General features: G+C 42.9%; 2 protein-coding genes across 8 annotated transcripts; one reads left to right on the forward strand and one right to left on the reverse strand.

Moving 5' to 3' along the window:
- Positions 1-47,583: 47,583 nt before the first annotated feature.
- Positions 47,584-67,588, reverse strand: LOC116353900 (uncharacterized). Of its 6 annotated transcripts, XR_004203264.1 has the most exons (5): positions 67,253-67,516; positions 64,048-64,135; positions 53,910-54,229; positions 52,874-52,981; positions 47,584-52,705 (listed from the first exon to the last, which is right to left on the reverse strand). XR_004203264.1 is itself a non-coding variant. In XM_031791569.1 (2 exons), the coding sequence occupies exon 2, from the start codon at positions 53,905-53,907 to the stop codon at positions 53,041-53,043; it is 867 nt and encodes a 288-aa protein (XP_031647429.1). In that variant the 5' UTR covers positions 53,908-54,229; positions 67,253-67,527; the 3' UTR covers positions 52,988-53,040. The 6 variants fall into 6 exon arrangements, 2 of the variants coding, with proteins under 2 accessions (XP_031647429.1, XP_031647430.1); XR_004203266.1 differs by lacking the exon at positions 53,910-54,229 and having other exon boundaries at positions 67,253-67,588; XR_004203265.1 differs by lacking the exon at positions 64,048-64,135 and having other exon boundaries at positions 67,253-67,511.
- On the forward strand, positions 67,558-115,045 carry LOC109885699 (low affinity immunoglobulin gamma Fc region receptor II). Of its 2 annotated transcripts, none has more exons than XM_031791556.1 (10): positions 67,558-67,744; positions 71,732-71,776; positions 85,942-86,217; positions 86,606-86,848; positions 88,638-88,853; positions 88,940-88,996; positions 92,969-93,049; positions 93,160-93,331; positions 98,323-98,365; positions 114,485-115,045. In XM_031791556.1, the coding sequence occupies exons 1-9, from the start codon at positions 67,720-67,722 to the stop codon at positions 98,324-98,326; spliced, it is 1,119 nt and encodes a 372-aa protein (XP_031647416.1). In that variant the 5' UTR covers positions 67,558-67,719; the 3' UTR covers positions 98,327-98,365; positions 114,485-115,045. The 2 variants fall into 2 exon arrangements, with proteins under 2 accessions (XP_031647416.1, XP_031647417.1); XM_031791557.1 differs by having other exon boundaries at positions 67,574-67,744; positions 93,160-93,213.
- The last annotated feature ends 29,134 nt before the right edge of the window (positions 115,046-144,179 follow it).

A 144,179-nucleotide genomic window follows, 5' to 3' on the forward strand; every position in this document is an offset into this window, starting at 1 on the left:
TGACTGGTGTTTTAAGTGTTTAGAACTCTGAATGTACATCATACAGTATGTTCCAATGGAGACAAAAATAGGCCGTGCTGCAGCAGTCAACAAAGGGGAGGGGGTGTGGGTGATGTTGTTCACAAAGAGCTCTAACCTCAAACAGCCACAGATCTCCTGCTCTGAACAGCCTCTATTTTCACTAATGCTGTCAGTTGTAAGGATGTCACATTTGGTGACTTTGGATCTTTTGTGTATCATGCTATACTGTTTAAATGTCAGCCACCCTACCAGCACATCATTGTTATACTGTTTAAATGTCACCAGACCAGAGCATCATGTTATAATGTTTAAATGTCAGCCACCAGAACATCATGTTATACTGTTTAAATAACAGCCACCAGACCAGAGCATCGTGTTATACTGTTTAAATGTCAGCCACCAGACCAGAGCATCATGTTATACTGTTTAAATAACAGCCACCAGACCAGAGCATCGTGTTATACTGTTTAAATGTCAGACACCAGACTAGAGCATCATGTTATACTGTTTAAATGTCAGCCATCAGACCAGAGCATCTTGTTATACTGTTTAAATGTTAGCCATCAGACCAGAGCATCTTGTTATACTGTTTAAATGTCAGCCATCAGACCAGAGCATCTTGTTATACTGTTTAAATGTCAGCCATCAGACCAGAGCATCATGTTATACTGTTTAAATGTCAGTCACCAGAGCTGACCATAACCCTGTATAGGCCACCAAAGCACTGCCCCACTTTCTTGACTGATATCTATGAACTATTGTCTATTGTCCTTGAAAAGTATGATAAAATCATTGTGATGGGCAATTTTAATGTTCATGTTGACAAAGAGACTGACTCCAAGGCCCTTGAATTTCTGAATCATTTAGCTCTATGGACTTTATCCAACATGTTACTGGGCCCACCCATAACCACAGCCATACTATAGACCTAGTTATTACCAAGGGGCTTTCTACTGGGCCACCCATAACCACAGCCATACTCTGGACCTGGTTATTACCAAGGGGTTTTCTACTGGGCCCAACCATAACCACAACTATACTCTGGACCTGGTTATTACCAAGGGGCTTTCTACTGGGCCCACCCATAACCACAGCTATACTCTGGACCTGGTTATTACCAAGGGGCTTTCTACTGGGCCCACCCATAACCACAGCTATACTCTGGACCTGGTTATTACCAAGGGGCTTTCTACTGGGCCCACCCATAACCACAGCCATACTCTGGACCTGGTTATTACCAAGGGGTTTTCTACTGGGCCCACCCATAACCACAGCCATACTCTGGACCTGGTTACTACCAAGGGGCTTTCTGCTGGGCCCACCCATAACCACAGCCATACTCTGGACCTGGTTATTACCAAGGGGTTTCTATTGACATATCCTCTATTGTTGATGTTGCTTTATCTGATCACCACTGGGGATTTATACTACCTTGTTGCCCATAACAGGGTAACACTGAACCCATTATTAAGAAACACTGTCTGACCTCTGAAGTTGCTACAGATTTAATTGAGTGTCTGAACAATACTCCACCACCTATTCTGCCTTCCTCTTGTGGTGATTTAGTTGATAACTTTAATAGTAAATGAAGGGCAACGATTGATGCCATAGATCCAGTAAAGTTGAAAATGGACACATCCAAACAGAGACTCCCTTGGATGACTGAGGAAATGAATAAATGAAAGAGAAACTGTAGAAAGTCAGAGCTGAAGTGGATGAAGTCAAAGTTGCAGGTCCATTATGATATTCTGAGCGAGCATCATATAACAAGGCCATTAGAAATGAGAGAGCATCATATAACAAGGCCATTAGAAATGAGAGAGCATCATATAACAAGGCCATTAGAAATGAGAGAGCATCATATAACAAGGCCATTAGAAATGAGAGAGCATCATATAACAAGGCCATTAGAAATGAGAGAGCATCATATGTAACAAGGCCATTAGAAATGAGAGAGCATCATATAACAAGGCCATTAGACATGAGAGAGCATCATATATAGCAAGGCCATCATTAGAAATGAAGGAGCATCATATAACAAGGCCATTAGAAATGAGAGAGCATCATATAACAAGGCTATTAGAAATGAGAGAGTATCATATAACAAGGCTATTAGAAATGAGAGAGCATCATATAACAAAGCCATTAGACATGAGAGAGCATCATATATAACAAGGCCATTAGACATGAGAGAGCATCATATATAACAAGGCCATTAGAAATGATAGAGCATCACAGCCGAAGCTAAGTAGTAACATTAACATGATGCCTTCTAATTGCAGTCGCTGTACTCGCCTTACGGCGAGGATAGATGTGCTGCAAGCCCAGCTTCAGACGCAATCGTTAGGCAAGGGTAATTTCAGTGTAGGAAAGGATGAAACAGCGTCTGTGCCACCAGTAAGTACAGATAGTAGTATAAATCCCCTGGCACAGTCCCCGCAGCCGGACAACTTTCTCACGGTTTCTGGAAGGAAATGCTGTAGGAACGCTCAACCGGTGTCGCTCATTCAGCCGACAGAAACTTTCAACCGGTTTTCCCCATTAAGCAGCGGGTCGGAGTCAGAGGCCGAGTCTTCTCTGGTCTCTACTCCTCTCGTTACGGGGTCTGAGACGCCGAAGCTTCCCACCATTAGCTCTGACAAATTGAAAACTCTAGTCATTGGCGACTCCATTACCCGCAGTATTAGACTTAAAACGAATCATCCAGCGATCATACACTGTTTACCGGGGGGCAGGGCTACCGACGTTAAGGCTAATCTGAAGATGGTGCTGGCTAAAGCTAAAACTGGCGATTGTAGAGAGTATAGAGATATTGTTATCCACGTCGGCACCAACGATGTTAGGATGTAACAGTCAGAGATCACCAAGCGCAACATAGCTTCTGCGTGTGAATCAGCTAGAAAGATGTGTCGGCATCGAGTAATTGTCTCTGGCCCCCTCCCAGTTAGGGGGAGTGATGAGCTCTACAGCAGAGTCTCACAACTCAATCGCTGGTTGAAAACTGTTTTCTGCCCCTCCCAAAAGATAGAATTTGTAGATAATTGGCCCTCTTTCTGGGACTCACCCACAAACAGGACCAAGCCTGACCTGCTGAGGAGTGACGGACTCCATCCTAGCTGGAGGGGTGCTCTCATCTTATCTACCAACATAGACAGGGCTCTAACTCCTCTAGCTCCACAATGAAATAGGGTGCAGGCCAGGCAGCAGGCTGTTAGCCAGCCTGCCAGCATAGCGGAGTCTGCCACTAGCATAGTCAGTGTAGTCAGCTCAGCTATCACCATTGAGACCGTGTCTGTGCCTCAACCTGGGTTGGGCAAAACTAAACATGGCGGTGTTCGCCTTAGCAATCTCACTAGGATAAAGACCACCTCCATTCCTGTCAGTATTGAAAGAGATCATGATACCTCACATCTCAAAATAGGGCTACTTAATGTTAGATCCCTTACTTCAAAGGCAATTATAGTCAATGAACTAATCACTGACCATAATCTTGATGTGGTTGGCCTGACTGAAACATGGCTTAAGCCTGATGAATTTACTGTGTTAAATGAGGCATCACCTCCTGGCTACACTAGTGAACATATCCCCCGTGCATCCCGCAAAGGCGGAGGTGTTGCTAACATTTACGATAGCAAATTTCAATTTACAAAAAAAAATGAAGTTTTCGTCTTTTTAGCTTCTAGTCATGAAATCTATGCAGCCTACTCAATCACTTTTTATAGCTACTGTTTACAGGCCTCCTGGGCCATATACAGCGTTCCTCACTGAATTCCCTGAATTCCTATCGGACCTTGTAGTCATAGCAGATAATATTCTAATCTTTGGTGACTTTAATATTCACATGGAAAAGTCCACAGACCCACTCCAAAAGGCTTTCGGAGCCATCATCGACTCAGTGGGTTTTGTCCAACATGTCTCTGGACCCACTCACTGTCACAGTCATACGCTGGACCTAGTTTTGTCCCGTTTTGTTTTTCCTCATAATCCTGGACTATCGGACCACCATTTTATTACGTTTGCAATTGCAACAAATAATCTGCTCAGACCCCAACCAAGGAACATCAAAAGTCGTGCTATAAATTCACAGACTACACAAAGATTCCTTGATGTCCTTCCAGATTCCCTCTGTCTACCCAAGGACGCCAGAGGACAAAAATCTGTTAACCACCTAACTGAGGAACTCAATTTAACCTTGCGCAATACCCTAGATGCAGTTGCACCCCTAAAAACTAAAAACATTTCTCATAAGAAACTTGCTCCCTGGTACACAGAAAATACCCGAGCTCTGAAGCAAGCTTCCAGAAAATTGGAACGGAAATGGCGCCACACCAAACTGGAAGTCTTCCGACTAGCTTGGAAAGACAGTACCGTGCAGTACCGAAGAGCCCTTACTGCTGCTCGATCATCCTATTTCTCAAACTTAATTGAGGATAATAAGAACAATCCGAAATTCCTTTTTGATACTGTCGCAAAGCTAACTAAAAAGCAGCATTCCCCAAGAGAAGATGACTTTCACTTTAGCAGTGATAAATTCATGAACTTCTTTGAGGAAAAGATTATGATTATTAGAAAGCAAATTACGGACTCCTCTTTAAATCTGTGTATTCCTCCAAACCTCAGTTGTCCTGAGTCTGCACAACTCTCCCAGGACCTAGGATCAAGAGAGACGCTCAAGTGTTTTAGTAATATATCTCTTGACACAATGATGAAAATAATCATGGCCTCTAAACCTTCAAGCTGCATACTGGACACTATTCCAACTAAACTACTGAAAGAGCTGCTTCCTGTGCTTGGCCCTCCTATGTTGAACATAATAAACGGCTCTCTATCCAAACTCTGTACCAAACTCACTAAAAGTGGCAGTAATAAAGCCTCTCTTGAAAAAGCCAAACCTTGATCCAGAAAATATAAAAAACTATCGGCCTATATCGAATCTTCCATTCGTCTCAAAAATTTTAGAAAAGGCTGTTGCGCAGCAACTTACTGCCTTCCTGAAGACAAACAATGTATACGAAATGCTTCAGTCTGGTTTTAGACCCTATCATAGCACTGAGACGGCACTTGTGAAGATGGTAAATTACATTTTAATGGCATCGGACCGAGGCTCTGCATCTGTCCTCGTGCTCCTAGACCTTAGTGCTGCTTTTGATACCATCGATCACCACATTCTTTTGGCCAATTGGAAACCCAAATTGGTCTACACGGACAAGTTCTGGCCTGGTTTAGATCTTATCTGTCGGAAGGATATCAGTTTGTCTCTGTGAATGGTTTGTCCTCTGACAAATCAACTGTAAATTTCGGTGTTCCTCAAGGTTCCGTTTTAGGACCAGTATTGTTTTCACTATATATTTTACCTCTTGGGGATGTTATTCGAAAACATAATGTTAACTTTCACTGCTCTGCGGATGACACACAGCTGTACATTTCAATGAAACATGGTGAAGCCCCAAAATTGCCCTTGCTAGAAGCATGTGTTTCAGACATAAGGAAGTGGATGGCTGCAAACTTTCTACTTTTAAACTCGGACAAAACAGAGATGCTTGTTCTAGGTCCCAAGAAACAAAGAGATCTTCTGTTGAATCTGACAATTAATCTTAATGGTTGTACAGTCGTCTCAAATAAAACTGTGAAGGACCTCGGCATTACTCTGGACCCTGATCTCTCTTTTGAAGAACATATCAAGACCATTTCAAGGACAGCTTTTTTTCATCTACGTAACATTGCAAAAATCAGAAACTTTCTGTCCAAAAATGATGCAGAAAAATTAATCCATGCTTTTGTCACTTCTAGGTTAGACTACTGCAATGCTCTACTTTCCGGCTACCCGGATAAAGCACTAAATAAACTTCAGTTGGTGCTAAATACGGCTGCTAGAATCCTGACTAGATATTACTCCAGTGCTAGCCTCTCTACACTGGCTTCCTGTCAAAGCAAGGGCTGATTTCAAGGTTTTACTGCTAACCTACAAAGCATTACATGGGCTTGCTCCTACCTATCTCTCTGATTTGGTCCTGCCGTACATACCTACACGTACGCTGCGGTCACAAGACGCAGGTCTCCTAATTGTCCCTAGAATTTCTAAGCAAACAGCTGGAGGCAGGGCTTTCTCCTATACAGCTCCATTTTTATGGAATGGTCTGCCTACCCATGTCAGAGACGCAAACTAAGTCCCTGGAAGGGGTGCATCACCTGAGTGGGTTGATTCACTGATGTGGTCATCCTGTCTGGGTTGGCGCCCCCCCTTGGGTTGTGCCATGGCGGAGATCTTTGTGGGCTATACTCGGCCCTGTCTCAGGATGGTAAGTTGGTGGTTGAAGATATCCCTCTAGTGGTGTGGGGGCTGTGCTTTGGCAAAGTGGGTGGGGTTATATCCTTCCTGTTTGGCCTTGTCCGGGGGTGTCCTCGGATGGGTCCACAGTGTCTCCTGACCCCTCCTGTCTCAGCCTCCAGTATTTATGCTGCAGTAGTTTATGTGTCAGGGGGCTAGGGTCAGTTTGTTATATCTGGAGTACTTCTCCTGTCCTATTCGGTGTCCTATGTGAATCTAAGTGTGCGTTCTCTAATTCTCTCCTTCTCTCTCTCGGAGGACCTGAGCCCTAGGACCATGCCCCAGGCCTACCTGACATGATGACTCCTTGTTGTCCCCAGTCCATCTGACTGTGCTGCTGCTCCACTTTCAACTGTTCTGCCTTATTATTATACGACCATGCTGGTCATTTATGAACATTTGAACATCTTGGCCATGTTCTGTTATAATCTCCACCTGGCACAGCCAGAAGAGGACTGGTCACCCCACATAGCCTGGTTCCTCTCTAGGTTTCTTCCTAGGTTTTGGCCTTTCTAGGGAGTTTTTCCTAGCCACCGTGCTTCTACACCTGCATTGCTTGCTGTTTGGGGTTTTAGGCTGGGTTTCTGTACAGCACTTATATCAGATATCAGCTGATGTACGAAGGGCTATATTAATCAATTTGATTTTATTTTATTTTATTTTATTTGATCATATATAACAAGGCCATTAGAAATGAGAGAGCATCATATAAAACTAGGCCATTAGAAATGAGAGACCATTTGGTTCTTAAGTACTCTAAAAGCAGATTTGCCCCAACAAAAGGCCAAATGGGCCACTTGCCATGTATTTGATGCTTAAGTACTCTAAAAGCAGATTCAACAAAAAGATGCATCAACTAAAATATTAATGTATTCCTAACCCTGCATTATAACTGGATATGAATTTAGAATCCCCTAAATGTAATTCGATCTAGCTGTCCATCATTACTGCAAATAAAAACACAGAATATCTAAGGGGCTTTTATATAATTATAATGCAGGGTTAATAATAATAGTTATTTTATATATGGTTCAATAGCTATATAGTTTAATATCTATATAGTTTAATATCTATATAGTTTAATATCTATATAGTTTAATATCTATATAGTTTAATATCTATATAGTTTAATATCTATATAGTTTAATATCTATATAGTTTAATATCTATATAGTTTAATATATGTGTGGTTTAATAATTGTATTGTTTAATATCAACATAATTTGAAATATATATACATGTATATAGTTTAATATCTATATAGTTTAATATCTATATAGTAAAATATCTATATAGTTTAATATCTATATAGTTCAATATCTATATAGTTTAAAATGTATATAGTTTAATATCTATATAGTTCAATATCTATATAGTTTAAAATGTATATAGTTTCATATCTATACAGTTTAATATCTATACAGTTTAATATCTATATAGTCAATCAATATAGTTTAATATCTATACAGTTTAATATCTATATAGTTTAATATCTATATAGTTTAATGTCTATATGGTTTAATATCTATATAGTTTAATATCTATATAGTCAATCAATATAGTTTAATATCTATATAGTTTAATATCTATATAGTTTAATCTCTATATAGTTTAATATCTATATGGTTCAATATATGTATAGTCTATTATCAATATAGTTTAATATATATATGGTTTTGGAGAGTCTCTCCTATATCTACGAGTTATAAGAGAGCTAAGGAAATATATTAGCATATTCCATTTATTTGTATGGATTACCTTCTGACGAGTCCCTTGACACTTGTGGTGGTCGTAGAGTCTCCTCTTTCCATAGTGGGGTCATATTAGTTTGTAGCTGAGAGTCTCCCCTTTCCATAGTGGGTCATATTAGTTTGTAGCTGTCTCCCCTTTCCATAGTGGGTCATATTAGTTTGTAGCTGTCTCCCCTTTCCATAGTGGGGTCATATTAGTTTGTAGCTGTCTCTCCTTTCCATAGTGGGGTCATATTAGTTTGTAGCTGAGTCTCCTCTTTCCATAGTGAGGTCATATTAGTTTGTAGCCCAAACAGTTCTGACTGAACAGACAGCTGACTGACTTCAGACGAATCCCTTGACACTTTGGGGGTCGTCGAGCAAAATGCACTTTCCACTGCAGATGGAAATCCAACAGAGGAAGATTCTTACTAACTCTGACTACTAAGGAAATTAATATATGTGTTCCAGCACTCTGTGTTTACATCATGTACCATAGTGATAGTTCTCTCTGTGTGTTTCAGTGTTTACATCATGTACCATAGTGATAGTTCTCTCTGTGTGTTTCAGTGTTTACATCATGTACCATAGTGATAGTTATCTCTGTGTGTGTCAGTGTTTCCATCATGTACCATAGTGATAGTTCTCTCTGTGTGTTTCAGTGTTTACATCATGTACCATAGTGATAGTTCTCTCGGTGTTTCAGTGTTTACATCATGTACCATAGTGATAGTTCTCTCTGTGTGTTTCAGTGTTTACATCATGTACCATAGTGATAGTTCTCTCTGTGTGTTTCAGTGTTTACATCATGTACCATCGTGATAGTTCTCTCTGTGTGTTTCAGTGCTGTTGAGTACACTGGTATACTGTAGTCTCGGACAAGGTGGAGGTGAGTAAATTTCTCTATATTCATCACCTGTTCTATAATAGTAACATTTCTCTATATTCATCACCTGATCTATAATAGTAACAGTTCTCTATATTCATCACCTGATCTATAATAGTAACATTTCTCTATATTCATCACCTGTTCTATAATAGTAACATTTCTCTATATTCATCACCTGTTCTATAATAGTAACATTTCTCTATATTCATCACCTGTTCTATAACAGTATAATGTCTTCATTCTCTCTTCATTGGTTGTGACTTCATGTCAGTCTCCAGTCCTGATTCTCTTAGTAAACAAGGTTCCATAATGGATCTCCACCTGTTCTAGCTGCTCTCACCTGCAACACATCACAGGATAGAACGTGTTACTCTTTGATTGAGATACAGACTCAAATAGATTCATATTAACAAGCAGTATAACTATATAACTAACTATATAACTATAACCCTATGGGAGTAAAACAATAGGGTACTGATAGTCTCTAGATATAATCTAGAGTTAGATATATTGTCTCTATTATGAAAGACTAGGATATACTCTGGAGCTAGATCTACTGTCTCTATTATAAAATTACACTGAGTATGTACATTGTGTGACAATACAGAGGCGGATGCAAGATGCAAGCAACGATGGTTTAATGAATACAGTTACAGCAGCAACAGGACAGACAGACTGTACTCAGACGGAATCCGACCCAGGGACTAGGGCGCGTCTTCTGATGATAGCGTGCTGAGAAATCCAGGGGAGTGTGTCCGGATGGGTAGGAGGGAGCACAGCAGATAATCCACACAAGGGCGGTGAGAGATGAGCACGGACACACGACACAAACTCAGAGAAGTAACAACGATCTGACAACAAGAAACACTGGTTACAGAACATATAAAGGGAAGATAAGTGATTCCAGCTGGCACAGACAATCAGGCCGAGATTGGGAACCACGCCCACACAAACACGGGAGAGAGAGAGAGAGAGAGAGAGAGAGAGAGAGAGAAAGAGAGAGGCAGTGGATTCATGAACCGTGACACATTGGTGATGTGAGAAACAGACTCATATAGCTACATGTTGACTATTACTCCAAACCTGTGTCACTAATCAGGTCTGTAGTACAACAATGACTCTCTCTCTCTCTCTCTCTCCCCATCTCCCTGTCTCTCTGTCTATTGTCTCTATTATATTATGACAGACCAGCTAGATCTAACCTCTCTAGTATATTATGACAGACCAGCTGGATCTACTGTCTCTATTACATTATCACAGACCAGCTAGATCTACTGTCTCTATTATATTATGACAGACCTGCTGGATCTACTGTCTCTATTATATTATGACAGACCAGCTAGATCTACTGTCTCTGTTATATTATGACAGACCAGCTAGATCTACTGTCTCTCTGTCTTTATTATAATATGACAGACCAACTAGATCTAATGTCTCTATTATATTATGACAGACCAGCTAGATCTACTGTCTCTCTGTCTCTATTATAATATGACAGACCAGCTAGATCTAATGTCTCTATTATAATATGGCAGACCAGCTAGATCTATTGTCTCTATTATGTTATGACAGACCAGCTAGATCTACTGTCTCTATTATATTATGACAGACCAGCTAGATCGACTGTCTCTATTATATTATGACAGACCAGCTAGATCTACTGTCTCTATTATATTATGACAGACCAGCTAGATCTACTGTCTCTATTATATTATGACAGACCAGCTAGATCGACTGTCTCTATTATATTATGACAGACCAGCTAGATTTACAGTCTCTATGTTTTCATCAAACAAAATGCAGATTTTCTCCTGAACAGGTTGTTTAAGATTTTTTTCAAATTATCTTTTTAAAATGTGTATTACATTTCAGGAGATAAATACCTCTGAGTCATATTTGGAGAAGGAAGTCCTGCTCAGTCTCTAGTCACCTGAACCAAAGCGTTTCTCTGACCCTCCATGTTGTTCTATGATGTCCTGCACACTTATATAAAAAGGTTCCAAACAGAACTGTCTGTCCTTTGTTTAGAAGCTTTTTGGTTTCAGGTAGAACCCTTTATGGTTCCAGGTAGATCCCTTTTTGGTTCCAGGTAGAACCCTTTTTTGGTTCCAGGTAGAACCCTTTATGTTTCCAGGTAGATCCCTTTTTGGTTCCAGGTAGAACCCTCCGTTGAAATTGAATTTGTCCCAATAATTACAGAGAACACTGCATATACCATAATATCTACCCTAAACTACCTCCAACCTACCCCACACTAACCCTACCTACCCTTCACTGTCCCAGTAATTACAGAGGGGCGGCAGATAGCCTAGTGGTTAGGAGAGTATCCTACCCTCATCATTAGGTTAAACAGCTAGAGAATAGCCTCTCAGCTGTGTTTCAGTATCAGTATCTCTGTTAGAATATAAAGCCTTGTCTCAGGATAGTATCCTACCCTCATCACCAGGTTAAACTGCTAGAGAATAGCCTCTCAGCTGGGTTTCAGTATCTCTGTTAGAATATAAAGCCTTGTCTCCAGATCTCAGGATAGTATCCTACCCTCATCACCAGGTTAAACAGCTAGAGAATAGCCTCTCTCTGCTGTGTTTCAGCATCTCTGTTAGAATATAAAGCCTTGTCTCCAGATCTCAGGATAGTATCCTACCCTCATCACCAGGTTAAACAGCTAGAGAATAGCCTCTCTCTGCTGTGTTTCAGCATCTCTGTTAGAATATAAAGCCTTGTCTCCAGATCTCAGGATAGTATCCTCCCCTCATCACCAGGTTAAACAGCTAGAGAATAGCCTCTCTGCTGTGTTTCAGTATCTCTGTTAGAATATAAAGCCTTGTCTCAGGATAGTATCCTCCCCTCATCACTCTATTAGAATATTTTACAATTTACTTTAGACAATGCAACTTTCTCCCTCTTTTTTTCTCTCTCAGATCTCTCTAATCCAGTATCTCTGAGTGTCAGTCCAGACAGATCTCAGTTCTTTGAATTTGAGTATGTCTCTCTGAGCTGTGAGGTTCAGGGGAATTCTGCTGGATGGAGACTGAAGAGATACACAGTCTCTGGGGAGCGTTCAGATTGTGGAAGAAAATGGGGGAAACCAGAAGGATCTTCATGCAATGTGTCACTAATAAAATCATACAGTGGAGTGTACTGGTGTGAGTCTGGGTCTGGAGAACACAGCAATGCTGTCAACATCACAGTACATGGTATGTCCACAAACACCATCTACTAACATTATAGTGTTTAGTGGTTCATCTGGTTTCAGATAGCTGATGTTATGTTTATATATGATGTTTATATATTATATACAGCTGGAGCTGTGATCCTGGAGAGACCTGTTTATATATTATATACAGCTGGAGCTGTGATCCTGGAGAGACCTGTTTATATATGATGTTTATATATTATATACAGCTGGAGCTGTGATCCTGGAGAGCCCTGCCCTTCCTGTGACTGAGGGAGATTCTGTGACTCTGCGCTGCAGATATCAGGGAACTCCCTCTGACCTCACAGCTGTTTTCTACAAAGATGGATCCCTCATCAGGACTGAGACTACAGGAGAGATGACCATCCCTGCAGTATCCAAGTTAGATGAAGGACTCTACAAGTGTAACAACTCTGAAGGAGAATCACCAGAGAGCTGGATGACTGCGACAGGTGAGAATATGAGAAACCTTGACATTCAGATGATCTGGTTCTTTACACTGTTAGTTATTATTAAGTTATTAAGTCATAATATTAATAATGACTTGTGTTTTTGACTCGCTTGGTCATTAGAAGTAAAACATACAGTAAAAGTCAAAAGTGGGTTTTTATTTATTTTTACTATTTTCTACATTGTAGAATAATAAAAACTATGAAATAACAACAAAGTTTTATTTTACCTTTTTTTTCAAGTTAAAACAAATTCTTATTTTCAATGGCGGAACAGTGTGTTAACCCTGTGTTATAGTCTCCCACCATAATGATTTTATCAGTTATTGCCTGTAAGTTCTGTCACGTCCTGACCTTAGTTCCTTTTGTATGTTTCTATTTTAGGTTGGTTGGGGTGGGCATTCTATGTTTTGTTCTTGTGTTTATATTTCTATGTATTTGGCCCAGAGGCAGCTGTCAATCTCTGATTGAGAACCATACTTAGGAGAGATGTTGAGAGAGGAGAGAGGTTGACCGGGCAGGCACCATGTTATACTGTGAGGCGCACGGTGTCCCCAGTGCGCAGACATAGCCCGGTGCGCTACAACGCAGCTCCTCGTATCGGCCCGGGCTAGAGTGGGCATCGAGCCAGGAGAAATGAGGCCGGCTCAGCGCATCTGGCCTCCAGTGCGTCTCCTCGGCCTGGGTTATATGGCACGGTGTCCCCGGTTCGCCAGCACAGCCCAGTGCGGTCTGTTCCACCCCGCCGCACTTGCCGGGCTACGTTTGGTATCTAGGCAGGACAGGTTGTGCAGGCTCGGTGCTCGAGACCTCCAGTGCGCCTCCATGGTCCGGTCCATCAGGTGCCTCCTCCACGCAGCAGGTCTCCTGTGGCAGCCCCACGCAGGCTGTCTCTCCGTTTATCCAGCGCTTCCAGAGTCTTCCTCCTGTCCAGCGCTTTCAGAGTCTTCCTCCTGTCCGGCGGTTCCAGAGCCGCCCGTCAGTCAGCTGTTCTTCACGGGACTGTTTTGGTTTTTCTTTTTTGCTTGTTTGCTTGTTTGTTTGTTTCCGTTGTTCAGTGTAATAAATATGACCAACACGCTGCATATTGGTCCGATATTTCCTACTCCTCCTCAGAAGAGGAAGACGAAAACCTTTATAAGTTCAATAAATTGGTATAAATGTTTCGAATAAGTATGGATTATTGTGATTTGGACCATATAGATTAATGAGCCAACTACGTTTTTCATCCACTTTCATATTCAAAAGGATTCACCTTCCTTTTGAATCATTCCTGACATTCAGATCAACATTTTTGTTAATTAATATCATCACACCCTTTGAGTTCCTTTGTCCTGACAGAACATTTTTTCACCATCTCTTTTCTACGCAACTTCATCTCAGGATGTAGAGGGTTTCCTATAAACAACTTAATCTAAGGATTAATCTAAGGATGTAGAGTGAGTTTCCTGGAAACAGTATATGTTATATTCGTTTTATTTTAGCCAGATAAAAACTGATAATCTTTTCTTATAATCAGATAAACCGTTCCAATTATAACTGGCTATACTTATTTCATCCCCATAACGAGATACTCAGTCTAAACTTTAACTAGATACTAAATTGACCATAATTAGTGCTTGTAAAGTTACTGCCATCAGAGGTATTATGAAGGTCAAAAATAGAGATTTTAATTGTCTGATGTTTAGAATTCAAGAAACAGGTTCTAGCAGTATGTTTGATTCCCTTGGTTGTTTGGCTGTGAGCACATGACACAGATTATAGAACATTCAGTATGTGTTGTAGATCTGAGTAGGTTGATGGGATTAATATTAATTAATATTGGATGTGATTTAGTGACAGTGTCTATGTGTTGTAGATCTGAGTAGGTTGATGTGATTAATATTGGATGTGATTTAGTGACAGTGTCTATGTGTGTAGCAGATCTCAGTAGGTTGATGTGATTTAGTGACCGTGTCTATGTGTTGTTAATCTCAGTAGGTTGATGTGATATAGGGATAGTGTCTATGTGTTGTAGATCTCAGTAGGTTGATGTGATTTAGTGACCGTGTCTATGTGTTGATTTGATTAACATTTCTTAGACGGCTGAAATCCCGTTAAAGGGATCGACTTGACAAGAGCCAGTGGAGCAGGGCGCCAAATTCAAACAACAGAAATCTCATAATTAAAATTCCTTAATAAACATACAAGTATTTTACAACATTTTAAAGATACACTTGTTGTTAATCCCACCACAGTGTCTGATTTCAAAAAGGCTTTACGACAAAAGCACACCATCTGATTATGTTAGGTTAGTACCTAGTCACAGAAAAACAGATTTAGAAAAAGGATTTACTGCGAAAGAATACGAAAGAATACGATGCGATTATCTGAGCATAGAGCCCCCAGAAAAATCAACTAATTCAACTAGCACAAACTGCATTAAAATAAATATTTTACCTTTAACTTTGACGATCTTCGTCTGTTTGCAATTCCAATGCTAATTGTTACACAATGAATTATCTTTTTGTTTGATAAAATCGGTTTTTATAGCCTAACACGAAACATTTTGTGGACCGCTTGTGTCGTGAATTCCGTCTCATTCCAGGTAAATAACCCAAACAGAACGTCATGTTGGGTTTCACTGCAATTAACTGGTTTGTTTGTAACACAATCAAACCTGATGGGCCATTTCACGGGACGTATTGACTGAAAGAAACCAATTTGAAGACAACAAGTCATGACATCATTGTGCACCAATGATTTGCCCGCTGTTTTGTTGATTGACTGTCTTTTAACCTCTCTAGGGTAGGGGGCATCATTCAGAATTTTGGATGAAAAGCATGCCCAAATTAAATGGCCTGCTACTCAGGCCAAGAAGATATGATAAAAGTTTCCAAAACTGTTCAAATAGTGTCTGTGAGTATAACAGAATTGATTTGGCAGGCGAAAACCTGACAAAAATCCATTCAGGAAGTTTTTTTCATTAAAATGTTGTAGTTTTCTATTCAATGCCATTACAGTATCCATTGACTTTGGACTCAATTTGCAGTTCCTATGCCTTCCACTAGATGTCAACAGTCTTTGGAAATTGTTTCAGGCTTGTCTTCTTATAAATGATGGAGTAAGACCAGTCTGAAGGAGTGGACCCTACCGTGTCGCAGAGCTTTTTCATGCGCAATCCCGAGAGAGTGCATTTCTTGTTTACCTTTTATATTGATGACGTTATTGTCCGGTTTAAATATTATAGATAATTTAGGCTAAAGACAACCTGAGGAATGAATCATTTGACAATGAACGGACACAATTTGGATTGTTTTGTCTGTCTGTTTTGACTGCGTTTGAACCTGTGGATTACTGATGAAAATGCCTGAACAAAACGGAGGTTTTTGGATATAAAAATATTTTTTATCGAACAAAAGGAACATGTATTGAGTAAATTAATGTCTTCTGATTGCCACCATATGAAGATCATCAAAGGTAAGGGATTCATTTGATCTCTATTTCTGAGTTTTGTAACGCTTCTGCTTGGCTGGTTACTGTTTGTAATAATTTGTCAACTGGGCTATGTTCTGGGCTAGGTATGTTCTGGGCTAGATATGTTCTGGACTAGGTATGTTCTGGGCTAGGTATGTTCTGGGCTAGGTATGTTCTGGGCTAGGTATGTTCTGGGCTAGGTATGTTCTGGGCTAGGTATGTTCTGGGCTAGGTATGTTCGGGACTAGGTATGTTCTGGGCTAGGTATGTTCTGGACTAGGTATGTTCTGGGCTAGGTATGTTCTGGACTAGGTATGTTCTGGGCTAGGTATGTTCTGGGCTAGGTATGTTCTGGGCTAGGTATGTTCTGGGCTAGGTATGTTCTGGGCTAGGTATGTTCTGGACTAGGTATGTTCTGCGCTAGGTATGTTCTGGACTAGGTATGTTCTGGGCTAGGTATGTTCTGGGCTAGGTATGTTCTGGGCTAGGTATGTTCTGGGCTAGGTATGTTCTGGGCTAGGTATGTTCTGGGCTAGGTATGTTCTGGGCTAGGTATGTTCTGGGCTAGGTATGTTCTGGGCTAGGTATGTTCTGGGCTAGGTATGCTTTTTTCTAAATGGATTCTTCAATTACAATGAGCTGATTTCTGACGTGCTGTTCCTTTTTTTCTGTATTGTATGTCTGTATTGTATGTCTGTATTGTATGTCTGTATTGTATGTCTGTATTGTATGTCTGTATTGTTTTAGTGATTCACTATAGTCAAAGCGTAGGCTCAAGTTTTCTGGGTCTCTATGTTTTTGGTTGGATAGGTTTTTCAATTTCTTTCTAAGGCTTTTTCTTCATCAAACCATTTGTCATTGTTGTTAATTTTCTTAGGTTGCCTGCTTCATATGATTTGATTTGATAAGGAAGATGAGAGGTCAAATATACTGTTTAGGTTTTCTTCTGCCAAGATTACACCTTCACTATCACAGTGATTTCCACACTACTTTCCTTCCTTCTATTTCTTTCATTTTATTCAGTTCCTTTGGATTTGATGCATCATGATTGAGTGTTACTCTGTTCAAGTAGATTTTGCTGTGATCTGATAGATGGATCCATCACCAGGACTGAGACTACAGGAGAGATGACCATCCCTGCAGTATCCTGGATGATTGTGAAGCCTCTTGGACCTAGACTTAGTGCTCCGGTACCGCTTGCCATGTGGTAGCAGAGAGAACAGAATATGACTAGGGTGGCTGGAGTCTTTGACAAATTTAGGGCCTTCCTCTAACACCGCCTGGGATAGAGGTCCTGGATGGCAGGAAGCTTGGCCCCAGTGATGTACTGGGCTGTTCACACTACCCTCTGTGGTGCCTTGCGGTCGGGGGCAGAGCAATTGTCATACACGGCAGTGATGCTCTCAATGATCTCGATGGTGCAGCTGTAGAAACTTTTGAGGATCTGAGGACCCATGCCAAATCTTTTCAGTCTCCAGTATAAATATACTGCACATTTTACATTTATGAACACAATAATCAATCTCTCTGTGTGTGTGTGTGTGTGTGTATATATATATATATATATATATATATATATATATATATATATTGTGGCAAACCTCTTCAAGGTTAGGAGCGTTTGTCACAAATTAATTATCTGTGGGTCGGCTCCACCTTCTGAGGGTTCCCCTTGCTTCTGGGACTTGTAGTTTTGGCGGTCGGCCATTTTGTGATCTGTAGTTCTGACTGGGGTGGCCATTTTAGTGATCGGGCAGAGCCCGTTTATTAGTTCTGCTCTCACATATCTGCCACTTATCACTCGACCCCCTTCTTTGCCACATATCTCTCCCCCTAGATCCGACCCCCTAGGTCGGGCTACCGCAGCAAAATATGCATGCATGCGGGATAACCCATCCACGTTTCCCATTTCCTTCCCTGCTCTGTGTTTCAAGTCAAAATGAAACGGTTGGAGACTCAAAAACCACCGCATCACCCGAGCGTTCTTCTCTTTAGCCCTATGCATCCAGGTGAGTGGGGCATGGTCACTGATGAGGGTGAAGTGGCGCCCCAGCAGGTAGCTTTCTAGAGCCCACTTTACTGCCAGCGCCTCTTTCTCAATGACTGAGTAGTTGGTTTCCCGTGGTTCCAGCTTCCTGCTTAAAAACAGGATGGGGTGTTCCACCCCTTCTACCTCTTGGGATAGCACTGCTCCCAAGCCGACCTCTGAGGCATCCGTCTGAACCACAAACTCTTTCTCAAAGTCTGGTGCCACCAGCACTGGGTTACAGCAGAGAGCCTCCTGTAATGTCCTAAATGCTTTGGTGGCCCTTTCATCCCATTTGACCATGTTTGGCCCTCTGGCTCTAGTCATGTCGGTAAGTGGGGTGGCCACTGTGGCATAACTTGGGATGAACTTCCGGTAGTAACCGGTCAGCCCTAGGAAGGCTCGAACCTGCTTCTTATTTACTGGTTTCGGCCACTCTCTAATTGCCTTCACCTTCTTATGTTGGGGTTTGATTAACCCTCTTCCCACAGTGTATCCCAGATACTCTGTTTCCTCTAACCCCACATAACACTTGGCAGGGTTTGCCGTGAGCCCTGCCTTTCTAAGGGCATCTAACACTGCCTGTACCACCTCCTTCCCAATCTGGGCTGTAGATCCCCACGTCATATAAATAAGCTGCGGCGTATGCTTTGTGCGGTTTTAGGACTTTGTCCATGAGCCGTTGAAAGGTGGCTGGGGCCCCGTGTAAGCCGCATGGCATGACGGTGTATTGAAACAAACCGTCAGGTGTTGCAAAGGCTGTCTTTTCTTTGGGGTCAGAGGAATTTGCCAGTACCCTTTTGGGGAATGGGGTAGGCATCAAACTTCGAGATTTCATTTACCTTCCGAAAGTCGTTACAGAACCGCAAAGACCCATCGGGCTTGGAGACCATCACAATTGGGCTAGACCACTCACTATGTGTCAAGGTCGTCCTCCTCTTCATCTGAAGAGGAGAGGCGAGAAGGATCGGAGGACCAATATGCAGCGTGATATGTGTTCATGTTGAATGTTTAATAAAGAAAGAACTGAACACTGAAACACTATACCAAAGTAGTAAACAAAATAACAACCGTGACGCTAATGTGAGCTGCGCTGAAACAAGCCATCAACATAGACAATCACCCACAAACAAACAGTGCAACCCAGGCTACCTAAGTATGATTCTCAATCAGAGACAACTAATGACACCTGCCTCTGATTGAGAACCATACTAGGCCGAAACATAGAAAACCCCAAATCATAGAAAATCAAACATAGACTGCCCACCCAACTCACGCCCTGACCATACTAACTAAATATAAAACACAGGAAATAAAGGTCAGAACGTGACACTATGTGACTCTTCGACCACTCCAGCTGTCAACATTTTCTCAGTCTCTGCTCTAATCGTGGCCCGTCGAGCCTCGGGTACCCGATATGGCCTCATACTCACTTTTCTCCCTGGTAGGGAAACGATATCATGAGCCGTAACCTCAGTTCGGCCAGGTACCTCTGAAAACACATCTCTGTTTTTCTGGATCAGGGTCTTTACTTCCTGTACTTGTGCTGGGGACAGAGTGGGTGAAATATTTACTTTGGCTTTGACTTTGGTTTATGTGATAAATCTGTTCCTGGGGCCGTCGACCCGGCTGTCGGATCCGATAATTGACTTCTCCTATTCTCTCCAGTACTTCATATGGTCCTTTCCATGTGGCTAGTAGTTTACACTCTACCGTGGGGATCAGCACTATAACACCTTATCTCCCGGTTGAAATTCCCTCAGGGTAGCCTGCCGGTTATAAGTGTGCCGCTGGTGTTCTTGTGTTTGTCTCATGTGCTCTCTGACGATGGGCATGACTGTGGCTATCCTGTCTTGCATTGCCGTGACGTGCTCTATGACACTAGTATACGGGGTGGATTGGTGCTCCCAGGTTTCCCGGGCGATGTCTAAGATTCCCCGGGGATGCCTCCCATATACCAGCTCAAAGGGAGAAAACCCCAGCGAGGCTTGAGGAACCTCTCTAATGGCAAACATCAGATACGGCAACATGCAATCCCAGTTTTTCCCATCCTTTTCGATTACCTTCCTGAGCATTGACTTCAGGGTTCGGTTGAATCTCTCAACCAGCCCGTCCGTCTAAGGATGGTAAACCGATGTCCTCAACTGTTTCACCTGCCACAGTTTACAAATGTCCGCCATAAGGCGGGACATAAAGGGGGTCCCCTGGTCGGTAAGGATCTCCTTTGGAACCCCTACCCTGGTGAACAAGAGCACTAATTCCTTTGCAATATTTTTGGAAGTCATCGTCCGAAGGGGAATGGCTTCTGGGTAGCGAGTGGCATAATCTAGAATGACCAGAATGTATTGGTGCCCTCGGATTTGGGTAGTGGGCCCACTAAATCCTTCACTATCCTCTCAAATGGCGTTTCGATTAGGGGAGTGGCACTAACAGGCTTCTAAAAGCTGGTCGGGGAGCTGTTAACTGGCACTCCGGGCACTCTCCACAATGCCGAGCCACTTCAGCTTGAATTCCTGGCCAGTAAAACCTCCTTACAATCCGGTCTCGGGTTTTATCGATACCAAGGTGTCCACCCAGAATGTGCCCATGAGCTAGATCCAGTACTGTCCTCCGGTACCGAGTGGGAACCAACAACTGTTCCACCACATCAACCCCTATTTTCGAGACTCTGTACACCAAACCCTTTTTTCATGATGAAGTGGGGAAAACTATTAGGCATCATCCCAACATTTATGGGAGTACCATCTACGACCTGCACATCTGCTCTGGCTTGCTGCAGGGTTGGATCCTGGTTTTGGGCCGTCCCAAAATTAGTCAAGGACCCTGCCAGGTCTGCTGGTTCTAGATCGTCGTCCTCTGGATTCAGATCGACCCCAGCCCCACTAGTACCGGGCTGTTCGTTATCAGCGAGGTTTGCCACTTCATCCTCCTCCTCCCCTACTAGCACCTGTGATGTTGTCCCCTGGGAGACCTCTTTTCTTGGCTTTGGTTGAAGGCCCCATGCTTCTTCCTGTTTGGTCGGGGTTGTTGGCTTCTCAAATATTCCATTCTTGTGGCCTAACTTCGCAAAGTTAGGAAAGTCTCTATCCAATATTACATCATATGGCATCTTTGGGACCACGCCGACCTCATAATCCAGCAGACCATCCTCTGTTTGTATGCTGACTAAGGCCGTGGGGTACAGACGGGTATCCCCATGAATGCATGTAACACTGATATCCTGTCTTGTATCGGCACTAGGCACTAGGCCTGCAACGACCAGGGTTAGCATACTGCCTGAATCCAGCAGTGCTTCAACCTCTTTTCCCTTCAACCTTCACCCTGCACATATGTTTGTTTCTTGATCTTTCAAGTACAGTGGTTACAACAGGACATGCATACCGTATATCATCTTCATTTTCACCAAGGTTACATTGCATTGGCTCTTCTTTAATAGGGCAGTAGGCTGCAATATGTCCTGGTTGATTTCAATTGTAACAGATAATAGGGGTTCGGGGGGGAGACCCCCTCGACACCCAGTCCCGGTTTCCGTTTTTTCCCTTAGTGTCTCGGCCTGATTCTGATTCTTTCCTCATGGCCCCACGCTGCTCTCTTCCCTCTCTATATGTTGGGACAGCCTTACCCTGTCCGCTGGTTCACCCATGCCTGGGGAACGGGAATCTTTCTTCCTGTGCCTGCTCAGCTGTTCCTGCCGTACAATACCGTTCAACCAGGCCCACGAGATGGTCGGCGGAAAGCACCTCGTTCTGGCCAACCCATCGTCTCACTTCTTGGGGTAGACCTCGCTGAAACTGGTTGAGTACGATGGTCTCGACGATCTCGGCGGATGACCGGGTCTCTGGTCGCAACCATTTCCATGCCAGGTGAATCAAGTCGAACATCTGTGTTTGTGGGGGTTGTCCCGGTCGGTAGGACCACTGGTGGAAGCGGTGTGCCCTCACGGTATCGGTCACTCCCAGTCTAGTCAGGATCTCTCCCTTTAGTTTATCGTAATCCTGTGCAGCTTTCAACTCCAGGTCGAAATACGCTTTTTGAGCGTCCCCTGCCAGGTATGGCCCTGCCCATTCTTCTTTCAGCCACTTCTCCCTCTCTGCCGTCCTTTTGAAGGTGGTAAGATATGCTTCCACATCATCCTGCGCTGTAATTTTTTGAAGAAAATGATTGGCCCTCCTCTGGGTATTTGCAGCTGGTAATTGGCCCCAATTTGGTCCGCTAGCCCCTTTAGGCCTTCTCTTAACTCCCGGGTGTTTCTCTCTTGCTATTCTCTGAGCAGCTGGTTGGTGCTGGACCTGTAACGTGTCCTGATACATTCGCATTGAATCCTGATGAGCTATTTGTTGAGCTCTAGTTGCCTCTTGTTGGGCGGCCGCCGCTTGTAACAGGGCCTGTATGGCTCCCTCCATACTAATTTTCCTGAGAAACTGTCCAATCCAAACAAAGCCACAAAAAAAACCTGACTCCCCTTTGGAGTGCTAACTGAATTTTTTTTATTTTTCTTCTACCTAACCAGTGGTATGGTTAGTCCATGCCCGCATTCTCCACCACGTGTGGCAAACCTCTTCAAGGTTAGGAGCGTTTGTCACAAATTAAGTGGTAAACTGTCACCAAATCACCCAAGAATGAGAGTTCTTTTGAACAGGAGAGTACCTGTGTGTTTGTTTCTCCGTCCTGGTCCACCCAGGCCGTAGGCGAGGTCAAGGATAGCAGGGTTCGGTAAACGAATCGGGTTCTGGGTAGGTCCAGGTTCAAACGCCAACAGTTAAGTCCAAAACAATCCAGCTCATACACGGTAAATCCAGCCAATCTCTACTGTCTCTTTCTCTATTGTTCATAGATCCTTCCAGCACTCTCTCTCTTCCTCTTCCTGGTTTTATATATATATAGAAACAGTGGGGCAAAAAAGTATTTAGTCAGCCACAAATTGTGCAAGTTCTCCCACTTCAAAAGATGAGAGAGGCCTGTAATTTTCATCATAGGTACACTTCAACTATGACAGACAAAATGAGAAAAAAAATCCAGAAAATCACATTGTAGGATGTTTTATGAATTTATTTGCAAATTATAGTGGAAAATAAGTATTTGGTCAATAACAAAAGTTTATCTCAATACTTTGTTACATACCCTTTATTGGAAACGTTTATATACCCTTTGTTGGCAACGTTTTCTGTAAGTCTTCACAAGGTTTTCACGCACTGTTGCTGGTATTTTGGCCCATTCCTCCATGCAGATCTCCTCTAGAGCAGTGATGTTTTGGGGCTGTTGCTGGGCAACACGGACTTTCAACTCTCTCCAAAGATTTTCTTTGGGGTTGAGATCTGGAAACTGGCTAGGCCACTCCAGGACCTTGAAATGCTTCTTACGATGCCACACCTTCGTTGCCCGGGCGGTGTGTTTGGGATCATTGTCATGCTGAAAGACCCAGCCATGTTTCATCTTCAATGCCCTTGCTGATGGAAGGAGGTTTTCACTCAAAATCTCATGATACATGGCCCCATTCATTAAAAATCCTACAATGTGATTTTCCAGATTTAAAAAAATAATTTTCTCTTTCATAGTTAAACTGTACCTATGATGAAAATTACAGGCCTCTCTCATCTTTTTAAGTGGGAGAACATGCACAATTGGTGGCTGACTAAATACTTTTTTGCCCCACTGTATATATTTGTGTCTGTTTATATGGGTGTGTATTTTCATGTCTCTAACCATCACCATCTCCAGTGTTGTCCATGACTCTACCCAGGCTGCTGTGTAGTCTACTGGTGGGGTCTCCCTACCTACTGGTGGGGTCTCCCTACCTACTGGTGGGGTCTCTCTACCTACTGGTGGGGTCTCCCTACCTACTGGTGGGGTCTCTCTACCTACTGGTGGGGTCTCTCTACCTACTGGTGGGGTCTCCTTACCTACTGGTGGGGTCTCCTTACCTACTGGTGGGGTCTCCTTACCTACTGGTGGGGTCTCCCTACCTACTGGTGGGGTCTCTCTACCTACTGGTGGGGTCTCCTTACCTACTGGTGGGGTCTCTCTACCTACTGGTGGGGTCTCTCTACCTACTGGTGGGGTCTCCCTACCTACTGGTGGGGTCTCTCTACCTACTGGTGGGGTCTCTCTACCTACTGGTGGGGTCTCCCTACCTACTGGTGGGGTCTCTCTACCTACTGGTGGGGTCTCCTGGTGGGGTCTCTCTACCTACTGGTGGGGTCTCTCTACCTACTGGTGGGGTCTCTCTACCTACTGGTGGGGTCTCTCTACCTACTGGTGGGGTCTCCCTACCTACTGGTGGGGTCTCTCTACCTACTGGTGGGGTCTCTCTATGAAATGCTTTCTCTCGATGAAAAATTACTGTTGTAAAGTTTTGATAACTAGTTCTGACTGAGTCATGTTGTAAAGTAATTAGCTCAAATTGAACCATGTTTTAAACCATAATAAAAAATAAATCACATAGTTACGTTCAAGCTGTGGGTCCAGTTTTCAGATTTTGGTTAGGCCTAGCTGAGGCGACCCCGAATCCCGAGTTTCGGCTCGATACGTCATTCGGTGCCCGAGCAACGACCATAATTGGTGCTGAAAATCCACTTTTTACGGGCATTGCTACGGGGTCCTTGAATGAGCTATTGGACAGAAACGTTGGGGTCCATCTCTATGGGCCAAGCCGGTTTCAATGCACCTAGTCTTGCGATGTTGTCATTTTCGTAATGGTCAAAATGAATTGAAGTTATTGCAAATGTACGAGACTGTTTCTCGGTCTGAGAATCTTCTAGAGCCACATAACTCACCGCACACTCTCGACATGAGCTCTAGAACAGGTGTCTAAAGTTTCAGAGCTCTAGGTCTGATGGTTCTTTGACAGTTCAAACAAGGTAACTATTGCAGGCTCGGAGTGTTTCTAAACCACATACTCTCTCACTCCATCCTTGGTGTGTGTGTGTGAATTTTTCTTGGAAATCTGATGGGATGAATGACTGATTTACAGTTCATGAGGGATGCCTAATCACAATTTTGAAGTTTTGGAAAAATGTGACTTTTTTAACCCTTCAAAACAGCCCCTTTGACCCCAATTTAAGGCACTTCCGGTTGACACAGGAAGCTGAAAGTAAAGACATATCCTCATTCGGGTAGGCTTTTACAGAATCCTGAGTTTAAAGTCTTTACGTTAAGAACTAACTTATTTACAGAAGGTTGAATGAGTGTGTGTTATTTGAGAAAATCACAGAAAATCACAGAAATCTCGCAGAGCTCCAAGACCTGCCTTAAAGGATTCGTCGGAACACGTTGCAACTAGATCTGTAACATTTTTGTAAAAAAAAAATGTGAACATCACCAATTGTACATTGTACGATTTCTCTTCAAATTAAAATACAGAGATAAATGGCTGGTTATTGTTTTCCTGACACCGTAGGTTCATGTAGTTTTACTCTATTTTCGTTTTTAACCTTTAATCCCAGAAAAATGGCCTCAACTCAAAAAGCTCAGCGCCATTTTGTTTGCCCAGCCTATGCTCACCAAGTTTCATTTTCTTAGTCTTTTCTATTTAGTTATTGTCATGTCGTGATTGGTGATGTTTTGCACATTTGCAATAAGAGTCAATTCGCCATCTGGTGGAATTTACTGGGGCAGCGGAAAATTACCTAATTTTTTTATTTTTATAAAACGGAAACCGAATGTCTGAGAGACTTCGTTCAATGACTTCCCGAAGATCGGGCCCCGGTGCCCGACACCGTCAGCGAATTTTACAAACATTCGCGGACCGTACATTTGCAATATGGAGTTTCTCATCAATCGTAGAGCAAATGCCAAAATGTGCCCTTCTGTATGTTAGGCCTAGCCACAAGAAACCATACAGACATTTTCCAGACAAAAGTCTGAAATATTAAAAAGATTAAATTAATCACTTACCTTTGATCTTCATCTGGTGGTCCCAGGACTCCATGTTACACAATAAATGTTTGTTTTGTTTGATAATGTCCCTCTTTATGTCCAAAAAACCTCAGTTTTGTTTGTGTGTTTAGTTCAGTAATCCAAAGGCACAAAGCGTGCTCTCAACATCCAGACGAAAAATAAAAAGGTACAATAAAAGAAACATGTCAAACATGTTTAAAATCCTCAGGTTGTTTTTGTCATGAATAATCAATCATATTTCAACCGGACAAAAGCTTCGTCAATAGAAAAGGAGAAACAAGAAAGGTGCGCTCCCGATCACGCGCTGGACTCATGTCTGGAAATTTCCACTGGCCACTCATTGAAAGTGCTGTATCCCTCATTTTTCAGAGTAAAAGCCTGAAACAATGCCTAAAGACTGGTCACATGTAGCAGAAGCCATAGAGATCATGAACTGGCTAACGCCACTGCCACGATGCTAGCACCAGTTAGCTGTAAGCCAGGCACGTCTCCATGCTAGCAAACTAAATTCTACAATACCTCTTTCGCCATTTGGCTTGGATTCTCTGTCGACACGGCCCCCCGCCGCACCACCACGACTGGTCTGCCGACGAATACTCCATCCGCTGTGCCTTCAACCGGCCTCCGTCTGAGCAGACCCCCCCTACCACCCCTGGGCTATTAACTTTAAACGCTGTGTCGTCCGCGTGCTAGCGTAGTGGCGGCTTCCCTGTTCCATCTACTGCTGCCCCCTGGACACTAGGATCACTTGGCTACATAGCTGATGCCTGCTGGACTGTCCATTAAACACGGTACTCCATTCTTTTTATTTATGTTTTATCTGTCGGGCCCCTGCCGCGAACTCAGGCTCTGTGTGTAGTTAATCCGACCCTCTCTGCCTAGTCATCACCTGCTGTTGTTGTGTTAGCTGACTAGCTGTTGTTGTCTTACCTGTTGTTTCAGCTAGCTCTCCCAATCAACACCTGCGACTACTTTATGCCTTGCTGCCTTGCCTTGCTCTCTCAAATATCAATATACCTTGTATACTGTTGTTCAGGTTAGTTATCATTGTTTTAGTTTACAATGGAGCTCCTAGTTCCACTCCTCATACCTCTTATACCTCCTTTGTCCCACCTCCCACACATGCAGTGACCTCACCCATTATAACCAGCATGTCCAGAGATACCACCTCTCTTATCATCACCCAGTGCCTGGGCTTACCTCCGCTGTACCCGCACCCCACCATACCCCTGTCTGCACATTATGCCCTGAATAGGCTAGGCGAACAGTTTTGATAGCCTTTAGCCGCACCCTCATACTACTCCTCCTCGGGTGATGTGGAGGTAAACCCAGGCCATGCATGTCCCCAGGCACCCTCATTTGGTTGACTTCTGTGATCGAAAAAGCCCTTGTTTCATGCATATCAACATCAGAAGCCTCCTCCCTAAGTTTGTTTTACTCACTGCTTTAGCACACTCTGCCAACCCTGGTTTCCTTGCCGTGTCTGAATCCTAGCTTAGGAAGGCCACCAAAAATTCAGAGATGTCCATACCCAACTATAACATTTTCCGTCAAGATAGAACTGCCAAAGGGGGAGGAGTTGCAATCTACTGCAGAGATAGCCTGCAAAGTAATGTCATACTTTTCAGGTCCATACCCAAACAGTTCGAACTTCTAATTTTAAAAATGAATCTCTCCAGAAATAAGCTCCCAGCTGTGCCCTGGACACCATCTGTGAATTGATCGCCCCCCATCTAGCTTCAGAGTTTGTTCTGTTAGGTGACTAAACTGGGGTGTCAAGCATCCTCCGTTCAAAAAATGCAGAACTAAGAACAGATATAGATAGCCCTTGGTTCACTCCAGACCTGACTGCCCTCAACCAGCACAAAAAAACATCCTGTGGCAGACTGCAATAGCATCGAATAGTCCCTGCGATATGCAAATGTTCAGGGAAGTCAGGAACCAATACACGCAGTCAGTCAGGAAAGCAAAGGCCAGCTTTTTCAAACACAAATTTGCATCCTGTCCTGTAGCTCTAACTCCAAAACGTTCTGGGACACTGTAAAGTCGATGGAGAACAAGAGCACCTCCCCCCAGCTGCCCACTGCACTGAGGCTAGGTAACACTGTCACCACCGATAAATCCGTGATAATCGAAAACTTCAACAAACATTTCTCAAAGGCTGGCCAAGCTTTCCTCATGGCTACTCCAACCTCGGCCAACAGCTCCCCCCCCCCCACCGCAGCTACTCACCCATGCCTCCCCAGCTTCTCCTTTACCAAAATCCAGATAGCAGATGTTCTGAAAGAGCTGCAAAACCTGGACCCATACAAATCAGCTGGGCTTGACAATCTGGACCCTCTATTTCTGAAACTGTCTGCTGCCATTGTCGCAATCCCTATTACCAGCCTGTTCAACCTCTCCTTCGTATCATCTGAGATCCCCAAGGATTTGAAAGCTGCTGCGGTCATCCCCCTCTTCAAAGGGGGAGACACCCTGGACCCAAACTGTTACAGACCTATATACATCCTGCCCTGCCTATCTAAGGTCTTCAAAAACAAAGTCAACAAATAGATCACTGACCATCTCGAATCCCACCGTACCTTCTCTGCTGTGCAATCCGGTTTCCGAGCCGGTCACGGGTGCACCTCAGCCACGCTCAAGGTACTAAACGATATCATAACCGCCATCGATAAAAGACAGTACTGTGCAGCCGTCTTCATCGACCTGGCCAAGGCTTTCGACTCTGTCAATCACCATATTCTTATCGGCAGACTCAGCAGCCTCGGTTTTTCTAATGACTGCCTTGCCTGGTTCACCAACTACTTTGCAGACAGATTTCAGTGTGTCAAATCGGAGGGCATGTTGTCCGGTCCTCTGGCAGTCTCTATGGGGGTATCACAGGGTTTAATTCTCAGGCCGACTCTTTTCTCTGTATATATCAATGATGTTGCTCTTGCTGCGGGTGATTCCCTGATCCACCTCTACGCAGACGACACCATTCTGTATACTTCTGGCCCTTCCTTGGACACTGTGCTATCTAACCTCCAAACGAGCTTCAATGCCATACAACACTTCCGTGGCCTCCAACTGCTCTTAAACGCTAGTAAAACCAAATACATGCTTTTCAACCGTTCGCTGCCTGCACCCGCACGCCCGACTAGCATCTCCACCCTGGATGGTTCCAACCTAGAATATGTGGACATCTATAAGTACCTAGATGTCTGGCTAGACTGTAAACTCTCCTTCCAGACTCATTTCAAACATCTCCAATCTAAAATCAAATCTAGAGTCGGCTTTCTATTTCGCAACAAAGCCTCCTTCACTCACGCCGCCAAACTTACCCTAGTAAAACTTACTATCCTACCGATCCTCGACTTCGGCGATGTCATCTACAAAATAGCTTCCGAATACTCTACTCAGCAAACTGGATGCAGTTTATCACAGTGCCATCCATTTTGTTACTAAAGCACCTTATACCACCCACCACTGCGACCTGTATGTCTAGTCGGCTGGCCCTCGCTACATGTTCGCCGCCAGACCCACTGGCTCCAGGTCATCTACAAGTCTATGCTAGGTAAAGCTCTGCCTTATCCCAGTTCACTGGTCGCGATGGCAACACCCACCCGTAGCATCAAATCAAATCAAATCAAAGTTATTTATATAGCCCTTCGTACATCAGCTGATATCTCAAAGTGCTGTACAGAAACCCAGCCTAAAACCCCAAACAGCAAGCAATGCAGGTGTAGAAGCACGGTGGCTAGGAAAAACTCCCTAGAAAGGCCAAAACCTAGGAAGAAACCTAGAGAGGAACCAGGCTATGTGGGGTGGCCAGTCCTCTTCTGGCTGTGCCGGGTGGAGATTATAACAGAACATGGCCAATATGTTCAAATGTTCATAATTGACCAGCATGGTCGAATAATAATAAGGCAGAACAGTTGAAACTGGAGCAGCAGCACGGTCAGGTGGACTGGGGACAGCAAGGAGTCATCATGTCAGGTAGTCCTGGGGCATGGTCCTAGGGCTCAGGTCCTCCGAGAGAGAGAAAGAAAGAGAGAATTAGAGAGAGCATATGTGGGGTGGCCAGTCCTCTTCTGGCTGTGCCGGGTGGAGATTATAACAGAACATGGCCAAGATGTTCAAATGTTCATAAATAACCAGCATGGTCAAATAATATTAAGGCAGAACAGTTGAAACTGGAGCAGCAGCACGGCCAGGTGGACTGGGGACAGCAAGGAGTCATCATGTCAGGTAGTCCTGGGGCATGGTCCTAGGGCTCAGGTCCTCCGAGAGAGAGAGAGAAAGAGAGAATTAGAGAATGCACACTTAGATTCACACAGGACACCGAATAGGACAGGAGAGGTACTCCAGATATAACAAACTGACCCTATCCCCCCGACACATAAACTACTGCAGCATAAATACTGGAGGCTGAGACAGGAGGGGTCAGGAGACACTGTGGCCCCATCCGAGGACACCCCCGGACAGGGCCAAACAGGAAGGATATAACCCCACCCAATTTGCCAAAGCACAGCCCCCAAACCACTAGAGGGATATCTTCAACCACCAACTTACCATCCTGAGACAAGGCTGAGTATAGCCCACAAAGATCTCCGCCACGGCACAACCCAAGGGGGGCGCCAACCCAGACAGGATGACCACATCAGTGAATCAACCCACTCAGGTGACGCACCCCTTCCAGGGACGGCATGAGAGAGCCCCAGTAAGCCAGTGACTCAGCCCCTGTAATAGGGTTAGAGGCAGAGAATCCCAGTGGAAAGAGGGGAACCGGCCAGGCAGAGACAGCAAGGGCGGTTCGTTGCTCCAGAGGCTTTCCGTTCACCTTCCCACTCCTGGACCAGACTACACTCAATCATATGACCCACTGAAGAGATGAGTCTTCAGTAAAGACTTAAAGGTTGAGACCGAGTTTGCGTCTCTGACATGGGTAGGCAGACCGTTCCATAAAAATGGAGCTCTATAGGAGAAAGCCCTGCCTCCAGCTGTTTGCTTAGAAATTCTAGGGACAATTAGGAGGCCTGCGTCTTGTGACCGTAGTGTACGTGTAGGTATGTACGGCAGGACCAAATCAGAGAGATAGGTAGGAGCAAGCCCATGTAATGCTTTGTAGGTTAGCAGTAAAACCTTGAAATCAGCCCTTGCTTTGACAGGAAGCCAGTGTAGAGAGGCTACCACTGGAGTAATATGATCAAATTTGTTGGTTCTAGTCAGGATTCTAGCAGCCGTATTTAGCACCAACTGAAGTTTATTTAGTGCTTTATCCGGGTAGCCGGAAAGTAGAGCATTGCAGTAGTCTAACCTAGAAGTGACAAAAGCATGGATTAATTTTTCTGCATCATTTTTGGACAGAAAGTTTCTGATTTTTGCAATGTTACGTAGATGGAAAAAAGCTGTCCTTGAAATGGTCTTGATATGTTCTTCAAAAGAGAGATCAGGGTCCAGAGTAATGCCGAGGTCCTTCACAGTTTTATTTGAGACGACTGTACAACCATTAAGATTAATTGTCAGATTCAACAGAAGATCTCTTTGTTTCTTGGGACCTAGAACAAGCATCTCTGTTTTGTCCGAGTTTAAAAGTAGAAAGTTTGCAGCCATCCACTTCCTTATGTCTGAAACACATGCTTCATTAAACACATGCTTCATTAATGCTTCATTAACTTCCGGCGCCGACAGAGATGGCCGCCTTGCTTCGCGTTCATAGGAAACTATGCAGTTTTTTGTTTTACATTAGTACCCCAGGTCATCTTAGGTTTCATTACATACAGTCGAGAAGAACTACTGAATATAAGATCAGCGTCAACTCACCATCAGTACGACCAAGAATATGTTTTTCGCAACGCGGATCCTGTGTTCTGCCTTACAAACAGGACAACGGAGTGGATCCCATGCAGCGACACAAAAAAACGACTCCGAAAAAGAGGGAAACGAGGCGGTCTTCTGGTCAGACTCCGAAGACGGGCACACCGTGCACCACTCCCTAGCATTCTTCTTGCCAATGTCCAGTCTCTTGACAACAAGGTTGATGAAATCCGAGCAAGGGTAGCATTCCAGAGGGACATCAGAGACTGTAACGTTCTTTGCTTCACGGAAACATGGCTCACTGGAGAGACGCTATCCGAGGCGGTGCAGCCAACGGGTTTCTCCACGCATCGCGCAGACAGAAACAAACATCTTTCTGGTAAGAAGAGGGGCGGGGGCGTATGCCTTATGGCTAACGTGACATGGTGTGATGAATGAAACATACAGGAACTCAAATCCTTCTGTTCACCTGATTTAGAATTCCTCACAATCAAATGTAGACCGCATTATCTACCAAGAGAATTCTCTTCGATTATAATCACAGCCATATATATATCCCCCCCCAAGCAGACACATCGATGGCTCTGAACAAACTTTATTTAACTCTCTGCAAACTGAAAACGATTTATCCGGAGGCTGCATTCATTGTAGCTGGGGATTTTAACAAGGCTAATCTGAAAACAAGACTCCCTAAATTTTATCAGCATATCGATTGCGCAACCAGGGGTGGAAAGACCTTGGATCATTGTTACTCTAACTTCCGTGACGCATATAAGGCCCTGCCCCGCCCCCCTTTCGGAAAAGCTGACCCCGACTCCATTTTGTTGATCCCTGCCTAGAGACAGAAACTAAAACAAGAGGCTCCCACGCTGAGGTCTGTCCAACGCTGGTCTGACCAAGCTGACTCCACACTCCAAGACTGCTTCCATCACGTGGACTGGGACATGTTTCGTATTGCGTCAGATAACAATATTGACGAATACGCTGATTCGGTGTGCGAGTTCATTAGAACGTGCGTTGAAGATGTCGTTCCCATAGCAACGATTAAAACATTCCCTAACCAGAAACCGTGGATTGATGGCAGCATTCGTGTGAAACTGAAAGCGCAAACCACTGCTTTTAATCAGGGCAAGGTGTCTGGTAACATGACCGAATACAAACAGTGCAGCTATTTCCTCCGCAAGGCTATCAAACAAGCTAAGCGTCAGTACAGAGACAAAGTAGAATCTCAATTCAACGGCTCAGACACAAGAGGCATGTGGCAGGGTCTACAGTCAATCACGGACTACAGGAAGAAATCCAGCCCAGTCACAGACCAGGATGTCTTGCTCCCAGGCAGACTAAATAACTTTTTTGCCCGCTTTGAGGACAATACAGTGCCACTGACACGGCCTGCAACGAAAACATGCGGTCTCTCCTTCACTGCAGCCGAGGTGAGTAAGACATTTAAACGTGTTAACCCTCGCAAGGCTGCAGGCCCAGACGGCATCCCCAGCCGCGCCCTCAGAGCATGCGCAGACCAGCTGGCCAGTGTGTTTACGGACATATTCAATCAATCCCTATACCAGTCTGCTGTTCCCACATGCTTCAAGAGGGCCACCATTGTTCCTGTTCCCAAGAAAGCTAAGGTAACTGAGCTAAACGAAAAGAGAACGAGTGCTACGGGGCGTAGCACTCACATCCGTCATCATGAAGTGCTTTGAGAGACTAGTCAAGGACCATATCACCTCCACCCTACCTGACACCCTAGACCCACTCCAATTTGCTTACCGCCCAAATAGGTCCACAGACGATGCAATCTCAACCACACTGCACACTGCCCTAACCCATCTGGACAAGAGGAATACCTATGTGAGAATGCTGTTCATCGACTACAGCTCGGCATTCAACACCATAGTACCCTCCAAGCTCGTCATCAAGCTCGAGACCCTGGGTCTCGACCCCGCCCTGTGCAACTGAGTACTGGACTTCCTGACGGGCCGCCCCCAGGTGGTGAGGGTAGGCAACCACATCTCCTCCCCGCTGATCCTCAACACTGGGGCCCCACAAGGGTGCGTTCTGAGCCCTCTCCTGTACTCCCTGTTCACCCACGACTGCGTGGCCACGCCCGCCTCCAACTCAATCATCAAGTTTGCGGACGACACAACAGTGGTAGGCTTGATTACCAACAACGACGAGACGGCCTACAGGGAGGAGGTGAGGGCCCTCGGAGTGTGGTGTCAGGAAAATAACCTCACACTCAACGTCAACAAACCATTCACAGAGACAAACTTATATCTTTCCGACAGATAAGATCTAAACCAGGCCAGAACTTGTCCGTGTAGACCAATTTGGGTTTCCAATCTCTCCAAAAGAATGTGGTGATCGATGGTATCAAAAGCAGCACTAAGGTCTAGGAGCACGAGGACAGATGCAGAGCTTCGGTCCGATGCCATTCAAATGTAATTTACCACCTTCACAAGTGCCGTCTCAGTGCTATGATAGGGTCTAAAACCAGACTGAAGCATTTTGTATACATTGTTTGTCTTCAGGAAGGCAGTAAGTTGCTGCGCAACAGCCTTTTCTAAAAATGTTCAGAGGAATGGAAGATTCGATATAGGCCGATAGTTTTTTATATTTTCTGGGTCAAGGTTTGGCTTTTTCAAGAGAGGCTTTATTACTGCCACTTTTAGTGAGTTTGGTACACATCCGGTGGATAGAGAGCCGTTTATTATGTTCAACATAGGAGGGCCAAGCACAGGAAGCAGCTCTTTCAGTAGTTTAGTTGGAATAGGGTCCAGTATGCAGCTTGAAGGTTTAGAGGCCATGAATATTTTCATCATTGTGTCAAGAGATATAGTACTAAAACACTTGAGCGTCTCTCTTGATCCTAGGTCCTAGGAGAGTTGTGCAGACTCAGGACAACTGAGCTTTGAAGGAATACGCAGATTTAAAGAGGAGTCCGTAATTTGCTTTCTAATAATCATAATCTTTTCCTCAAAGAAGTTCATGAATTTAACACTGCTAAAGTGAAAGTCATCCTCTCTTGGGGAATGCTGCTTTTTAGTTAGCTTTGCGACAGTATCAAAAAGGAATTTCGAATTGTTCTTATTTTTCTCAATTAAGTTAGAAAAATAGGATGATCGAGCAGCAGTAAGGGCTCCACGGTACTGCATGGTACTGTCTTTCCAAGCTAGTCGGAAGACTTCCAGTTTGGTGTGGCGCCATTTCCGTTCCAATTTTCTGGAAGCTTGCTTCAGAGCTCGGGTATTTTTTGTGTACCAGGGAGCTAGTTTCTTATGAGAAATGTTTTTAGTTTTTAGGGGTGCAACTGCATCTAGGGTATTGCGCAAGGTTAAATTGAGTTCCTCAGTTAGGTGGTTAACTGATTTTTGTCCTCTGGTTTCCTTAGGTAGACAGAGGGAATCTGGAAGGACATCAAGGAATCTTTGTGTTGTCTGTGAATTTATAGCACGACTTTTGATGTTCCTTGGTTGGGGTCTGAGCAGATTATTTGTTGCAATTGCAAACGTAATAAAATAGTGGTCCGATAGTCCAGGATTATGAGGAAAAACATTAAGATCCACAACATTTATTCCATGGGACAAAACTAGGTCCAGCGTGTGACAGTGAGTGGGTCCAGAGACATGTTAGACAAAGCCCACTGAGTCGATGATGGCTCCGAAAGCCTTTTGGAGTGGGTCTGTGGACTTTTCCATGTGAATATTAAAGTCACCAAAGATTAGAATATTATCTGCTATGACTACAAGGTCCGATAGGAATTCAGGGAACTCAGTGAGGAACGCTGTATATGGCCCAGGAGGCCTGTAAACAGTAGCTATAAAAAGTGATTGAGTAGGCTGCATAGATTTCATGACTAGAAGCTAAAAAGACGAAAACGTCATTTTTTTTGTAAATTGAAATTTGCTATCGTAAATGTTAGCAACACCTACGCCTTTGCGGGATGCACGGGGGATATGTTCACTAGTGTAGCCAGGAGGTGATGCCTCATTTAACACAGTAAATTCATCAGGCTTAAGCCATGTTTCAGTCAGGCCAATCACATCAAGATTATGGTCAGTGATTAGTTCATTGACTATAATTGCCTTTGAAGTAAGGGATCTAACATTAAGTAGCCCTATTTTGAGATGTGAGGTATCATGATCTCTTTCAATAATGACAGGAATGGAGGTGGTCTTTATCCTAGTGAGACTGCTAAGGCGAACACTGCCATGTTTAGTTTTGCCCAACCTAGGTCGAGGCACAGACACGGTCTCAATGGTGATAGCTGAGCTGACTACACTGACTGTGCTAGTGGCAGAGTCCACTATGCTGGCAGGCTGGCTAACAGCCTGCTGCCTGGCCTGCACCCTATTTCATTGTGGAGCTAGAGGAGTTAGAGCCCTGTCTGTGTTGGTAGATAAGATGAGAGCACCCCTCCAGCTAGGATGGAGTCCGTCACTCCTCAGCAGGTCAGGCTTGGTCCTGTTTGTGGGTGAGTCCCAGAAAGAGGGCCATTTATCTACAAATTCTAACTTTTGGGAGGGGCAGAAAACAGTTTTCAACCAGCGATTGAGTTGTGAGACTCTGCTGTAGAGCTCATCACTCCCCCTAACTGGGAGGGGGCCAGAGACAATTACCTGATGCCGACACATCTTTCTAGCTGATTTACACGCAGAAGCTATGTTGCGCTTGGTGATCTCTGACTGTTTCATCCTAACATCGTTGGTGCCGACGTGGATAACAATATCTCTATACTCTCTACACTCGCCAGTTTTAGCTTTAGCCAGCACCATCTTCAGATTAGCCTTAACGTCGGTAGCTCTGCCCCCTGGTAAACAGTGTATGATCGCTGGATGATTCGTTTTAAGTCTAATACTGCGGGTAATGGAGTCGACAATGACTAGAGTTTTCAATTTGTCAGAGCTAATGGAGGGAAGCTTCGGCGTCTCAGACCCCGTAACGAGAGGAGTAGAGACCAGAGAAGACTCGGCCTCTGACTCCGACTCGCTGCTTAATGGAGAAAACCGGTTAAAAGTTTCTGTCCGCTGAATGAGCGACACCGGTTGAGCGTTCCTACAGCATTTCCTTCCAGAAACCGTGAGAAAGTTGTCCGGCTGCGGGGACTGTGCCAGGGGATTTATACTACTATCTGTACTTACTGGTGGCACAGACGCTGTTTCATCGTTTCCTACACTGAAATTACCCTTGCCTAACGATTGCGCCTGAAGCTGGGCTTGTAGCACAGCTATCCTCGCCGTAAGGCGAGTACAGCGACTGCAATTAGAAGGCATCATGTTAATGTTACTACTTAGCTTCGGCTGTTGGAGGTCATGACGAATCGTGTCCGGAGTGAAAAAGTTGAGGAAAAAAATATATATATTTATATAAACGGTAATTAAAAATTAAAAACCGTAAAGTTGTCAGGTAGCAAAATAGGTTGGCAACAAAACGCATAGCAACTCGAAAACAAGTCTGCAAGTTGTGACCGGAAAAATGCAGGTGTATGCAGGTGTATCTCACTGACCATCACTGACCATCCCTAAAGCCAACACCTCATTTGGCCACCTTCCCTTCCAGTTCTCTGCTGCCTGCGACTGGAACGAATTGCAAAAATCTCTGAAGTTGGAGACTTTTATCTCCCTCACCAACTTTAAACATCTGCTCTCTGAGCAGCTAACCGATCGCTGCAGCTGTACATAGTCCATCGGTATATAGCCCACCCAATTTACCTACCTCATCTCCATACTGTTTTTATTGTATTTATTTTTCTGCTCTTTTGCACACCAATATCTCTACCTGCACATGTTAATCTGATCATTTATCACTCCAGTGTTAAACTTCTAAATTCTAATTATTCACTCCTATGGCCTATTTATTGCCTACCTCCTCATGCCTTTTGCAAAGGCATCTTTTTTCTACTGTGTTATTGACTTGTTAATTGTTTACTCCATGTGTAACTCTGTGTTGTCTGTTCACACTGCTATGCTTTATCTTGGCCAGGTCGCAGTTGTAAATGAGAACTTGTTCTCAACTAGCCTACCTGGTTAAATAAAGGTGTTCTCAACTAGCCTACCTGGTTAAATAAAGGTGTTCTCAACTAGCCTACCTGGTTAAATAAAGGTGTTCTCAACTGGCCTACCTGGTTAAATACAGGTGTTCTCAACTAGCCTACCTGGTTAAATAAAGGTGTTCTCAACTAGCCTACCTGGTTAAATAAAGGTGAAAAACAGCCTTTCAAAATAATAGTACTTCCTGGTTGGATTTTCCTCAGGATTTTGCCTGCCATATCAGTTCTGTTATACTCACAGACATTATTTTAACAGTTCTGTAAACTTTTACCAATTACATGCATATCCTAGCGTCTGGGCCTGAGTAGCAGGCAGTTTAATTTGGGCACGCTTTTCATCCAAAATTCTAAATGTTGCCCCCTACCCTAGAGAAGTTTAAAACATGGTTCAATCAGAGCTAGTTATCAACACATTAAAACATGGTGTTGGTAACTGTAGCTCTATTTGAACCATGTTGTAAAGTGTTGATAACTGTATCTCTGATTGAACCATGTTGTAAAGTGTTGATAACTATATCTCTGATTGAACCATGTTGTAAAGTGTTGATAACTGTATCTCTGATTGAACCATGTTGTAAAGTGTTGATAACTGTATCTCTGATTGAACCATGTTGTAAAGTGTTGATAACTGTATCTCTGATTGAACCATGTTGTAAAGTGTTGATAACTGTAGCTCTGATTGAACCATGTTGTAAAGTGTTGATAACTATATCTCTGATTGAACCATGTTGTTAAGTGTTGATAACTGTCTATTTAGGGGAAACCAGGGTTCCCAGGAAGACACACCAAGACCAATTAAATGAGTTTCTACCTTACAACACAATCGCTGCAGGGTCACAATATGGTATTCTGATCACAGTGTGTACTATATTATATTACCTCTTAGTAGAAGTAGAAAGTAGGATGGATTAGAGTCAACTACCACAACATGTAATGTACCTGATATGAATTCATGCATTTAGGAGTAAATTGCCTTGGTATTCATGTTCATGAGGAGTAAATATTCGTGGAAATCCCCAAAATAATGGGTGAGACGAGGTCAATCACCAGCATATTACGTTATTCAAAACATCTGGAATAACACATTATTCTCTTGCATTTCAAAAAATACGAAAAAACGTGTTTTCCCTGTATTATCTTTTACCAGATCTAATGTGTTATATTCTCTTACATTCCTTTCACAAACTTCAAAGTGTTTCCTTTCAAATACCAATAATATGCATAGATTCAGGGCCTGAGCTACAGGTTTGGATATGTAAATATAGGATAACATTTTTAAAAGGTTCCGATCCTTAAGAGGTTTGAATAAGGAAGCAGGTCACAACTTGAATAGAGTGCTCTGCAATAATGAGGCTGTTCGACCCAAATAGGGGTTAGGGTTACTCACCAGGGGTTAGGGTTACTCACCAGGGGTTAGGGTTACTCACCAGGGGTTAGGGTTAGGTACACAAACACCAACCCACATTCTATGGAATGCAGGCTTAGTCAGAACCCTATTCTATTGCATAAAACGACAATTTGCTGCATAAACAGTATTTAACATAATCTTGCAATGTATCTATCACAGTATTGATAAGGAGTAAATAACCCTATTATTGATAAGGAGTAAATAGCCCTGGTATTGATGAGGGAGAGCTGGATATAAGGAGTAAATAGCCCTGGTATTGATGAGGGAGATCTGGATATAAGGAGTAAATAGCCCTGGTATTGATGAGGGAGATCTGGATATAAGGAGTAAATAACCCTGGTATTGATGAGGGAGAGCTGGATATAAGTAGTAAATAGCCCTGGTATTGATGAGGGAAATCTGGATATAAGGAGTAAATAACCCTGGTATTGATGAGGGAGAGCTGGATATAAGGAGTAAATAGCCCTGGTATTGATAAGGAGTAAATAACCCTTGTATTGATAAGGAGTAAATAACCATGGTATTGATAAGGAGTAAATAACCATGATATTGATTGGAGAGAGCTGGACATAAGCAGGAGCCTCACAGGAAATAATTTGATAGGATTCTAAGTAGCACAGTATTGACCAGTAAATAATCTGATATGATTTCAGTTTCTAAGTGGTTCTGTATTGGAAAAGTAAATACATGACCACACTGATGAATTACTTCTGTGTTGAACAGGTGATCGTGTAGAAGAAGGGTGAGGCTGAGTTCACCTGATCACCATAACAACCATCAGAATGGAACTCATGGTATTCTAATATAGAACTGTGAGTCACAATGCTGTATGTTGTTACATTGTAGCTCCACCTGCTGGAACAATAGTGGCATTTGATCAAATGTGATCTATTAACTGATACATGTATTATTCTGATTGGAATGTGTTTTAATATAATGTGTGTTGTATTATTCATTCAGCAGCTGTCCTTTAACATCAGTCATATACTGGTCATATACTGTATAGCATTATGGTTGATACATTGTAAATGCCTTCACTTCTCATGTCTATACAGATCAACTGATAGGTGTTGTGGTTCAGGCATTATTGTTACAGGTTCAGTATAATGTTATACCGTTACATGTTACAGAGATAGAAACATACAGGAGAGGAGAAATCAATTGTTACAATTATGTACTATATTTTCCCATTTTGGTCTCTATAGTGGTACAGCATTATTTTATTTAAATATTAAACTAATGAAGTCCTATTGTTTTATTGTGGTTATTTTGTGCAAAAAAAATATTTTTCCATGAATCATCTAGCTAAGATATTGCTTTTGTCTTCGTAGCTTATGTAATTAAAAAATGATTTACCTCAGTCGTGTAGCCTGTATTTCAATCTGTTCTGAATGACATCAAAAGCACTCTGATTTTAATTTCACTTGAGTATATTCTAAATACTCCATTCCAGGTTCCCCCTACAGCCCCCAGGGCCTTGAGTATCTTCTAAATGCTCCATTCCAGGTTTCCTCTACAGCCCCCAGGGCCTTGAGTATCTTCTAAATGCTCCATTCCAGGTTCCCCCTACAGCCCCCAGGGCCTTGAGTATCTTCTAAATGCTCCATTCCAGGTTTCCCCTACAGCCCCCAGGGTCTTGAGTATCTTCTAAATACTCCATCCCAGGTTTCCCCTACAGCCTCCCGTCATTTCTGCCATACTGCTCACAACTAGTCAACAACTGACAGTGAAAGTCACATTTATTTTATTTTTTATTTTTTTATATGATCAAAGCTCTTGGCACATCCCAAGTTGTTGAAAATTGAAATATTTACCATTTGCCTACTTGTTGTCCAGTGGCGAGTTTAGCAGTAAATCTTGGTGGGTCAAGGTTAAAAAAAAATTGATTCATGCCAACAAAGCCACTACACAACACAACACTAAACAATACATTCATTGCACTATAACGGTGACAAACGTTGCACACAAACTATTTAGGGCCTAAAACAGTTAATTCAGCCTCATTAACTGCCTTTAAAAAAACATAGCTGAAAAAAACAGGTGCTTCTACACCTGCATTGCTTGCTGTTTGGGGTTTTAGGCTGGGTTTCTGTACAGCACTTTGAGATATCAGCTGATGTACGAAGGGCTTTATAAATACATTTGATTTGATATACATGATTGGTTAGATATCCCTCTAGTGGTGTGGGGGCTGTGCTTTGGCAAAGTGGGTGGGGTTATATCCTTCCTGTTTGGCCCTGTCCGGGGGTGTCCTCAGATGGGCCCACAGTGTCTCCTGACCCCTCCTGTCTCAGCCTCCAGTATTTATGCTGCAGTAGTTTATGTGTCGGGGGTCTAGGGTCAGTTTGTTATATCTGGAGTACTTCTCCTGTCCCATTCGGTGTCCTGTGTGAATCTAAGTGTGCGTTCTCTAATTCTCTCCTTCTCTCTTTCTTTCTCTCTCTCGGAGGACCTGAGCCCTAGGACCATGCCCCAGGACTACCTGACATGATGACTCCTTGCTGTCCCCAGTCCACCTGACCGTGCTGCTGCTCCAGTTTCAACTGTTCTGCCTTATTATTATTCGACCATGCTGGTCATTTATGAACATTTGAACATCTTGGCCATGTTCTGTTATAATCTCCACCTGGCACAGCCAGAAGAGGACTGGCCACCCCACATAGCCTGGTTCCTCTCTAGGTTTCTTCCTAGGTTTTGGCCTTTCTAGGGAGTTTTTCCTAGCCACCGTGCTTCTACACCTGCATTGCTTGCTGTTTGGGGTTTTAGGCTGAGTTTCTGTACAGCACTTGAGATATCAGCTGATGTACGAAGGGCTATATTAATAAATTTGATTTGATATGGCTGACTTGCTTAAACAAATATGGTTTCTACTGACAATTGAGATGTACAAACTATGGCAAAAGGGAACGATGAGTGGATAAGAGGCAGTCGTAATTTTGATTAAGACAATGAGACGGACGTAGTCAATATAACTATTTTGAAATGTACAGCAACAGAATTCAGAACATGGGCCGTTCTTACAGTATTCTACCTGAACACCAAGTCAGAACTGTAGGATATGAAAAGGGAGCATATAAGCAGACAATGAAAGGTCTTACTATATTTGATGATGGCATTTATCTAAAACAGGATATAGGCTACATGTGCACCAACAAGTCAGAACAGTAGGCTAAAATATGAGGGAGATAGAGACCAAATTATTTGGGTGAGGAACATGGGCTACAAACAGCTTTCTACCCAACATACACGTAGGATGACTTTCTTAGCTACAGTATACATATCTAGTACCTGGCATGTTACATAATTTATGCAGCAGCATACAAAACATTTTGAGGAGGGGCAAATTTTCTCATCAAACTTTGTCATCAAAGTCTAGCATCTCTTAAAAAAACATGGTCGATGTAAGTTATCTTCAGGTCAGAGGTCCATAGTTACATTTCCTAGCTCTCCCTGTAGATTTTGCGGCAACGTAGTGTCCCGATGAGTGACAGAACACTGAGCCAATCATGGCGCAACTACAGAACATTATCTACCCCAACGATCTGTATTTTCCGCTGGCTGCCCCACCACCACAGAAAGCACTGAGCTAGGCTGAAACACCTGCATTTTGGAGCTGCCTTAATTAATTAATTTAACCTCTTACAGCTACCCTCCTACTTTGTGCAATTTCCGCCTGAAGAAATCTAACAGCCTGTAGCTCAGGCACAGAACCAAGGATATACATATTCTTGGTACCATTTGAAATAAAACACTCCGAAGGTTGTGTAAATGTGAATTGAATGTAGGAGAAAATAACACAATAGATCTGGTTTAGATAAAACAATGGAAAAAAACATACGTTTTTAATTTTTATTTTTGTATCATCATCTTTAAAATGAACAAAATAAAACAAACATTCAGATAGGATGATGGGGACAATTTCAGTGAAAAAATATAAGAGGGCAACAGTACTTGTGCAAAGTTTCAGAATGATAACTTCCAAAATGAGTGTGCTACATGACATTTATCATGAAGTCACCCAGGTGTCCCACACAAGTAGCACAAATGTACTAAAGTGGCAAAATTGGTGAAGGTATACATTTTGAACCATTAACTATATACAAAATACCAAAATGGTATTCTAGCACACTTTTCTTTTTAAATGGGGAAAAAATATATATATATACACATATATACAAAATAACATTTACATTTTTTTATTTCAACTTTATTTAACCAGGTAGGCAAGTTGAGAACATGTTCTCATTTACAATTGCGACCTGGCCAAGATAAAGCAAAGCAGTTCGACACATACAACGACACAGAGTTACACATGGAGTAAAACAAACATACAGTCAATAATACAGTATAAACAAGTGATGATGTGAGCAAATGAGGTGAGATAAGGGAGGTAAATGCAAAAAAAGGCCATGGTGGCAAAGTAAATACAATATAGCAAGTAAAACACTGGAATTGTAGATTTGCAATGGAAGAATGTGCAAAGTAGAAATGAAAATAATGGGGTGCAAAGGAGCAAAATTAATTAATTAATTAAATACAGTAGGGAAAGAGGTAGTTGTTTGTGCTAAATTATAGGTGGGCTATGTACAGGTGCAGTAATCTGTGAGCTGCTCTGACAGTTGGTGCTTAAAGCTAGTAAGGGAGATAAGTGTTTCCAGTTTCAGAGATTTTTGTTTTTCGTTCCAGTCATTGGCAGCAGAGAACTGGAAGGAGAGGCGGCCAAAGAAAGAATTGGTTTTGGGGGTGACTAGAGAGATATACCTAATCATTGGTGCACAATGATGTCATGACTTGTTGTCTTCAAATCGGTTTCTTTCAGTCAATACCTCCCGCGAAATGGCCCATCAGGTTTGATTGTGTTACAAACATGACTGGAAAAGGGTTATTTACCTGGAATGTGTGGTCGAAAATGGAATGAGACGAAATTCACGACACAAGCGGTTCACAAAATGTTTTGTGTTAGGCTGTAAAAACGGATTTTATCAAACAAAAGACCATTCATTGTGTAACAATGAGCATTGGAATTGCAAACAGATGAAGATCGTCAAAGGTAAACGATTTATTTTAATGCAGTTTGTGATTATGTTACGCCTGTGCTAGTTGAAAAAGTAGATTTTTATGGGGCTCTATGCTCAGATAATCGCATCGTAATAATAAGAACAAAAAATGTGAAATTTCATATTGGTCTGAAAAAACTAATTCCATAAATTCTTTGGGATCTTTAATGATCTACATTGTTAACATATTACTGCTCCGGGATAATTTACCCCAAAGGGAGTTAAGAAATCATTTAGACAGATTTCTTTTGGTTTTGTTGACCTCTATTCTGTCAGGGTCAAGGCGTGTGCCTTCTTTGTCATGATAGTGTGCATGTATCTGTCTTTGCTCTCTTTTTTATGTTTATTTCACCTTTATTTAACCAGGTGGCCAGTTGAGAACACCTTTATTTAACCATTTGAGAACAAGTTCTCATTTACAACTGGGATCTGGCCAGGATAAAGCAAATCAGTGTGACACAAACAACCACACAGAGTTACACATGGAATAAACAAATGTACAGTCAATAACACAATAGAAAATCTGTATACAGTGTATGCAAATGAAGTAAGGAGGTAAGGCAATAAATAGGCCATAGTGGCGAAGTAATTACAAATTAGCAATTTACACTGGAGTGATAGATGAGGATGTGCAAGTAGAAATACAAAAATACATATTTACACGGGACAAAAACGTGCCAAAAACAACCACGTCTTGCTGCTACCACGTCTTGCTGCTTGGATTGAAATAAAGAAATGAGGCCCTAATCTATGGATTTCACATGACTGGGAATACAGATATGCATCTGTTGGTCACAGACACCTTAAAAAAGGTAGTGGATCAGAAAACCGGTCACTATCTGGTGTGACCACCATTTGCCTCGTGCAGCGTGACACATCTCCTTCACATAGAGTTGATCAGGCTGTTGATTGTGGCCTGTGTACTATGGCCAGCACTGGTGGCTGACATTTAAACAGTGTAACATGATGCTCTGGTGGCTGACATTTAATCAGTATAACATGATGCTCTGGTCTGGTGGCTGACATTTAAACAGTATAACATGATGCTCTGCTCTGGTGGCTGACATTTAATCAGTATAACATGATGCTCTGGTCTGGTGGCTGACATTTAAACAGTATAACATGATGCTCTGGTCTGGTGGCAGACATTTAAACAGTATAACATGATGCTCTGGTCTGGTGGCTGACATTTAAACAGTATAACATGATGCTCTGGTGGCTGACATTTAAACTGTATAGCATGATGCTCTGGTCTGGTGGCTGACATTTAAATAGTATAACATGATGCTCTGGTCTGGTGGCTGACATTTAAACAGTATAGCATGATGCTCTGGTGGCTGACATTTAAACAGTATAACATGATGCTCTGGTGGCTGACATTTAAACAGTATAACATGATGCTCTGGTGGCTGACATTTAAACAGTATAACATGATGCTCTGGTCTGATGGCTGACATTTAAACAGTATAACATGATGCTCTGGTGGCTGACATTTAAACAGTATAACATGATGCTCTGGTCTGGTGGCTGACATTTAAACAGTATAACATGATGCTCTGGTGGCTGACATTTAAACTGTATAGCATGATGCTCTGGTCTGGTGGCTGACATTTAAACAGTATAACATGATGCTCTGGTCTGGTGGCTGACATTTAAACAGTATAGCATGATGCTCTGGTGGCTGACATTTAAACAGTATAACATGATGCTCTGGTCTGGTGGCTGACATTTAAACAGTATAACATGATGCTCTGGTGGCTGACATTTAAACTGTATAGCATGATGCTCTGGTCTGGTGGCTGACATTTAAACAGTATAACATGATGCTCTGGTCTGGTGGCTGACATTTAAACAGTATAGCATGATGCTCTGGTGGCTGACATTTAAACAGTATAACATGATGCTCTGGTCTGGTGGCTGACATTTAAACAGTATAACATGATGCTCTGGTGGCTGACATTTAAACAGTATAACATGATGCTCTGGTCTGGTGGCTGACATTTAAACAGTATAACATGATGCTCTGGTGGCTGACATTTAAACAGTATAACATGATGCTCTGGTGGCTGACATTTAAACAGTATAACATGATGTTCTGGTCTGGTGGCTGACATTTAAACAGTATAGCATGATGCTCTGGTGGCTGACATTTAAACAGTATAACATGATGCTCTGGTGGCTGACATTTAAACAGTATAACATGATGCTCTGGTGGCTGACATTTAAACAGTATAACATGATGCTCTGGTCTGATGGCTGACATTTAAACAGTATAACATGATGCTCTGGTGGCTGACATTTAAACAGTATAACATGATGCTCTGGTCTGGTGGCTGACATTTAAACAGTATAACATGATGCTCTGGTGGCTGACATTTAAACTGTATAGCATGATGCTCTGGTCTGGTGGCTGACATTTAAACAGTATAACATGATGCTCTGGTCTGGTGGCTGACATTTAAACAGTATAACATGATGCTCTGGTGGCTGACATTTAAACTGTATAGCATGATGCTCTGGTCTGGTGGCTGACATTTAAACAGTATAACATGATGCTCTGGTCTGGTGGCTGACATTTAAACAGTATAGCATGATGCTCTGGTGGCTGACATTTAAACAGTATAACATGATGCTCTGGTCTGGTGGCTGACATTTAAACAGTATAACATGATGCTCTGGTGGCTGACATTTAAACAGTATAACATGATGCTCTGGTCTGGTGGCTGACATTTAAACAGTATAACATGATGCTCTGGTGGCTGACATTTAAACAGTATAACATGATTGTCTGGTCTGGTGGCTGACATTTAAACAGTTTAACATGATGCTCTGGTGGCTGACATTTAAACAGTATAACATGATGCTCTGGTCTGGTGGCTGACATTTAAACAGTATAGCATGATGCTCTGGTGGCTGACATTTAACAAGCGTACAGTCAATAATACAATAGAAAGAAAAAAGTCTATATACAGTGTGTTGCAAATGGCGTGAGGAGGTAAGGTAATAAATAGGCCATAGGTGATGATGTGCAAGTAGTGATACTGGTGTGCAAAAGAGCAGAAAAGTAAATAAAAACAATACGGGGATAAGGTATGTAGATTGGGTGGGATATTTACAGATGGACTATGTACAGCTGCAGCGATCGGTTAGCTGCTCAGATAGCTGATGTTTAAAGTTAGTGACGGAAATGTAAATCTCCAGCTTCAGCGATTTTTGCAATTCGTTCCAGTCGTTGGCAGCAGAGAACTGGAAGGGAAGGCGGCCAAAGGAGGTGTTGGCTTTGGAGATGATCAGTGAGATATACCTGCTGAAGCGCGTGCTACGGGTGGGTGTTGTTATCGTGACCAGTGAGCTGATATAAGGCAGAGCTTTACCTACTATAGACTAGATGACTGTGACTGATGCCTGAAGCCATTTGCTTGCATCTCGAGAAGGTCTTGATGAGTGTCTGATTTCCTGGGAAAGATCCACACTTCAAAGATTTTGGCCACACGATATCCCTTCTCTATAGCCTTAGAGAATTCAACGGTGACCAATACACCGGTCAGGGCTCTTTTTTGATCTGAATGATCACAAGGCTTTTCCTGGTTGTTGTTTTCACAGCAGTTTTCACAGCAGGGGAATGAAAGGTGTTTCTTGAGGTCCCTTGTGAGGCAACAGAAACAAGCCCCGGGGAGGGTATACAGTTGCTATTATCAGACCAAAATAGTTTTCTGATAAGTCAAAGTCCCGGTGAATAATTTCAGGATGCCCTATAGGGTAACAAAAGGAACTCATTACATGTGGATAAAGGGATGTAAAATCTACATATCCAATTGTTTCATCGGGTTGCGCTACATGCCGTAATGTCAAAGCATTGGTACGACCTCCATACAAGGCCTGTCGAGGTTCCAAGGTTTTGGGTATGTCAAAGGTGAAAAGGAAACCTTGAACATGAAGATCAGACTTTCACAAGAGTACTGTCCACTTGTGCTCCCACATCGTATTCACTTTCACCCCATAAGCAACCTGTAAAGATTCCAATTGTCTTAGAACTCCTGGTACAAAAGTATTTTGGGTTAAGACACACATGATCACAATCAAAGCAAGATTTACAACCGTGAAAGAAACAACAGTTGTATTCTAACACTGTCTCAACCCTGCCAATCTGTGTGTAACCATCTACATGGTAGGGTTCTATCTTTTCCCCCCTTTATTCAAAGCATGTTGAATAAAAATGCTTTTATCCTGGGACAAGCACTCCAAACATTGAATGGACTGTTAAAGGAATTCTAAATTCCTCTGTATTATTTCCCAATCAGAATTCATCACTCTGTCAATGCATTCGAAGGGCTTGTAAGACCCTATATTTTTACAAGAATGGACAGAGCCCCGGTCTTAAAAGTCAGGTAACAGCATTTAATTCAAGAGAGTACTGGTACATACACTTTTTACCACAGGTTATAAACTGAAAATGACGTCAGCGTTTTCTAAATGTTCTATCTCTTCCTGACACTAGTAGAGAGGCCCTATAGTTCTCGAGCCTTCCCTCCTCGCCTGAAGCCAAGGTCCGTCCCTGCCATCTGGAGATAGTTAATTCATTTGTACAAAGGAACAGACCGTCATTGTTACTAAACTCCTGACTGTATTATATACAATTGGGAATGGGAGCAAGAGAGAAAATTAATATATGTACAGTACATTATAGCATTTGGACTAGTCAGTCCTGATTGAAATGTATACATAATTAGTCATCATTGATAAAAATTCCCTTAACATATCCACCCTTTGATTAAATATTATACATTCAAACACACATTGTAGTTATATTGTAATATTGAAAAGCCCATTTCTATTTTTATTAGAGATATCTTGTCATCAAAACATCACCTAAACATAACCCAACACTTGCATTCGCCATAACTGTTTCTCAGGCCTACATCAGAATCATAACTCTTCTTATCAGGATTTTCGTTACAATCTTGATAAAAAAAACAGTCTAATACTGAGAAGGGATACAACCTAGCCTCCCTAAACATCAAATGGTCTCATCAAATATAAATTCCCCACAAATAAAAGATCCAGATTCGTCCACTTGTTCTGTAGACATGCATTCAGTCCTCCACGGGTCAGAACCTGGACTCGGCCCATACCGCACCATCTATTGTCATAGATTTCTCCAGAGTCCTGGAAATAAGGCCTCATACACAGGGAATTAGACAACCGCCCCCTAAAACTAAAACAGTCACACAGGTGAATGTAACCCATAACACAGTGATCATAACATTTTTCCATTTTCCAAACGTACTATCAAACCCAATCAGTCAGAGAAGTATCCACCCCAGAGTTTTCTGCCAACCCGTGAGCCAGGGTGGTCAAACCAGCTGAGGCTTCGGGCACTGATTCGTCCGGAGATGTGTTATTTGGGATGTAAGCACAAACATGGTCCTGATAATCACGCATACTTCTCCCTTTTCAGCCATTAACATATCTAATGCAATTCTATTCTGCCAAGCCATCCAGCTGGTTGCTTCAGTCTGTTCTGCAAAACCTTTAATAGCATCTCTGGTATACTTGTTAAAGCGCTGTTGATTATCATAAATATAATTAATCCAGTCCACATTCTTATTGAGAGTAGACCCCCCAGAAATGCTTAACTCTAATCCTGCTAGGATCTGATTTCTTGCTTTTACTCATCTGGCACCCCCCTTGGAACCCCAATGTTATCAATGTGTACTTAGTCAATAAGAGACCCGGATGGAATAGCTCTTTTCTCCCATTTGGCTATACTTCATGTCTTGGTGTTGAATGAGTGTGAAAGGCATTACAATGGAGCATAATCCTGTCCAATCTGTTGGTAAAACCTCGCCCTGACATAATTTCCCAAGAGTACTGTACCGGGCCAAACGGTAATAATCTCCTCCGGTCACTGTAAAGGGAGGAACCTGGGGATTTAAATAGTGCAAATCAATACAACTGTCATTATCTGGCATTCCTGCTTTCGTGAACAGCTTTACCATACCGGCCTAAACTCCTCTACCCAGAACCATACTAAGGTGTCGACCAAGACCTGGTCATATCTATACCACAACCCTAGATCCTCCTTCATTTCTGTTTAAAGGGTTAAGTGTATCTTTATGCAATACATCCCTCTCTCCTGATTACAATCAAAAACTCTCATATTCATATTCACTCTACTCTACCGTCTTCCATACTGGGTGAGTGGATTCATATAGCCCTCTCTCTCCAAATGAGCTATGACCTGTGTCCACGATCAATATGGGAACCTGCACCGATATATGCCATAATGGCTCAGAGTCCTAGACTGCCATGTAGTTAGAGACTCCATTTTGGTCTACATAAAACTCCATTGAGAGATCCTACCCAACCTCTATTCTAACTTCCTGTCTACCCAGATCTAGGGATCTCTTATGCTTATTTTGGAACAAAACCCTCATCGTCTAAACCATGGGTCAAATTACCACTCTCCGCATACTCAAGTAGGATGTGCTGTATCAGAAATATGTCACCCACGATAAAACAGCTCAGACGAACAGCTTCCATGTGAAGCCCCACCCTCTCCCCGAGAACACATCACTTAGCAAGAGCCAGACCCATCTTCACTTCTATGAACAACAACAGGGATGAAAAGACAGGGAGGGTTTTTTCATTCGAGAGATGAATTCTGTTAATTCCAGTTCTCCTCTCGAACACTGTTTATTGTTCGACAGTGTCATTGTGTCTTACCCTCCCGCCATGCGATATGAATCCGGGTATCTCTTTCAGCTAGCTGTCACCAGGAGTCCTTGGTATGGTCCCCCCAACAAGCCTCTGGGACTGGATTGAGTGACTTTACCTGTAGTTCACCTGTAATGCATAAAATCCTGGACATACAGGCTTGGTTAACAAACAGTTTCTCATAGGTTTTATATGATTATATCTTTAACTAAAAAAAGTTTTTATTTATTTTTTATTATTAGTTTATTATCCAATAGGCCACTAACTTACCTTTTGATACCTGGCTCTGCCCAGGTATCAACCTTATATACCCTAAATAATGACTTAGGTAGGATTAGTAAATTATCCTTATTTTCTGACATTATCATGTATGTCCAATTCTCTCTTGGGCATCCATTCATCTCAATCCTGTATCAATACTGAACAGTTATACTGACCAGAGTGCCCCCCCCCCCCTCTGTCTGGTGTATCCTGACTAGCTGAACAGTTATACTGACCAGAGTGCCCCCCCCCTGTCTGGTGTATCCTGACATACTGAACAGTTATACTGACCAGAGTGCCCCCCCCCCCTGTCTGGTGTAGCCTGACATACTGAACAGTTATACTGACCAGAGTGCCCACCCCCCCTGTCTGGTGTATCCTGACACACTGAACAGTTATACTGACCAGAGTGCCCCCCCCTGTCTGGTGTATCCTGGTCCTTTTGCACATAAAAGTACAGAATATGAGGAGGAGGTTGAGGGTTGTTCTGGAATTTCTAGAGAGCATGTTTAACTCTACTATGGTACAAAACCACAATCTTGATGTTCAACAAATTTTCTAATTTGACTATGCCAGAGAAAGCCACAGGCTCCTGTATACATAGACCTACAGCCTTTTGGATGTCACTAGCCTTTAGTAAAGCTTCTAAATCTGTACATCCAGGGTTGAGTAAATGTGATAGGCCTATTGCAAAGCATAACTGATTAGCAGGATTGTTAACGTTCATGAGATATGCTTTCTTATTGTTTATGATTTCTGATTGCATGAGACTATCTAGTTTCCTTCTCTGACCCCCTCCGCCTAGGGGTTGGCGGACGATTTGCACAACAAGTTCTAAGGTCTAGGTCAGCTATGATGGATAAATTAGATTGAACAAGACGTTCCAGCAGGGATATAAATTGTTCTAGATCTGCTTTGGGCATTTTTTAATCAGATTGGTGCTTATCAAGAAGGACAGAGCTTTACTGTACTGTCATCTTAGTAAAGCAACCATATGTTTGTGTAGCTGGACCTCTCTGGCTTTTATTAGCCCTGTAAAAGGCTGTGGGAAACCTATCTAGTAACTTGACCTCTCTCAGTTCTATATCATGATCAGTGTCCTCATTGATGCTATCTTCAATGAGTATTGGCTCTACCTCAGAATTGATTGTATCAAGCTGCATCTTACATCAACACATCATCCTCATCATAGCTTCAACCCTTCATCAGCACCATCATTGACCTCAGCATCGTTGACATTAACAGCATTGACCTCAGCATCGTTGTCATTAACAGCATTGACCTCACCATCATTAACAGCATTTGAATGTATCAACCTGTTTAGATGTTTTACTCTGTATGTCATCAGCGTCCTCTTCCTCCTTTTCCTCCTGTTCCTCTTGACATATTGGGTCTTCTATGTTTGTATAGGCCTGGGAGGAGACTGAAAGAAGAATATATACAAAATAGTGAATTAAAAATAAAATATATATCATATTTTAAATAAACAACAATATTAATAAAAGATAAAATGTTTTTTTTTTAAACAGAACATTTCTAATCTATTAATATATTAACACAGTTCTCACTGTTAGGTTTATAGTTGAATTACCTTTGGTTGTTTGATGGCTGTTTTTCTGAGGAATCCTCGATGTGTTTCCTATCCCGTTGTCCTCTTGATGTATAGACTCTGCATGATTCGTTAAGGTATCGTCACAATCTGAAAAACCAAAACATTAATTGAAATAGTTTTAACATATTCTTTCAACAAAATTATAACTAATAAAAACTGTTCATACCGTAGCCGTAGAGAGCTATAACTTTGTTCATACCGTAGCCGTAGAGAGCTATAACTGTGTTCATACCGTAGAGAGCTATAACTGTGTTCATACCGTAGCCGTAGAGAGCTATAACTGTGTTCATACCGTAGCCGTCGAGAGCTATAACTGTGTTCATACCGTAGCCGTAGAGAGCTATAACTGTGTTCATACCGTAGAGAGCTATAACTGTGTTCATACCGTAGCCGTAGAGAGCTATAACTGTGTTCATACCGTATCCGTAGAGAGCTATAACTGTGTTCATACCGTAGCCGTAGAGAGCTATAACTGTGTTCATACCGTAGCCGTAGAGAGCTATAACTGTGTTCATACCGTAGAGAGCTATAACTGTGTTCATACCGTAGTCGTAGAGAGCTATAACTGTGTTCATACCGTAGCCGTAGAGAGCTATAACTGTGTTCATACCGTATCCGTAGAGAGCTATAACTGTGTTCATACCGTAGGCGTAGAGAGCTATAACTGTGTTCATACCGTATCCGTAGAGAGCTATAACTGTGTTCATACCGTAGCCGTAGAGAGCTATAACTGTGTTCATACCGTATCCGTAGAGAGCTATAACTGTGTTCATACCGTAGAGAGCTATAACTGTGTTCATACCGTAGAGAGCTATAACTGTGTTCATACCGTAGCCGTAGAGAGCTATAACTGTGTTCATACTGTAGCCGTAGAGAGCTATAACTGTGTTCATACCGTAGAGAGCTATAACTGTGTTCATACCGTAGAGAGCTATAACTGTGTTCATACCGTAGCCGTAGAGAGCTATAACTGTGTTCATACCGTAGCCGTAGAGAGCTATAACTGTGTTCATACCGTAGCCGTAGAGAGCATGCTCTTGAATCCGTTTTCAGACCAGTCAGCCTTCTCGGGCAGTGGTGAAGCCGTTTGGTGTATTTGAGCTACAATTCTGTGGAGCCTTTCTGGATAGGGTGCAGGTGCAGGACTATTCAATGAATGGCAGGGGCTGCTTGCTGGTGTGTAGATGTATGACAAATCTTCAATTCGTGGGGTGTTTTGAGTTATGTCAAAGCCGGCTGTACAGAACGGTAGAATATCGTCGTTTTCAATACCCTCTAAGTCATTCAAGGGTAGAGCCCATAATGCCTTGGGTATTATTGTCTGGGGGCTGTCCGCTGTAAACACAAGATTAGGTTTTTAAAATAGTGTGCACACTTTGTTTAATGATTAATGAATAGAGATTATTACGTATTTTATTTTTGGACTTATGTCTGAAATATCTTGAGGGCGTAGGACTGAGTAAACATTGGCGTTCGGTTGTTCTTCAAAATCGTCATCATCTATATTTATAACTTCTGATTGTTGATGATACAAATCAATTATTGCAGGTAACAGCTGTGTAAATGCCGGGTATCCTATAGACGTTTTAAATAATATAAAAATATACATTTTACTTAAAAATAAATACAATTAACAAAAAAAAACACATAGTAATAATATCAATTACCTGAAAATTTAATGTCTTCTAGTTTTAAAATATATAACTGTTAAATATATATATATATATATATATATATATATATATAGAGAGAGAGAGAGAGAGAGTATTTATCTATGTTATTATTATGCTAAAATTATGCTAAAATGAAAGAGTCATGTAATGTTTCGTTATGCAGCTGAAAACCACTAGGTGGTGGCATTGCTCCATTATTTGGAACCAGCCTCTGAGTTAGTGATGGCTATTTAACCACCTGATAAATATGCATTCTGAGCCCTCTCCTGTACTCCCTCTTCACCCACGACTGCGTGGCCACGCACGCCTCCAACTCAATCATCAAGTTTGCGGACGACACTACAGTGGTAGGCTTGATTACCAACAACGACGAGATGGCCTACAGGGAGGAGGTGAGGGCCCTCGGAGTGTGGTGTCAGGAAAATAACCTCACACTCAACGTCAACAAAACTAAGGAGATGATCGTGGACTTCAGGAAACAGCAGAGGGAGCACCCCCCTATCCACATCGACAGGACATTAGCGGAGAGGATTGTAAGTTTGAAGTTCCTCGGGGTACACATCCGGACAAACTGAATTGGTCCACCCACACAGACAGCGTGGTGAAGAAGGCTCAGCAGCGCCTCTTCAACCTCAGGAGGCTGAAGAAATTCAGCTTGTCACCAAAAACACTCACAAACTTTTACAGATGCACAATCGAGAGCATCCTGTCGGGCTGTATCACAACCTGGTACGGCAACTGCTCCGCCCACAACCGTTAGGCTCTCCAAAGGGTAGGGAGGTCTGCACAACGCATCACCGGGGGCAAACTACCTGTCCTCCAGGACACTTACACCACCCGATGTCACAGGAAGGCCATAAAGATCATCATTCACCCCACTATCATCCAGAAGGCGAGGTCAGTACAGGTACATAAAGCAGGGACTGAGAGAATGAAAAACAGCTTCTATCTCAAGACAATCTGACTGATAAACAACCACCACTAACATTGAGTGGCTGCTGCCAACATACTGACTCAACTCCAGCCACTTTAATAATGGAAAATTGATGTAAAAATGTATCACTAACCACTTTAAACAATGCCACTTAATATAATGTTTACATACCCTACATTACTCATCTCATATGTACAGTGGGGCAAAAAAGTATTTAGTCAGCCTCCAATTGTGCAAGTTCTCCCACTTAAAAAGATGAGAGAGGCCTGTAATTTTCTTCATAGGTACACTTCAACTATGACAGACAAAATGGTGTCTTTTATACTGATAACAAGTTCAAACAGGTGCCATTAATACAGGTAACGAGTGACAGAGGAGCCTCTTAAAGAAGAAGTTACAGGTCTGTGAGAGCCAGAAATCGTCCTTGTTTGTAGGTGACCAAATACTTATTATCCACCATCATTTGCAAATAAATTCATAGGAAATCCTACAATGTGATTTTCTGGATTTTTTTTTCTCATTTTGTCTGTCATAGTTGAAGGTTGCCTATGATGAGAATTACACAAAAGTAACTGTCATCCACCAGAGCATCATGCTATACTGTTTAAATGTCAGCCACCAGACCAGAGCATCATGTTATACTGTTTAAATGTCAGCCACCAGACCAGAGCATCATGTTATACTGTTTAAATGTCATCCACCAGAGCATCATGTTATTCTGTTTAAATGTCATCCACCAGAGCATCATGTTATACTGTTTAAATGTCAGCCACCAGAGCATCATGTTATACTGTTTAAATGTCAGCCACCAGAGCATCATGTTATACTGTTTAAATGTCAGCCACCAGAGCATCATGTTATACTGTTTAAATGTCAGCCATCAGAGCATCATGTTATACTGTTTAAATGTCAGCCATCAGAGCATCATGTTATACTGTTTAAATGTCAGCCATCAGAGCATCATGTTATACTGTTTAAATGTCAGCCACCAGACCAGAGCATCATGTTATACTGTTTAAATGTCAGCCATCAGAGCATCATGTTATACTGTTTAAATGTCAGCCACCAGACCAGAGCATCATGTTATACTGTTTAAATGTCAGCCACCAGACCAGAGCATCATGCTATACTGTTTAAATGTCAGCCACCAGAGCATCATGTTATACTGTTTAAATGTCAGCCACCAGAGCATCATGTTATACTGTTTAAATGTCAGCCACCAGACCAGAGCATCATGTTATACTGTTTAAATGTCAGCCACCAGACCAGAGCATCATGTTATACTGTTTAAATGTCAGCCACCAGACCAGAGCATCATGTTATACTGTTTAAATGTCAGCCACCAGAGCATCATGTTATACTGTTTAAATGTCAGCCACCAGAGCATGATGTTATACTGTTTAAATGTCAGCCACCAGTGCTGGCCATAGTACACAGGCCACAATCAACAGCCTGATCAACTCTATGTGAAGGAGATGTGTCACGCTGCACGAGGCAAATGGTGGTCACACCAGATAGTGACCGGTTTTCTGATCCACTACCTTTTTTAAAAGGTGCAAGGCACCACTGCTCCACTTTCTTTACTGCTTTCTCTGAACTATTGTACTTGTGAACAATGATAAAATCATTGTGTTGGGCGATTTAAATGTTGACAAAGAGACTGACTCCAAGGCCATTGAATTTCTAAATAATTTTAGCTCTATGGACTTTATCCAACATGTTACTGGGTCCACCCATAACCACAGCCATACTCTGGACCTGGTTATTACCAAGGGGCTTTCTACTGGGCCCACCCATAACCACAGCCATACTCTGAACCTGGTTATTACCTAGGGGCTTTCTACTGGGCCCACCCATAACCACAGCCATACTCTGGACCTGGTTATTACCAAGGGGCTTTCTACTGGGCCCAGCCGTAACCTCAGCCATACTCTGGACCTGGTTATTACCAAGGGGCTTTCTACTGGGCCCAGCCGTAACCTCAGCCATACTCTGGACCTGGTTATTACCAAGGGGCTTTCTACTGGACCCACCCATAACCACAGCCATACTCTGGACCTGGTTATTACCAAGGGGCTTTCTACTGGGCCCACCCATAACCACAGCCATACTCTGAACCTGGTTATTACCTAGGGGCTTTCTACTGGGCCCACCCATAACCACAGCCATACTCTGGACCTGGTTATTACCAAGGGGCTTTCTACTGGGCCCAGCCGTAACCTCAGCCATACTCTGGACCTGATCCAAATGGAGAGGTTCTTGGAGGAAACTAATAAAGTAAAGAGTAACTGCAGAAAGGCAGAGCGGAAGTGGATGAAGTCAAAGTTGCAGGTCCATTATGATATTCTAAGAGAGCATCATATAACAAGGCCATTAGAAATGAGAGAGCATCATATAACAAGGCCATTAGAAATGAGAGAGCATCATATATAACAAGACCATTAGAAATGAGAGAGCATCATATATAACAAGGAATTAGAAATGAGAGAGCATCATATATAACAAGGCCATTAGAAATGAGAGAGCATCATATATAACAAGGCCATTAGAAATGAGAGAGCATCATATGTAACAAGGCCATTAGAAATGAGAGAACATCATATATAACAAGGCCATTATAAATGAGAGAGCATCATATGTAACAAGGCCATTAGAAATGAGAGAGCATCATATGTAACAAGGCCATTAGAAATGAGAGAACATCATATATAACAAGGCCATTATAAATGAGAGAGCATCATATATAACAAGGCCATTATAAATGAGAGAGCATCATATATAACAAGGCCATTATAAATGAGAGAGCATCATATGTAACAAGGCCATTAGACATTTTTATTATTATTTTTTATTTATTTTACCTTTATTTAACTAGTCAGTTAAGAACAAATTTTTATTTTCAATGACAGCCTAGGAACAGTGGGTTAACTGCCTGTTCAGGGGCAGAACGACAGATTTGTACCTTGTCAGCTCGGGGGTTTGAACTTGCCGCCCCAGAAATGAGAGAGCATCATATATAACAAGGCCATTAGAAATGCCAAATGGACTCGTTTTACAAACTTGATCACTAATGATCAGGATTATTAGAGAGTGCTCTTCTCCACCATTGATGGCCTGATAAATCCTACCCCCCCAAACCGTGTAAACTTTCCTCCACATGCAGCATATTTCAGAGATAAGATAACCCACATTAGACTGGGTATCAGTCAAGACCTGACTAGATGTCTGATGATATGTGTACTACCACACAAAGGCACTATGGATTTATTTTCCCTGGTTGACACAGACATGTTCAGGAAAGTGACATCACAACTTAACCCTCTACCTGCCTTCTCCATCCTTTTCACACCACCTTCTACCTGCCTTCTCCATCCTATCCCCACCACCTTCTTCAAAACAGGTTTTAATTTCATATACCTGATGAAGTACAAGCTATTGTTAATCACTCTCTGTTCACAGACACTTTCCCCACTGCACTAAAAACTGTTATGGTGAAACCCCATCTGAAGATAAGGAATCTAGATTCCTCAGCTCTTAGAAATTATTGGCCAATCTCCAACCTCTTAAGCAGAATTCTGAATTAGTTGGTGTTCCAACAGCTAAATTATGTTTTATTAAGTGCCAACTGTATTAAAAAAAATCCTATCTAGTTTTGTTCCAAACCACAGCACAGAGACTGTCACGCCCTGACCATAGAGAGACCTCGGGGTTCTCTATGGTGTTTAATGTCAGGGCGTGACTAGGGGGTGTTCTAGTCTTTAATTTCTATGTTGGTGTGAGTATGGTTCCCAATTGGAGGCAGCTGATGTTCATTGCCTATAATTGGGGGATCATACTGCGTGGTGGGATATTGTTTTTGTTTAGTGCTATGTGCTCTACGAGCTGCACATTAATTTATTTATTTGTTGTTTGAAGTTTCACCTCAATAAATATGTGTCACGCCCTGGTCTTAGTATTTTGTGTTTTCTTTATTATTTTGGTCAGGCCAGGGTGTGACATGGGTTTATTTATGTGGTGTGTTTTTGTCTAGGTTTTTTTTGTAGGTTATAGGATTGTGGTTAGTGGGGTTGTCTTGAAAAGTCTATGGTTGCCTGGAGTGGTTCTCAATCAGAGGTAGGTGTTTATCGTTGTCTCTGATTGGGAACCATATTTAGGCAGCCATATTCTTTGAGTATTTGGTGGGTGATTGTTCTTGTCTCTGTGTTTGTTTGCGCCAGATAGGGCTGTTTCGGTTTTTCACGTTACGTTTAGTGTTTTTGTATTGTTCGTCATTATCTTTATTAAAGATGTATGAAGACAACCACGCTGCATTTTGGTCCTCCTCTCCTTCACCGGAAGAACACCTTAACAAAATCACCCACCACAACAGGAACAAGCGGCGTGGTGACAGGCAGCGGAAGCAGGAGCAGCGAAATCCAGATTTCTGGACATGGGAGGAAATCTTGGATGGTAAAGGACCCTGGGCTCAGCCTGGAGAATATCGCCGTCCCAAAGAAGAGCTGGAGGCGGGGAAGGCGGAGAGGCGCTGGTATGAGGAGGCAGCACGGCGACGCGGATGGAAGCCCGAGAGTCAGCCCCAAAAATGTATTGGGGGGGGCACACAGGGAGTATGGCGAAACCAGGTAGGAGACTGTGGGTGAAATTATATACATGATTTTAGTAACACAAGAGAAAGATACACTTATGGGTTCATTTCCTGTTCTGGTAAAATACATTGTCTATTGTATAGGACAGGAAGCCAGAGTGGGGCCATGGGAGAGGGCAACACATAGACGCCTAGGGCAGCTGGACATACAAAGGTCAGAGGGATATACAAAGGAGGGGGTCAGCCAAATGACCAACTGGTGGATTATAGACATGACTCACATATCCTTAGGACATGAAGACGCTGAAGGAATGACAGGGGAGACCCACAGTCTGCTGATCCGAGATAAAGACACACATTGAGCTAAGTGCAGGGACAAAGCAAGCCTATAGCATAGAGGAATGTATAGTATTTTTAGGGCAGCTGGACACAAAAAACTAGAGATAAAGACACATGGAGTTAATTACAGGGTCTAAACACAGGCCACAGGAAAGAGGGACGTATATTATCTTTAGGTCAAAGCAAGGGTCTTGTCACCATTAGGATCTAATGGAAAGCAGATGGGGGCGTTATTGGGCTGAACCAGCAGGATGCACGGATTGGGATGTAACTTAATTTGCATATGGGAGGGACTTATATGGTAGGTGTATAACTCAGAGCGAGGGCTCTGAAAAAGTGTGTGTGTTCCGCGGACCGCTCCGGCTTATGATACTGTTGTATTAAAAGTCTATATTGATTTTCATATTTGAACCGATTTGCCACCACAAGACCTGCGCCAACTTCCTGTGCTTACCGGGGGGCTAGAGAGACCGGGCAGGCACCGTGTTATGCTGTAGAGAGCACGGTGTCTCCGGTGCGGGTGCATAGCCCCGTGCGGTACATACCAGCTCCTCGTATCGGCCGGGCTAGAGTGTCATGAAGCATAAGAAGCTATTATCTGATGATAGCACAACCAGTCAACAAAGAGGGTAGCATATTTCAACCCTGCAGGCACTACACAAAACGCAGAAATAAAATATAAAACATGCCTTACCTTTGACGAGCTTCTTTTGTTGGCACTCCAATATGCCCCATTAACATCACAATTCGATTAATTCCGTCCATATATATCCAAAATGTCAATTTATAAAGCGCGTTTGATCCAGAAAAAAACAGCTTCCAAAATGCGCAACGTCACTACAAAACATTGCAAAGCTGCCTATAAACTTTGCCAAAATATTTCAAACTACTTTTGTAATACAACTTTAGTTATTTTTAAACGTTAATAATCGATCAAATTGTAGACGGGTCTATCTGTGTTCAATACAGGAAGACAACAAACCAAGCTACTTTTCAGGTCTTGCGCAACTCTCAACAGTGTTACGCAGTTCCAAGATGGCCTACTTCTTCATTGCACAAATGAATAACCTCAACCAAATTCCAAAGACTGGAGACATCCAGTGGAAGCGGTAGGAACTGAAAACAAGTAAATAAGAAATATAGTTTGCCAACGAGAACTCACTGAACAGACAGAGACCTAAAAAAAAATCTGAACGGTCCTCTGGGTGTTTGCCTGCTACATAAGTTCTGTTATACTCACAGACATGATTCAAACAGTTTTATAAACTTCAGAGTGTTGTCTATCCAAATCTACTAATAATATGCATATCTTATATTCTTGGCATGAGTAGAAGGAAGTTGTAATTGGGCACGCTATTTATGCTATTTATGCAAAACTGAAAATGCTGCCCCCTATACCTTAAGAAGTTCACCAACTACTTTGCAGACAGAGTTCAGTGTGTCAAATCGGAAGGCATGTTGTCCGGTCCTCTGGCAGTCTCTATGGGGGTGCCACAGGGTTCAATTCTCGGGCCGACTATTTTCTCTGTATCTATCAATGATGTTGCTCTTGCTGCAGGCGATTCCCTGATCCACCTCTACGCAGGCGACACCATTCTGTATACTTCTGGCCCTTCCTTGGACAATGTGCTAGCTAACCTCCAAACAAGCTTCAATGCCATACAACACTCCTTCTGTGGCCTCCAACTGCTCTTAAACGCTAGTAAAACCAAATGCATGCTTTTCAACCGTTCGCTGCCTGCACCCGCACGCCCGACTAGCATCACCTAGAATCACCTAGAATATGTGGACATCTATAAGTACCTAGGTGTCTGGCTAGACTGTAAGCTCTCCTTCCAGACTCATATCAATCTAAAATCAAATCTAGAGTCGGCTTTCTATTCCGCAACAAAGCCTCCTTCACTCACGCCGCCAAACGTACCCTAGTAAAACTGACTATACTACCGATCCTCGACTTTGGCGATGTTATCTGCAAAATAGCTTCCAATACTCTAGTCAGCAAACTGGATGCAGTTTATCACAGTGCCATTGTTACTAAAGCACCTTATACCACCCACCACTGCGACCTGTATGCTCTAGTCAGCTGGCCCTCACTACATATTCGTCGCTGGACCCACTGGCTCCAGGTCATCTACAAGTCCATGCTAGGTAAAGCTCCGCCTTATCTCAGTTCACTGGTCACGATGGCAACACCCACCCGTAGCACGCGCTCCAGCAGGTGTATCTCACTGATCATCCCGAAAGCCAACACCTCATTTGGCTGCCTTTTCATTCCAGTTCTCTGCTGCCTGTGACTGGAACAAATTGTAAAAAATCACTGAAGTTGGAGACTTTTATCTCCCTTACCAACTTCAAACATCTGCTATCTGAGCAGCTAACCGATCTCTGCAGCTGTACATAGTCCATCGGTAAATAGCCCACCCAATTGACCTACCTCATCCCCATACTCTTTTTATTTATTTACTTTTCTGCTCTTTTGCACCCCAGTATCTCTACCTGCACATGACCATCTGATAATTTATCACTCCAGTGTTAATCTGCTAAATTGTAATTATTCGCCTACCTCCTCATGCCTTTTGCACACAATGTATATAGACTCCCCCTTTGTTTTCTACTGTGTTATTGACTTGTTAATTGTTTATTCCATGTGTAACTCTGTGTTGTCTGCTCACACTGCTATGCTTTATCTTGGCCAGGTAGCAGTTGTAAATGAGAACTTGTTCTCAACTAGCCTACCTGGTTAAATAAAGGTGTTCTCAACTAGCCTACCTGGTTAAATAAAGGTGTTCTCAACTAGCCTACCTGGTTAAATAAAGGTGTTCTCAACTAGCCTACCTGGTTAAATAAAGGTGAAATTAAAAATAAAATAAATAAAGTGGTAATTTATTTTAGAGCCAACACAGAGACAGGCTTATTTAAAGTGGTAATGTATCTTAGAGCCAACACAGAGACAGTCTTCGTTAAAGTGATAATGTATCTTAGAGCCAACACAGAGATAGTCTTAGTTGAAGTGTTAAATGGTCTTAGAGCCAACACAGAAACAGCCTTAGTTGAAGTGTTAAATGGTCTTAGAGCCAACACAGATGCCAAACAGCTCTCTGTCCTTGTACTCTTTAAAAAATGTATATAGCCTATCAACATTTCAACGTGTTGGCACACTGTGTAATAAATCGATAATTGTGTGCTAAAAACGTGAATGTGTTTTTGCAGAGCAAACAACCATGCGGACAACCATCCATGGAGATCAGTGGACAAAGGGCTGGACAATGGGCCGCACCGAAATAACGCATGGTTCCCAAGAAACCTCTTTAGTGCGGTTCATCAAATCAAATCAAATGTATTTATTTATATAGCCCTTCGTCCATCAGCTGATATCTCAAAGTGCTGTACAGAAACCCAGCCTAAAACCCCAAACAGCAAGCAATGCAGGTGTAAGAGCATGGTGGCTAGGAAAAACTCCCTAGAAAGGCCAAAACCTAGGAAGAGACCTAGAGAGGAACCAGGCTATGTGGGGTGGCCAGTCCTCTTCTGGCTGTGCCGGGTGGAGATTATAACAGAACATGGCCAAGATGTTCATAAATGACCAGCATGGTCGAATAATAATAAGGCAGAACAGTTGAACCTGGAGCAGCAGCACGGCCAGGTGGACTGGGGACAGCAAGGAGTCATCATGTCAGGTAGTCCTGGGGCATGGTCCTAGGGCTCAGGTCCTCCGAGAGAGAAAGAAAAAGAGAAGGAGAGAATTAGAGAACGCACACTTAGATTCACACAGGACACCGAATAGGACAGGAGAAGTACTCCAGATATAACAAACTGACCCTAGCCCCCCGACACATAAACTACTACAGCATAAATACTGGAGGATGAGACAGGAGGGGTCAGGAGACACTGTGGCCCCATCCGAGGACACCCCCGGACAGGGCCAAACAGGAAGGATATAACCCCACCCACTTTGCCAAAGCACAGCCCCCACACCACTAGAGGGATATCTTCAACCACCAACTTACCATCCTGAGACAAGGCTGAGTATAGCCCACATAGATCTCCGCCATGGCACAACCCAAGGGGGTGCGCCAACCCAGACAGGATGACCACATCAGTGAATCAACCCACTCAGGTGACGCACCCCTTCCAGGGACGGCATGAGAGAGCCCCAGCAAGCCAGTGACTCAGGCCCTGTAATAGGGTTAGAGGCAGAGAATCCCAGTGGAAAGAGGGGAACCGGCCAGGCAGAGACAGCAAGGGCGGTTCGTTGCTCCAGAGCCTTTCCGTTCACCTTCTCACTCCGGGGCCAGACTACACTCAATCATATGACCCACTGAAGAGATTAGTCTTCAGTAAAGACTTAAAGGTTGAGACCGAGTTTGCGTCTCTGACATGGGTAGGCAGACCGTTCCATAAAAATGGAGCTCTATAGGAGAAAGCCCTGCCTCCAGCTGTTTGCTTAGAAATTCTAGGGACAATTAGGAGGCCTGCGTCTTGTGACCGTAGCGTACGTGTAGGTATGTACGGCAGGACCAAATCAGAGAGATAGGTAGGAGCAAGCCCATGTAATGCTTTGTAGGTTAGCAGTAAAACCTTGAAATCAGCCCTTGCTTTGACAGGAAGCCAGTGTAGAGAGGCTAGCACTGGAGTAATATGATCAAATTTGTTGGTTCTAGTCAGGATTCTAGCAGCCGTATTTAGCACTAACTGAAGTTTATTTAGTGCTTTATCCGGGTAGCCGGAAAGTAGAGCATTGCAGTAGTCTAACCTAGAAGTGACAAAAGCATGGATTAATTTTTCTGCATCATTTTTGGACAGAAAGTTTCTGATTTTTGCAATGTTACGTAGATGGAAAAAAAGCTGTCCTTGAAATGGTCTTGATATGTTCTTCAAAAGAGAGATGAGGGTCCAGAGTAACGCCGAGGTCCTTCACAGTTTTATTTGAGACGACTGTACAACCATTAAGATTAATTGTCAGATTAATAAAGGAGATTATAAGAGTACATGGCCATAAAGGAGATTATAAGAGTACATGGCCATAAAGGAGATTATAAGAGTACATGGTCATAAAGGAGATTATTAGAGTACATGGCCATAAAGGAGATTATAAGAGTACATGGTCATAAAGGAGATTATAAGAGTACATGGCCATAAAGGAGATTATAAGAGTACATGGCCATAAAGGAGATTATAAGAGTACATGGTCATAAAGGAGATTATAAGAGTACATGGCCATAAAGGAGATTATAAGAGTACATGGCCATAAAGGAGATTATAAGAGTACATGGCCATAAAGGAGATTATAAGAGTACATGGTCATAAAGGAGATTATAAGAGTACATGGCCATAAAGGAGATTATAAGAGTACATGGCCATAAAGGAGATTATAAGAGTACATGGTCATAAAGGAGATTATAAGAGTACATGGCCATAAAGGAGATTATAAGAGTACATGGCCACAAAGGAGATTATAAGAGTACATGGTCATAAAGGAGATTATAAGAGTACATGGCCATAAAGGAGATTATAAGAGTACATGGTCATAAAGGAGATTATAAGAGTACATGGCCATAAAGGAGATTATAAGAGTACATGGCCATAAAGGAGATTATAAGAGTACATAGTCATAAAGGAGATTATAAGAGTACATGGCCATAAAGGAGATTATAAGAGTACATGGCCATAAAGGAGATTATAAGAGTACATGGCCATAAAGGAGATTATAAGAGTACATGGCCATAAAGGCCAGATTAATTTTTCAAGATGTTCAAACATTCATAGATGACCAGCAGGGTCAAATAATATAAACAGTGGTTGTAGAGGGTGCAACTGGTCAGCACCTTAGGAGTAAATGTCAGATGGCTTTTCATAGCCGAGCATTCAGAGGTCAAGATATAAAGTGTGTGAGAGAGAGAGAGAGAGAGAGAGAGAGAGAGAGAGAGAGAGAGAGAGAGAGACAGCTGCATGTGAGCAGAGAGAGTATCGAATGAGAGAGAGTGGAATGTAAAAATAAGAATGGCAGTTTAATATGCAGATCACCACCCTTCCCAGAGTTTAAAGAATGGTCTGTGTTCAATGATTAGTGACATTGTGGTATTTAAGGCATGTGACCAACTATTTCACCACCATTTCGCTCTGCTCTGAGACAAGCATTGGGACTGGTCTTGATAAATAAATGAGATTTTTATTTTTCACTGAATCTCTGTTTCGTTATTGGTTAGACTACAATTAGGGTGTGGAAATGTTAGGATTATTTTGCTCTCAGCACTGTAGACTACTCCCGACCGTCACGTTGTACAGCGCCATAACCCTGATGGTTTTGTTTTTCATTTTCTTGGAATAGAAACACCATAATATTAATCAAATGAATTATAGCTACATTTCTTAAAATCATTCCCATATACTATGTTCTTACAAAAGAAGATCTTAAATTCCCTAGTACAGCCAATATTTAAAAAAATCTACTGCTTCTCAAAGATGCCCTCTGGTGGTCACACTAGCACTAATTAGCATTAATGGTAACAATGGCTGACACTTAAATAACGTGCCATAGAACTCTGAGGCAGCCTGCAAGGTGTGCTGCATTTCGACACAACGTTTACAGGAAGAACCACTGTAGCAAGCTTGGTAGCCTTAATTTAGCACTCCGTCCTTATAAAGTAAAATCTATAATTGTAATGTATTTTCTTCTTGGCTTTAATAGTAGCTTCAGACTAAACATGACTCACTCAGTTCCAGGTTGGACTTCAGACTAAACATGACTCACTCAGTTCCAGGTTGGACTTCAGACTAAACATGACTCACTCAGTTCCAGGTTGGACTACAGACTAAACATGACTCACTCTGTTCCATGTTGGATGGTGTTTCAGGTTTCTGTTGGTTGTTTGCCAGACCATTTGCTGTAAATCTTGGAAATAAGAATCTTTGAATACTTCCAGGTAGATTTGTCAATAATCAGGTTGAAGGTTTGGAGTTTTGATTTGGAGTGAATGTTATGTTGTGGAGGTTAGTATCCTGTATATGTCCTTGTGGAAAAATCCAAGTTGATCTCACTCTAAATCTATCTTTTTGTAAAAACATGCTGAAAAATGTGGGAGTGTCTCTGTCTCTCCCTCTGTCTCTCTCTCTCCCTCTCTCTCTCTCTCTCTCTCTCTCTCTCTAGGCCCCCTCATACTGTCACACACATCTTTCACACCTCTCAGTCCTTCTCAGGAGGAAGTATAGATGGGTAGAGAGGAGATGTGTGTGGGGGGATGGACAGGCTACAAGTCACTAGAGTTTAGATACAGTTAGTGATCGACACATTGAGATGGAACGCACCTGTCTTCTACTCTGTGAGTTTAATATTATCTAAATGGTTTAATATATATGTGGTTCAATGTCTAGATATCTTTTATATATCTGTGTGGTTTAATATCTATATAGTTTAAAATCTATATAGTTTAATATCTATATAGTTTAATATCTATATAGTTTAATATCTATATAGTTTAATATCTGTATAGTTCAATATCTGTGTAGTTTAATATCTATATAGTTTAATATCTGTATAGTTCAATATCTGTGTAGTTTAATATCTATATAGTTTAATATCTATATAGTTTGATAGTTTGATATCTATATAGTTTGATATCTATATAGTTTAATATCTATATAGTTTGATATCTATATAGTTTGATATCTATATAGTTTGATATCTATATAGTTTGATATCTATATAGTTCAATATCTATTTAGTTTAATATCTATATAGTTTGATATCTATATAATTTGATATCTATATTGTTTGATATCTATATAGTTTAATATCTATATGGTTTAATATCTATATGGTTTAATATCTATATGGTTTCATATCTATATGGTTTCATATCTATATAGTCTAATGTCTATATGGTTTAATATCTATATAGTTTAATATCTATATGGTTTAATATCTATATGGTTTCATATCTATATAGTCTAATGTCTATATGGTTTAATATCTATATTAATATCTATATGGTTTAATATCTATACAGTTTCTGATTGAGAACCATACTTAGGTAGCCTTTTTCCCACAGGTATGTGTGGGTAGTTGTCCATGAATAGTTTCCTGTGAGCACTTCAGTGGCTTCACGGATTAATTTTTGAAATTGATTGTTTTGTTGGCGACATCTGATAATAAAGTAGTGTGTACGCTCCCCACGCTGCGCCTTGGTCAGATGATTCCTCTTCTTCCGACGACGAATGCCGTGAAGAAAATACAATTGTTTTAGATGGTCTACTACTACACCTGTCTGCATACAGTACTACAACTACACCTGTCTGTATACAGTAGTACTACTACACCTGTCTGTATACAGTAGTACTACTACACCTGTCTGTATACAGTAGTACTACTACAACTGTATGTATACAGTAGTACTACTACACCTGTCTATATACAGTAGTACTACTACACCTGTCTGTATACAGTAGTACTACTACACCTGTCTATATACAGTAGTACTACTACACCTGCCTGTATACAGTAGTACTACTAAACCTGTCTCTATTCAGTAGTACTACTACACCTGTCTGTATACAGTAGTACTACTTCACCTGTCTGTATACAGTAGTACTACTACACCTGTCTATATACAGTAGTACTACTACACCTGTCTGTATACAGTAGTACTACTACACCTGTCTGTATACAGTAGTACTACTACACCTGTCTGTATACAGTAGTACTACTACACCTGTCTGTATACAGTAGTACTACTACACCTGTCTGTATACAGTAGTACTACTACACCTGTCTGTATACAGTAGTACTACTACACCTGTCTGTATACAGTAGTACTACTACACCTGTCTATATACAGTAGTACTACTACACCTGTCTGTATACAGTAGTACTAATACACCTGTCTATATACAGTAGTACTACTTCACCTGTCTATATACAGTAGTGCTACTATACAGTTTAATATCTATATAGTTTAATATCTATATAGTTTAATATCTATATGGTTTAATATCTATATAGTTTAATATCTATATAGTTTAATATCTATATAGTTTAATATCTATATACTTTAATATCTATATGGTTTAATATCTATATAGTTTAATATCTATATGGTTTAATATCTATATGGTTTAATATCTATATAGTTTAATATCTATATAGTTTAATATCTATATAGTTTAATATCTATATAGTTTAATATCTATAAGGTTTAATATCTATATAGTTTAATCTCTATATAGTTTAATATCTATATAGTTTAATATCTATATACTTTAATATCTATATGGTTTAATATCTATATAATGTAATATCTACTATGGTTTTATATCTATTTCGTTTTGTATCTATATTGTTTTGTATATCCTCTTAAAAGCTAACATATAGAATTGTTTTAATATCTATATACATCTCCAATATATATATCTATATACCCCCACTTGAGAACCCAATTCAGATCCCTCCAACTTGAGGAGGGCATATGAGGTATGCGGTCAGCTGTAGGGCTGGCTCAGGGAAGAGGACGCCCCTGCCTTGCATAGTCCCGTGGGACATCTTAATTGGGCATGGGACACAAGCTAAGGCTTGATCACCCTTTAGCTGGCCACCTTTGATGAGGGTGTTTAGTGATTAAAGGCTGAAACACCCACTGATTCGAAGGCACACTACTGAGGATGTGTCCCAAAATTTACATTTTAACCCAGTCTAAGAAATAAACCTCCCATGCCACTCTGTCAACATCATGGCAAATCTCATGTGAGTGCATTCCATCTATTGGCACAATGGACAGTTTTTAACATCTCGTCCCGTGTTTTATGATTCTGATTCCATACCACCATTCATTTATATATATATATATCTCCATACTACCATTCATTTGTATGGGGGAATATCTATATATATCTCCATACTACCATTCATTTGTATGGGTTAATATCTATATATATCTCCATACCACCATTCATTTGTATGGGGGAATATCTATATATATATCTCCATACCACCATTCATTTGTATGGGTTACCTTCAGGTGAGTCCCTTGACACTTGTGGAGGTCGTAGAGTCTTCTCCCCTTTCCATAGTGGGGTCATATTAGTTTGTAGCCGAGTCTCCTCTTTCCATAGTGGGGTCATATTAGTTTGTATCTGAGTCTCATCTTTCCATAGTGGGGTCACATTAGTTTGTATCTGAGTCTCCTCTTTCCATAGTGGGGTCATATTAGTTTGTATCTGAGTCTCCTCTTTCCATAGTGGGGTCATATTAGTTTGTATCTGAGTCTCCTCTTTCCATAGTGGGGTCATATTAGTTTGTATCTGAGTCTCCTCTTTCCATAGTGGGGTCATATTAGTTTGTATCTGAGAGTCTCCTCTTTCCATAGTGGGGTCATATTAGTTTGTAGCTGAGAGTCTCCTATTTCCATAGTGGGGTCATATTTGTTTGTAGCCCAAACGGTTCAGACGGTACAGATAGAAGTTGGGTTTCTGATCCCTTGAGACTCGTAGAGCAAAACACAAAACAAAACATAGCAGATGAGGAAGTCAACATAGTGACTTCAGTGTTTACATCATGTACCATAGTGAGAGTTCTCTCTGTGTTTCAGTGTTTACATCATGTACCATAGTGATAGTTCTCTCTGTGTGTTTCAGTGTTTACATCATGTACCATAGTGATAGTTCTCTCTGTGTTTCAGTGTTTACATCATGTGCCATAGTGATAGTTATCTCTGTGTGTTTCAGTATTTACATCATGTACCATAGTGATAGTTCTCTCTGTGTGTTTCAGTGTTTACATCATGTACCATAGTGATAGTTCTCTCTGTGTTTCAGTGTTTACATCATGTACCATAGTGATAGTTATCTCTGTGTGTTTCAGTGTTTACATCATGTACCATGGTGATAGTTATCTCTGTGTGTTTCAGTATTTACATCATGTACCATAGTGATAGTTCTCTCTGTGTGTTTCAGTGTTTACATCATGTACCATAGTGATAGTTCTCTCTGTGTTTCAGTGTTTACATCATGTACCATAGTGATAGTTATCTCTGTGTGTTTCAGTGTTTACATCATGTACCATAGTGATAGTTCTCTCTGTGTGTTTCAGTGTTTACATCATGTACCATAGTGATAGTTCTCTCTGTGTTTCAGTGTTTACATCATGTACCATAGTGATAGTTATCTCTGTGTGTTTCAGTGTTTACATCATGTACCATAGTGATAGTTCTCTCTGTGTTTCAGTGTTTACATCATGTACCATAGTGATAGTTATCTCTGTGTGTTTCAGTGTTTACATCATGTACCATAGTGATAGTTCTCTCTGTGTGTTTCAGTGCTGTTGAGTACACTGGTATACTGTAGCCTCGGACAAGGTGGAGGTGAGTACATTTCTCTATATTCATCACCTGTTCTATAATAGTAACATTTCTCTATATTCATCACCTGTTCTATAATAGTAACAGTTCTCTATATTCATCACCTGTTCTATAATAGTAACATTTCTCTATATTCATCACCTGTTCTATAATAGTAACAGTTCTCTATATTCATCACCTGTTCTATAATAGTAACATTTCTCTATATTCATCACCTGTTCTATAATAGTAACAGTTCTCTATATTCATCACCTGTTCTATAATAGTAACAGTTCTCTATATTCATCACCTGTTCTATAATAGTAACAGTTCTCTATATTCATCACCTGTTCTATAATAGTAACATTTCTCTATATTCATCACCTGTTCTATAATAGTAACATTTCTCTATATTCATCACCTGTTCTATAATAGTAACATTTCTCTATATTCATCACCTGTTCTATAATAGTAACAGTTCTCTATATTCATCACCTGTTCTATAATAGTAACATTTCTCTATATTAATTTATTCATAACCCAAACTATCCCACACTACCCCACACTACCCTACACTAACCCTACCTACCGTACACTAACCTTACCTACCCCATACACTAACCCTACCTACCATACACTAACCTTACCTACCCCATACACTAACCCTACCTACCATACACTAACCCTACCTACCCCATACACTAACCCTCCCTACCCCTCCCTATCCATACTACCCCCACACTAACCCTACCTACCCCACAGTACCTCTACAGTAACCCTACCTACCCCTACCTACCCCACACTACCCCAACACTAAACCTACCTACCCCACAGTACCTCTACAGTAACCCTACCGACCCCACCTTACCCCACACTACCCCCACACTAACCCTACCTACCCCACACTACCCCCACACTAACCCTACCTACCCCACACTAACCCACACTAATCCACACTTACCCTACCTACCCCACACTACCCTTACACTAACCCTACCTATCCCACACTAACCCACACTAACCATACCTATCCCACACTACCCCACACTAACCCCCACTAACCCAAACTATCCCACACTACCCCACACTACCCTACACTAACCCTACCTACCGTACACTAACCTTACCTACCCCATACACTAACCCTACCTACCATACACTAACCTTACCTACCCCATACACTAACCCTACCTACCATACACTAACCCTACCTACCCCATACACTAACCCTCCCTACCCCTCCCTATCCATACTACCCCCACACTAACCCTACCTACCCCACAGTACCTCTACAGTAACCCTACCTACCCCTACCTACCCCACACTACCCCAACACTAAACCTACCTACCCCACAGTACCTCTACAGTAACCCTACCGACCCCACCTTACCCCACACTACCCCCACACTAACCCTACCTACCCCACACTACCCCCACACTAACCCTACCTACCCCACACTAACCCACACTAATCCACACTTACCCTACCTACCCCACACTACCCTTACACTAACCCTACCTATCCCACACTAACCCACACTAACCATACCTATCCCACACTACCCCACACTAACCCCCACTAACCCAAACTATCCCACACTACCGCACACTACCCCACACTAACCCTACCTACCCCACACTACCCCCCACACTAACCATACCTACCCCACACTAACTCTACCTACCCCTACACTAACCCTACCTACCCCACACTAACCCTACCTACCCCACACTAACCCTACCTACCCCACACTAACCATACATACCCCACACTACACCCACACTAACCCTACCTATCCCACACTAAACCTACCTACCCCACACTACCCCCACACTAACCCTACCTGCCCCGCACTAACTCTACCAAACCCTGCCTACCCCACACTAACCCCACCTACCCCACACTACCCCTACACTAACCCTACCTATGCCAACACTAACCCTACCTACCATACACTAACCCTACCTACCCCATACACTAACCCTACCTACCATACACTAACCCTACCTACCCCATACTACCCCCACAGTAAACCTACCTACCCCACAGTACCTCTACAGTAACCCTACCGACCCCCACCTTACCCCACACTATCCCCACACTAACCCTACCTACCCCACACTACCCCACACTAATCCACACTAACCCTACCCTACCCCACTCTACCCCTACACTAACCCTATCTACCCCACACTACCCCCACACTAACCCTACCTACTCCACACTACCGCACACTAACCATACCTATCCCACACTACCCCACACTAACCCACACTAACCCTACCTACCCCACATTAACCCTACCAACCCCACACTAACCCTACCTACCCCATACACTAACCATACCTACCCCATACACTAACCTTACCTACCCCATACTACCCACATACTAACCCTACCTACCCCACAGTACCTCTACAGTAACCCTACATACCCCACACTAACCCAACCTACCCCACACTACACCCACACTAACCCTACCCACCCCACACTAAACCTACCTACCCCACACTAACCCTACCTACCCCACACTAACCCCACCTACCCCTACCTACCCCACACTAACCCTACCTACCCTGCACTAACCTTACCTACCCCACACTAACCCCACACTAACCCTACCTACCCCACACTAACCCTACCTACCCCACACTAACCCTACCTACGCCTACACGAACCCTACCTACCATACACTAACCATACCTACCCCCATTCACTAACCCTACCTACCCCATACACTAACCCTACCTTCCCCTACCTAACCCATACTACCCCCACACTAACCCTACCTACCCCACAGTACCTCTACAGTAACCCTACCTACCCCACACTACCCCCCACACTAACCCTACCTTCCCCCACACTAACCCTACCTACCACACGAACCCTACCTACCATACACTATCCCTACCTACCCCATACTACCCCCCACACTAAACCTACCTACCCCACACTACCCCACACAACCCCCACACTAACCCTACCTACCCCACACTAATCCACACTAACCTACCTATCCCACAATAGCCCACACTAACCCACATTAACCCTACCTATCCCACACTACCCCATGCTAACCCACAATTACCCTACCTACCCCACTCTATCCCTACACTAAACCCTACCCTACCCCACACTACCCCCAAACTAACCCTACCTACCCCACACTAACCCTACCTACCCCTACACTAACCCTACCTACCCCACACTAGCCCTACCTACCTCACACGAACCCTACCTACCCTACCTACCACACACTACCCCCACGTTAACTCTACCTACCCCACACTAACCCTACCTTCCCCACACTAACCCTACCTACCCCACACTACCCCCACACTAATCCCACCTGCCCCACACTAACCCTACCTACCCCACACTACCCACACAACCCCCACACTACCCAACACTAACCCTACTTACCCCACACTAACCCTACCTACCTCACACTACACCCACACTAACCCGACCTACCCCACACTAAACCTACCTACCCCACACTACCCCACACTAACCCTACCAACCCCACATTAACTCTACCGAACCATACCTACCACACTAACCCTACCTACCATACACTATCCCTACCTACCCCATACTACCCCCACACTAAACCTACCTACCCCACACTACCCCCACACTAACCCTACCTACCCCACACTACCCCACACAACCCCCACACTAACCCTACCTACCCCACACTAATCCACACTAACCTACCTATCCCACAATAACCCAAACTAACCCACATTAACCCAACCTACCCCACACTAAACCCACACTAACCCTACCTACCCCACACCACCCCCACACTAACCCTACCTGCCCCGCACTAACTCTACCAAACCCTACCTACCCCACACTAACCCCACCTACCCCTACCTACCCCACACTAACCCTACCTACCCTGCACTAACCCTCCCTACCCCACACTACCCCCACACTAACCCTACCTACCCCCACACTAACCCTACCTACCCCACACTAACCCTACCTACGCCTACACGAACCCTACCTACCATACACTAACCCTACCTACCCCATACACTAACCCTACCTGCCCCATACACTAACCCTACCTTCCCCTACCTAACCCATACTACCCCCACACTAACTCTACCGACCCCACACTTCCCCCACACTAACCCTACCTACCCCACAGTACCTCTACAGTAACCCTACCTACCCCACACTACCCCCACACTAACCCTACCTACCCCCACACTAACCCTACCTACCACACTAACCCTACCTACCATACACTATCCCTACCTACCCCATACTACCCCCACACTAAACCTACCTACCCCACACTACCCCCACACTAACCCTACCTACCCCACACTACCCCACACAACCCCCACACTAACCCTACCTACCCCACACTACCCCACACAACCCCCACACTAACCCTACCTACCCCACACTAATCCACACTAACCTACCTATCCCACAATAGCCCACACTAACCCACATTAACCCTACCTATCCCACACTACCCCATGCTAACCCACAATTACCCTACCTACCCCACTCTATCCCTACACTAACCCTAGCCTACCCCACACTACCCCCAAGCTAACCCTACCTACCCCACACTAACCCTACCTACCCCTACACTAACCTTACCTACCCCATACTACCCACATACTAACCCTACCTACCCCACAGTACCTCTACAGTAACCCTACCTACCCATACCTACCCCACACTACCCCCACACTAACCCTACCTACCCCACACTAACCCTACATACCCCACACTAACCCAACATACCCCACACTACACCCACACTAATCCTACCTACCCCACACTAAACCTACCTACCCCACACCACCCCCACACTAACCCTACCTGCCCCGGACTAACTCTACCAAACCCTACCTACCCCACACTAACCCTACCTACCCTACCTACCCCACACTACCCCCACGTTAACTCTACCTACCCCACACTAACCCTACCTACCCCACACTACCCCCACACTAATCCCACCTGCCCCACACTAACCCTACCTACCCTACCTACCCCATACTATCCCCACACTAACTCTACCTACCCCACACTACCCACACACTAACCCTACCTACCCCACACTACCCCACACAACCCCCACACTACCCCACACTAACCCTACCTACCCCACACTAACCCTACCTTCCTCACACTACACCCACAAAAACCCTACCTACCCCACACTAAACCTACCTACCCCACACTAACCCTACCAACCCCACATTAACTCTACCGAACCCTAAATGCCACACTAACCCTACCTACCATACACTATCCCTACCTACCCCATACTACCCCCACACTAAACCTACCTACCCCACACTACCCCCACACTAAACCTACCTACCCCACACTACCCCACACAACCCCCACACTAACCCTACCTAACCCACACTAATCCACACTAACCTACCTATCCCACAATAACCCACACTAACCCACATTAACCCAACCTACCCCACACTAAACCCACACTAACCCTACCTACCCCACACTAAACCTACCTACCCCACACCACCCCCACACTAACCCTACCTGCCCCGCACTAACTCTACCAAACCCTACCTACCCCACACTAACCCCACCTACCCCTACCTACCCCACACTAACCCTACCTACCCTGCACTAACCCTCCCTACCCCACACTACCCCCACACTAACCCTACCTACCCCACACTAACCCTACCTACGCCTACACGAACCCTACCTACCATACACTAACCCTACCTACCCCATACACTAACCCTACCTACCCCATACACTAACCCTACCTTCCCCTACCTAACCCATACTACCCCCACACTAACTCTACCTACCCCACACTTCCCCCACACTAACCCTACCTACCCCACAGTACCCCCACACTAACCCTACCTACCCCCACACTAACCCTACCTACCACACTAACCCTACCTACCATACACTATCCCTACCTACCCCATACTACCCCCACACTAAACCTACCTACCCCACACTACCCCCACACTAAACCCTACCTACCCCACACTACCCCACACAACCCCCACACTAACCCTACCTACCCCCACACTAATCCACACTAACCTACCTATCCCACAATAGCCCACACTAACCCACATTAACCCTACCTATCCCACACTACCCCATGCTAACCCACAATTACCCTACCTACCCCACTCTATCCCTACACTAACCCTACCCTACCCCACACTACCCCCAAGCTAACCCTACCTACCCCACACTAACCCTACCTACCCCTACACTAACCCTACCTACCCCACACTAGCCCTAACTACCTCACACTAACCCTACCTACCCTACCTACCCCACACTACCCCCATGTTAACTCTACCTACCCCACACTAACCCTACCTTCCCCACACTAACCCTACCTACCCCACACTACCCCCACACTAATCCCACCTGCCCCACACTAACCCTACCTACCCTACCTGCCCCACACTATCCCCACACTAACTCTACCTACCCACACTACCCACACACTAACCCTACCTACCCCACACTACCCCACACAACCCCCACACTACCCCCACACTAACCCTACCTACCCACACTAACCCTACCTACCTCACACTACACCCACACTAACCCTACCTACCCCACACTAAACCTACCTACCCCACACTAACCATACAAACCCCACATTAACTCTACCGAACCCTACCTACCGCACTAACCCTACCTACCATACACTATCCCTACCTAACCCATACTACCCCCACACTAAACCTACCTACCCCAAACTACCCCCACACTAACCCTACCTACCCCACACTACCCCACACAACCCCCACACTAACCCTACCTACCCCACACTAATCCACACTAACCTACCTATCCCACAATAACCCACACTAACCCACATTAACCCTACCTATCCCACACTACCCCATGCTAACCCACAATTACCCTACCTACCCCACTCTATCCCTACACTAACCCGACCCTACCCCCACACTACCCCCAAACTAACCGTACCTACCCCACACTAACCCTACCTACCCCCACACTAACCCTACCTACCCCCACACTAACCCTACCTACCACACTAACCCTACCTACCATACACTATCCCTACCTACCCCATACTACCCCCACACTAAACCTACCTACCCCACACTACCCCCACACTAACCCTACCTACCCCACACTACCCCACACAACCCCCACACTAACCCTACCTACCCCACACTAATCCACACTAACCTACCTATCCCACAATAGCCCACACTAACCCACATTAACCCTACCTATCCCACACTACCCCATGCTAACCCACAATTACCCTACCTACCCCACTCTATCCCTACACTAACCCTACCCTACCCCACACTACCCCCAAGCTAACCCTACCTACCCCACACTAACCCTACCTACCCCCACACTAACCCTACCTACCCCACACTAGCCCTACCTACCTCACACTAACCCTACCTACCCTACCTACCCCACACTACCCCCACGTTAACTCTACCTACCCCACACTAACCCTACCTTCCCCACACTAACCCCACCTACCCCACACTACCCCCACACTAATCCCACCTGCCCCACACTAACCCTACCTACCCTACCTACCCCACACTATCCCCACACTAACTCTACCTACCCCACACTACCCACACACTAACCCTACCTACCCCACACTACCCCACACAACCCCCACACTACCCCACACTAACCCTACCTACCCCACACTAACCCTACCTACCCCACACTACACCCACACTAACCCTACCTACCCCACACTACCCACACTAACCCTACCTACCCCACATTAACTCTACAGAACCCTACCTACCCCACACTAACCCCACCTACCCCTACCTACACCACACTAACCCTACCTACCCTACACTAACCCTACCTACCCCACACAAACCCTATACTAATCCTACCTACCCCACACTAACCCTACCAAACCCTACCTACCCCACACTAACCCTACCTAACCCTACCTACCCCACATTAACCCTACCTACCCCTACACAAACCCTACCTACCCCACACTAGCCCTACCTACCCCACACTAACCCTACCAAACCCTACCTACCCCACACTAACCCTACCTACCCTACCTACCCCATACTACCCCCACGTTATCTCTACCTACCCCACACTAACCCTACCTTCCCCACACTAACCCTACATACCCCACACTACCCCAACACTAATTGCACCTGCCCCACACTAACTCTACCTACCCTACCTACCTGACACTATCCCCACACTAACTCTACCTACCCCACACTACCCACACACTAACCCTGCCTACCCCACACTACCCCACACAACCCCCACACTACCCCACACTAACCCTACCTACCCCACACTAACCCTACCTACCCCACACTACACCCACACTAACCCTACCTACCCCACACTAAACCTACCTACCCCACACTACCCCCACACTAACCCTACCTACCCCACTCTAACTCTACCGAACCCTACCTAGCCCACACTAACCCTACCTACCCCTACCTACCCCACACTACCCCCACACTAACCCTAACTACCCCGCACTAACTCTACCAAACCCTACCTACCCCTACACTAACCCCACCTACCCCTACCTACCCCACACTAACCCTACCTACCCTATACTAACCCTACCTACCCCACACTACCCCTATACTAATCCTACCTACCCCACACTAGCCCTACCTACCCCACAGTAACCCTACCTACCCTACCTACCCCTCACTACACCCACACTAACTATACCTACCCCACACTAACCCTACCTAACACACACTAACCCTACCTTCCCCACACTAACCCTACCTACCACACTAAACCTACCTACCATACACTAACCCTACCTACCCCCATACACTAACCCTACCTACCCCCACACTAACCCTACCTACCCCACAGTACCTCTACCGTAACCCTAGCTACCCATACCTACCCCACACTACCCCCACACTAACCCTACCTACCCCACAGTACCTCTACAGTAACCCTACCTACCCCACACTAACCTACCTACCTGACATTACCCCCACACTAACCCTACCAAACCCTACCTACCCTACACTAACCCTACCTACCCTAACTACCCCACACTACCCCCACAATAACCCTACCTACCCCACACCACCCCCACACTAACCCTACCTAACCCACACTAGCCCACACTACCCCCACACTAACTCTATCCTACCCCACACTAATCCAAACTGACCCTACCTACCCCACACTACCCCTACACTAAGCCTACCTATCCCACACTAACCCACACTAACCCTTCCTATCCCACACTACCCCACACTAACCCACACTAACCCTACCTATCCCACACTACCCCACACTACCCCCATACTAACCCACAAATCAAATCAAATCAAATGTATTTATATAGCCCTTCGTACATCAGCTGATATCTCAAAGTGCTGTACAGAAACCCAGCCTAAAACCCCAAACAGCAAGCAATGCAGGTGTAGAAGCACGGTGGCTAGGAAAAACTCCCTAGAAAGGCCAATACCTAGGAAGAAACCTAGAGAGGAACCAGGCTATGTGGGGTGGCCAGTCCTCTTCTGGCTGTGCCGGGTGGAGATTATAACAGAACATGGTCAAGATGTTCAATGTTCATAAATGACCAGCATGGTCGAATAATAATAAGGCAGAACAGTTGAAACTAGAGCAGCAGCACAGTCAGGTGGAAGTTGAAACTGGAGCAGCAGCATGGCCAGGTAGACTGGGGACAGCAAGGAGTCATCATGTCAGGTAGTCCTGGGGCATGGTCCTAGGGCTCAGGTCAGTTGAAACTGGAACAGCAGCATGTGTTCACTAACCCTACCTACCCCACACTAACCCTACCTACCCCACACTACCCCCCACCTACCCCACACTAACCCTACCTACCCTACATACCCTACACTACCCCCACACTAACTCTACCTACCCCACACTACCCCCACACTAACCCTACCTACCCCACACTAACCCACACAATCCCCACACTACCCCACACTAACCCTATACTAATCCTACCTACCCCACACTAACCCTACCAAACCCTACCTACCCCACACTAACCCTACCTAACCCTACCTACCCCACATTAACCCTACCTACCCCTACACAAACCCTACCTACCCCACACTAGCCCTACCTACCCCACACTAACCCTACCAAACCCTACCTACCCCACACTAACCCTACCTACCCTACCTACCCCATACTACCCCCACGTTATCTCTACCTACCCCACACTAACCCTACCTTCCCCACACTAACCCTACATACCCCACACTACCCCAACACTAATTGCACCTGCCCCACACTAACTCTACCTACCCTACCTACCTGACACTATCCCCACACTAACTCTACCTACCCCACACTACCCACACACTAACCCTGCCTACCCCACACTACCCCACACAACCCCCACACTACCCCACACTAACCCTACCTACCCCACACTAACCCTACCTACCCCACACTACACCCACACTAACCCTACCTACCCCACACTAAACCTACCTACCCCACACTACCCCCACACTAACCCTACCTACCCCACTCTAACTCTACCGAACCCTACCTAGCCCACACTAACCCTACCTACCCCTACCTACCCCACACTACCCCCACACTAACCCTAACTACCCCGCACTAACTCTACCAAACCCTACCTACCCCTACACTAACCCCACCTACCCCTACCTACCCCACACTAACCCTACCTACCCTATACTAACCCTACCTACCCCACACTACCCCTATACTAATCCTACCTACCCCACACTAGCCCTACCTACCCCACAGTAACCCTACCTACCCTACCTACCCCTCACTACACCCACACTAACTATACCTACCCCACACTAACCCTACCTAACACACACTAACCCTACCTTCCCCACACTAACCCTACCTACCACACTAAACCTACCTACCATACACTAACCCTACCTACCCCATACACTAACCCTACCTACCCCCACACTAACCCTACCTACCCCACAGTACCTCTACCGTAACCCTAGCTACCCATACCTACCCCACACTACCCCCACACTAACCCTACCTACCCCACAGTACCTCTACAGTAACCCTACCTACCCCACACTAAACCTACCTACCTGACATTACCCCCACACTAACCCTACCAAACCCTACCTACCCTACACTAACCCTACCTACCCTAACTACCCCACACTACCCCCACAATAACCCTACCTACCCCACACCACCCCCACACTAACCCTACCTAACCCACACTAGCCCACACTACCCCCACACTAACTCTATCCTACCCCACACTAATCCAAACTGACCCTACCTACCCCACACTACCCCTACACTAAGCCTACCTATCCCACACTAACCCACACTAACCCTTCCTATCCCACACTACCCCACACTAACCCACACTAACCCTACCTATCCCACACTACCCCACACTACCCCATACTAACCCACAAATCAAATCAAATCAAATGTATTTATATAGCCCTTCGTACATCAGCTGATATCTCAAAGTGCTGTACAGAAACCCAGCCTAAAACCCCAAACAGCAAGCAATGCAGGTGTAGAAGCACGGTGGCTAGGAAAAACTCCCTAGAAAGGCCAATACCTATGAAGAAACCTAGAGAGGAACCAGGCTATGTGGGGTGGCCAGTCCTCTTCTGGCTGTGCCGGGTGGAGATTATAACAGAACATGGTCAAGATGTTCAATGTTCATAAATGACCAGCATGGTCGAATAATAATAAGGCAGAACAGTTGAAACTAGAGCAGCAGCACAGTCAGGTGGAAGTTGAAACTGGAGCAGCAGCATGGCCAGGTAGACTGGGGACAGCAAGGAGTCATCATGTCAGGTAGTCCTGGGCATGGTCCTAGGGCTCAGGTCAGTTGAAACTGGAACAGCAGCATGTGTTCACTAACCCTACCTACCCCACACTAACCCTACCTACCCCACACTACCCCCCACCTACCCCACACTAACCCTACCTACCCTACATACCCTACACTACCCCCACACTAACTCTACCTACCCCACACTACCCCCACACTAACCCTACCTACCCCACACTAACCCACACAATCCCCACACTACCCCACACTAACCCTGCCTACCCCACACTACCCCACACTAATCCACACTAACCCTACCTATCCCACACTAACCCACACTAACCCTACCTATCCCACACTACCCACACTAACCCACACTAACTCTACCTGTCCCACACTACCCTATGCTAACCCACACTAACCCTACCTTCCCCACTCTACCCCCACACTAACCCTACCCTACTCCACACTAACCCTACCTACCCAACACTAACACTACCTACACCTACACTAACCCTACCTACCCAACACTAACCCTACCTACCCCACACTAAACCTACCTACCCCACACTATCCCCACACTAACCCTACCTACCCCACACTAACTCTACCAAACCCTACCTACCCCACACTAACCCTACCTACCCCACACCACCCCCCACACTAACTCTACCTACCCACACAACCCCACACTACCCCCCACTAACCCTACCTACCCCACACTAACCCTACCTACCCCACACTACCTCCACACTAACCCTACCTGCCCCACACTAACCCTACCTACCCCACACTACCCCCACACAAACACTACCTACCCACACAACCCCACACTACCCCACACTAACCCTACCTACCCCACACTACCCCTACCTACCCCACACTACCCCTACACTAACCCTACCTATCCCACACTAACCCACACTAACCCTACCTATCCCACACTAACCCACACTAACCCTACTTACCCCACACTACCCCCACACAAACCCTACCTACCCACACAACCCCACACTACCCCACACTAACCCTACCTACCCCACAAAACCCCTACCTACCCCACACTACCCCCACACTAACCCTACCTATCCCACACTAACCCACACTAACCCTACCTATCCCACACTAACCCACACTAACCCTACTTACCCCACACTACCCCCACACTAACCCTACCTACCCCACACAACCCCACACTACCCCACACTAACCCTACCTACCCCACACTACCCCTACCTACCCCACACTACCCCCACACTAACCCTACCTATCCCACACTAACCCTACACTAACCCTACCTATCCCACACTAACCCACACTAACCCTACCTATCCTACACTAATCCACACTAACCCTACCTATCCCACACTACCCCCACACTAACCCTACCTACCCCACAAAACCCCTACCTACCCCACACTACCCCCCACACTAACCCTACCTATCCCACACTAACCCACACTAACCCTACCTATCCCACACTAACCCACACTAACCCTACTTACCCCACACTACCCCACACTAACCCTACCTATCCCACACTGACCCACACTAACCCTACTTACCCCACACTACCCCCACACTAACCCTACCTACCCCACACTAACCCACACTAACTCTACCTATCCCACACTAACCCACACTAACCCTACCTATCCCACACTGACCCACACTAACCCTACTTACCCCACACTACCCCCACACTAACCCTACCTACCCCACACTAACCCACACTAACCCTACCTATCCCACACTAACCCACACTAACCCTACCTATCCCACACTGACCCACAGTAACCCTACTTACCCCACACTACCCCCACACTAACCCTACCTACCCCACACAACCCCACACTACCCCACACTAACCCTACCTACCCCACACTACCCCTACCTACCCCACACTACCCCCACACTAACCCTACCTATCCCACACTAACCCTACACTAACCCTACCTATCCCACACTAACCCACACTAACCCTACCTATCCTACACTAATCCACACTAACCCTACCTATCCTACACTAATCCACACTAACCCTACCTATCCCACACTACCCCCACACTAACTCTACCTACACCGTCCCAGTAATTACAGAGGGGCGGCAGGTAGCCTAGTGGTTAGGAGAGTAACCTACCCTCATCACTAGGTTAAACAGCTAGAGAATAGCCTCTCTGCTATGTTTCAGCATCTCTGTTAGAATAAAAAGCCTTGTCTCCAGATCTCAGGATAGTATCCTCCCCTCATCACCAGGTTAAACAGCTAGGGAATAGCCTCTCTGCTGTGTTTCAGCATCTCTGTTAGAATATACAAATGTTACTTTAGATGACCTCTCTCTCTCTCTCTCTCTTTCTCTCTCAGATCTCTCTCTTACTGCCTCTCTGAGTGTCAGTCCTGACAGATCTCAGTTCTTTGAATATGAGTCTGTCTCTCTGAGCTGTGAGGATCAGGGGAACTCTGCTGGATGGAGAGTGATGAGGAACGCAGAGAGAGGGAATGTTTCAGAGTGTAATACTGACTGGGGAAAACAACAAGGGTCTTCATGCATCGTGTCACTAATACTATCATACAGTGGAGTGTACTGGTGTGAGTCTGGGTCTGGAGAACACAGCAATGCTGTCAACATCACAGTACATGGTATGTCCACAAACACCATCTACTAACATTATAGTGTTTAGTGGTTCATCTGGTTTCAGATAGCTGATGTTATGTTTATATATGATGTTTATATATTATATACAGCTGGAGCTGTGATCCTGGAGAGACCTGTTTATATATTATATACAGCTGGAGCTGTGATCCTGGAGAGACCTGTTTATATATTATATACAGCTGGAGCTGTGATCCTGGAGAGGCCTGTTTATATATTATATACAGCTGGAGCTGTGATCCTGGAGAGGCCTGTTTATATATTATATACAGCTGGAGCTGTGATCCTGGAGAGACCTGTTTATATATTATATACAGCTGGAGCTGTGTTCCTGGAGAGACCTGTTTATATATGATGTTTATATATTATATACAGCTGGTGCTGTGATCCTGGAGAGCCCTGCCCTTCCTGTCACTGAGGGAGATTCTGTGACTCTGCGCTGCAGACATCAGGGAACTCTCTCTAACCTCACAGCTGATTTCTACAAAGATGGATCCCTGATCAGGAATGCGACTACAGGAGAGATGACCATCCCTGCAGTATCCAAGTCAGATGAAGGACTCTACAAGTGTACCAACTCTAAAGGAGAATCACCAGAGAGCTGGATGACTGTGGCAGGTGAGAAGATGAGAAACGTTGACATTCAGATTATCTGGTTCTTCTTTACACTGTTAAGAGGTGCTGAAACCTGCATTATAAACTGGGTGGTTCTTCTTTACACTGTTAAGAGGTGCTAAAACCTGCATTATAAACTGGGTGGTTCTTCTTTACACTGTTAAGAGGTGCTGAAACCTGCCTTATAAACTGGGTGGTTCTTCTTTACACTGTTAAGAGGTGCTGAAACCTGCATTATAAACTGGGTGGTTCTTCTTTACACTGTTAAGAGGTGCTGAAACCTGCATTATAAACTGGGTGGTTCTTCTTTACACTGTTAAGAGGTGCTGAAACCTGCATTATAAACTGGGTGGATCTTCTTTACACTGTTAAGAGGTGCTGAAACCTGCATTATAAACTGGGTGGTTCTTCTTTACACTGTTAAGAGGTGCTGAAACCTGCATTATAAACTGGGTGGTTCTTCTTTACACTGTTAAGAGGTGCTGAAACCTGCATTATAAACTGGGTGGTTCTTCTTTACACTGTTAAGAGGTGCTGAAACCTGCATTATAAACTGGGTGGTTCTTCTTTACACTGTTAAGAGGTGCTGAAACCTGCATTATAAACTGGGTGGTTCTTCTTTACACTGTTAAGAGGTGCTGAAACCTGCATTATAAACTGGGTGGTTCTTCTTTACACTGTTAAGAGGTGCTGAAACCTGCATTATAAACTGGGTGGTTCTTCTTTACACTGTTAAGAGGTGCTGAAACCTGCATTATAAACTGGGTGGTTCTTCTCTACACTGTTAAGAGGTGCTGAAACCTGCATTATAAACTGGGTGGTTCTTCTCTACACTGTTAAGAGGTGCTGAAACCTGCATTATAAACTGGGTGGTTCTTCTCTACACTGTTAAGAGGTGCTGAAACCTGCATTATAAACTGGGTGGTTCTTCTTTACACTGTTAAGAGGTGCTGAAACCTGCATTATAAACTGGGTGGTTCTTCTTTACACTGTTAAGAGGTGCTGAAACCTGCATTATAAACTGGGTGGTTATTCTTTACACTGTTAAGAGGTGCTGAAACCTGCATTATAAACTGGGTGGTTCTTCTTTACACTGTTAAGAGGTGCTGAAACCTGCATTATAAACTGGGTGGTTATTCTTTACACTGTTAAGAGGTGCTGAAACCTGCATTATAAACTGGGTGGTTCTTCTCTACACTGTTAAGAGGTGCTGAAACCTGCATTATAAACTGGGTGGTTCTTCTTTACACTGTTAAGAGGTGCTGAAACCTGCATTATAAACTGGGTGGTTATTCTTTACACTGTTAAGAGGTGCTGAAACCTGCATTATAAACTGGGTGGTTCTTCTTTACACTGTTAAGAGGTGCTGAAACCTGCATTATAAACTGGGTGGATCTTCTTTACACTGTTAAGAGGTGCTGAAACCTGCATTATAAACTGGGTGGTTCTTCTTTACACTGTTAAGAGGTGCTGAAACCTGCATTATAAACTGGGTGGTTCTTCTTTACACTGTTAAGAGGTGCTGAAACCTGCATTATAAACTGGGTGGTTCTTATTTACACTGTTAAGAGGTGCTGAAACCTGCATTATAAACTGGGTGGTTCTTATTTACACTGTTAAGAGGTGCTGAAACCTGCATTATAAAGTGGGTGGTTCCAGGTTCATCATGAGTGATACATTCAATTCATAAAAGTTCTTATCTCTGATTGATCAATATAAGTAACTCATACTGTGCGTCTAAGATCACAGTTTCTAACTATTTACTTTGTTGTTTCCTCTGGTGTTTTTCAAGCTACCACCCCCCCTCCCACCCACCCCTCCTCCTCTCTCCCCTCCACTCTCCTCCTCTCTCTGTCTGTCTCTGGGTTGGTGGCTGCTCTCTCCATCTCTCTGATCATTCTACTGGTCCTGTTCTGCAAGAGGAACAAAGATGTAGCTGCTGAACCCAGAGATGTTACGTATGCTGACGTCAGAATCATACAGGACCCAGAACCCAGGAGAAGGAGAGGTACACACACACACACACACACACACACACACACACACACAGTACAATGTCTTTATGTCTTCAACCCGTTGTCTCGTCTCCTCCAGAGAAATCTCCAGGAGCTGATCCAGTCTACTCTGCAGTGAAGACCTCTAACACCACAGGTACTGTAGTACTGTATAACACTATAACACCACAGGTACTGTAATACTGTATAACACCACAGGTACTGTAATACTGTATAACACTATAACATCACAGGTACTGTAATACTGTATAACACCACAGGTACTGTAATACTGTATAACACTATAACACCACAGGTACTGTAATACTGTATAACACTATAACACCACAGGTACTGTAATACTGTATAACACCACAGGTACTGTAATACTGTATAACACTATAACATCACAGGTACTGTAATACTGTATAACACCACAGATAATGTATAACACCACAGGTACTGTAATACTGTATAATACTATAACACCACAGGTACTGTAGTACTGTATAACACTATAACACCACAGGTACTGTAATACTGTATAACACCACAGGTACTATAATACTGTAAAATACTATAACACCACAGGTACTATAATACTGTATAACACTATAACACCACAGGTACTGTAATACTGTATAACACTATAACACCACAGGTACTGTAATACTGTATAACACCACAGGTACTATAATACTGTATAACACCACAGGTACTATAATACTGTATAATACTATAACACCACAGGTACTATAATACTGTATAACACTATAACACCACAGGTACTATAATACTGTATAACACTATAACACCACAGGTACTGTAATACTGTATAACACTATAACACCACAGGTACTATAATACTGTATAACACTCCAACACCACAGGTACTGTAATACTGTATAACACTCCAACACCACAGGTACTGTAAAACTGTATAACACTATAACACCACAGGTACTGTAATACTGTATAACACTATAACACCACAGGTACTGTAATGCTGTATAACACTCCAACACCACAGGTACTGTAATACTGTATAACACTATAACACCACAGGTACTGTAATACTGTATAACACTATAACACCACAGGTACTGTAATACTGTATAACACTATAACACCACAGGTACTGTAATACTGTATAACACTATAACACCACAGGTACTGTAGTACTGTATAACACTATAACACCACAGGTACTGTAATACTGTATAACACCACAGGTACTGTAGTACTGTATAACACTATAACACCACAGGTACTGTAGTACTGTATAACACTATAACACCACAGGTACTATAATACACTCCAACATACAGCTGTTGGTCCAGTCTGTGTTAATATCCTCTCTCTCTCCTGTGTTTAGTTCCAGGTGGATCTGGTCCAGTCTGTGTTAGTATCCTCTCTCTCTCCTGTGTTTAGTTCCAGGTGGATCTGGTCCAGTCTGTATTAATCTCCTCTCTCTCTCCTGTGTTTAGTTCCAGGTGGATCTGGTCCAATCTGTGTTAATATCCTCTCTCTCTCTTGTGTTTAGTTCCAGGTGGATCTTGTCCAGTCTGTGTTAGTATCCTCTCTCTCTCCTGTGTTTAGTTCCAGGTGGAGCTGGTCCAGTCTGTTTTAATATCCTCTCTCTCTCCTGTGTTTAGTTCCAGGTGGAGCTGGTCCAGTCTGTGTTAATATCCTCTCTCTCTCCTGTGTTTAGTTCCAGGTGGATCTGGTCCAGTCTGTGTTAATATCCTCTCTCTCTCTCCTGTGTTTAGTTCCACGTGGATCTGGTCCAGTCTGTGTTAATATCCTCTCTCTCTCTCTACTGTGTTTAGTTCCAGGTGGATCTTGTCCAGTCTGTGTTAATATCCTCTCTCTCTCTCTACTGTGTTTAGTTCCAGGTGGATCTGGTCCAGTCTGTGTTAATATCCTCTCTCTCTCTCTACTGTGTTTAGTTCCAGGTGGATCTGGTCCAGTCTGTGTTAGTATCCTCTCTCTCTCCTGTGTTTAGTTCCAGGTGGAGCTGGTCCAGTCTGTGTTAATATCCTCTCTCTCTCTCTCTCTACTGTGTTTAGTTCCAGGTGGATCTGGTCCAGTCTGTGTTAATATCCTCTCTCTCTCTCTACTGTGTTTAGTTCCAGGTGGATCTGGTCCAGTCTGTGTTAATATCCTCTCTCTCTCTTGTGTTTAGTTCCAGGTGGATCTTGTCCAGTCTGTGTTAGTATCCTCTCTCTCTCCTGTGTTTAGTTCAAGGTGGAGCTGGTCCAGTCTGTGTTAATCTCCTCTCTCTCTCCTGTGTTTAGTTCCAGGTGGATCTTGTCCAGTCTGTGTTAATATCCTCTCTCTCTCCTGTGTTTAGTTCCAGGTGGATCTGGTCCAGTCTGTGTTAATATCCTCTCTCTCTCCTGTGTTTAGTTCCAGGTGGATCTGGTCCAGTCTGTGTTAGTATCCTCTCTCTCTCCTGTGTTTACTTCCAGGTGGATCTGGTCCAGTCTGTGTTAATCTCCTCTCTCTCTCCTGTGTTTACTTCCAGGTGGATCTGGTCCAGTCTGTGTTAATATCCTCTCTCTCTCTTGTGTTTAGTTCCAGGTGGATCTGGTCCAGTCTGTGTTAATCTCCTCTCTGTCTCTTGTGTTTAGTTCCAGGTGGATCTGGTCCAGTCTGTGTTAATATCCTCTCTCTCTCTTGTGTTTAGTTCCAGGTGGATCTGGTCCAGTCTGTGTTAGTATCCTCTCTCTCTCCTGTGTTTAGTTCCAGGTGGAGCTGGTCCAGTCTGTGTTAATATCCTCTCTCTCTCTTGTGTTTAGTTCCAGGTGGATCTGGTCCAGTCTGTGTTAGTATCCTCTCTCTCTCCTGTGTTTAGTTCCAGGTGGAGCTGGTCCAGTCTGCGTTAATATCCTCTCTCTCTCTCTCTCTCTCTCTCTCTATCTCTCTCTCTACTGTGTTTAGTTCCAGGTGGATCTGGTCCAGTCTGTGTTAATATCCTCTCTCTCTCTCTACTGTGTTTAGTTCCAGGTGGATCTGGTCCAGTCTGTGTTAATATCCTCTCTCTCTCTCTACTGTGTTTAGTTCCAGGTGGATCTTGTCCAGTCTGTGTTAATATCCTCTCTCTCTCTCTCTCTCTCTACTGTGTTTAGTTCCAGGTGGATCTGGTCCAGTCTGTGTTAATATCCTCTCTCTCTCCTGTGTTTAGTTCCAGGTGGATCTGGTCCAGTATGTGTTAATATCCTCTCTCTCTCCTGTGTTTAGTTCCAGATGGATCTGGTCCAGTCTGTGTTAATATCCTCTCTCTCTCTTGTGTTTAGTTCCAGGTGGATCTGGTCCAGTCTGTGTTAATCTCCTCTCTGTCTCTTGTGTTTAGTTCCAGGTGGATCTGGTCCAGTCTGTGTTAATATCCTCTCTCTCTCTTGTGTTTAGTTCCAGGTGGATCTGGTCCAGTCTGTGTTAATATCCTCTCTCTCTCCTGTGTTTAGTTCAAGGTGGAGCTGGTCCAGTCTGTGTTAATCTCCTCTCTCTCTCCTGTGTTTAGTTCCAGGTGGATCTTGTCCAGTCTGTGTTAATATCCTCTCTCTCTCCTGTGTTTAGTTCCAGGTGGATCTGGTCCAGTCTGTGTTAATATCCTCTCTCTCTCTCTACTGTGTTTAGTTCCAGGTGGATCTGGTCCAGTCTGTGTTAATGTCCTCTCTCTCTCTTGTGTTTAGTTCCAGGTGGATCTGGTCCAGTCTGTGTTAGTATCCTCTCTCTCTCCTGTGTTTAGTTCCAGGTGGATCTGGTCCAGTCTGTGTTAGTATCCTCTCTCTCTCCTGTGTTTAGTTCCAGGTGGATCTGGTCCAGTCTGTGTTAATATCCTCTCTCTCTCTCTCTCTCTCTCTCTCTCTCTCTCTCTCTCTCTCTCTCTACTGTGTTTTGTTCCAGGTGGATCTGGTCCATTCTGTGTTAATCTCCTCTCTGTCTCTTGTGTTTAGTTCCAGGTGGATCTGGTCCAGTCTGTGTTAATATCCTCTCTCTCTCTCTTGTGTTTAGTTCCAGGTGGATCTGGTCCAGTCTGTGTTAGTATCCTCTCTCTCTCCTGTGTTTAGTTCCAGGTGTATCTGGTCCAGTCTGTGTTAATATCCTCTCTCTCTCCTGTGTTTAGTTCCAGGTGGATCCGGTCCCGTTGATGTGACCTATGCTGACATCAACCACACAGAGAAGAGACAACACAACAGGAGGAGAGGTAGGAAGAAGGGAGAGACCAACAACACTTCCCTAAATAATGTCGTCTTTCTGAAGTAAATATGTTTTTAACATGTCACTAGTTGTAACCTGCTTTTGTGTTTCTTTCAGAGAAGGCCGTTCCAGACCCTGTCTACTCAGCAGTAAAGACAGACAGAGATACAGGTCAAAAGGTCGTTCCAGACCCTGTCTACTCAGCAGTGAAGACAGACAGAGATACAGGTCAAAAGGTCGTTCCAGACCCTGTCTACTCAGCGGTGAAGACAGATAGACAGAGATACAGGTCAGAAGGTCGTCCCAGCATAAAAAATAACTAGCTCACTATTTTTTCAGATTTTCAGACAAATGAAGCACTGTGTATTTTTTTTATTTATTTTATTTATTTTACCTTTATTTAACCAGGTAGGCAAGTTGAGAACAAGTTCTCATTTACAATTGCGACCTGGCCAAGATAAAGCAAAGCAGTTCGACAGATAAAACGACACAGAGTTACACATGGAGTAAAAACAAACATACAGTCAATAATGCAGTATAAACAAGTCTATATACAATGTGAGCAAATGAGGTGAGAAGGGAGGTAAAGGCAAAAAAAGGCCATGATGGCAAAGTAAATACAATATAGCAAGTAAAATACTGGAATGGTAGTTTTGCAATGGAAGAATGTGCAAAGTAGAAATAAAAAAATAATGGGGTGCAAAGGAGCAAAATAAATAAATAAATAAAAATTAAATACAGTTGGGAAAGAGGTAGTTGTTTGGGCTAAATTTTAGGTGGGCTATGTACAGGTGCAGTAATCTGTGAGCTGCTCTGACAGTTGGTGCTTAAAGCTAGTGAGGGAGATAAGTGTTTCCAGTTTCAGAGATTTTTGTAGTTCGTTCCAGTCATTGGCAGCAGAGAACTGGAAGGAGAGGCGGCCAAAGAAAGAATTGGTCTTGGGGGTGACTAGAGAGATATACCTGCTGGAGCGTGTGCTACAGGTGGGAGATGCTATGGTGACCAGCGAGCTGAGATAAGGGGGGACTTTACCTAGCAGGGTCTTGTAGATGACATGGAGCCAGTGGGTTTGGCGACGAGTATGAAGCGAGGGCCAGCCAACGAGAGCGTACAGGTCGCAATGGTGGGTAGTATATGGGGCTTTGGTGATAAAACGGATTGCACTGTGATAGACTGCATCCAATTTGTTGAGTAGGGTATTGGAGGCTATTTTGTAAATGACATCGCCAAAGTCGAGGATTGGTAGGATGGTCAGTTTTACAAGGGTATGTTTGGCAGCATGAGTGAAGGATGCTTTGTTGCGAAATAGGAAGCCAATTCTAGATTTAACTTTGGATTGGAGATGTTTGATATGGGTCTGGAAGGAGAGTTTACAGTCTAACCAGACACCTAAGTATTTGTAGTTGTCCACGTATTCTAAGTCAGAGCCGTCCAGAGTAGTGATGTTGGACAGGCGGGTAGGTGCAGGTAGCGATCGGTTGAAGAGCATGCATTTAGTTTTACTTGTATTTAAGAGCAATTGGAGGCCACGGAAGGAGAGTTGTATGGCATTGAAGCTTGCCTGGAGGGTTGTTAACACAGTGTCCAAAGAAGGGCCGGAAGTATACAGAATGGTGTCGTCTGCGTAGAGGTGGATCAGGGACTCACCAGCAGCAAGAGCGACCTCATTGATGTATACAGAGAAGAGAGTCGGTCCAAGAATTGAACCCTGTGGCACCCCCATAGAGACTGCCAGAGGTCCGGACAGCAGACCCTCCGACTTGACACACTGAACTCTATCAGAGAAGTAGTTGGTGAACCAGGCGAGGCAATCATTTGAGAAACCAAGGCTGTCGAGTCTGCCGATGAGGATATGGTGATTGACAGAGTCGAAAGCCTTGGCCAGATCAATGAATACGGCTGCACAGTAATGTTTCTTATCGATGGCGGTTAAGATATCGTTTAGGACCTTGAGCGTGGCTGAGGTGCACCCATGACCAGCTCTGAAACCAGATTGCATAGCAGAGAAGGTATGGTGAGATTCGAAATGGTCGGTAATCTGTTTGTTGACTTGGCTTTCGAAGACCTTAGAAAGGCACGGTAGGATAGATATAGGTCTGTAGCAGTTTGGGTCAAGAGTGTCCCCCCCTTTGAAGAGGGGGATGACCGCAGCTGCTTTCCAATCTTTGGGAATCTCAGACGACACGAAAGAGAGGTTGAACAGGCTAGTAATAGGGGTGGCAACAATTTCAGCAGATAATTTTAGAAAGAAAGGGTCCAGATTGTCTAGCCCGGGTGATTTGTAGGGGTCCAGATTTTGCAGCTCTTTCAGAACATCAGCTGAATGGATTTGGGAGAAGGAGAAATGGGGAAGGCTTGGGCGAGTTGCTGTTGGGGGTGCAGTGCTGTTGTCCGGGGTAGGAGTAGCCAGGTGGAAAGCATGGCCAGCCGTAGAAAAATGCTTATTGAAATTCTCAATTATGGTGGATTTATCAGTGGTGACAGTGTTTCCTATCTTCAGTGCAGTGGGCAGCTGGGAGGAGGTGTTCTTATTCTCCATGGACTTTACAGTGTCCCAGAACTTTTTTGAGTTAGTGTTGCAGGAAGCAAATTTCTGCTTGAAAAAGCTAGCCTTGGCTTTTCTAACTGCCTGTGTATAATGATTTCTAGCTTCCCTGAACAGCTGCATATCACGGGGGCTGTTCGATGCTAATGCAGAACGCCATAGGATGTTTTTGTGTTGGTTAAGGGCAGTCAGGTCTGGGGAGAACCAAGGGCTATATCTGTTCCTGGTTCTAAATTTCTTGAATGGGGCATGTTTATTTAAGATGGTTAGGAAGGCATTTTTAAAAAATATCCAGGCATCCTCTACTGACGGGATGAGATCAATATCCTTCCAGGATACCCCGGCCAGGTCGATTAGAAAGGCCTGCTCGCAGAAGTGTTTCAGGGAGCGTTTTACAGTGATGAGTGGAGGTCGTTTGACCGCTGACCCATTACGGATGCAGGCAATGAGGCAGTGATCGCTGAGATCTTGGTTGAAGACAGCAGAGGTGTATTTAGAGGGGAAGTTGGTTAGGATGATATCTATGAGGGTGCCCGTGTTTAAGGTTTTGGGGAGGTACCTGGTAGGTTCATTGATTATTTGTGTGAGATTGAGGGCATCAAGTTTAGATTGTAGGATGGCTGGGGTGTTAAGCATGTTCCAGTTTAGGTCGCCTAGCAGCACGAACTCTGAAGATAGATGGGGGGCAATCAGTTCACATATGGTGTCCAGAGCACAGCTGGGGGCAGAGGGTGGTCTATAGCAGGCGGCAACGGTGAGAGACTTGTTTTTAGAGAGGTGGATTTTTAAAAGTAGAAGTTCAAATTGTTTGGGTACAGACCTGGATAGTAGGACAGAACTCTGCAGGCTATCTTTGCAGTAGATTGCAACACCGCCCCCTTTGGCAGTTCTATCTTGTCTGAAAATGTTGTAGTTTGGAATTAAAACTTCAGAATTTTTGGTGGTCTTCCTAAGCCAGGATTCAGACACAGCTAGAACATCCGGGTTGGCAGAGTGTGCTAAAGCAGTGAATAGAACAAACTTAGGGAGGAGGCTTCTAATGTTAACATGCATGAAACCAAGGCTATTACGGTTACAGAAGTCGTCAAAAGAGAGCGCCTGGGGAATAGGAGTGGAGCTAGGCACTGCAGGGCCTGGATTCACCTCTACATCGCCAGAGGAACATAGGAGGAGTAGAATAAGGGTACGGCTAAAAGCTATGAGAATTGGTCGTCTAGAACGTCTGGAACATAGAGTAAAAGGATGTTTCTGGGGGCGATAAAATAGCATCAAGGTATAATGTACAGACAAATGTATGGCAGGATGTGAATACAGTGGAGGTAAACCTAGGTATTGAGTGATGAAGAGAGAGATATTGTCTCTAGAAACATCGTTGAAACCAGGAGATGTCATTGCATGTGTGGGTGGTGGAACTAATAGGTTGGATAAGGTATAGTGAGCAGGACTAGAGGCTCTACAGTGAAATAAGCCAATAAACACTAACCAGAACAGAAATGGACAAGACATATTGACATTAAGGATAGGCATGCTTAGTCGAGTGATCAAAAGGGTCCGGTGAGTGGAGAGGTTGGTTGGTGATTTAGACAGCTAGCCAGGGCATCGGTAGCAAGCTAGCATAGGATGGAGGTCTGTTAGCCACCCCTTACGTTCCGTCAGTAGATTAGTGGGGTTCCGTGTGGTAGAGGGGATTAATCCAAATCACACAACAACAACAAAAATAAAACAATAGATATAGTTATAGAGGCCCAAGAAGAAAATATAATAATAATAATTAAAAAAATAATTAAAAAAAAATAATAATAAAAAAATTGTCCGATTGTCTATTCAGATAGCAGCCGGTAAGACAGCTAACGGTTAGCAGGCCGCAGATGGGCGTTCAGGTAACGTCGCGACGGAGGAGCCGGCCGAATAACTCCTTCGGGTAGATAACGTCGGCAGTCCAGTTGTGAAGGCCCGGTGGGGCTCCGCGAAGGCAGTAAAACGGGTCCGGATAGGTGACTGCAGCCCAGGTGTGATTGATGGAACTCAGGAGTGATTGACGGAGCTTGCTAGCTCCGATGGTCACACGGATAGCAGCTAGCTAGCTGTGAGATCCGGGTATGAATGTCCAGGGACATGGAGAGAAAAATTGGTCCGGTATGTTCCGTTCCGAGCCGCGCTGCGCCGTACAGAACTGGCGATAGATTTTCGAGCTAAAGGATAGCTGATGACCACAAACCGTGGTTAGCTGAATATTAACGATTTGCCAGTAAAGGAGCTAACTAGCTTCTGAACTAGCTTCTGGATTAGCTTCTGGCTAGTTTCTGGCTAGCTTCTTGGAGTTTCTGGCTAGCTTCTTGGAGGATTACAGATCTGAGGTAAATAATACTTTTTTATAAATATACATTGGTGAGGCGGGTTGCAGGAGAGTGTTTTGAAGATGAGTTGATGGAAAATAAAAATAAAATGTATGTGAAAAAGTTGTAAATATATATATATACAGGACACGACAAGACGAGGACAAAAGACGTCTGAACTGCTATGCCACCTTGGAGATAATCATTATTATAATAATAGATAATAGATCTTCAAAAAACAAACTTAGGAACGGTAAGCATAGCAATATCTCACAAAGAACCGATTTACCGCTACTTAGATAGTTTGATAGATCAATAACACAATTCTATGTATATTAGTTGGGTTACTCAAAAGGTAGATATTGCCATTTTAACAAATGTAATCTGTGTGAACTTTAGGTAGAGCTGTATCTGGATCCTGGGACTGAACGTACAGACTGAGGTAGGTCCAGATCACTGTATAACTAACCCTAATGTACAGACTGAGGTAGGTCCAGATCACTGTATAACTAACCCTAATGTACAGACTGAGGTAGGTCCAGATCACTGTATCACTAACCCTAATGTACAGACTGAGGTAGGTCCAGATCACTGTATCACTAACCCTAATGTACAGACTGAGGTAGGTCCAGACCACTGTATCACTATCCCTAATGTACAGACTGAGGTAGGTCCAGATCACTGTATCACTAACCCTAATGTACAGACTGAGGTAGGTCCAGACCACTGTATCACTAACCCTAATGTACAGACTGAGGTAGGTCCAGACCACTGTATCACTAACCCTAATGTACAGACTGAGGTAGGTCCAGATCACTGTATCACTAACCCTAATGTACAGACTGAGGTAGGTCCAGATCACTGTATCATTAACCCTAATGGACAGACTGAGGTAGGTCCAGATCACTGTATCACAACTACCCCTAATGTACAGACTGAGGTAGGTCCAGATCACTGTATCACTAACCCTAATGTACAGACTGAGGTAGGTCCAGATCACTGTATCACTAACCCTAATGTACAGACTGAGGTAGGTCCAGATCACTGTATCACTAACCCTAATGTACAGACTGAGGTAGGTCCAGATCACTGTATCACTAACCCTAATGTACACACTGAGGTAGGTCCAGATCACTGTACCACTAACCCTATTGTACAGACTGAGGTAGGTCCAGATCACTGTATCACTAACCCTAATGTACACACTGAGGTAGGTCCAGATCACTGTACCACTAACCCTATTGTACAGACTGAGGTAGGTCCAGATCACTGTATCACTAACCCTAATGTAAAGACTGAGCTAACTAACTTCAACTCCAACCCTAATTTCAACGCTAACTCTAACTTCAACCTTAACTACAAAATTAAGTGTTTATTATGAATGATGTAGCATGTTATGTTTGTTATGAATTGTAGCATGTGGTGTTTGTTATGAATTGTAGCATGTGGTGTTTGTTATGAAATGTAGCATGTGGTGTTTGTTATGAATGATGTAGCATGTTGTGTTTGTTATGAAATGTAGCATGTAGCATGTTGTGTTTGTTATGAAATGTAGCATGTGGTGTTTGTTTTGAATGATGTAGCATGTTGTGTTTGTTATGAAATGTAGCATGTGGTGTTTGTTATGAATGATGTAGCATGTTGTGTTTGTTATGAATGATGTAGCATGTTGTGTTTGTTATGAATGAATTCACATTGTGAATGATGTAGCATGTTATGTTTGTTATGAATGATGTAGCATGTTGTGTTTGTTATGAATGAATTCACATTGTGAATGATGTAGCATGTTATGCTTTGAATGATGTAGCATGTTGTGTTTGTTATGAAATGTAGCATGTGGTGTTTGTTATGAATGATGTAGCATGTTGTGTTTGTTATGAAATGTAGCATGTAGCATGTTGTGTTTGTTATGAAATGTAGCATGTGGTGTTTGTTATGAATGATGTAGCATGTTGTGTTTGTTATGAAATGTAGCATGTGGTGTTTGTTTTGAATGATGTAGCATGTTGTGTTTGTTATGAAATGTAGCATGTGGTGTTTGTTATGAATGATGTAGCATGTTGTGTTTGTTATGAATGATGTAGCATGTTGTGTTTGTTATGAATGATGTAGCATGTTGTGTTTGTTATGATTGATGTAGCATGTTGTTTGTTGTGAATGATGTAGCATGTTGTTAGTTATGAATGATGTAGCATGTTGTGTTTGTTAAAATTGACGTAGCATGTTATGAATGATGTAGGATGTTATGCTATAAATGATATAGAACGTTGTGTTTTGAATTACGTAAAATGTTGTGTTTGTTATGATTGATGTAACATGTTGTGTTTGTTATGAATGGTATAGCATGTTGTGTTTTGAATGATGTAGCATGTTGTGTTATGATTGATGAAGCATGTTGTGTTATGAATGATGTAGCATGTTGTGATATGAATGATGTAGCATGTTGTGTTTGTTATGATTGATGAAGCATGTTGTGTTATAAATGATGTATCATGTTATGCTATGAATGATGTAGCATGTTGTGTTTGTTATGAATGATGTAGCATTTTGTGTTATGAATGATGTAACATGTTGTAATATTAATGATGTAGCATGTTATGTTAAGAATGATGTAGCATGTTGTGTTTTTTATGAATAATGTAGCATGTTGTGATATGAATGATGTAGCATGTTGTGTTTGTTATGAATAATGTAGCATGTTGTTTTGTGAATGATATAGAATGTTGTGTTTGTTATGAATGATGTAACATGTTGTGTTTGTTATGAATGATGTAGCATTTTGTGTTTGTTCTAAATGAAGTAGCATGTTGTGTTATGAATTATGTAAAATGTTTTAATGTTAATGACGTAGCATGCTGTGTAATAAATTATGTAACATGTTGCTTTTTATGATCGATGTAGCATGTTGTGTTTGTTATGATGTAGCATGTTATGCTATGAATGATGTAGCATGTTGTGATTGTTATAAATGATGTAGCATGTTGTGTTATGAATGATGTAGCATGTTATGCTTTGAATGATGTAGCATGTTGTGTTTGTTATGAAATGTAGCATGTGGTGTTTGTTATGAATGATGTAGCATGTTGTGTTTGTTATGAATGATGTAGCATGTTGTGTTTGTTATGAATGAATTCACATTGTGAATGATGTAGCATGTTATGTTTGTTATGAATGATGTAGCATGTTGTGTTTGTTATGAATGAATTCACATTGTGAATGATGTAGCATGTTATGCTTTGAATGATGTAGCATGTTGTGTTTGTTATGAAATGTAGCATGTGGTGTTTGTTATGAATGATGTAGCATGTTGTGTTTGTTATGAAATGTAGCATGTAGCATGTTGTGTTTGTTATGAAATGTAGCATGTGGTGTTTGTTATGAATGATGTAGCATGTTGTGTTTGTTATGAATGATTTAGCATGTTGTGTTTGTTATGAAATGTAGCATGTGGTGTTTGTTTTGAATGATGTAGCATGTTGTGTTTGTTATGAAATGTAGCATGTGGTGTTTGATATGAATGATGTAGCATGTTGTGTTTGTTATGAATGATGTAGCATGTTGTGTTTGTTATGAATGATGTAGCATGTTGTGTTTGTTATGATTGATGTAGCATGTTGTTTGTTGTGAATGATGTAGCATGTTGTTAGTTATGAATGATGTAGCATGTTGTGTTTGTTAAAATTGACGTAGCATGTTATGAATGATGTAGGATGTTATGCTATAAATGATATAGAACGTTGTGTTTTGAATTACGTAAAATGTTGTGTTTGTTATGATTGATGTAACATGTTGTGTTTGTTATGAATGGTATAGCATGTTGTGTTTTGAATGATGTAGCATGTTGTGTTATGATTGATGAAGCATGTTGTGTTATGAATGATGTAGCATGTTGTGATATGAATGATGTAGCATGTTGTGTTTGTTATGATTGATGAAGCATGTTGTGTCATAAATGATGTATCATGTTATGCTATGAATGATGTAGCATGTTGTGTTTGTTATGAATGATGTAGCATTTTGTGTTTGTTGTGAATGAAGTAGCATGTTGTGTTATGAATGATGTAACATGTTGTAATATTAATGATGTAGCATGTTATGTTAAGAATGATGTAGCATGTTGTTTTGTGAATGATATAGAATGTTGTGTTTGTTATGAATGATGTAACATGTTGTGTTTGTTATGAATGATGTAGCATTTTGTGTTTGTTCTAAATGAAGTATCATGTTGTGTTATGAATTATGTAAAATGTTTTAATGTTAATGACGTAGCATGCTGTGTAATAAATTATGTAACATGTTGCTTTTTATGATCGATGTAGCATGTTGTGTTTGTTATGATGTAGCATGTTATGCTATGAATGATGTAGCATGTTGTGATTGTTATGAATGATGTAGCATGTTGTGTTATGAATGATGTAGCATGTTATGCATTGAATGATGTAGCATGTTGTGTTTGTTATGAAATGTAGCATGTGGTGTTTGTTATGAATGATGTAGCATGTTGTGTTTGTTATGAAATGTAGCATGTGGTGTTTGTTATGAATGATGTAGCATGTTGTGTTTGTTATGAAATGTAGCATGTGGTGTTTGTTATGAATGATGTAGCATGTTGTGTTTGTTATGAATTATGTAGCATGTTGTGTTTGTTATGATTGATGTAGCATGTTGTGTTTGTTGTGAATGATGTAGCATGTTGTGTTTGTTATGAATGATGTAGCATGTTGTGTTTGTTATGAATGATGTAGCAAGTTGTTTGTTATGAATGATGTAGCATTTTGTGTTTGTTGAGAATGATGAAGCATGTTGTGTTATAAATGATGTAGCATGTTGTGTTTGTTATGAATGATATAGCATGTTCTGCTTGTTATGAACGATGTAGCATGTTGTGTTTGTTATGAATGATGTAGCATGTTGTGTTATGAATGATGTAGCATGTTGTGTTTGTTATGAATGAATTCACATTGTGAATGATGTAGCATGTTATGTTTGTTATGAATGATGTAGCATGTTGTGTTTGTTATGAATGAATTCACATTGTGAATGATGTAGCATGTTATGCTTTGAATGATGTAGCATGTTGTGTTTGTTATGAAATGTAGCATGTGGTGTTTGTTATGAATGATGTAGCATGTTGTGTTTGTTATGAAATGTAGCATGTAGCATGTTGTGTTTGTTATGAAATGTAGCATGTGGTGTTTGTTATGAATGATGTAGCATGTTGTGTTTGTTATGAATGATTTAGCATGTTGTGTTTGTTATGAAATGTAGCATGTGGTGTTTGTTTTGAATGATGTAGCATGTTGTGTTTGTTATGAAATGTAGCATGTGGTGTTTGTTATGAATGATGTAGCATGTTGTGTTTGTTATGAATGATGTAGCATGTTGTGTTTGTTATGAATGATGTAGCATGTTGTGTTTGTTATGATTGATGTAGCATGTTGTTTGTTGTGAATGATGTAGCATGTTGTTAGTTATGAATGATGTAGCATGTTGTGTTTGTTAAAATTGACGTAGCATGTTATGAATGATGTAGGATGTTATGCTATAAATGATATAGAACGTTGTGTTTTGAATTACGTAAAATGTTGTGTTTGTTATGATTGATGTAACATGTTGTGTTTGTTATGAATGGTATAGCATGTTGTGTTTTGAATGATGTAGCATGTTGTGTTATGATTGATGAAGCATGTTGTGTTATGAATGATGTAGCATGTTGTGATATGAATGATGTAGCATGTTGTGTTTGTTATGATTGATGAAGCATGTTGTGTCATAAATGATGTATCATGTTATGCTATGAATGATGTAGCATGTTGTGTTTGTTATGAATGATGTAGCATTTTGTGTTTGTTGTGAATGAAGTAGCATGTTGTGTTATGAATGATGTAACATGTTGTAATATTAATGATGTAGCATGTTATGTTAAGAATGATGTAGCATGTTGTTTTGTGAATGATATAGAATGTTGTGTTTGTTATGAATGATGTAACATGTTGTGTTTGTTATGAATGATGTAGCATTTTGTGTTTGTTCTAAATGAAGTATCATGTTGTGTTATGAATTATGTCAAATGTTTTAATGTTAATGACGTAGCATGCTGTGTAATAAATTATGTAACATGTTGCTTTTTATGATCGATGTAGCATGTTGTGTTTGTTATGATGTAGCATGTTATGCTATGAATGATGTAGCATGTTGTGATTGTTATGAATGATGTAGCATGTTGTGTTATGAATGATGTAGCATGTTATGCATTGAATGATGTAGCATGTTGTGTTTGTTATGAAATGTAGCATGTGGTGTTTGTTATGAATGATGTAGCATGTTGTGTTTGTTATGAAATGTAGCATGTGGTGTTTGTTATGAATGATGTAGCATGTTGTGTTTGTTATGAATTATGTAGCATGTTGTGTTTGTTATGATTGATGTAGCATGTTGTGTTTGTTGTGAATGATGCAGCATGTTATGTTTGTTATGAATGATGTAGCATGTTGTGTTTGTTATGAATGATGTAGCAAGTTGTTTGTTATGAATGATGTAGCATTTTGTGTTTGTTGAGAATGATGAAGCATGTTGTGTTATAAATGATGTAGCATGTTGTGTTTGTTATGAATGATATAGCATGTTCTGCTTGTTATGAACGATGTAGCATGTTGTGTTTGTTATGAATGATGTAGCATGTTGTGTTATGAATGATGTAGCATGGTGTGTTAAGAATGATATAGAATGTTGTGTTTGTTATGAAATGTAGCATGGTGTGTTTGTTATGAATGATGTAGCATGTTGTGTTATGAATGATGTAGCATGTTGTGATATGAATGATGTAAAATGTTGTGTTTGTTATGAATGATGTAGCATGTTGTGATATGAATGATGTAAAATGTTGTGTTTGTTATGATTGATGTAGCATGTTGTGTTATAAATGATGTAGCATTGTGAATGATGTAGCATGTTATGCTTTGAATGATGTAGCATGTTGTGTTTGTTATGAAATGTAGCATGTCTTGGTTTCTCAAATGATTGCCTCGCCTGGTTCACCAACTACTTCTCTGATAGAGTTCAGTGTGTCAAATCGGAGGGTCTGCTGTCCGGACCTCTGGCAGTCTCTATGGGGGTGCCACAGGGTTCAATTCTTGGACCGACTCTCTTCTCTGTATACATCAATGAGGTCGCTCTTGCTGCTGGTGAGTCCCTGATCCACCTCTACGCAGACGACACCATTCTGTATACTTCCGGCCCTTCTCTGGACACTGTGTTAACAACCCTCCAGGCAAGCTTCAATGCCATACAACTCTCCTTCCGTGGCCTCCAATTGCTCTTGAATGCAAGTAAAACTAAATGCATGCTCTTCAACCGATCGCTGCCTGCACCTACCCGCCTGTCCAACATCACTACTCTGGACGGCTCTGACTTAGAATACGTGGACAACTACAAATACTTAGGTGTCTGGTTAGATTGTAAACTCTCCTTCCAGACCCATATCAAACATCTCCAATCCAAAGTTAAATCTAGAATTGGCTTCCTATTTCGCAACAAAGCATCCTTCACTCATGCTGCCAAACATACCCTTGTAAAACTGACCATCCTACCAATCCTCGACTTTGGCGATGTCATTTACAAAATAGCCTCCAATACCCTACTCAACAAATTGGATGCAGTCTATCACAGTGCAATCCGTTTTATCACCAAAGCCCCATATACTACCCACCATTGCGACCTGTACGCTCTCGTTGGCTGGCCCTCGCTTCATACTCGTCGCCAAACCCACTGGCTCCATGTCATCTACAAGACCCTGCTAGGTAAAGTCCCCCCTTATCTCAGCTCGCTGGTCACCATAGCATCTCCCACCTGTAGCACACGCTCCAGCAGGTATATCTCTCTAGTCACCCCCAAAACCAATTCTTTCTTTGGCCGCCTCTCCTTCCAGTTCTCTGCTGCCAATGACTGGAACGAACTACAAAAATCTCTGAAACTGGAAACACTTATCTCCCTCACTAGCTTTAAGCACCAACTGTCAGAGCAGCTCACAGATTACTGCACCTGTACATAGCCCACCTATAATTTAGCCCAAACAACTACCTCTTTCCCAACTGTATTTAATTTTAATTAATTTATTTATTTTGCTCCTTTGCACCCCATTATTTTTTTATTTCTACTTTGCACATTCTTCCATTGCAAAACTACCATTCCAGTATTTTACTTGCTATATTGTATTTACTTTGCCATCTTGGCCTTTTTTGCCTTTACCTCCCTTCTCACCTCATTTGCTCACATTGTATATAGACTTGTTTATACTGCATTATTGACTGTATGTTTGTTTTTACTCCATGTGTAACTCTGTGTCGTTTTATCTGTCGAACTGCTTTGCTTTATCTTGGCCAGGTCGCAATTGTAAATGAGAACTTGTTCTCAACTTGCCTACCTGGTTAAATAAAGGTAAAATAAAATAAAATAAAATAAAATGTGGTGTTTGTTATGAATGATGTAGCATGTTGTGTTTGTTATGAATGATGTAGCATGTTGTGTTTGTTATGAATTATGTAGCATGTTGTGTTTGTTATGATTGATGTAGCATGTTGTTTGTTGTGAATGATGTAGCATGTTGTGTTTGTTATGAAATGTAGCATGTGGTGTTTGTTATGAATGATGTAGCATGTTGTGTTTGTTATGAATTATGTAGCATGTTGTGTTTGTTATGATTGATGTAGCATGTTGTTTGTTGTGAATGATGTAGCATGTTGTGTTTGTTAAGAATGATGTAGCATTTTGTGTTTGTTATGATTGATGTATCATGTTGTTTGTTGTGAATGATGTAGCATGTTGTGTTTGTTATGAATGATGTAGCATGTTGTGTTTGTTATGAATGATGTAGCATGTTATGTTTGTTATGAATGATGTAGCATGTTGTGTTTGTTATGAATGATGTAGCATGTTGTGTTTGTTATGAATTATGTAGCATGTTGTTTGTTATGAATGATGTAGAATGTTGTGTTTTTTATGATTGATGTAGCATGTTGTGTTTGTTATGAATGATTTAGCATGTTGTGTTTGTTATGAAATGTAGCATGTGGTGTTTGTTATGAATGATGTAGCATGTTGTGTTTGTTATGATTGATGTAGCATGTTGTTTGTTGTGAATGATGTAGCATGTTGTTAGTTATGAATGATGTAGAACGTTGTGTTTGTTACGAGTGAAGCAACATGTTATGCTATGAATGATGTAGCTAGTTGTGTTTGTTATGAATGATGTAGCATGTTGTGTTATGAATGATGTAGCATTGTGAATGATGTAGCATGTTGTGTTTGTTATGAATGATGTTGCATGTTGTGTTTGTTATGAATTATGTAGCATGTTGTGTTATGAATGATGTAGCATGTTATGCTTAGAATGATGTATTATGTTGTGTTTGTTATGAATGATGTAGCATGTTCTGTTTGTTATGAATGGTATAGCATGTTGTGTTTTTAATGATGTATCATGTTATGCTATGAATGATGTAGCATGTTGTGTTTGTTATGAATGATGTAGCATTTTGTGTTTGTTGTGAATGAAGTAGCATGTTGTGTTATGAATGATGTAACATGTTGTGTTATGAATTATGTAACATGTTGTGTTATGAAGGATGTAACATGTTGTAATATTAATGATTTTTATGAAAAACAAACACAACATGTTACATCATTCATAACAAACACAACATGCTACATCATTCATAACAAACACAACATGCTACATCATTCATAACAAACACCACATGCTACATTTCATAACAAACACAACATGCTACATAATTCATAACAAACACTGCATGGTACATCATTCATAACATGTTGTGTTTGTCATGAATAATGTAGCGCGTTGAGTTATGAATGATGTAGCATGTTGTGATTGTTATGAATGATGTAGCATGTTGTGATATGAATGATGTAGCATGTTATGTTTGTTATGAATGATGTAGCATGTTGTGTTTGTTATGAATGATGTAACATGTTGTGTTGTGAATGATGTAGAATGTTGTGTTTGTTTTGAATTATGTAACATGTTGTGTTGTGAATGATATAGATTGTTGTGTTTGTTATGAATAATGTAACATGTTGTGTTGTGAATGATATAGAATGTTGTGTTTGTTATGAATTATGTAACATGTTGTGTTGTGAATGATATAGAATGTTGTGTTTTTTATGAATAATGTAGCATTTTGTGTTTGTTCTAAATGATGTAGCATGTTGTGTTTTTTATGAATGGTATAGCATGTTGTGTTTTTAAAATGTAGCATGTTATGCTATGAATGATGTAGCATGTTGTGATTGTTATGAATGATCTAGCATGTTGTGTTATGAATGACGTAGCATTGTGAATGATGTAGCATGTTATGCTTTGAATGATGTAGCATGTTGTGTTTGTTATGAATTATGTAACATGTTGTGTTTGTCATGAATGATGTTGCATGTTGTGTTTGTTATGAATGATGTAGCATGTTATGTTTGTTATGAATGATGTTGCATGTTGTGTTTGTTATGAATGATGTAGCATGTTGTGTTATGAATGATGTAGCATTGTGAATGATGTAGCATGTTATGCTTTGAATGATGTAGCATGTTGTGTTTTTTATGAATGGTATAGCATGTTGTGTTTTTAATGATGTAGCATGTTATGTTATGAATGATGTAGCATGTTGTGTTTGTTATGATTGATGTAACATGTTTTGTTGTGTTATGAATGATGTAGCATGTTGTGTTTTTAATGATGTAGCATGTTATGCTATGAATGATGTAGCATGTTGTGATTGTTATGAATGATCTAGCATGTTGTGTTATGAATGATGTAGCATTGTGAATGATGTAGCATGTTATGCTTTGAATGATGTAGCATGTTGTGTTTGTTATGAATGATGTAGCATTGTGTGTTTGTTGTACATGATGTAACATGTTGTGTTATGAATGATGTAGCATGTTGTGTTATGAATGATGTAACATGTTGTGTTTGTCATGAATGATGTTGCATGTTGTGTTTGTTATGAATGATGTAACATGTTCTGTTTGTTATGAATGATGTAGCATGTTGTGTTTGTTATGAATGATGTAGCATGTTGTGTTATGAATGATGTAGCATTGTGAATGATGTAGCATGTTATGCTTTGAATGATGTAGCATGATGTGTTTGTTCTAAATGATGTAGCATGTTGTGTTTTTTAGGAATGGTATAGCATGTTGTGTTTTTAAAATGTAGCATGTTATGCTATGAATGATGTAGCATGTTGTGATTGTTATGAATGATCTAGCATGTTGTGTTATGAATGACGTAGCATTGTGAATGATGTAGCATGTTATGCTTTGAATGATGTAGCATGTTGTGTTTGTTATGAATTATGTAGCATTGTGTGTTTGTTGTACATGATGTAGCATGTTGTGTTATGAATGATGTAACATGTTGTGTTTGTCATGAATGATGTTGCATGTTGTGTTTGTTATGAATGATGTAGCATGTTATGTTTGTTATGAATTATGTAGCATTGTGTGTTTGTTGTACATGATGTAGCATGTTGTGTTATGAATGATGTAACATGTTGTGTTTGTCATGAATGATGTTGCATGTTGTGTTTGTTATGAATGATGTAGCATGTTGTGTTATGAATGATGTAGCATTGTGAATGATGTAGCATGTTATGCTTTGAATGATGTAGCATGTTGTGTTTTTTATGAATGGTATAGCATGTTGTGTTTTTAATGATGTAGCATGTTATGCTATGAATGATGTAGCATGTTGTGTTTGTTATGATTGATGTAGCATGTTGTGGTATGAATTATGTAGCATGTTGTGTTTTTAATGATGTAGCATGTTATGCTATGAATGATGTAGCATGTTGTGATTGTTATGAATGATCTAGCATGTTGTGTTATGAATGATGTAGCATTGTGAATGATGTAGCATGTTATGCTTTGAATGATGTAGCATGTTGTGTTTGTTATGAATGATGTAGCATTGTGTGTTTGTTGTACATGATGTAACATGTTGTGTTATGAATGATGTAGCATGTTGTGTTATGAATGATTTAACATGTTGTGTTTGTCATGAATGATGTTGCATGTTGTGTTTGTTATGAATGATGTAACATGTTCTGTTTGTTATGAATGATGTAGCATGTTGTGTTTGATATGAACGATGTTGCATGTTGTTTTTGTTATCAATGATTTAGCATGTTGTTTGTTATAAATGATGTAGCATGTTCTGCTTGTTATGAACCATGTAGCATGTTGTGTTATGAATGATGTAGCATGGTGTGTTAAGAATGATATAGAATGTTGTGTTTGTTATGAAATGTAGCATGTTTTGTTTGTTATGAATGATGTATCATGTTATGCTATGAATGATATAGAATATTTTGTTTGTTATGAAATGTAGCATGTTGTGTTTGTTATGAATGATGTAGCATGTTGTCCTGACATTTAATCCTAGTAAAAATTCCCTGTTTCAGTTAGGATCACCACTTTATTTTAAGAATGTGAAATGGAATTTTGAAACAGTGAAATAATCTGGCTGTAAACAATTGTAGAAGTCCTAACCGAATTGCCAAAACTATAGTTTGTTAACAAGAAATGTGTGGAGTGGTTGAAAATAGTTTTAATGACTCCAATCTAAGTGTATGTAAACTTCCAACTTCACCATGGAATGCAACACAATGTGCTTCAAAATCATAACAATACAACTGAGCTACTAAAAAGCTCTCAGAGGAAAAGCTAAGCAAAAAATATGTGTTTTAAGATCTCTTTTAAATATGTCCACAGTTTCAGCCCCCCTCAGGTTCTCTGGCAGGCTATTCTAGAGGCTGGGGGCATAGTAACTACAGGCTGGGGGCACAGTAACTAGAGGCTGGGGGCACAGTAACTACAGGCTGGGGGTATAACAACTAAAGGCTGCCTCTCCATGCCTCTTGGTCCTAGGCTTTGGGATAGTTAAAAGGCTGTCTCTCCATGCCTCCTGGTCCTAGGCTTTGGGATAGTTAGAAGGCCAGAGGACCTGAGGGACCTATTGGGTCATTCTGTATGTTTTACAGTACAGAGACCTTAAAACCAGTGTAATGTGTTCTCTGTCTGGTGTTGGTCAGTACCCTGCAACATTCTGTATGTTTTGTAGTTCACCAAAGGCTTTCTTGGTTAGACCAGACGGGAGAGCATTACAGTAGTCAAGCCTGCTTGTAATAAAAGCATTGATGAGTCTGTCTGTATCAGCCTGAGAGAGAAACAGCTGCACCTTGGTAATGTTCCTCAGGTGGTTAAAAGCTATTTTGGTCACATTCCTAAAGTGTGATTAAAGAGTTCAGAATCTAAAATAACACCTAGGTTTTTTACCTGGTGATTAATCTTTATTGCCTGTGAATTCAAATGTGCGGCCAGATTCTCTCTCTGTGCTTTGGCTCCAACAATAATTACATCGGTCTTGTCTTGGCTCCAACAATAATTACATCGGTCTTGTCTTGGCTCCAACAATAATTACATCTTGTCTTGTCTTGGCTCCAACAATAATTACATCGGTCTTGTCTTGTTTTAGCTGGAGGAAGTTGTGAGCCATATAAGTATTTCAATCACTAATACAGTCTAACAATTTATCTGTGAAGCTAAAATTAAAATCAATGCTGTGCTTTCTGATAACCCTGCCAAGGGGTAACATATATTAACTGGACAGTACTGGACTGATAACCCTGCTGGGTAACATATATTAACTGGACAGTACCGGACCCACAATGGAACCTTGTGGAACACCACATGTGACATCATAGTCACCAGTGTCGAGTGCAGCACTTAAATACAAGAATACAAGAACAGAGAACTGTTTGGTATCTGTGTTGGTTCTAAGATAAGTTCCCATTTTAACTATGGTTTTCTCTGTGCTTTGGTGGGCACGAAAACCAGAATGCTTAAATTGTGGCATTTCTAATGGTAATGTTATATATGCAAAGTTGCTTTCTCAGAACATCATAATGGACCTGCAACTTTGACTTCCACTTTCCCTCTGCCATTCTGCAATTTCTCTTTAATTGATTAGATTCCTCACTCATCCAAGGGGCTCTCCATTTGGATGTGACCTTTTTCAACTTTACTGGAGCTATGGCACCAATGTTTGCAATTGATTTACTGTCACACCCTGACCATAGTTTGCTTTGTATGTTTCTATGTTTTGTTTGGTCAGGGTGTGATCTGAGTGGGCATTCTATGTTGTGTGTCTAGTTTGTCTGTTTCTGTGTTTGGCCTGATATGGTTCTCAATCAGAGGCAGGTGTTAGTTATTGTCTCTGATTGGGAACCATATTTAGGTAGCCTGTTTGGGGTTTGTGGGTGATTTTTCCTGTCTCTGTGTTTGCACCAGATAGGGCTGGTTTGGTTTTTTCACATTTCTTGGTTTTGTTAATCTATTCATGTATAGTTTCTTTATTAAAGAACCATGAATAATAACCACGCTGCGTTTTGGTCCGCCTCTCAACACAAGAAAACAAGAAAACCGTTACATTTACAATGCTTTTATTTAATTAATGTTTGTTCTAGCAACAAGGTAGTATAAATCCCCAGTGGTGATCAGATAAAGCAACATCAACTATAGAGGATATGTCAATAGAAACCCCTTGGTAAAAACCAGGTCCAGAGTATGGCTGTGGTTATGGGTGGGCCCAGTAGAAAACCCCTTGGTAATAACCAGGTCCAGAGTATGGCTGTGGTTATGGGTGGGCCCAGTAGAAAACCCCTTGGTAATAACCAGGTCCAGAGTATGGCTGTGGTTATGGGTGGGCCCAGTAGAATGCCCCTTGGTAATAACCAGGTCCAGAGTATGGCTGTGGTTATGGGTGGGCCCAGTAGAAAACCCCTTGGTAACAACTAGGTCCAGAGTATGGCTGTGGTTATGGGTGGGCCCAGTAGAAAGCCCCTTGGTAATAACCAGGTCCAGAGTATGGCTGTGGTTATGGGTGGGCCCAGTAGAAAGCCCCTTGGTAATAACCAGGTCCAGAGTATGGCTGTGGTTATGGGTGGGCCCAGTAGAAAGCCCCTTGGTAATAACCAGGTCCAGAGTATGGCTGTGGTTATGGGTGGGCCCAGTAGAAAACCCCTTGGTAATAACCAGGTCCAGAGTATGGCTGTGGTTATGGGTGGGCCCAGTAGAAAACCCCTTGGTAATAACCAGGTCCAGAGTATGGCTGTGGTTATGGGTGGGCCCAGTAGAAAACCCCTTGGTAAGAACCAGGTCCAGAATATGGCTGTGGTTATGGGTGGGCCCATTAGAAAGCCCCTTGGTAATAACCAGGTCCAGAGTATGGCTGTGGTTATGGGTAGGCCCAGTAGAAAGCCCCTTGGTAATAACCAGGTCCAGAGTATGGCTGTGGTTATGGGTGGGCCCAGTAGAAAACCCCTTGGTAATAACCAGGTCCAGAGTATGGCTGTGGTTATGGGTTGGCCCAGTAGAAAGCCCCTTGGTAATAACCAGGTCCAGAGTATGGCCGTGGTTATGGGTGGGCCCAGTAGAATGCCCCTTGGTAATAACCAGGTCCAGAGTATGGCTGTGGTTATGGGTGGGCCCAGTAGAAAGCCCCTTGGTAATAACCAGGTCCAGAGTATGGCTGTGGTTATGGGTGGTCCCAGTAGAAAGCCCCTTGGTAATAACTAGGTCCAGAGTATGGCTGTGGTTATGGTGGCTGACATTTAAACAGTATAACATGATGCTCTGGTCTGGTGGCTGACATTTAAACAGTATAACATGATGCTCTGGTCTGGTGGCTGACATTTAAACAGTATAACATTATGCTCTGTTCTGGTGGCTGACATTTAAACAGTATAACATGATGCTTTGGTCTGGTGGCTGACATTTAAACAGTGTAACATGATGCTCTGGTCTGATGGCTGACATTTAAACAGTATAACATGATGCTCAAAAGACCCAAAGTCACAAAATTAAACGTACTACTGACCTACCTTCAGGCCTACCTTCACCAGCTCAACTTATTGTGGGAAGCTTGTGGAAGGCTACCCAAAACATTTGACACAAGTTAAACAATTTAAAGGCAATGCTACCAAATACTAATTGAGTGTATGTAAACTTCTGACCCACTGGGAATGTGATGAAAGAAATACAAGCTGAAATTAATCATTCTCTCTACTATTATTCGGGTATTTCACATTCTTCAAATAAAGTGGTGATCCTAAATGACACAAGACAGGGAATTTTTATTGCGATTAAATATCTGGAATTGTGAAAAACTGAGTTTTAATATTTTTGGCTCAAGTGTATGTGAACTTATTCTGTGTGATGTACATTCAGAGTTCTAAACACTTAAAACACCAGTCAAACACCTGGTTGAATCAGTCATTATAATTGGACTGTATGTTGGGGTGTATACATGTATCTAACTACACATTAAACACAGACCTGTTGGGGTGTATAAATGTATCTAACTACACATTAAACACTGAGACCTGTTGGGGTCTATAACTGTTCCTGTGGTGTTGGAAGTCAGAGGAGCTGACTGGATCAGCTCCTCTGTCCCTCACTCATCTCTCTCTCCTCTCTCTTTACCTAGTGACCCTGTTCATCAGAACGTCATGGTGGATGGAAAAAGATGCTCTCTTCAGCTGCGGTGAATAACCACAACCCTGTCAGTCCATCTCTTTACTTCTCCTTTCTCTTATCTTCTCTCTCCCTCCTCCCCTTTTCGTAACCAACTGCGGCCTTGACCTCCAACAGTATCAGCAACAGAGAGGTGTGAAGTTTCCACAACAGAGAGAGTCAGTTTATCATGTACTTCTCTTTAGACGCTGCAGCCTTGACATCCATTAACAGAGTTAGTCAGTTTATCATGAGAACATACAGACACCACTGACTGGAACCAGCTGACAGTATCAGTTGTAACGGTTCATTACTACTAACAGGAGGGAAGTTGTAGTGTTTTGTCCATGATGAATGTTGTAAAGACTTCAATGTGTTTTATATTTAACTGCTCTGTTATATTCTGTTTGTTCATGTGAAATTGGAAAGTGTTTTCTATAATGTCGTTGTTTTCTATAATGTCGTTGTGTGTGTTTATCTTGAGCAACACCGTCGTATGGCTGCCAACTTGCCAAATAAAGCTTCCTAAAATGTTTCAGTTTGTCACTTTCATGAGTTTGGAGTAATAACATGTTCCACTACTGAAGACATCGTCTCTAATCTAGTGGAGTAATAACATGTTCCACTACTGAAGACATTGTCTCTAATCTAGTGGACTAATAACATGTTCCACTACTGAAGACATTGTCTCTAATCTAGTGGACTAATAACATGTTCCTCTACTGAAGACATTGTCTCTAATCTAGTGGACTAATAACATGTTCCACTACTGAAGAGATTGTCTCTAATCTAGTGGAGTAATAACATGTTCCACTACTGAAGACATTGTCTCTAATCTAGTGGAGTAATAACAACTACTGAAGACATTGTCTCTAATCTAGTGGAGTAATAACATGTTCCACTACTGGAGACATTGTCTCTATTCTAGTGGAGTAATAACAACTACTGAAGACATTGTCTCTAGTCCAGGTTGGAGTAATAACATGTTCCTCTACTGAAGACATTGTCTCTAATCTAGTGGAGTAATAACATATTCCTCTACTGAAGACATCGTCTCTAATCTAGTGGAGTAATAACATGTTCCACCACTGAAGACATTGTCTCTAATCTAGTGGAGTAATAACATGTTCCACTACTGAAGACATTGTCTCTAATCCAGGTTGTAGTAATAACATGTTCCACTACTGAAGACATTGTCTCTAATCTAGTGGAGTAATAACATGTTCCACTACTGAAGACATTGTCTCTAATCTAGTGGAGTAATAACATGTTCCACTACTGAAGACATTGTCTCTAATCTAGTGGAGTAACAACATGTTCCACTACTGAAGACATTGTCTCTAATCTAGTGGAGTAATAACATGTTCCACTACTGGAGACATTGTCTCTATTCTAGTGGAGTAATAACAACTACTGAAGACATTGTCTCTAATCTAGTGGAGTAATAACAACTACTGAAGACATTGTCTCTAATCTAGTAGAGTAATAACATGTTCCACTACTGAAGACATTGTCTCAAATCTAGTGGAGTAATAACATGTTCCACTACTGGAGACATTGTCTCTATTCTAGTGGAGTAATAACAACTACTGAAGACATTGTCTCTAATCTAGTGGAGTAATAACAACTACTGAAGACATTGTCTCTATTCTAGTGGAGTAATAACAACTACTGAAGACATTGTCTCTAATCTAGTGGAGTAATAACATGTTCCCCTACTGAAGACATTGTCTCTAATCTAGTGGAGTAATAACATGTTCCCCTACTGAAGACATTGTCTCTAATCTAGTGGAGTAATAACATGTTCCACTACTGAATACATTGTCTCTAATCCAGGTTGGAGTAATAACAACTACTGAAGACATTGTCTCTAATTTAGGTTGTGCCTTAAAATTTCTAGAAAATGAACGACTAAGGAAGTATGTTTCACTTCTCTTTTGACTTCTCTAACCCCAAACCCCGGCCTGGTCTGATTGGTCTTTTTTGCAAGCATTCCCCGAAGTCTTGCGATATTGTGCCTCTGGGTTTAGCCATTTCTGGTTGGTATTAGCAGCAACAAAGCAGGTTTGAATCCTAGGCAACCTGCTTACACATTGTTTGAAGTACAATAGACCAACATAGCTACCGTAGTAGGTCAAAGCTGTGTGCTGGAAAACCTTGGTAGTGCATGGGTGTAGAAGGAATTGTGGTGCTCGTGTGAATTTATTTTATTTTTCGGGCTAAAGACCAATGCCTACTTCCCACTTTAAACATATTTTATTTTTTGTAATTAAATACAGTGCCTTCAGAAAGTATTCATACCCCTTGACTTATTCCGCATTTTGTTGTGTTCCAGACTGAAGACAAAATGTATTATTTCTCACCCACCCCACAATGACATCACAATATCTCACAATGACATCACAATACCCCATAATGACATCACAATATCTCACAATGACATCACAATACCCCACAATGACATCACAATATCCCATAATGACATCACAATATCTCACAATGACATCACAATACCCCACAATGACATCACAATACCCCACAATGATATCACAATATCTCACAAAACCCCATAATGATATCACAATACCCCATAATGATATCACAAAACCCCACAATGACATCACAATACCATACAATGACATCACAATACCCCATAATGACATCACAAAACCCCACAATGACATCACAATACCCCACAATGACATCACAATACCCCACAATGACATCACAATACCACACAATGACATCACAATACCACACAATGACATCACAATACCCCACAATGACATCACAATACCACACAATGACATCACACAACCCCACAATGACATCACAATACCCCATAATGACATCACAATACCCCACAATGACATCACAATGCCCCACAATGACATCACAATACCCCACAATTACATCACAATACCTCACAATGACATCACAATACCCCACAATGACATCACAATACCACACAATGACATCACAATACCCCACATTGACATCAGAAAACCACACAATGACATCACAATACCCCACAATGGCATCACAATACCACACAATGACGTCACACAACCCCACAATGACATCATAATACCACACAATGACATCACACAACCCCACAGTGGCATCAGAAAACCCCACAATGACATCACAGTACCACACAATGACATCACAATACCACACAATGACATCACAATACCACACAATGACATCACAATGCCACACAATGACATCACAATAACACACAATGACATCACAATACCACACAATGATATCACAATACCACACAATGACATCACACAACCCCACAATGACAATCACAATACCCCACAATGGCATCACCATACCCCACAAATGACGTCACAATACCACACAATGACATCACACAACCCCACAATGACATCACAATACCCCACAATGGCATCACAATACAACACAATGATATCACAATACCACACAATGACATCACACAACCCCACAATGACATCACAATACCCCACAATGACATCACCACAATGACATCACAATACCCCACAATGACATCACACAACCCCACAATGACATCACAATACCCCACAATGGCATCACAATACCACACAATGACATCACACAACCCCACAATGACATCACAATACCCCACAATGACATCACAATACCCCACAATGGCATCACAATACCACACAATGACATCACACAACCCCACAATGACATCACAATACCCCACAATGGCATCACAATACCACACAATGACATCACAATACCACACAATGACATCACAATACCCCACAATGGCATCACAATACCACACAATGACATCACACAACCCCACAATGACATCACAATACCACACAATGACATCACACAACCCCACAATGACATCACAAAACCCCACAATGACATCACAATACCACACAATGACATCACAATACCACACAATGACATCACAACACCACACAATGATATCACAATACCACACAATGACATCACACAACCCCACAATGACAATCACAATACCCCACAATGGCATCACCATACCCCACAAATGACGTCACAATACCACACAATGACATCACACAACCCCACAATGACATCACAATACCCCACAATGGCATCACAATACAACACAATGATATCACAATACCACACAATGACATCACACAACCCCACAATGACATCACAATACCCCACAATGACATCACCACAATGACATCACAATACCCCACAATGACATCACACAACCCCACAATGACATCACAATACCCCACAATGGCATCACAATACCACACAATGACATCACACAACCCCACAATGACATCACAATACCCCACAATGACATCACAATACCCCACAATGGCATCACAATACCACACAATGACATCACACAACCCCACAATGACATCACAATACCCCACAATGGCATCACAATACCACACAATGACATCACAATACCACACAATGACATCACAATACCCCACAATGGCATCACAATACCACACAATGACATCACAATACCACACAATGACATCACAAAACCCCACAATGACATCACAATACCACACAATGACATCACAATACCACACAATGACATCAAAATACCACACAATGACATCACAATACCACACAATGACATCACAATACCACACAATGACATCACAATATCACACAATGACATCACAATACCCCATAATGACATCACAATACCCCATAATGACATCACAATACCACACAATGAAATTACAATACCACACAATGACATCACAATACCACACAATGACATCACAATACCCCATAATGACATCACAATATCCCATAATGACATCACAATACCACACAATGACATCACAATACCACACAATGACATCACACAACCCCACAATGACATCACAATACCCCACAATGACAACACAATACCCCACAATGACATCACAATACCACACAATGACATCACACAACCCCAAGAAGTATGAAGAGCATGCATTTAGTTTTACTTGTATTTAGAGCAATTGGAGGCCACGGAAGGAGAGTTGTATGGCATTGAAGCTTGCCTGGAGGGTTGTTAACACAGTGTCCAAAGAAGGGCCAGAAGTATACAGAATGGTGTCATCTGTGTAGAGGTGGATCAGAGACTCACCAGCAGCAAGAGCGACCTCCTTGATGTATACAGAGAAGAGAGTCGGTCCAAGAATTGAACCCTGTGGCACCCCCATAGAGACTGCCAGAGGTCCGGACAGCAGACCCTCCGATTTGACACACTGAACTCTATCAGAGAAGTAGTTGGTGAACCAGGCGAGGCAATCATTTGAGAAACCAAGGCTGTCGAGTCTGCCGATGAGGATGTGGTGATTGACAGAGTCTAAAGCCTTGGCCAGATCAATGAATACGGCTGCACAGTAATGTTTCTTATCGATGGCGGTTAAGATATCGTTTAGGACCTTGAGCGTGGCTGAGGTGCACCTATGACCAGCTCTCAAACCAGATTGCATAGCAGAGAAGGTATAGTGAGATTCGAAATGGTCGGTAATCTGTTTGTTGACTTGGCTTTCGAAGACCTTAGAAAGGCATGGTAGGATAAATATAGGTCTGTAGCAGTTTGGGTCAATAGTGTCCCCCCCTTTGAGGAGGGGGATGACCGCAGCTGCTTTCCAATCTTTGGGAAAATAAGTTGTTTAATTTGTCTGGGAGCAAGACATCGGGGTTGGTTTTCTTTTTGTAATCCGTGATTGACTGTAGACCCTGCCACATACGTCTCGTGTCTGAGCCGTTGAATTGCGACTACTTTGTCTTTATACTGATGCTTAGGTTGTTTGATTGCCTTGCGGAGGGAATAGCTGCACTGTTTGTATTCGGTCAGGTTTCCAGTCACCTTGCCATGATAAAAAGCAATGGTTCGCACTTTAAAGGTTTTCGCGAATGCTACCATCAGTCAACAGTTTCTGGTTGGGGAAGGTTTTAATAGTTGCCATGGGTACAACATCACCGATGCACTTGCTAATAAACTCGCTCACCGAGTCAGCGTATACATCAATGTTGTTGTCTCTGGCTATCCTGAACATATCCCAGTCCATGTGATTGAACCAATCTTGACGCGTGGAATCCGATTGGTCGGACCAGCGTTGAACAGATCTGAGTATGGGCGTTCCCTGTTTTAGTTTCTGTCTATAGGCTGGGAAACACAAAATTGATTCGTGGTCAGATTTTCCAAAAGGAGGGCGAGGGAGGGCTTTGTATGCATCATGGAAGCAGGAGTAGCAATGATCCAGAATAGTGCCAGGGTCGCGCACTCGAATTGCTGATAAAATGTGGGTTTTCAGATTAGCTTTGTTAAAATCCGCAGCTACAATAAAGCAGCCTCAAGGCATATGGTCTCCAGTTGACATAGAGTTAAGTTCTTTCTGTCGAGGTGTCTGCTTGGACGTAGCGTGTTGTGTTTGTTATGAATGATGTAGCGTGTTGTGTTTGTTATGAATGATGTAGCATGTTGTTTGTTATGAATGATGTAGCATGTTGTTTGTTATGAATGATGTAGCATGTTGTGTTTGTTATGAATGATGTAGCATGTTGTTTGTTATGAATGATGTAGCATGTTGTTTGTTATGAATGATGTAGCATGTTGTGTTAAGAATGATGTATCATGTTGTGGTTGTTATGAATGATGTAGCATGTTGTGTTTGTTATGAATGATGTAGCATGTTGTCCTGACATTTAATCCTAGTAAAAATTCCCTGTTTCAGTTAGGATCACCACTTTATTTTAAGAATGTGAAATGGAATTTTGATACAGTGAAATAATCTGTCTGTAAACAATTGTAGAAGTCCTAACCAAATTGCCAAAACTATAGTTTGTTAACAAGAAATGTGTGGAGTGGTTGAAAATAGTTTTAATGACTCCAAACTAAGTGTATGTAAACTTCCAACTTCACCATGGAATGCAACACAATGTGCTTCAAAATCATAACAATACAACTGAACAACCAAAAAGCGGAAAGAGGAAAAGCAAAGCTATAAATATGTGTTGTAAGATCTCTTTTAAATATGTCCACAGTTTCACTTCCCCTCAGGTTCTCTGGCAGGCTATTCTAGAGGCTGGGGGTATAGTAACTAAAGGTTTGGGGCATAGTAACTAAAGGCTGGGGACATAGTAACTTAAGGCTGGGGGTATAGTAACTAAAGGTTTGGGACATAGTAACTAAAGGCTGGGGGCATAGTAACTAAAGGCTGGGGACATAGTAACTAAAGGCTGGGGGTATAGTAACTAAAGGTTTGGGACATAGTAACTAAAGGCTGGGGGCATAGTAACTAAAGGCTGGGGGCATAGTAACTAAAGGCTGGGGACATAGTAACTAAAGGCTGGGGACATAGTAACTAAAGGCTGGGGGCATAGTAACTAAAGGTTTGGGACATAGTAACTAAAGGCTGGGGACATAGTAACTAAAGGTTTGGGACATAGTAACTAAAGGCTGGGGGCATAGTAACTAAAGGCTGGGGGCATAGTAACTAAAGGTTTGGGGCATAGTAACTAAAGGCTGGGGGCATAGTAACTAGAGGCTGGGTGCATAGTAACTAAAGGCTGGGGACATAATAACTAAAGGCTGGGGGCATAGTAACTAAAGGCTGGTGACATAGTAACTACAGGCTGGGGACATAGTAACTAAAGGCTGGGGGCATAGTAACTAAAGACTGGGGGCATAGTAACTAAAGGCTGGGGACATAGTAACTAAAGGCATAGTAACTAAAGGCTGGGGGCATAGTAACTAAAGGCTGGGGACATAGTAACTAAAGGCTGGGGGCATAGTAACTAAAGGCTGGGGGCATAGTAACTAAAGGCTGGGGGCATAGTAATTAATGGCTGGGGGAATAGTAACTAAAGGCTGGGGGCATAGTAACTAAAGGCTGGGGGCATAGTAACTAAAGGCTGGGGGCATAGTAACTAAAGGCTGGGGGCATAGTAACTAAAGGTTTGGGGGCATAGTAAGTAAAGGCTGGGGGCATAGTAACTAAAGGCTGGCGACATAGTAACTACAGGCTGGGGACATAGTAACTACAGGCTGGGGGCATAGTAACTAAAGGATGGGGGCATAGTAACTAAAGGCTGGGGGCATAGTAACTAAAGGCTGGGGGCATAGTAACTAAAGGCTGGGGGCATAGTAACTAAAGGCTGGGGACATAGTAATAGTTAGTTATAAGGCGTCCTCTCCATGCCTCTTGGTCCTTGGCTTTAGGATAGTTAAAACGCTGCCTCTCCATGCCTCTTGGTCCTTGGCTTTGGGATAGTTAAAAGGCCAGAGGACCTGAGGGACCTATTGGGTACATAACTTAAAGCATGTCTGACATGTATTGGAGTGAACAATCGAGGATTGATTTAAAAACCAATAGAAGAATATTAAAATGAATATTATAATGAATTCTAAAACACACAGGCAGCCAGTACAGAGACCTTAAAACCGGTGTAATGTGTTCTCTCTGTCTGGTCTTGGTCAGTACCCTGCAGCATTCTGTATGTTTTACAGTACAGAGACCTTAAAACCAGTGTAATGTGTGTTCTCTGTCTGGTGTTGGTCAGTACCCTGCAGCATTCTGTATGTTTTACAGTGCAGAGACCTTAAAACCAGTGTAATGTGTGTTCTCTGTCTGGTGTTGGTCAGTACCCTGCAGCATTCTGTATGTTTTACAGTGCAGAGACCTTAAAACCAGTGTAATGTGTTCTCTTTCTGGTCTTGGTCAGTACCCTGCAGCATTCTGTATGTTTTACAGTACAGAGACCTTAAAACCAGTGTAATGTGTTCTCTTTCTGGTCTTGGTCAGTACCCTGCAGCATTCTGTATGTTTTACAGTACAGAGACCATTAAACCTGTGTAATGTGTGTTCTCTGTCTGGTCTTGGTCAGTACCCTGCAGCATTCTGTATGTGTTACAGTACAGAGACCTTAAAACCGGTGTAATGTGTTCTCTGTCTGGTATTGGTCAGTACCCTGCTGCAGCGTTCTGTATGTTTTGCAGTTTATCAAAGGCTTTCTCGGTTAGACCAGACAGGAGAGCATTACAGTAGTCAAGCCTGCTTGTAATAAAAGCATGGATGAGTCTGTCTGTATCAGCCTGAGAGAGAGACAGCTGCACCGTGGTAATGTTCCTCAGGTGGTAAAAAGCTATTTTGGTCACATTCCTAATGTGTGATTAAAGAGTTCAGAATCTAAAATAACACCTAGGTTTTTTACCTGGTGATTAATCTTTGTTGCCTGTGAATTCAAGTGTGCGGCCAGATTCTCTCTCTGTGCTTTGGCTCCAACAATAATTACATCGGTCTTGTCTTGGCTCCAACAATAATTACATCGGTCTTGTCTTGGCTCCAACAATAATTACATCGGTCTTGTCTTGGCTCCAACAATAATTACATCTTGTCTTGCTTTAGCTGGAGGAAGTTGTGAGCCATATAAGTATTTCAATCACTAATACAGTCTAACAATTTATCTGTGAAGCTAAAATTAAAATCAATGCTGAGCTTTCTGATAACCCTGCCAAGGGGTAACATATATTAACTGGACAGTACAGGACTGATAACCCTGCCAAGGGGTAACATATATTAACTGGACAGTACAGGACTGATAACCCTGCTGGGTAACATATATTAACTGGACAGTACAGGACTGATAACCCTGCCAAGGGGTAACATATATTAACTAGACAGTACAGGACTGATAACCCTGCCAAGGGGTAACATATATTAACTCTACAGTACCGGACCCACAATGGAGCCTTGTGGAACACCACATGTGACATCATAGTCACCAGTGTCGAGTGCAGCACTTAAATACAAGAATACAAGAACAGAGAACTGTTTGGTATCTCTGTTGGTTCTAAGATAAGTTTCCACTTTAACTATGGTTGTCTCTGTGCCTTGGTGGGCACGAAAACCAGAATGCTTAAATTGTGATATAATTTTCCAGGGAAAATAATTCCACAGTGACTTTGCATGGTAGGCTAGTACACATATCATCAAACTTCTCAGCAGGTCTTGACTGATACCCAGTCTAATGTTGGTTATCTTATCTCTGAAATATGCTGTAAACTCATCACATTTACATGTGGAGGAAAGTTCACATAGGTTTGCTGGAGGTAGGATTTATCAGGCCATCAATGGTGGAGAAGACCACTCTCTGATTATTCTGATTATTAGTGATCAAGTTAGTAAAATGAGCCCATCTGGCATTTCTAATGGCAATGTTATATATGCAAAGTTGCTTTCTCAGAACATCATAATGGACCTGCAACTTTGACTTCCACTTTCCCTCTGCCATTCTGCAATTTCTCTTTAATTGATTAGATTCCTCACTCATCCAAGGGGCTCTCCATTTGGATGTGACCTTTTTCAACTTTACTGGAGCTATGGCACCAATGTTTGCAATTGATTTACTGTCACACCCTGACCATAGTTTGCTTTGTATGTTTCTATGTTTTGTTTGGTCAGGGTGTGATCTGAGTGGGCATTCTATGTTGTGTTTCTAGTTTGTCTGTTTCTGTGTATGGCCTGATATGGTTCTCAATCAGAGGCAGGTGTTAGTCATTGTCTCTAATTGGGAAACATATTTAAAAAGCCTGTTTGGTGTTGGGGTTTTGTGGGTGATTGTTCCTGTCTCTGTGTTTGCACCAGATAGGGCTGTTTTGGTTTTGTTAATCTATTCATGTATAGTTTCAAAGCCCTGACCTCAATCCTATAGAAAATGTGTGGGCAAAACTGAAAAAGTGTGTGCAAGCAAGGAGGCCTACAAACCTGACTCAGTTACACCAGCTCTGTCAGGAGGAATGGGCCAAAATTCACCTAACTTATTGTGGGAAGCTTGTGGAAGGCTACCCGAAACATTTGACCCAAGTTAAACAATTTAAAGGCAATGCTACCAAATACTAATTGAGTGTTTGTAAACTTCTGACCCACTGGGAATGTGATGAAAGAAATACAAGCTGAAATTAATCATTCTCTCTACTATTATTCGGATATTTCACATTCTTCAAATAAAGTGGTGATCCTAAATGACATAAGACAGGGAATTTTACTGCGATTAAATGTCAGGAATTGTGAAAAACTGAGTTTAAATATTTTTGGCTCAAGTGTATGTGAACTTCCGACTTCAGCTGCACGTATTCTGTATGATGTGCATTCAGAGTTCTAAACACTTAAAACACCAGTCAAACACCTGGTTGAATCAGTCATTATAATTGGACTGTATGTTGGTGTGTATAAATGTATCTAACTACACATTAAACACTGAGACCTGTTGGGGTGTATAAATATATCTAACTACACATTAAACACTGAGACCTGTTTGGGTGTATAAATGTATCTCACTACACATTAAACACTGAGACCTGTTGGGGTGTATAAATGTAACTAACTACACATTAAACACTGACCTGTTGGGGTGTATAAATATATCTAACTACACATTAAACACAGACCTGTTGGGGTGTATAAATGTATCTAACTACGCATTAACCACAGACCTGTTGGGGTGTATAAATGTATCTAACTACACATTAAACACTGAGACCTGTTGGGGTCTATAACTGTTCCTGTGGTGTTGGAAGTTTTCACTGTAGTAGACTGGATCAGCTCCTCTGTCCCTCACTCATCTCTCTCTCCTCTCTCTGTACCTAGTGACCCTGTTCATCAGAACATCATGGTGTTGGAGGTCTTCACTGTAGTAGACTGGATCAGCTCCTCTGTCCCTCACTCATCTCTCTCTCCTCTCTCTGTACCTAGTGACCCTGTTCATCAGAACGTCATGGTGGATGGAAAAAGATGCTCTCTTCAGCAGCGGTGAATAACCACAACCCTGTCAGTCCATCTCTTTACTTCTCCTTTCTCTTCTCTTCTCTCTCCCTCCTCCCCTTTTCGTAACCAACTGCGGCCTTGACCTCCAACAGTATCAGCAACAGAGAGGTGTGAAGTTTCCACAACAGAGAGAGTCAGTTTATCATGTACTTCTCTTTAGACGCTGCAGCCTTGACCTCCAACAGTATCAGCAACAGAGAGGTGTGAAGTTTCCACAACAGAGAGAGTCAGTTTATCATGTACTTCTCTTTAGACGCTGCAGCCTTGACCTCCATCAACAGAGTTAGAGTTAGTTTATCATGAGAACATACAGACACCACTGACTGGAACTATCAACAACAAGAGTTAGTTTATCATGAGAACATACAGACACCACTGACTGGAACTATCAACAATAAGAGTTAGTTTATCATGAGAACATACAGACACCACTGACTGGAACTATCAACAATAAGAGTTAGTTTATCATGAGAACATACAGACACCACTGACTGGAACTATCAACAATAAGAGTTAGTTTATCATGAGAACATACAGACACCACTGACTGGAACCAGCTGACAGTATCAGTTGTAAAGACTTCATTACTACTAACAGAAGGGAAGTTGTAGTGTTTTGTCCATGATGAATGATGTAAAGGTTCATTACTACTAACAGAAGGAAAGTTGTAGTGTTTTGTCCATGATGGATGATGTAAAGGTTCATTACTACTAACAGAAGGGAAGTTGTAGTGTTTTGTCCATGATGAATGATGTAAAGGTGCATTACTACTAACAGAAGGAGAGTTGTAGTGTTTTGTCCATGATGAATGATGTAAAGACTTCATTACTACTAACAGAAGGACAGTTGTAGTGTTTTGTCCATGATGAATGATGTAAAGGCTTCATTACTACTAGCAGAAGGAAAGTTGTAGTGTTTTGTCCATGATGAATGATGTAAAGACTTCAATGTGTTTTATATTGAGCTGCTCTGTTATATTCTGTTTGTTCATGTGAAATTGGAAAGTGTATTTTTCTTTAATTTCGTTGTGTGTGTTTATCTTGAGCAACACCGTCGTATGGTTGCTAACTTGTCAAATAAAGCTTCCTAAAATGTGTTAGAAAATGTGTTAGTTTGTCACTTTCATGAGTTTGGAGTAATAACATGCTGTACTACTGAAGACATCGTCTCTAATCTAGTGGACTAATAACAACTACTGAAGACATTGTCTCTAATCTAGTGGAGTAATAACATGTTCCTCTACTGAAGACATTGTCTCTAATCTAGTGGAGTAATAACAACTACTGAAGACATTGTCTCTAATCTAGTGGAGTAATAACATGTTCCACTACTGGAGACATTGTCTCTATTCTAGTGGAGTAATAACAACTACTGAAGACATTGTCTCTAATCTAGTGGAGTAATAACATGTTCCACTACTGGAGACATTGTCTCTATTCTAGTGGAGTAATAACAACTACTGAAGACATTGTCTCTAATCTAGTGGAGTAATAACATGTTCCACTACTGAAGACATTGTCTCTAATCTAGTGGAGTAATAGCATGTTCCACTACTGAAGACATCGTCTCTAATCTAGTGGACTAATAACAACTACTGAAGACATTGTCTCTAATCTAGTGGAGTAATAACATGTTCCTCTACTGAAGACATTGTCTCTAATCTAGTGGAGTAACAACATGTTCCACCACTGAAGACATTGTCTCTAATCTAGTGGAGTAACAACATGTTCCACTACTGAAGACATTGTCTCTAATCTAGTGGACTAATAACATGTTCCACTACTGAAGATCTGGGTTGTGCCTTTAGATTTCTAGAAAATGAACAACTAAGGAAGTATGTTTCACTTGTCTTTTTGACTTCACTAACCCCAAACCCCAGCCTGATCTGATGGGTCTGTTTCACAAGCATTCCCCGAAGTCTTGCGATATTGTTTCTCTGAATTTAGACATATCTGGTGGGTATTAGCACCATCAGAGAAGGTTTGAATGTACAGACTGAGGTAGGTCCAGATCACTGTATCACTAACCCTAATGTACAGACTGAGGTAGGTCCAGATCACTAACCCTAACGTACAGACTGAGGTAGGTCCAGATCACTGTATCACTAACCCTAATGTACAGACTGAGGTAGGTCCAGATCACTGTATCACTAACCCTAATGTACAGACTGAGGTAGGTCCAGATCACTGTATAACTAACCCTAATGTACAGTCTGAGGTAGGTCCAGATCACTGTACCACTAACCCTAATGTAGAGACTGAGGTAGGTCCAGATCACTGTATCACTAACCCTAATGTACAGACTGAGGTAGGTCCAGATCACTGTATCACTAACCCCAATGTACAGACTGAGGTAGGTCCAGATCACTGTATCACTAACCCTAATGTACAGACTGAGGTAGGTCCAGATCACTGTATCACTAACCCCAATGTACAGACTGAGGTAGGTCCAGATCACTGTATCACTAACCCTAATGTACAGACTGAGGTAGGTCCAGATCACTGTATCACTAACCCTTATGTACAGACTGAGGTAGGTCCAGATCACTGTATCACTAACCCTAATGTACAGACTGAGGTAGGGCCAGATCACTGTATCACTAACCCTAATGTACAGACTGAGGTAGGTCCAGATCACTGTATCACTAACCCTAATGTACAGACTGAGGTAGGTCCAGATCACTGTATCACTACCCCTAATGTACAGACTGAGGTAGGTCCACCTAATCCTAACTTCAAACATAATGTCAACCTTAATCCTAACTTCAAACCTAACTTCAACCCTAACCTCCATCCTTACCCTAACTTCAATCCTAAATTCAACTCTAACTTCAAACCTAACTTCAAACCTAATCCTAACTTCAACCTAACTCTAACCCTAACTTCAACCCTAACCCTAACTTCAACTCTAACCCTAACCCTAATTTCAACTCTAACCCTAATTTCAACTCTAACCCTAACTTCAACTCTAACCCTAACTTTAAACCTAACTTCAACTCTAACCCTAACTTCAACTTCAACTCTAACCCTAACTTCAACCTAACCCTAACCCTAACTTAAACTCTAACCATAACTTCAACTCCAAACCTAACTTCAACTCTAACTTCAAAATGAAGTGTGTTTAATGAATTATGTAGCGTGTTGTGTTATGAATGATGTAGCGTGCTGTGTTTGTTATGAATGATGTAGCATGTTGTGTTTGTTATGCGTGATGTAGCATGTTGTGTTTGTTATAAATGATGTAGCATGTTGTGTTTGTTAGGAATGATGTAGCATGTTGTGTTATGAATGCTGTAGCATGTTATGTTTGTTATGAATGATGTAGCATGTTGTGTTTGTTATGAATGATGTAGCATGTTGTGTTATGAATGATGTAGCATGTTGTGTTATGAATAATGTAGCATGTTGTGTTATGAATGATGTAGCATGTTGTGTCATGAATGATGTAGCATGTTGTGTTATGAATAATGTAGCATGTTGTGTTATGAATGATGTAGCAGGTTGTGTTTGTTATGAATGATGTAGCATGTTGTGTTATGAATGATGTAGCAGGTTGTGTTTGTTATGAATGATGTAGCATGTTGTGTTATGAATTATGTAAGATGTTGTGTTTGTTAGGAATGATATATCATGTTGTGTTATGAATGATGTAAGATGTTGTGTTATCATTATGAATGATGTAGCATGTTGTATTTGTTCAAATCAAATCAAATTTTACTGGTCACATTCACATGGGGTTAGCAGATATACATATGAGATGAGTAATGTAGGGTATGTAAACATGATACAAAGTGGCATTGTTTAAAGTGGCTAGTGATACATTTATTACATCCAATTTTTAATTATGAAAGTGGCTAGCGATTTGAGTCAGTATGTTGGCAGTTCAACAGTCTGATGGCCTTGAGATTGAAGCTGTTTTTCAGTCTCTCTGTCCCTGCTTTGATGCCCCTGTACTGGCCTCGCCTTCTGGATGATAGCGGAGTGAACAGGCAGTGGCATGGGTGGTTGTTGTCCTTGATTATCTTTATCGCCTTCCTGTGACATCGGGTGGTGTAGGTGTCCTGGAGGACAGGTAGTTTGCCCCCGGTGATGCGTTGTGCAGACCTCACTACCCTCGGAAGAGCCTTACAGATGTGGGCTGAGCAGTTGCCGTACCAGGCAGTCCGTCAGAATGTCCAGTTGCACAGGGCGGGGTCGAGAACCAGGGGCTCAAGCTTATTGATGAGTTTGGAGGGTACTATGGTGTTAAATGCTGAGCTGTAATTTGTAAACAGCATTCTTACATAGGTATTCCTCTTTTCCAGATGGGTTAGGGCAGTGTGCAGTGTGATTGCAATTGCGTCGTCTGTGGACCTATTGGGGGGGTAATCAAATTGGAGTGGGTCTAGGGTGTCAGATAGGGTGGAGGTGATATGATCCTTGACTATTCTCTCAAAACTCTTCATGATGACAGAAGTGAGTGCTAGTGATAGTCATTTAGCTTAGTTACCTTAGCTTTCTTGGGAACAGGAACAATGGTGGCCCTCTTGAAGCATGTGGGAACAGCAGACTGGGATTGGGATTGATTGAATATGTCCGTAAACACACCAGCCAGCTTTAATTTGTCTGGGAGCAAGACATCCTGGTCCGTGAAGGTGGCTGGCTTTCTTTTTGTAATCCGTGATTGACTGTAGACCCTGCCACATACATCTCGTGTCTGAGCCGTTGAATTGCGACTACTTTGTCTTTATACTGATGCTTAGGTTGTTTGATTACCTTGCGGAGGGAATAGCTACACTGTTTGTATTCGGTCATGTTTCCGGTCACCTTGTCATGATAAAAAGCAGTGGTTCGCACTTTAAAGGTTTGCGCGAATGAGGCCATCAGTCAACAGTTTCTGGTTGGGGAAGGTTTTAATAGTTGCCATGGGTACAACATCACCGATGCACTTGCTAATAAACTCGCTCACCGAGTCAGCGTATACATCAATGTTGTTGTCTCTGGCTATCCTGAACATATCCCAGTCCATGTGATCGAACCAATCTTGACGTGTGGAATCCGATTGGTCGGACCAGCGAGCATGGGCGTTTCCTGTTTTAGTTTCTGTCTATAGGCTGGGAGCAACAAAATCGAGTCGTGGTCAGATTTTCCAAAAGGAGCGCGAGGGAGGGCTTTGTATGCATAATGGAAGTTAGAGTAGCAATGATCCAGAATGCTGCCAGCCCGGGTCGCGCATTCGATATGCTGATAAAATTTGGGGAGCAGATCAGATTAGCTTTGTTAAAATCGGCAGCTACAATAAAGTAGCCTAAAGGTATATCCAGTTGACATAGAGTCCAGTTAAGTTCTTTCTGTCGAGGTGTCTGGGGGGGAGGGGTGTACACGACTGTGATTATAATCAAAGATACATTTCTTGGTAGATAATGCGGTCATCATTTGATTGTAAGGAATTCTAGGTCAGGCTAAAGGACTTTAGTTCCTGTATGTTGCTATAACTACACCACAATTCATTAATCATAAGGCATTCAACCCTGCCCTTCTTCTTATCATAGAGATGGTTGTTTCTGTTTGTTTCGCAATGCGTGAAGATACCGGGTGGCTGTACCGACTCTGATAACATATCCTGAGTGAGCCATGTTTCCGTGAAACAGAGAATGTTACAATCTCGGATGTCCCTCTGGAAGACAAACCTTGCTCGAAATTCACCAACCTTGTTGTCAAGACACTGGACATTGGCGAGTAGTACACTCAGGAGTGGTGAGTGATGTGCCCATCTATAGAGCCTGACCAGAAGACCGATCCGTCTTCCCTTCTGCGGTGCCGTTGTTTTGGGTCGCCTACAGGGATCCGATCCATTGTCCTGGGTGGTGGTCCAAACAGAGGATCCGCTTCGGGAAAGTCGTATTCCTGGTTCTTCCCGGCTGTATGTAATGACATTTCCAGTTCCACAAAAACTAAATACTGCATAGTTTCCTAAGAACGCGAAGCGAGGCAACCATCTCTATCGGCGCCATTTCATACCAGTTATGAATGACGTAGCATGTTGTGTTTGTTATGAATGATGGAACATGTTGTGTTTGTTATGAATGATGTAGCATGTTGTGTTTGTTATGAATGACGTAGCATGTTGTGTTTGCTATGAATGATGTAGCGTGTTGCGTTTGTTATGAATGATGTAGGATCTTGTTTTCTATGAATAATGTAGTGTGTTGTGTTTGCTATGAATAATGTAGTATGTTGTGTTTGCTATGAATAATGTAGCGTGTTGTGTTTGTTATGAATGATGTAGGATCTTGTTTGCTATGAATTATGTAGCATGTTGTGTTTGCTATGAATGATGGAACATGTTGTGTTTGCTATGAATAATATAACATGTTGTGTTTGCTATGAATAATATAGCATGTTGTGTTTGCTATGAATGATGTAGCGTGTTGCGTTTGTTATGAATGATGTAGGATCTTGTTTGCTATGAATAATGTAGTGTGTTGTGTTTGCTATGAATAATGTAGTATGTTGTGTTTGTTATGAATGATGTAGGATCTTGTTTGCTATGAATTATGTAGCATGTTGTGTTTGCTATGAATAATGTAACATGTTGTGTTTGTTTTGAATGCTGTAGCGTGTTATGTTTGTTATGAATGATGTAGCGTGTTGTGTTTGCTATGAATAATGTAGTGTGTTGTGTTTGTTATGAATTATGTAACATGTTGTGTTTGTTTTGAATGATGTAGCATGTTGTGTTTGTTATGAATGATGTAGTGTGTTGTGTTATGAATGATGTAACATGTTATGTTAAGAATGATGTATCATGTTGTGTTTGTTATGAATGATGTAGCATGTTGTTTGTTATGAATGTGTGACAATACAGAGGCGGATGCAAGATGCAAGCAACGATGGTTTAATGAATACAGTTTACAGCAGCAACAGGACAGACTGACTGTACTCAGACGGAATCCGACCCAGGGACTAGGGCGCATCTTCCGATGAAAGCGTGCTGAGAAATCCAGGGGAGTGTGTCCGGATGTGTAGGAGGGAGCACAGCAGATAATCCACACAAGGGCGGTGAGAGATGAGTACGGACACACGACACAAACTCAGAGAAGTAACAACGATCTGACAACAAGAAACACTGGTTACAGAACATATAAAGGGAAGATAAGTGATTCCAGCTGGCACAGACAATCAGGCCGAGATTGGGAACCACGCCCACACAAACACGAGAGAGAGAGAGAGAGAGAGAGAGAGAGAGAGAGAGAGAGAGACAGGCAGTGGATTCATGAACCGTGACAATACCCCCCCCCCTAGGAACGCCTCTTGGCGTTCCCAGGCGAATTTACCTGTCGATTGAAATCATCGATAAGGGAGTGATCCAGAATGTCCCTAGCAGGTACCCAACTTCTCTCCTCCGGGCCGTAACCCTCCCAGTCCACCAGGTACTGGAATCCGCGTCCCCTCCTTCTAGAGTCCAAAATACGATTGACAGAAAAGGTGGGTTCCCCATCAACAAGTCGTGGCGGCGGGGGAACCGGGACCGGCGGGTTAATGCGTGCCTGAAACACAGGTTTTATTTTAGACACATGAAAGGTAGGATGAATTCTCCTATACGCCGGAGGAAGCTTGAGCCGGACCACCACCGGACTAATGATCCTGGTGACTTTGAACGGGCCGATAAATTTGGGGGCAAGCTTGTTCGAAACGGATCGGAGTGGAATGTTCTTAGTAGAAAGCCACACTCTTTGGCCAACGACGTATACCGGAGGCTTCGACCGGTGGCGATCGGCCTTAGCCTTGGTGCGCGCCCCCACCCGGAGAAGAGTCTCACGGGCTCTGCTCCATGCGTGACGGCACCTCTGGATGAAAGCGTGAGCGGAGGGAACAGTGACCTCGGACTCCGTACTGGGAAAGATAGGTGGCTGGTAACCTAAACTACACTCAAACGGAGAGAGACCCGTGGCTGCCACTGGCAATGAATTGTGAGCGTACTCAACCATAGAGAGTTGTTGACTCCAGGAAGAGGGATTCTTAGAAACCAAACATCGCAACACTCTCTCCAAATCTTGGTTGGCCCTCTCCGTTTGACCGTTGCTCTGGGGATGAAACCCTGAAGACAGGCTGACACTCGCTCCCAGTAACCTACAAAACTCTTGCCAAAACTTGGACACAAATTGGGGCCCCCTATCAGAAACTACGTCCATCGGCAGGCCATGTAAGCGAAAGACATGATCCACGACAGTTACCGCTGTCTCCTTGGCAGATGGTAATTTAGGCAAGGGAATAAAATGAGCCGCCTTCGAGAACCGGTCCACCACGGTCAAAACAACCGTCTTGCCCTGGGAGGGCGGGAGGGCGGTAACAAAATCTAGCGCGATGTGGGACCAGGGTCTCGAAGGGACCGACAGCGGTTGGAGTAACCCATCTGGGGGTCGATTAGAAGTCTTCCCAGTGGCACAAACCGAGCAAGCCAAGACAAAACTGTGAATGTCACGAGCCATCAGTGGCCACCAAAAGCGTTGCTTAACCAAAAAGCTAGTGCGGCTGACTCCTGGATGACACGCTACGTTGGAGCAATGTCCCCACCGAATAACATCGGACCGACACCCCTCCGGCACAAACAACCGATTAGGCGGGCAACCGGGCGGAGGCGTTACCCCTTCTAAGGCCGTTTTGACCCTCGATTCAACCTCCCATGTGAGTGTGGAGACCACTAGGGTCCCGGGTAGGATGCACTCGGGAGTGGATGGACGTTCGGAATGGTCAAAAATGCGAGAAAGGGAATCGGGTTTGACATTCTTGGAACCCGGGCGATACGAGAGAGAGAAGTCAAAACGTCCGAAAAAGAGTGCCCACCGCGCCTGCTTGGAGTTGAGTCGCTTGGCGGTTCTGATATATTCTAAATTCTTGTGATCGGTCCAAACTATAAAAGGTACCCCCGAACCCTCTAACCAATGGCGCCACTCCTCCAGTGCTAACTTCACTGCCAACAACTCTCTGTTGCCAATGTCGTAGTTGCGTTCCGCAGGTGATAACCGATGGGAAAGGAACGCGCAAGGGTGCATCTTGTCGTCAGAAGAGGAACGTTGGGAAAGTACCGCACCTACCCCCACCTCTGAAGCGTCCACCTCCACCACGAACTGACGCGAGGGATCGGGAGCTATGAGGATGGGAGCCGAAACAAAGCGGCTCTTGAGTTTGGTGAATGCAGCCTCGGCTGTATCGGACCACCTGAACGTCACTCTGGGGGAGGTTAAGGCGGTAAGAGGAGCGACTATCTGGCTAAAGTTGCGAACGAAACGCCGGTAGAAATTGGCGAATCCCAGAAACCTCTGTAGGGCCTTACGGGAATCTGGGCTTGGCCAATCCACCACAGCCTTAACCTTGTCAGGATCCATGCGAATACCTTCAGTCGAGACGATGTACCCTAGGAATGGAACGGATTGTGCATGAAAAATGCATTTCTCCGCCTTGACAAAAAGTCCATTCTCCAACAACCTCTGAAGCACTCGTCTGACGTGCTGAACGTGTTCCTGGAGAGAAGAAGAAAAAATCAGTATGTCATCCAGGTAAACATATATGAACTGATCAATCATATCTCTCAGCACGTCATTGACGAGTGCCTGGAAAACCGCTGGGGAGTTGGATAGCCCAAAAGGCATGACCAAATATTCGAAGTGCCCTCTGGGGGTGTTAAACGCGGTCTTCCATTCGTCCCCCCCCCTTATGCGAACCAAATGATATGCATTCCGTAAATCCAACTTAGTGAACACGGATGCTCCCTGTAACCTTTCAAAGGCTGAGGACATCAACGGTAAGGGATAGGTATTCTTCACTGTGATGTTATTCAACCCACGGTAATCAATGCAAGGACGCAGAGAACCGTCCTTCTTCCCCACAAAGAAGAACCCGGCCCCCGCTGGAGAAGAGGAAGGACGAATGAATCCAGATGCCAGAGAATCAGAGATATATCTCTCCATAGCCTCCCTCTCAGGAACAGAGAGTGAATATAACTTGCCTTTAGGCGGAGACTCACCTGGCAATAATTCTATTGCACAGTCATAGGGACGATGCGGAGGAAGAGAAGCAGCACGGGACTTACTGAACACCTCCTTCAGGTCGAGGTATTCAACGGGCACGTTAGACAAATCCACTGCCTCCTCTAGAAACACAGAATCAGACACAGACGAACAAGCAGACACCAAACAGGACTCAAGGCACTTGTTACTCCACATGGATATAGAGTTATGACCCCAGTCAACTCTGGGGTTGTGTTGGGTGAGCCAAGGGTGGCCGAGAACTAATGGTGCAAGGGGTGAGTCCATGAGTAGAAATGATAGTGTCTCAGTGTGATTGCCAGAAGTGATGAGTGTGATAGGTTCAGTGGTGTGAGAAATGTTAGGGAGTTCTTGACCATTGAGAGCGTTGACGGATATCTTGTGCGAGAGTGAGGTGATAGGAATCTGGAGTTTGTGAGCGAGCTTGAAGTCCATGAAATTACCCTCTGCTCCTGAATCCAGTAAGGCTTGGGTGTCGTGCGTGTGGGTGGCCCATCTTAGTCTTACCGGGAGGAGAGTAGATGATGAGGTCTTCCCTGTGGTGACACCACCCGATAGTAGCCTCATGCTTACTACCGGGCCTGATCTTTTACCGGGCAGGAGTGGATAAAGTGGCCCGCTCTACCACAGTAGAGACAGAGTCCTTGGGATCTCCGCCTCTCCCTCTCTTCCCGGGAGAGGCGAGCTCTCCCCAGCTGCATGGGTTCGTGAGCGGAGGCTGAACTGGGCGTGTTCCCGCCGCTGGCATGCCAGCCCTCCGTGTCGTTATACGGTCTGTTAGGGCATGCTCGGTGGCCAATACGACTCAGACGAGCGTCGACCCTCAAGGCTAGTTCCACTAGTCCATTTAAATTCCTGGGAAGGTCCAGAACATAAATCTCCTTCTGGATCCGGTCCTCCAGCCCATGCAGGAACATGTCCCACTGCGCCTCCTTGTTCCACTGACACTCTGCGGCCAGAGTGCGGAATTGGATGGAGTATTCCGATACTGAACAGTCTCCTTGGCGAAGGTCAGCGAGTAGTCTGGCCGCCTCCCTACCCGCCACGGCCCGATCGAAGACCCTTCTCATCTCCTCGGAGAGTGTCTGGAAAGAGGTGCAGCATGGGTCCTGGTTCGCCCACACCGCCGTTCCCCAAAGAGCCGCTTTGCCTGATAGCAGTGTGAGTACGAATGCTACCTTAGACTGTTCACGGTTGAAGGTCCGTGGCTGCAACGAGAATTGCATGGAACATCTCGTAAGAAAAGCTCTGCAATAGTCAGGATCACCTGAATAACCCTCTGGTGTCGGTAGCCGTGGCTCTAGCTGGGAATCCGGCTCTGGCGGGGCGGGTTGAACTGCCGGTGTAGGTGGCGCAGCGAGACCCCTCAGATGTTGTAATTGTTGGGTCAGCTGGGATACCTGCGTCACAAGGGCTTGTACTGCCTGACCTGTGCTGGAGATGTTCTCCTCTTGTTGATCCATTCTCGTGATACTGCGGGAAATGAATTCGGTCAGACTCGTTGAACTCGCTGCATCCATGGTCTGGTCAGATCGTTCTGTGACAATACAGAGGCGGATGCAAGATGCAAGCAACGATGGTTTAATGAATACAGTTTACAGCAGCAACAGGACAGACTGACTGTACTCAGACGGAATCCGACCCAGGGACTAGGGCGCATCTTCCGATGAAAGCGTGCTGAGAAATCCAGGGGAGTGTGTCCGGATGTGTAGGAGGGAGCACAGCAGATAATCCACACAAGGGCGGTGAGAGATGAGTACGGACACACGACACAAACTCAGAGAAGTAACAACGATCTGACAACAAGAAACACTGGTTACAGAACATATAAAGGGAAGATAAGTGATTCCAGCTGGCACAGACAATCAGGCCGAGATTGGGAACCACGCCCACACAAACACGAGAGAGAGAGAGAGAGAGAGAGAGAGAGAGAGAGAGAGAGAGAGAGAGAGAGAGAGAGACAGGCAGTGGATTCATGAACCGTGACAGAATGATGTAGCATGTTGTGTTATGAATGATGTAGCATGTTGTTTGTTATGAATGATGTATCATGTTGTGTTTGTTATGAATGATGTAGCATGTTGTGATATGAATGATGTAGCATGTTGTCACGCCCTGGTCTTAGTATTTTGTGTTTTCTTTATTTATTTGGTCAGTCCAGGGTGTGACATGGGTTTATTTTGTGTTGTGTTTCTGTATGGGGGTTTTTCATAGGTTTTGGGATTGTGACTTAGTGGGGTTTTCTAGCATAGTCTATGGTTGCCTGAGGCGGTTCTCAATCAGAGGCAGGTGAATTCTCGTTGTCTCTGATTGGGAACCATATTTGGGCAGCCATATTCTTTGAGTGTTTCGTGGGTGATTGTTCATGTCTCTGTGTGTGTTAGCACAAGATAGACTGTTTAGATTTTCACATTACGTTTTTTGTTTGTTCGTGTTTTTTTCGTCTATTAAAGATGTATCGCCGCATTTTGGTCCGACTCTCTTTAGACGGAAGAAAGCCGTAACAGAATCACCCACCACACCAGGACCAAGCAGCGTGGTGACAGGCAGCGGCAGCAGGAGCAACCAAGGTTGGATTATACGACTTGGGAGGAAATAGACAGGTGGGCGGTCGACCCAGGGAGAGTGCCGGAGCCTGCCTGGGATTCGCTGGAGCAGTGCGAAGAGGGCTATAGGAGAATGGAGTTGAAGAGACAAGCACGGCGGCGCAGAAGGAAGCCCGAGAGTCAGCCCCAAAAATGTATTGGGGGGGGGGGGGGGGGGACTCAGGGAGAGTGTGGCAGAGTCATGGTTCAGACCTGAGCCAACTCCACCTGTTTATCGTGAGGAGCCAAGGAGACCAGAACCAGAGCCTGTGTTGGAGGTGAGTGAAGCAGAGACTGTGAAGGAGTTAATGGGGAAAGTGGAGGAGAGAGGTATGAAGGAGTTGCTACTTTAGGTACGATATTCGCCCGACGGAGCGTGTCGGGGATTTAATGGCACCTGGGTCAGCGCTCCATACTCATCCTGAGGTGCGTGTTAGTCGGCTGGTGAAAATTGTGCCAGCCTCACGCACTAGGCCTCCTGTGTACCTACCTAGCCTTGCATGTCCTGTGCCAGCCCTGCTCTCAGGCTCTCCAGTACACCTTCACGGTCCGGTCCATCCTGTGCCACCTTCACACACCAGTACTCCGGTGGCAGCTCCCCGCACCAGGCTTCCTGTGCGTGTCCTCGGCCCAGTACCACCAGTGCCAGCACCACGCACCAGGCCTTCAGTGCGCCTCGCCTGTTCAGCGCTGCCAGAGCCTTTCTCCTCTCCAGCGCTGTCTGAGTTTCCTGCCTGTTCAGCGCAGCCAGAGCTGCTAATCTGCATGGAGCAGCCAGAGCTGCCAGTCTGCATGGAGCAGCCAGAGCTGCCAGTCTGCATGGAGCAGCCAGAGCTGCCAGTCTGCATGGAGCAGCCAGAGCTGCCAGTCTGCAGGGAGCAGCCAGAGCTGCCAGTCTGCATGGAGCTGCCAGTCTGCATGGAGCAGCAAGAGCTGCCAGTCTGCAGGGAGCAGCCAGAGCTGCCAGTCTGCAGGGAGCAGCCAGAGCCGCCAGTCTGCATGGAGCAGCCAGAGCTTCCAGTCTGCATGGAGCAGCCAGAGCTGCCAGTTTGCATGGAGCAGCCAGAGCTGCCAGTCTGCATAGAGCAGCCAGAGCGCCCATCTGCGTGGAGCAGCCAGAGCTGCCAGTCTGCAGGGAGCAGCCAGAGCTGCCAGTCTGCAGGGAGCAGCCAGAGCCGCCAGTCTGCATGGAGCAGCCAGAGCTTCCAGTCTGCATGGAGCAGCCAGAGCTGCCAGTTTGCATGGAGCAGCCAGAGCTGCCAGTCTGCATAGAGCAGCCAGAGCTGCCCATCTGCATGGAGCAGCCAGAGCTGCCAGTCTGCAGGGAGCAGCCAGAGCTGCCAGTCTGCAGGGAGCAGCCAGAGCTGCCAGTCTGCATGGAGCTGCCAGTCTGCATGGAGCAGCCAGAGCTGCCAGTCTGCAGGGAGCAGCCAGAGCTGCCAGTCTGCAGGGAGCAGCCAGAGCCGCCAGTCTGCATGGAGCAGCCAGAGCTGCCAGTCTGCATGGAGCAGCCAGAGCTGCCAGTTTGCATGGAGCAGCCAGAGCTGCCAGTCTGCATGGAGCAGCCAGAGCTGCCAGTCTGCATAGAGCAGCCAGAGCTGCCCATCTGCATGGAGCAGCCAGAGCTGCCAGTCTGCATGGAGCAGCCAGAGCTGCCAGTCTGCATGGAGCAGCCAGAGCTGCCAGTCTGCATGGAGCAGCCAGAGCTGCCAGTCCGCATGGAGCAGCCAGAGCAGCTAGATCCGCCAGTCAGCCAGGATCCGCCAGTCATCCATGATCTTCCAGATCCGCCAGTCAGCCAGGATCTTCCAGATCCGCCAGTCAGCCAGGATCCGCCAGTCAGCCAGGATCTTCCAGATCGGCCAGTCAGCCAGGATCCGCCAGTCAGCCAGGATTTGCCGGAACCGCCAGTCAGCCAGGATCTGCCAGAACCACCAGCTAGCCAGGATCTGCCAGAGCCAACTACCTGCCTGAGCTTCCCCTCAGTCCCGAGCTTCCCCTCAGTGCGGAGCTTCACCTCAGTCCCGAGCTTCCCCTCAGTGCCGAGCTTCCCCTCAATGCCGAGCTTCCCCTCAATGCCGAGCTTCAGTCCCGAGCTTCCCCTCAGTCCCGAGCTACCCCTCAGTCCCGAGCTGCTACCCCTCAGTCCCGAGCTTCCCCTCAGTCCAGTGGGGTCCTTGGTGAGGGTTATTAGGCCAAGGTCGGCGGCGAGGGGCGCCAATCAAAGGACGCGTGACTAAGACTTGGTTGGAGTGGGGTCCACGTCCCGAGCCGGAGTCGCCACCGTGGACAGACGCCCACCCGGACCCTCCCCTAGGTGGAGCATGTTGTGTTTGTTATGAATGATGTAGAATGTTGTTTGTTATGAATGATGTAGCATGTTGTGTTATGAATGATGTAGCATGTTGTGTTATGAATGATGTAGCATGTTGTGTTATGAATGATATGCTTGTAGCATTTAGCATTGTGAGGTTGTGTTGTGTGTTACATGTCTGTATGAGAGAGGAAGAGATACAGTTGAAGTCAGAAGTTTACATACACCTTAGCCAAATACATTTAAACACAGTTTTTCACAATTCCTGACATTTAATCCTAGTAAAAATTCCCTGTTTTAGGTCAGTTAGGATCACCACTTTATTTTAATGTGAAATGGAATTTTGATACAGTGAAATAATCTGTCTGTAAACAATTGTAGAAGTCCTAACCGAATTGCCAAAACTATAGTTTGTTAACAAGAAATGTGTGGAGTGGTTGAAAATAGTTTTAATGACTCCAATCTAAGTGTATGTAAAGTTCCAACTTCACCATGGAATGCAACACAATGTGCTTCAAAATCATAACAATACACCTGAACAACCAAAAAGCGGAAAGAGGAAAAGCAAAGCTATAAATATGTGTTGTAAGATCTCTTTTAAATATGTCCACAGTTTCACTTCCCCTCAGGTTCTCTGGCAGGCTATTCTAGAGGCTGGGGGCATAGTAATAGTTAGTTATAAGGCGTCCTCTCCATGCCTCTTGGTCCTTGGCTTTGGGATAGTTAAAAGGCTGCCTCTCCATGCCTCTTGGTCATTGGCTTTGGGATAGATAAAGGGCCAGAGGACCTGAGGGACCTATTGGGTACATAACTTAAAGCATGTCTGACATGTATTGGGGTGAACAATCGAGGATTGATTTAAAAACCAATAGAAGAATATTAAAATGAATATTATAATGAATTCTAAAACACACAGACAGCCAATACAGAGACCTTAAAACCGGTGTAATGTGTTCTCTCTGTCTGGTGTTGGTCAGTACCCTGCAGCATTCTGTATGTTTTACAGTACAGATACCTTAAAACCAGTGTAATGTGTTCTCTGTCTGGTGTTGGTCAGCACCCTGCAGCATTCTGTATGTTTTACAGTACAGAGACTTTAAAACCGGTGTAATGTGTTCTCTGTCTGGTCTTGGTCAGTACCCTGAGTCAGTCTCTTTCTCAACATGAATATTAAAATCACCCAACACAATGATTTTATCATAGGTCTCAAGGGCAATAGACAATAGTTTATAGAAATCAATAAAGAACGTGGTCTATACAGGGTTATGGCCAACACTGGTGGCTGATATTTAAACAGTATAGCATGATGCTCTGCTCTGGTGGGTGACATTTTAACAGTATAACATGATGCTCTGGTGGCTGACATTTAAACAGTATAACATGATGCTCTGGTGGCTGACATTTAAACAGTATAACATGATGCTCTGGTCTGGTGGCTGACATTTAAACAGTATAACATGTTGCTCTGGTCTAGTGGCTGACATTTAAACAGTCTAACATGATGCTCTGGTCTGGTGGCTGACATTTAAACAGTATAACATGATGCTCTGGTCTGGTGGCTGACATTTAAACAGTATAACATGATGCCCTGGTCTGGTGGCTGACATTTAAACAGTATAACATGATGCCCTGTTCTGGTGGCTGACATTTAAACAGTATAACATGATGCTCTGGTCTGGTGGCTGACATTTAAACAGTATAACATGATGCTCTGGTGGCTGACATTTAAACAGTATAACATGATGCTCTGGTGGCTGACATTTAAACAGTATAACATGATGCTCTGATGGCTGACATTTAAACAGTATAACATGATGCTCTGATGGCTGACATTTAAACAGTATAACATGATGCTCTGGTGGCTGACATTTAAACAGTATAACATGATGCTCTGATGGCTGACATTTAAACAGTATAACATGATGCTCTGATGGCTGACATTTAAACAGTATAACATGATGCTCAAAAGACCCAAAGTCACGAAATGAAATGTCCTTACTACTGACAGCATAAAAAATAGAGGCTGCCCCCCCACACACACATATAGACATTTAGCTACAACCTCAATCAGCCACAGATCTCCTGCTCTGATAAGTCACTCTGTGAACAACATCACCCACACCCCCTCCGCACATATATACATTTAGCTACAACCTCAATCAGCCATAGATCTCCTGCTCTGATACGTCTCTATGTGAACAACATCACCCACACCCCCTCCGCACATATATACATTTAGCTACAACCTCAATCAGCCACAGATCTCCTGCTCTGATACGTCTCTCTGTGAACAACATCACCCACACCCCCTCCGCACATATAGACATTTAGCTACAACCTCAATCAGCCACAGATCTCCTGCTCTGATACGTCACTTACAGTAAGTAGTGAGTCATTTAGCAGAAACACTTGTCCAGAGCGACTTACAGTAAGTAGTGAGTCATTTAGCAGAAACACTTGTCCAGAGCCACTTACAGTAAGTAGTGAGTCATTTAGCAGAAACACTTGTCCAGAGCCACTTACAGTAAGTAGTGAGTCATTTAGCAGTAACACTTGTCCAGAGCCACTTACAGTAAGTAGTGAGTCATTTAGCAGTAACACTTGTCCAGAGCCACTTACAGTAAGTAGTGAGTCATTTAGCAGAAACACTTGTCCAGAGCCACTTACAGTAAGTAGTGAGTCATTTAGCAGAAACACTTGTCCAGAGACACTTACAGTAAGTAGTGAGTCATTTAGCAGAAACACTTGTCCAGAGCCACTTACAGTAAGTAGTGAGTCATTTAGCAGAAACACTTGTCCAGAGACACTTACAGTAAGTAGTGAGTCATTTAGCAGAAACACTTGTCCAGAGACACTTACAGTAAGTGGTGAGTCATTTAGCAGAAACACTTGTCCAGAGCCACTTACAGTAAGTAGTGAGTCAT

This window comes from Oncorhynchus kisutch, linkage group LG16, assembly GCF_002021735.2.
Source record: "Oncorhynchus kisutch isolate 150728-3 linkage group LG16, Okis_V2, whole genome shotgun sequence".
Lineage (NCBI taxonomy): Eukaryota > Metazoa > Chordata > Actinopteri > Salmoniformes > Salmonidae > Oncorhynchus > Oncorhynchus kisutch.

Bases quoted from the DNA above. Each gene is read 5' to 3' on its own strand.
- LOC116353900 (XM_031791569.1), bottom strand. From the start codon at position 53,907: ATGAACACAGTTATAGCTCTCTACGGCTACGGTATGAACACAGTTATA.
- LOC109885699 (XM_031791556.1), top strand. From the start codon at position 67,720: ATGGAACGCACCTGTCTTCTACTCT. The intron at 67,745-71,731 runs GTGAGTTTAATA...TGTGTGTTTCAG, and splicing joins ACGCACCTGTCTTCTACTCT to TGCTGTTGAGTACACTGGTA. The intron at 93,050-93,159 runs GTAGGAAGAAGG...TGTTTCTTTCAG, and splicing joins ACAACACAACAGGAGGAGAG to AGAAGGCCGTTCCAGACCCT.